This window comes from Nymphalis io, chromosome 26 (genome assembly GCF_905147045.1).
Source record: "Nymphalis io chromosome 26, ilAglIoxx1.1, whole genome shotgun sequence".
NCBI lineage: Eukaryota > Metazoa > Arthropoda > Insecta > Lepidoptera > Nymphalidae > Nymphalis > Nymphalis io.
In genome coordinates, this window is record NC_065913.1 from 4,785,103 (window position 1) to 4,929,281 (window position 144,179).

The 144,179-nt window shown below is 32.8% G+C and overlaps 1 protein-coding gene across 1 annotated transcript; it reads right to left on the reverse strand.

Annotated features, from left to right (window-relative positions):
* Window positions 1-11,122: 11,122 nt before the first annotated feature.
* LOC126778450 (irregular chiasm C-roughest protein-like) lies at window positions 11,123-116,385 on the reverse strand. The gene is made up of 22 exons (XM_050502000.1): window positions 116,193-116,385; window positions 58,563-58,878; window positions 53,689-53,839; window positions 52,343-52,423; window positions 39,867-40,018; window positions 37,841-37,932; window positions 36,927-37,035; window positions 26,863-26,938; window positions 25,551-25,633; window positions 25,140-25,242; window positions 24,586-24,719; window positions 22,099-22,222; window positions 18,977-19,122; window positions 18,691-18,844; window positions 16,504-16,742; window positions 15,679-15,849; window positions 15,056-15,171; window positions 14,349-14,494; window positions 13,796-13,972; window positions 13,377-13,483; window positions 12,003-12,102; window positions 11,123-11,232 (listed from the first exon to the last, which is right to left on the reverse strand). Exons 2-22 carry the CDS (start codon window positions 58,719-58,721, stop codon window positions 11,195-11,197), a joined length of 2,658 nt encoding a protein of 885 aa, XP_050357957.1. The 5' UTR covers window positions 58,722-58,878; window positions 116,193-116,385; the 3' UTR covers window positions 11,123-11,194.
* Window positions 116,386-144,179: the final 27,794 nt, after the last annotated feature.

Consider the following 144,179-nt stretch of genomic DNA (forward strand, 5'->3'; position numbering starts at 1 on the left):
ATTCATTAGATTCTCATATCTTAATAGTTTGAATTTACTGTCTTCTTAGTTAGTAATTCAATATATGGTTAAAATAAGTCTAGTTGCATGTTATATAATACTTAATATAATAATGTATGTATTTTATTAAGTGTTGGATTACCAAATAAATAAATAAGTAAATATTTTAGAGTTGGGACAAAGATTTATTTACAACAGCCTCAGCGCCTCAGCGCTCAGAATACGTAAATCTTAGTTGAAAGTTGCAGGTTTTAGTCCGAATAAGCAATGAGGTTTCATGTCTTTATGACTTATTTCTGGTATGGCCATGAAGAAAAACATCGTGAAGAAACCTTCGCGTGTTGAATGCAATTGTGCTACATGTCTAACCACGAATATTGAGTCAGCGTTGAGGAATAAACCCCAAACTTTCTTCTCACAGAGAGAAGACCTTTGCTGAGAAGTAGAGTTTATTTTATCACAAGTGAATTCCTTTGCATCAGAAGCACTACACTTAAACATGGCATTATGATGAAACAGTGCAATGTTATTTAAACGATATCAAATGGTTCACCTAATGGTAAGAGGTCGTCGAAAAACAAACCACAGAAGAACCACTCACCATCAACCACAGAATTCAAGCTCGAGTGACTTATAACATTCACTGTAACTGTCACTTACCATTCAAACTGGAACGAATAAGTACAAAGTCATGTTGTTCATCTGACATTTTGGTCTGGCAGTCAATATTATAGTGCACAAGTGTGTACGCAAACACGTATGCATATTCGTTTAAGTGTTTTCCAGGAAAGCACGCGAATTCCAGACTCCAGGCTGTTTCTTCGACAGAAAGGCCCAATAACTTTTTTAACGGCTTGACCTGGGGTTTTAACCCAGGACTTCGGCCTTACATCTAGCCACTAGACTAATAGGGCAGTCAAAAGTACATAGTATTGATAATATTATGGTAGAGTAATCTATTATCGGTTGGGTATCAATTACTCATATGTTTAGATCAATCTATCAATCTGAGTTGTTGATACCCAAGTGTTCCAGCACCAAACCCTACCAGATGTCGTGTCCAAAGAAGCCATACTTTAAAAACGAAAAAAAAAAATAGTAATTTACAAGCTGAGATAATATAATAATAATAGCCATAATATAAAATTATGATTTTATATTTAAAAGCATTTGCCGTTTCTCTAAAAATGAAACTAGGATCAAGGCTTTAACGAAATAAAATTTTTCATTTTACTTGACATCGAAACGCTCTGCTCGGAAACCTGTAAAATTTTCAGCTATAATATTACCTGAAGTTATTATTTCTAATGCTTCATTCAATTTATATTTTTTATATCAATTACCTTTGATTTAGAAAAAAAAAATTAATTTTAGGTACTTTATATGTATATATAGCATCTCGATTCCTTACAATAGTAAATCTATAATTATAATTAAAAATACTTAGTTCTATAGTAACTTTTAATAATAACATTTTTAAATTCACACATTTATAAACATAATATAAAAAAAATGTTTACTATATTCTAGAGAAGACTTGTACGGAAGGCGCAATTTATAAACGCATAAAAACATTTCACAATTTTCGAAGTCACATGTACCCACATGTAACGACTAGGGACGCCTTTAAGGTCGCGTTACCCGTAATTCAAAAATTGGTTACTGATGTACAAAAACGATTCGTTAAATATAGGAACCGAGCAATAGTCGTATTCACTTTAAACTCACGAGCGCGTGGAACGGAATACCGCTACGTAGTATTTCTCCTTTTAACTGCAGCTGGAATACTTTGAACGAAATATTTAGACATCTATTGCCTTTAGAAAGAGCCTTTTTTGCCACCACAAATAAAAAAGTAAATAAAAAAATATATGATTAATCTAATTTCAAACTCAAATTTGAGTTTAAAGTTTCTATATGAGTGCCTATATTTTGTCGAGTGACATATTTATGCAAAGAGGTCTTATGTCTGTCAAGTATTGCATACGCTTTATTTTTAAATGTGTAATGTTTTAAGACAGTGTGTCGTAAACGACACAGAGATGACATTTGGGATTAGCGACGTATTTGAGCGGCTTCTTCCATTCATTATGTCTTGGCTCCGACGCATAACGCATAAGGGATATATCCCTGACATGAGAGGGGTCACCAAAGTATGATATGGTAAAGTATGGTCTCTCAAAATAAATTATTAAGAAATCTAAAAATTCCTGATCTTTGTTTTCTTTTACAACTGAGCTCTAGATGAATCAATATAAAATAATCCTATGAAAATTAAATTAAATATTAATCAATAAAAATAACTATTATTCAAGCCATTTAAAAATATATAATTTAATCATTGTCGTGAAATTTATTGTAACGTGCAATAAATAATTGTGCCTAAGCACCTACCTTCAACAGCACCAACTAGCTTACGTAGACAAGGCCCAGTGCGTGCTTTCGGTTCTTCTATTAATACATCTTCCATAGGTTATCAGTTGCTGAAGGAACCAAGGCCTGTCGTCCACACTTACACATATGATCACGTATGATGATAGAACTCACAGAGAACACAGATTACAGTTTTTTTATGAGAGCGCGTAAAATATCAACCGGTCAGTCGGACATCGGTTACAAGAGGATAGTTCCCCACATGTGGCGCTGTAGTCGCAAGTCTAACCAAAATGAAGAAAATACTCAAACTCATTCCAAAAAAACCCTAGATAAATCTTCAAGAATTATAATATATAATCATCAAATATCTGTCTTATAAATTGAAACTAAAATTAATAACTGAATTTGTAGTATAAATTCTGATAAAATATTATTTAGAAGTTTATTCCGGTTTATTGGTAGTAGGTCTTTGTGCAAGCTCGTCTGGGTAGGTACCACCCACTCATCAGATATTCTACTGTAAAACAGCAGTACTTGGTATTGTTGTGTTCCGGTTTGAAAGGTTAGTGAGCCACTGTAATTACAGGCACAAGGGACATAATATCTTAGTTCCCAAGGTTGGTGGCGCATTGGCGATGTAAGCAATAGTTAACATTTCTTACAATGCCAATGTCTATGGGCGTTGGTGACCACTTACCATCAGGTGGCCCATTTGCTCATCATCTACCTATACTATTAAAAAAAAGGATCGTAGCACTTATTAGTTATTTTTGACATTAAAAAAAATCGTTGAGTTTCTTACGCTGGTTTCTATCAGTTATGAGGTGCTTATTTCCAAACTGGTGCTAGTATTTTATCAAGCAAGTGTAACGCTTCTTTATTTAATAATTATTTTGATTTTCACTATGACAGGCCCGTATATTTTTCATTTATTATATTTGTTATCAACGTAAGCTTATTTTGTAATTGAGTATATGAAGTTTTCAACACACGTATAAAAAAAAAATTGAAGAAGAAAACGCATCGATAAAAATACACAGAGAGCCATTTGAACGAACCGCCTAAAAAAACTCAGGTCGAAAATCAACAGAGCGTCGAAAATGTTAACGGCATCGTCGAAAATTCTTCAAAGCTCCCAAAAAGCCAACCACAGCCCGTATAAATTCATGTCGCGAGGTAATCCGCGTAGCAACAAAGGTGGACCAGTTTCCTCAACCCTAACATTATGCAAAACTCCCGGACGAAGTATATAAAGCACTATGGCTTTCACGAACAATGACCTTTGAAAAATCCAAAGCCTAACTAAATAGCACGATGTTAATTTGTAATTAGTATGTTGGATTACGTTTAACGTTTTATGTTTAATAGTAATATTTATTGGATAAAATTAGAAGCTGATAATTGAGTAGTTAGTGTGTTTTTGAATGTTATGTGTTCAAATCTAGGTAAATACAATTTTTTTAATCGATGTTTTTTATCAGATTTAACGTATTGTTATAACTTAAAATACCTATATATAAATTACATGGTTTATATAAAACTTATTTGAATTACGAGTTTTTCGAAGGTTTTAATATAAGCTGGAAATTTAATGTTTTTCTAACTTTTTATTTTAAACTTATTATTGTTTGTGTGGTTTTTTAATTTACAGTGGCTTAATATTGTTTTTATATTTTTAATTGTTATATATTTGGATTTTGTTATCAAAGAGTAATACACCGTCACAGTGTCAATTAGTATCGCAATCTATTATTGCTTGTTGAAATATTCATACCTGTAAAATTTAACTATGGCCGCTAGTGAACCGTTAGTGAGCGAGTTCGACTTGCACTTGGTCGGTTTCATATTTTAGTTTTTCGTTTAAATATACTAACTAAATTTCTCTCTTTCTGTCATCACTGATTTTACATTTGAAAGAAAATGATGACGAATGTATTTTAAATGAACTTTACCATTTTTCCTTTTTCACAAAGTTTATACAGGATACATGAATTGAAAAGGAATAGAAACATTTCCGTTTAAATAAAAAAACAAAGGTTTTTTATCTATACCATTTGCGTTGAAATCCTTATAGCAACATAACATAAAGAAAAACTTAAACGATGTTGCATACAATTTTCCATTATTGTAAGAATGAAATCAGCTTATTGTAAAATTGTAGAAATCGAATTTTAAAATCCTATTCAATGTAAGTGGACTGTTTTCTGAAATGAAAACAGGTTCCGTATAAAGCTCTAAACGTCGTGATTCACTATAAATAGCCTACTTTCGATAAAATTTCATAGTTCTTGTTGAAAGATATCTGTGAATTTTGTAAGTGTCGTCCTTTATAGCCATATATATAATATAGAAAATATATATATATATATATATATATATATATATATATATATATATATATATATAACTCGCATTTAAAATAAATCGGATCGGAGGAAAAATTTATTGCATAAATTAAATGCGTGCAGTAAAACCGAGAAGGATATGAGAGGTGGCTCCCACAAGAGAAAGTTCAGGGGCTTTACCCGTGCTCTTTTTGGAATGGTTACCAAAAGTATTAGTCGTGCAATTGCAATTAATATATTTTGACCAAAATTAGTGACATAGTATAGGTCGTAATCAATACAAATCGATTGTCAATCAATTTGTTTTTATGTTGTGTTTTAACTATTTGTTTTTTATAAAGTTACTTTATATATATTTGCAGGCTGTTCTTAATTCTGTTGTTTGTAATATTAATACATTACTAGTAGTAACAGCCTGTAAATGTCCCACTGCTGGGCTAAGGCCTCCTCTCCCTTTTGAGGAGAAGGTTTGGAGCTTATTCCACCACGCTGCTCCAATGCGGTAAGTATATATATAGAATTTGTATATCTTTTGCCAGCAATAATCCCAAATCACCATAACTGACAATTTAGAACGAGTATAATAATCTGCAAGTATTCCAATTAAATAAAAAAATATCACTTAATATCATAAAATTGTTATAAACAAGACATGTTCCTAGGGTGGAACCCTTGACGTCACTCATCACGGCACTAAGAATTATCAAAAGCAAGTCACACCGTAGCCAGCACTCTTTGATCGAAGCCTCAGCGACGGACACTAATCACCGTCTGGTTGTACGTTATATTGTTTAAAATGTCAAAACAGATTTTGTTGAATTATGTTTTTTTAACTAGCTTCCACGCGATATCCTTCGCATTTGGAGGAGAAGGTGGTAAGGTACCCTATGTCTTTTTATGTACCTCTGACAACGCGAATGCAAAATTTCATTACGATCGGTTAAATAGTTAAGACGTGAAAGCATAACAAACAAACTGACAAACGCATTTATAATATTAGTATAGATTAGTAAATGTTTTAGGCTTTAAATTATAAACCTACTCCTCGGTTAATTTTAAAAGGTTTGATTGATCAACAATAGTGTGAAAAAGTTTTAAATCCATAGAATTAAAGCTTTGAATTAAGAATGAAGAAAACAAGATGATAATTTAATGTCAGTATGGATTAGATTTGGATACAAGAAGTAAATTTGTAACAAAATGAACACGCTTGTTATATTATAAAAAAAAATGCAATTAATTTTCAAGTCGGTTCAGAAAATGATACAAATCCATACATGATTCTGGAAAAAAATAATTACAAAAGACAAAGGAAAAATTTATACAAAAAAATATATTATTATTATAATCTGAAGTTAACATCAATGCGTATAAATTGTACAAACAACATATTAGAAAATGTGAATACAAACGAACTACGCTCTCTATTATAAAATCCAATAAAACTCTAGAACTAGGTTGGCATGAATAAAACGTTGAAATAAACCAGAAATAACCAATATTTAAAGCAGATCGTATTTTTATTTGCATTGTACATAAATGAAACTTTAATTGAAGCTATAATATGTACATATATTTTTTACATTGCTCGTTTGGCCTTGTGTTAGTTGTAGAAAAACTTTTACATTAATTATTTCAAAGTAATTATGATGTCCTTCCCATAGATTTCGGTCACGACCGCTATTCTCGATAGACTAGACAACGATGTAGGACATTATAGTGTATAAGTGTGTGCGCAAACACGGCGCAACATGGCAACGGAGTGTAAAAATGGCCAATTTTTCAATCAAATCAAAATTAAAAAGAGCTACTGCACCATGACCGCGTCGAATGGTGACAAAAATGCCAGCAACGATTTTTGCTACGACAAATAAATCTACCCACCCGTTATCAGTAGAAGCAATAACTCTGGGTTTTATTCTAATTGTTTTAAAATTATATATATAATTTATATATATTATAAATTATATAAATATATATATATATATATATATATATATACTAATGTCAAGTAATGACATTAATATAATATATATATATATATATATATATATATATATATATATATATATACTAATGTCAAGCAAATTAGACATCAGTTGCTTTTATGATATAATATATTGTCAAATAGTTGCTTTACTTTCAATAAATTATGAAAACCTCGTGTTGGGACAAACAAATAAAACCTAGGAAAAGCACATTTTTTTATTAAATTATGATACCATCATGAGTCATACCGCCATTACGACCGTTATTGATACTGCTATAGATATTGATAGTGTAAATAAATAATAATCATTCGAAACACCGCCAATTAACCGCCAACCATTGAACGTTATGTCGCTTGTGCTTTTTATGATACTGACTTATTTTTAAAACCGGAACACACCCATACAAACTATTGCTGTTTTTTGGTTGAATGGATTAGTTAATGCTACCTACCCATCCGGGCACGTACAAAGCCGTACAATTATTTAAAAAAAAATAGGTTTTTTTTTTATGGTATTAGGCAGACCGAATTTCTGCCTGATGATAAGTGTTCACGAACACTCATATAAATTGGTATTGTTACAAATATTAAGCATCCCTTACATCGCCAATGCGCCACCAACATTGGGAATAAATTTCTTGTGCCTGTAGGTATCCTAACTCACTCCTCTTTCACACACATCACACAACAATACTAAAATTGCTTGGCGGTACAATATGGGCTATCCAAAAAGATTCGCACAAAACTTTACCTAGCAAAGTTATAGATAAGATAAATGAAACACAGAAAATACATAGGCCAAAGTTTCGTTTTATTTAGAAAAGTAATTTGTACAATTTAACTAACATACATTGTTTTTCATCCGCTTATAACACTCTTTTTCTCTTCTCTATCTACTATCTCACTCCACAAAAAACCATAACCCTAACCACTAAATAGGTTTCAAATTGAAAGCTTTACAGTATATTTCATACCATACTTATTAAAGATTCATTATACAGCTGATTATTTACAAAAGTAATCACACACTTTACTCTATGTATCACAGAAAAAATAATTATACATCGCATAAAAATGTCAATTACAGCATTTCTGTAATGTTATGTCAAATTATACATAAATTAAATATAAACATGCACATATATACACTTTGTAATTGGCTATAATTGACATTTTTATACATCATAGAACTAGATTAGTGTTTATTTATAAAACACCAATTTCAGAAAACATTACTATAGAATTTAGTGTAGTTTACATACATGTAGGATGTTTTAAAAGTAATATACCTGTTCTCTTGTAGCTAATATACTATACACACTAACATTTCAACAATTTCTAATCAAGTTAGTAGCAAGTGTATAAGCAAATTCGTCTATTTACAAATATCGTAGCTATAGAAAAACTTAATTTTGTGATTTCTAAAATTTATGAATAATTGACAAATATTTTTTTATATTTGGTATGTCTGATATTCTGTATAATTGCACTATTGTATTCTAATTATTTTTACGATCTGAATTATACAAAAAATAAAATTTATTGAAAGTTACATCGACTGTAATTAAATGAGTAAATAACCATATCATTATAATATATTAATTATAGGATATAAGAAATCACAAAATTATCGAGTTTTATTTAATAGATAAAGACGGATGAGATGATTTTAAGCATTATTTCACAAATGCATATAAAATATTTTAATGTCTAAAACTTTCTAGGCCATTCGAAAATTGAATTCGTTCCATTTACAACTTTAATAACAAAGAATAATAAGAAAGACACAGTAACAGTAGTCAACATCTTAGAAAGGTAAGTTTTATACATTTATATATAGTTTATACAACGTGCAAGTATTATACACACAATAAAATTGTATAATTATGAATATTTGCATATTTAGCAAGTTTTATGTGCAGAATAAATGAAAATTATTAAAATATTATAAACTCGTTTGATTTATCAGAATTGAAACAATTTTTTTAAGTGACTATTTTGTTTCATTATATTCGTATTTTTGGTATGAGCGTGAATATTTAATAGCCAAACTACTCGTAATTGTTGCGAGTTAAATTTTAGATATTTGAGGTTATGTATTATATTATCATCATACATATTTTTATCATCGTAAATAACTCATATATAAGTTTGTTTTGTGTATGGATACAAATACTTAGCACCATAACATATATACATTTGTCACTGTATATATATAGTATATACTTGTGTATAATTATATAAGAAAAAAATTCGTTTATACTAAGAAATTTAATGATTTTAAATATGTGTGTCATATATATAGCTAAAAATTATCTGTATGTGTGTGGAAATAATAAGTTTTTCTATTGATGTACGTATAATTTTTTGTATGACTTGTCTTTATCCAATTCCAAAGTACAAGCATAATAGATATTGAATTTCAATAGTTTGTATTCAGATGGGCTTACGTTATATTTTTATTAATCTGTGTGTTATATAACTTTTTTATTAATCGTAGAGTGGTTATTTCGATTCTACGCATAAAAAATTAAAATTATTAAAAAAATAACAATTTGATGGATTTATTTAGAAAAGAATAATTAAAATTTGAACACAATTCGAACTCATTAATGAAAGTTATGTTGTAAGTCTAATCAGTCTTAGATCGAAAGTGTAAAGAAAATAATATTTTATCTATAGAATAATTATTGAGCATCAGTGACAAGTTGTGGTTTTATAATTAATCTAATTTAAAAATAGAAATATTTTTTTTAATCAAAATAAAACGGAAGAACGAAACGTAGTGATATGATATGTACTAATTTTATCATTAAATTTCAATAATATTTTGAATTTAATATAATTAATATAATATAATAAAAAATAAAATAATAAAAATTTGTATTATATTTTTTGTAAAATAAAATAATTTTAGAATTTATAATATATTATTATGATATTTGAGTTATGTTACTAGATTTGCTTATAGAGCCATAACCTTGGCGCCAATTTACACAAGTACACCAATCTTTGTTATGCATTCAAATATGAACCCACAGCTATGCCTATGATAATCACGTTTCTCCTATTCGTCAACGTTCATGATCAACATGGCCTTGTGAACATGGTCGTTATTGATGACTATGTCACTCACAATCACACACACACAATCAAATAGGAGCCCACATTTACGCACAGCATATGATGAGATGAGAAATGAATTACATTTCTCATGTGCTTGATTAGCGTAGTTGTGTAAAATCGTGCGTTGTTGAAGACTTTATAAAACTAGTAACACATTTTTGATGTGTTTTAAATATCAAAATGTAACAGTAAAATATTGATATGTAAGGTAATGGCACAAACTATTATTTATTGGAATTAAAGCTTTTTCTATAAGATTCTATGATTTATTTAATTAACTACAAAAAAAAAAATTAACTAATAGATGATTAGTCAAAGGAAATACCTGTATATTTATTTGCGATAAAAATTTGTTTTATTAATGAACGCGTTCGTTATTCTACAGTGTTCTGTCACTGTCACACGTATATGTTTTTATAAGAAGCGTGATAAAGTCAAAACGTGTCATAGTTTTATACCGCGTTTGCTTTCATTGTTTAAAAGAAACGTTTATTAAATAAATGATAAATTAATTTTTCATTTTAATACCGGTAAGACGATTACCGTTTGTAATGTAAAATTCCATAATGATGTATTACACGTAAAATATAAATTACAAGTTAATTGTTCTATAATAATTAATTTTTCATATTTCTTTGTTCTCATATAAAGTTGATTTACTTTTTTAAATAAAAAAAATCGATGAAAATGTATTTCAAGGTTTATTTTAAGATAATCTAGACTGAATAACGACATGTTAATGATAAAATATTATAAAATATGATAAGCCATCCAGCTCCATAAATGGAAAATGTTCTCACTTTCTCAAGTTAAATTAAGAATAAATTTAATATTGTCTAGCTTAAATAATTTTTACACATAGCAAAGACCAGTCTCAATGGGATGATTGAAAATTGACAATAATTTACATGATAATATATTTAACTAAATTAAGGAAAAACAATAAAATAATAATTTTAATTATCAAAGTATGAACTATTAAGAGCAAAATACCTTCTTAATTATAAACTCAGACCTTTTTAAAATACATTATATGATCACTCGAGACAACAATAATAACATGTAGTAAATAAAAACATTTAAAAAAAAATTAAATTGATTGAACTTTATCTAAATTAATATTATTATAAAAACTTAAAATAAAGTATTAGAGGGATATACAATTTTATTTATATCCAAAAAGGTAATTAAAATTAAGTTCAAGTCCATACTTAACAGTTCGTGACGTATAAAAGTTCACATTAAAAAAAAACGATACACTCATATTATGAAAAACACTTTACACTAATCACTTATTAACACTGTATCGATTTTGATTAAAATTTAATCAACACTATTTTATTAGTTTTAGGAACGTTTATACGTGTGTCGCTAAAGGTTGTTGATGACCACTACCTGAAAGAAAAAAACAGTTAACAAGATATTCAAAAATGTATAGTTTATTAAATTTCAATCTAATATGTACAATTATGTTCTGTGGCCGATTTTGGTCAAGGTTGCCATTCTCAAATAAGAATATTCAACTACGCAAGAGATTATAATTGCTCGAGTGTGCACGCAAGCACAGATGCACTTTTCCCTATTATAATCCAATGGGACGATATTTCGACACGACTGTAGAGAATTCAGGCGCAGAACCAAAGGCTTTATATGCAATATGAGGCAGGGAAATGTTAACACAGCCATCTGTCAAACTTCATTCTGCTACAAATAATTTCTTGACGGAAAAACTCGATAACTTTTTAATGGCTCGACCCGGGGTTTTAACCCAGAATCCCGAAATCTAAAGCCTTCTTAGCTAGTCACCAACGAGGAAGAATAATAAAACTACATGAACTTTGTAAAACTACACGAAATAAACGAAGGCGTGGCGTGTCAATACAAAGATTAGAACTGATGTTTTGTTTACTTTTAGCTACTCTATGTAAATATATGTCTCTATATTATACTGTTACTTAATGCCTTAATTCTGTGTGATATCGAAAAAAAAACATATTTCATATTGGTCCTATTGATAATCTACGTTAAACGTTTTGGCTTTAAAATTCGATATTTAAAATAAACTAGTCATTCTAATCATAAATAATTTAAACAAGACAAAACCAGTTTACACTATAATCAAATATAGTATCTCTTATAAATAAAATTAAGTATCATAAATTTACCTTTCTTAGTAACGGTTGCGTTACTTAAGGATCGATTCGTTGGAGCGAGTATGTAGTGCGAACTCGGCGACTGAGGAGTGGCAGACGAGGTCACTCCGACCTAATATATACAACAAAATACAATCAGGCTATAAATACTAGTACAGCTTATTTCAATAGACTTTGTATGTATTGAACAGAGGTGATTCGGCATAAAACCATTTTGTGTAGTTTTTGGTTTTTTTTTTAATACATAGACATATTGACAAATAGGGCTGATGGTAACTGGTTACTACCCATTATACGTTGGCGTTGTTAAAAATATTAATCAATCCTTACATAACCAATCATTACACTACCAATCTTGGGAAATAAGCAGTTATGTCTCTTGTTTTAGTAATATAACTCTGCTCACTCATCTTTTAAAACGGAACACAACAATACTGAGTAGTGTTTGGCAGTAGACTAAGTGATGAGTAGGTAGTATTTATCCAGACGGGAGTGTAAGAAGCCCTACCACCAAATATTAAGGAACTGTACACTTGTAAAGTGAAATTCGTAAATATCTCTGGATAAATGAACCCTTTTTTTTGAAGAAGAGATTTGTACTGCCAGACGCACCAGGCTGTTCCAGAATAGTGGGTACACAATATATTTCTAATTTTAAACCCAGGTGAAGAATATTATGTAACGTCAGTAAGTTTTCCCTGATTTTAACGATTTGGAATCTTCAGTTAATACAAGCATTTTGTAACCATGGTAACATTCTGATTCAAAGTTCATTCAAAAAATATACTAAAAATCCGAATTAAACATTTATTTTCTTATTTTATTTAAATCGTTTTGAAAGATATATATTTTCGCTGTGTCTTTTGAGTTGTATTTCAGATACGGTATAAAATGAATTTATACATGAAAGGTATAATTTAATATTAAAATAAGCATAAAACTGAGTTACCAACGAACCATGATTGTTCAAATTAAGTACGAAAATAGTAAACGATCTTATTTTTTTTTGAAAAAAAAAATACATTTTATTTTGTTCCTTTGGCAAAACTTGTATCATATCCGTGTTAAATTTATCTAATTAGTACAGAGCACATGTAACATCAGAGACATGGAGATTGGGCGATTAAGAGATTACCATAGGCTTTGAACTAATCAGTCAGGCCGATGACATTACAGGATACATGAACTAATCTAGCTCCATGTAATCTGTCTTAGGCATTACATGACCAAATTATGACGTAAATAGCATTTTGTAGACGACAATTTGTTTGAAAAATTCAAATATGGAAGTGCATCATGAAATCAGGGATCATGGAATCTAGATTATTTACACGATGGTTTATTATTGGGTAGTATGTATATTGTAGTGATTGTTACATAACTTACCGCAGGCTGTGCACTATCTGTTGACAGAGTAGAATTAGTAATAGGACTTGTGGCACATTGAGGTGATGCAAGACTGGTTGGCGATGTTATTGAATGTGATGATGTACCTAGCAGGAAAAATATAAATTTAACAAACACTAGTCAAAATAATATACATGCTTAATATTAGTCGATAACAGTGCAATGTAAAATAGAAAAGGTTATACAGTTATTAATGTAAGATCAAGTTTTAATATAAGAAAAAAATCTCATGAGCATTCAGAAAATTTATATACAAATGCAGATATCTTATATTTTACAATAGTTTTCTTCAAAAGGGTAATATTTGGAGCAATAGTGAAGGGGTTTCAAGGGTTAGATAAATATTTAAAAATTGTAACATGCTTTTATTCTAGAATTTCATTTTATTAATGAAATACCTGATGGTATAATAACAGAACTTCTAACAGATGAATAAGGCGGTGGCGCTGGAGTGGAGGCTGGTTTTGCTGTATTTACAGTGGTACTAAGTCCACTTCTTAAATGTGGATTGCCATATGTTGCTGCGTATCTTACATCCACTCCTTGAATAATACCACCGTTTGGTACGCGGGCACCTATGACGAATAAAAAAAAAATCACATTAAATTTCGACACGAACATCACAAGGTAAATTGTTTAACAGATTAAATAATTAAAATAAGTATATAAATGAACTTAGAAATTATTTGGCAAATACTAAATTTATAAAAATATTAAGTATTAAAAAATAAAGATATAACAATTTTTAATAGTGTCATGATATATAGTCTAGGCATAGATGCAAGATATTTGTAAATTATATTTGAACGGAAATATAATTGGATAAAATAATATTTCAAAATCATATTCACAATTTTTATACACAACTGTAATAAAGATCATTGTTAACGAACAAAGGCCAGAAGATTGTGATAAGAGGGTAGAAATAAATTTGTCCACAAAAGGTCTAACCGTCATTCGGTAAATTATTCAAAGCGCCACTGCTATCCTGTCGTTTCGTTGCACGCTGCAAAGAATTGCTTTGGGAGCCATTACTTGCGTTGTATTGTACCGAGGAAGGCGTATCTACGCTTCTGGGCAGACTGCCATTTATAGACCTATGGAAGAGAAATTACATTAAATTTTACCACCGTTATTATTTTGCTGAAACAATGGACGTTTTAAATATATATTTTAATTGCCATAATATTGTAATATTGTTAATTAAATTAATTTAGTTCTTTATCCTACATCATTAAAAGAAGGTTAAAAAAAATGATGTTACTTAAAAAGCGGGCATAAGTAGATCGTCGAGTTATATTGTTATAATTAACTTTCCGCAATATGAAACATTTAACAAAGTTTTAAGGTAAAGTATTATTCCAACTACGAGAAAGTTCTATTTAAAAAATTGACAACATAAAATAATGATTGGAAATACGCTAATGAGAGACCTAAATAAAAAAGTAAGTCGCGTTGTGTTTGTTGTATTGATAACAGTTTTACAACATAGAAATTTCATATCCTATTTTTAAGAATTATTGAGATACATGAAATTCAGTTATAAATTATTTTTTCTCGAAGATAATTAAAGTTTACTAGTTTTCTGGCAAAATTTCACGCAGTCTTGATTTGTGCATATTATTATTTTATTAAATACTACCTTGAAAAATAAATACCTGTTAGGAGTGAGTTTGTCACTTCCCATCGTAGGCGATTGTACACGTAGTGAGCCAGGAGTATAGTCGTGACCGTAGTGGACATACGTTTGATATCCATTACCGAATCCATTTACCTGGACAAGTTTATCTATGGTATTAGATATATATTCCAGGAGAATATACAAGAAAGTCATTAATGAACAACAACCATTTTATATTTAACGAACAACAAATTCACTAATGAAATCTACATATACAAAATATATTTTTATAACATACGAGTTAATGGAAAAATAGCGGTGTCCGTATTTTTAGCCACTGAACTAATTGTAATTAAATATGATAATGAAGTAGGAAATGTTGCGGGAATCAGTAAGTACAAGATATATTACCAAATTAAAAAGTTATAAAACTTGCTTATAAATTGATGTTCCCATTTATTTTAATTCAGTAGAATTTAATACAATATCAACAGCAAAAATATATCAAATCATAGTTCACCGATCCAGTCTATATAGTTTTATGTAAAAGTGTCATGATAAAATAAGATGGCAATTTAGTTATAAAATGAACACTAATCTTTAATACCATCATAAATCATAAAAATGTAAGTTTCAAAGTAAATCCTACGATTAAAATACCTTGTAACAGTCCGAATAGGCGGGATCCGTGTAATCGTTGCTGTATCTATATGGTTGATATGTGTTGGTTTGATTTATTGAAGACAGCGGTACTGAGCCGGCTAAAGGAATGCCGCTCCCTAATTTAGCGTTTGAACATAATGTACTATCTGAGCCAGTATTAGAATAATCCTGTAAAAAATCGGTTTATTATGTGTGTGACAAAACACGTAGAATAATAATTGAAATAAAACTTTTTTTTTTAAGAAATGTTTTTATCATTAACGAATCAGTTTAAATCTTTTATGTTATATCGACACAAATAATGTACAAAATAAATTCGAAGTTTTTTCAAACTAACATTTTTTTTTTACTTATCGTTTACTTTATTTTTGTTAAATTTTATAAGATAACAACAGGTTTGTCAAAATTTAAAAACAGTTTAATAATATACCGACATGCTAAATATGAATATTTGTACCTAATGGCTTTTAAAATTATTGTAATTCTCTTAAAGAAAAAAATAAATCATTAAGTCACTAATTCAATTTTAGAAATTCCAGTCTTAGTTAGTAAATAAGGCGCTGTATAAAATTAATATGTATCTTTTGGATAATTGCGTGTTTATGTAAAATATTCATAATTGACCAACAGAAATGCTAATTTATAAGCGTATACATTCAAATATTTAGAAAATAATTTTCGCATATGTATCATAATTGATATTTTATTAATACTTTACGAAACAACGTAATATTCAGAGAATATCAGACATCGTAGCGTAACATTTATAGCTATTTCCTCTGTGACTTTATCTTCAAATGCTTTAATAAAATCAGTACTTACAATTTCAGAAGTGCCATTCGCTTGTCTCAGTTCGAGTTTTAGATCGCTTATGTTTGAATTTCTATCGTTTTCTTTAAAAAGTTCTTCAGCTGTAACCGTTACATCTGGCTTCTCTGTCACTTGGACTTGCTTACTTTTTCTCTGTTTTCTTTGACATAAAATCACCAACATTATAACTACGGCCACCATTATCGTCCCTGACGTCACTCCAAATAGAATCACCAGTAACGGGAAACTTTCTAAAATAAAAGCATTTAAAACCAATAGAATAAACAGATTTTTTTAAGTACACGAGCAAGGCCACCTGACTAAAAGTAGCCCTTTCATTTAAATTGACATTTTAACAAATCTAAAACAAAAATTGATAATGACACTGATAAAATTTGGCTAGCAACGATTGGATCTAAGAATATGTTATGTTCCTTGTGTAATTACACTGGCATACATTTAAGAATGAAACTTACTATACGAGTCCGCATTGATGCTTTGCGGTAAAAAAATTATATTTTAACGACTTATGAGCTTACACAACGGCTTTTAACCAATTAAAAAATATTTTCAAAACATACTGCCGTTAAACAATTGTATTACAATTAACTAAATTAAAGCTAACGCTTGTTAAATAATTAACTTTATATTATTAAGATAAAATGTATTTTCAACTCTTATGTTGAGATATAAATAGAATTTAAAAGAAAATAGTCCTATGATATTTAAAATATAACCAAAGGAATTTTTTACCGAAAAAAAAATGTTAACCTAAAATATTTTCAAAGCCGATAGTGACAGATGGCATCTTTTATGTGCCAGGCGTAAAGTTAAAACGACGATACATTTACGATAATGTGTGGTCGTTGGACCCTTAATGGGGCTTCGTCAATGTCTACAGAATTATATTGATGCCCTTTCATGCTAGCGAACTATTATCGAAGATGAATTCAGTTTTTATGACTACCTACGTTCCTTTGAAGACTTGAATTTGTATGTTTTAAGAGTATGAATACTAAATATTTCGCAAAATAAATAACTGTGACAAGCATAATAGTCGTACGCTTAGAATAGTCGCTAACTCCCTTTTAGAAATCTGAGAATGAAGATTTTTAACTTGGCGTTATAAAAGTTATACAATGGAAAAATAAGACGATGTCTCGGGTTTCCCCGAGGGTAATACACAAACGTGGCATGAAGTTTAGATTTTAAAACTGAAATGCGTTCTGATTTCAAACATTCAACTTAAATCTTTGCGGCCGGATTGAAAAAGTTCCGCTCAAAGAAAAATGTATCGTACATTTTGAGTTAAATAATGTTTTACATTTAAATAAGATGTGAATATACGTACATATGTTATTATGTAACTTTTTTTATCCTAATTTTTCTTACAATATGAAAAAGTAACAATAAAAATTCTCCATAGTACGCATAAATTCATCTAATTACATATGTATGTAATTAATACACAAACGTAGAAACATTACATTCTTAATACATATTAAACATTACATTCTTAATATGTATTAAGAATGTAATGTTTCTTAAAAATAGAAATAAAATATTTTAATAAACTTGTAGTCATATAGAAAACCCATTTAATGAATATTTTATGTATATTACATATTATCTGTAAAATGTTTTAGTGGATTAGTGTTTCACTTCCTATTCTAACGTTGTTAATCTTCAGTCTAGTAAAATGATTGATTGTTATTGCAGAATGTAATTGACATTTGACAACTATGACAGGTGACGTTGGGAGGCAGTGAATTTCAATTTGCCACAAACATAGTGAATGGATTGAGTAATTCTGAACCAGTTGTGTGAAGTAAACACAGAAAAGTGTGAGAGAGACAAAGCAATATTGTCACTAGTCGTCTCCATCGAGAACTCTGATTGGTTCACGTAACGGTTACCGGTTCGAGCACTGTGTCTTTGTCACTATCAAAATTTGTTCTGTAAGTACTTTGTCCTTTCTATTTGTATGGAATTGGCTAAATCTTTAAACGAATAAATAATTAATTGTAATATATTCTTATTGTCAGCTAGTTTTGCAAATTAAATATTCATTTAAATATATTTTACTTAAAATAAAATGATTAGTATTTTTAACAACACATTTCTCAGTTCTGATCAATGAATTGTTAATTTTTGTGAAACTAAACTTTAAAATTCTAGTTATAGAATTCCCATACTCACTGTTAGACTTCAAAATAATCTCGATGGTATCACTTCCGTAGTCATTCGACACGTTGCATTTATAAACTCCGAAGTGTTTGGTTTGGCTCTCACGGATGGTTAGTGTGGAGTTAACGATCCCACCCGGCTGTAATTCCTCTAGGAAGGCGTAGTCCTGATTCAAATAGAAACAAACGTTTGTAGATGTTATGATAATATCATATTTTATTCATAACATCTTCATGTCACTAACGATAATGATTACAGGTTTTGAGTTACTATATTTAGTAGTCGTTTCGTAGCTTACTTGGTCATGTATAGTATCAATTTCCTTTCCTTCAAATGTCCAGACTATGTTGTCTATTCTTGGAACAGCAAAAGCAGCGCATTCAATATTAACAGTGTCACCTTGGGATCCAAATTGTGTGTGATTTGAAATTATTTTCGGTGGACCTACAAAAACATCATGTAATAATAATAATATTATCCTGGGACATTATTCACAAACGGCCATCTGATCCCAAACTAAGCAGAGCTTACTGTGGAAACCAGACAACTGATATACTGCATATACTAGTTGTCTTTTTGTAAATACATACTTATATAGATCATTCCACCCAGACTCAGTACAAACAGACGGGTTCATGCACACAAATGTCTGTCCTGGGTGAGAATCGAACCCACAACCCACACTTCGGCGTGAAAGGCAAGTATCTACCAAACACGCCAACAGGCCCGGTGTAATCTAATCTATCATTAAATTGTTATTCTTCATTCATAGGTTCAAAAATATTTTATTCATCAATTTTAAAATAACTATTGTATTACAATAAAATAAATGTTTGTAATAATCACATATTTCTCGAAAATATGCTGGGAAACATTTAAATTATTACAAACATGATCGTATATTTTAATAATTTCATCTTCATTTACAATTATATTAACGTATAATTTAATTATGAATATCGACTACCGAAACGTAATGAATAAAATCATCGTAACGATCACACGAAAACGTTAATTTCTTTCAAATTTTAATATTTAAAACTTTGAATAATAAATCAGTTTGGACGTCAAGTTGAGTAACATTAATTTACACTTTTGTATCAATTTGATTAGATCTTTTTCTTTTTTTAATTTCTTATTGATAGTGATATGTTATTTAGAGTGATTTCAAACAGTTAATAACATTTTGTTTATTAAAAACAGTAATAAAATTGAAGATATTATGAATTTTTATGATTTAAATTGAATGTAAAAGCGAAAGTAGTTTCAGAATTTTTTTTTTCTGTTAGGTGGGCGGGCTGACAAATGGGCCAGCTGATGGTATGTGGTACCTACATAGACATTGCCACTGTAAGAAATACTAACCGTCCCTTACATCATCAATGCCCCCTGTACACTGGGCCATTAAATCGGAACACAACAATACTAAGTATTGCTGTTTGGCAGTAAATTATGTGATGAGTGGATGTAGCATCCAGCACAAAACCTTACCACCAAGTGAGTATAGTAAAATCTTATCTTAGCAATAATAATTTATGCTCTTCATACATTATTTATTGAGGCAATTTTGCCCTACCAATAATTTAAGCTTCTTATTAGATTAGAAACATCTAAAGAATTTAAGAGCATATTCGCGGTCACGTTTATGAACATGATTGAAATAGCAATCCGACACGATTAAACAGAGTTCAGGTGTAAAATCAACGGCATTACTAGGAGTATTTCCAAAACACGTGAGAATCAATACTACCAATTTCCAAACTCCAGGCTGATACGGAGAACTTCATCACAGAAAATCCCAATAACATTTATTAGCCTGACCTGAAAGAGCCACGAACGATGCAGTTAATTGGATCCATTAACAAGCAGCACCCTCTAAACGGCGTGGTTTCGTTTTTGAGCTAAGTAAGTATCGTCAGATCAATAATGTAACTTTATCTCAACAACTTCGGGATATTGCTTATATAAATTAGGATCTATTTTATTTTTTTAATCCGTGGACATTATTCACACACGGCCATCTGATCCCAAACTGAGCAGAGCTTATACTATGGAAACCAGACAACTGATATACTACGTAAACTATTTTTCTTATGTAATACATACTTATATAGATAATTACACTGAGACTCCGGACAATCAGACATATTCATGCACACAGATGTCTGTTCTGGTTGGGAATCGAACTCACAACCTTCGGCGTGAATGGCAAGTATCTACCACGCCAACCGGCCCTTCATTTATGACCGTAATCGAAACCAATGAGGTTACTAGTTTTTACACTTAGCGATATCTACGCAATTTTATGAAAAAACTAGCATCATTATCGATTATGATAATCTGCCTATTTAAAATTAAGTTTAATATCCGATGATTATGTTATGTTCTATTTATTAGCTCTATCGAGAATAAGGTAGACAGTAATTAGAGTAAAAATTAAAACTGACTGCCTCGTTGGTGGGTAGCTAATAAGCCTAAGGTCATGTGATAGAATTCAAGCTCTGGCTTATTATTTGGCTCGAAAAGCACGTAAACATGTTGGTCCTGTGATATCTTTCTGGTCATGTTGGATTTGCCGTTCCATCGGATTATGGAAGTGAGGGAATAAAGAGTTTAGTTATATTTGCGCACACACTTGTGGTAATATGATCAGGCGATTGATTTGTCTATTTTAAGAATGACAAATAACCTCAGGAATACAAAAGAATTAAACTAAAAACGCCAGAAATTAGTCGAGGTAAATGGCCTAAGGGTATATGTTCGTTATAATTTTATATGTAAAAAAATAAACTATAATAAAAAACAGTTGATAAGTAATAAATGAAAAATTATATCTTTATAAGTCTATAAGACTTGATAATTTGTAACCATTTTATAATATTATAAAATCTTATGACTTTTTGTAATGCTCGTGTTTGAAAATACAATAAAATTTCTTAGTACCGTAAATTAATATTATAATGTCGTAATACTTAGAATGTTATCAAGCAATTTAAGTATATTAAAGCAATTGTTGATTTCTCAGTAATGAATTATATATTACGAGGTATTTCGATACATTATTATTACATAAATCAAGTTTAGTATTTTTGTTTTATTTCATAAAAGACAAAGTATCAAATTGCAACGCTTATTTTTCAAGGAAAACCTTTGTTGAGGTGGAAATGTGTTTAATTAATGATCAATTTCGTCCTAGATTCCATTTCTATTGACTGCAGTGATATATTTGTAAAAAAAAAATCAAGCCATTAATTTAACCAAAGATTTTCTTTTGAAGTATATTCGAACAACATTGTAGTGTATTCTCTAAATATACGTTAATATCATTGTAATTTGAAAATGGAACGCAATTTCTTCGATTAACTTTTTTTTTTGATAAACATAAAGTTTGAATATCATTTACGTGTCCATTTCACTTACCTTTAATAAATATTGATGCTTCATCTTCGATATCTGGATATCCATCAACGCTTGCTTTGCAAGAATATCGTCCTACAGTGTGGGTGTCTACGGTGAGTGTCAAATTAGCCGTTTTACCAACACGCTAAAACAATAATATTAATTTAGAAGGGCGTTTGGTTATAGAAGAGATATTTTATAAGCTTTAGTCATGGCCAAACTAATAACACTATGTGAATAAAAATACACAGTAACAGTAACGGCCTTTGAATGTCCCACAGCTGGGCTAAGGCCTCATCTCCCTTTTTGAGGAGAAGGTTTGGAGCTTATTCCACTACGCAGCTCCGATGCGGATGGTGGAATACACATGTGGCAGAATTTCAGTGAAATTAGACAAATGCAAGTTTCCTCACGATGTTTTCCTTCACCGTCAAGCAGACGATTTATAGAATTATAATTTTAGAGAATTATAATCACAAATTAAGCACATGAAAATGCAGTGGTGCTTGCCCCGATTTGAACCCATGACCATTGGTAAGATTCACGCGTTCTTACCACTGGGCCATCTCGACTTCATACATAATACACAGCCTCACTTATAAAACAATTCTTAGCGGCTTTTTAGTTAAACACAGATTTATCAAGCTCTTTAAATATTGATTTGTTATTTAAAATAAGGATACACAGCATTGTTTCATTAATCGCTTGCTAAACAACATATATAAGTAAGACCGACAATGTTTTAAATTTATATACTGTAGTTACCAGCTTATTGGGACTGATTTGTAAAATTTAAAATATATTGCCATTATATTTATAAAATACCCCCAGATCACATATAAACGTTTCAAAAAAGGTTTTATATATAAAATATATAACAAAATATGAATGGATTGTTACTGAAATGTACCTTGGGAAGCTTGAATAGGCTAACGGTATATGGGTCGCCTTGCAACGTCAAAGTAGTTCCAATTTTGAGACCCTTAGACAAGGTAATCGCATAGGTGGAAGGAAAATAGGAGTGTCAGTTAAGCTTTGAAAGACATTTTTATTATTCTAAATCTTAAAAATTCGAAAATTAAACGTTTTATGTAACACATGTAATTTGTTTGCCATATTATAATTTTGAAGAATTTTACAGAGTTAAAGAAATATCGCAAGGAACCTTGTTTAGGTCGAATGAAAACCAACCACTGACCCATTAAATTAGAGTGGTGGAAAAAGCTTCAATCATTCCCACTAGAAGAGAGGAAGCTTACAAGCCTCCTTTTAAATTTCTTTTTTACTTTTTTTAAACAAAAATAGGTAATCACAGATCTTCATTATCAAATTACTTGTAGCATAATATTAATGAAAAAAATACACCTATATTTGTTAGCGTGTATTTTATTTCACATTACTTGTAGTGGAGACTGTTGGAACAAAATAAACAATGTTACATTGTCGGAAAAAATGTACTTTTAATGCGGTTCAAAATGGGTATAGCGTGGCCGAAAATCTTGATAAAAACAAAAGCGAGAATGTTTGTGATCACGTACATAGACGTGACTCATGTTTTGTTTTAGGCACCCTGTCATTTTAGACATTTAGTTTCGAATTATGGTAAAGTTGTTATATTCTAGGCTTTTAAATGAGCAAATAATCGTAAAACTATTCGGTATTTGTAGATGAATTAGAAAGATTAAAAAAATGTCACGGTTAATGTTTCTGAACCTTAAGTTTAATTATTTCCATAAAATTATATTGGTGTTTGTTGCTGTTTAAAACTTGTTACAAATGTTTTTGCGATAAATGATGCTAATAAAAATATACCTATCTATATATACAAGTTTTATATAAAATATTATTATATATATTAAATATTAAAATTAATTACGTTAAAGTCTTACAAACTATATACAAATAAAAATTCAAACCTACTGGAAAAATCGTAACCGCGTGAAATCACACCTATCTTAGTATGGTTTTGAATCCTCAGGCGCTATTTCAGAACATAAGGTCAGAAAAAGAAACGAAAATTTACTAAGAGGTTAAATATCTTATATAAATAAAAATAATTGAATATGGAAGAAATTTCAGATAAGACATTACAGGCATTGCATTAATTAGTAAATCATGCATTTTTGTATAAAATATTCTGATACCTTTTAAGTGTAAAATCGACTAATAACTGAAACCGAGTATTAAGATAAAGCCTTACATTGTTAGAATAAACAGAAAAAAAAATTACTCCACACAAAACATATAAGACCACCAATAAAAAAATTACTCCACACAAAACATATAAGACCACCAATATCTGATGAAACAAATATTTATTTATTTAAAGAAGACTTGATAACATTAGAGTCAACAATGTGATATCAATGCATTAATTCCAGTTATTGGAAAAGTACTTCCCAGAAATATAATGAGATTGATAAGAAATATGATGAAACGTGGATATATATATATCAATAGTATTCACATAAACACCTACGACATGGTTACTTAATATAGTAGACTTACAATATTAGTATCTTCTTCATAATGTAGCCATATGATCTCTGGAGCAGGATACCCATCAACATCGCAGCTCAACGTCACCGATTTACCAATTTCTGCTTCAACGTCCTTAGGACGATTGCGGAATGATGGTGGATCTAGGAAAATAGAAATATTATAAAAATCTATGAAGTCTTGGTTGCATTAGTATAAAGTAAAAGTAGATTATCTGTGTGAATATACATCACTGAAGATGTCAAATCTTGTGTGCTTGAGTGCTTATTTAGTATTGACAATACATCTCGTTTTTGACAGTGATGGAGAACGTTGTCAAGAAACCTGAGTGTCGAACAAAATTGTGAAAATTTTCTAAAAAATCCATGTTCTACTGTATTGAAATAGTTTTGAAGAACACGTTCTCTATTATTCTCCTAAATAGATTTATTTACTAGTTTAAAGGATGAGTGAGCCATTGTAGTTACACAATAAACATAAAATCTTATATGTAAACAGTTAATTGACAAAACTTAATAATTTAAAATTAAGACTTTGTTGAAATTATGCTTAATGATACTTACAAGTGACGTGAAAGACGCCGCTGTCTTCATTTTTTCCGACATCATTGGATACCAAGCATCTTAAAACAGCTCCGTTGTGTGCTCTTGTTACATTTTGAATAATCTAAAGAAATTGTATTATTAATAAAAAAATCAGATACACTACTAAACTTCTGTGTGTTTATCTATTCTTTTTTCTTCTCTTTATCATTTTTTGTATCTAAATTTTTCTTCTATATGATATAAGAGGTACAATAATTTCACGAACAAACATAAAAACATTATTTAATCCTAAAGGTCTTTCAAAACTTTAATACAAATATATTCAAATATGAATTTAAAATCCATTAGCTATAACAGACACAAAAAAGAGATAAATTTTTTCAAGCAATAAACAGATCTAAAGTATTAAAAATAAATCATAAAACTTACCAATTCAGATGTATTTCCAACAATTAAATCGTTTAGGAACCATCTGTACGTGAGATTATTTGGATTCCCTTCTGCTGCGCAATCTTTAAAAATAATATACCATCTTTAGATACAGATATGTCACAACAATGAATACAACAACTAAAACCTAGTACAAATTTACTTTGTTTGTTAATTTGTTCAGTAATTGGTCATTTATTTGATAGAGCTTGGTGCGAGCTCGTCTGGGTAGGTACCACCCACTCATCAGATATTCTACCGCAAAACAGCAGTACTTGGTATTGTTGTGTTCCAGTTTGAAGGTTGAGTGAGCCAGTGTAATTATAGGCGCAATAATAATAATAATAATATCCTGGGACATTTTTCACACACGGCCATCTGATCCCAAATTAAGCTTGTATAAAGCTTGTGCTATGGAAACCAGACAACTGATATACTACATATACTACTTTTTCTTTTGTAAATACGTACTTATATAGATAATTACACCCAGACCCAGGACAAACAGACATGTTCATGCACACAAATGTCTGTCCTGGGTGGGAATCGAACCCACAACCTTCGGCGCGAAAGGCAAGTGTTCTACCAACCACGCCAACCGGCTCGTCAAACAAGGAATATAACATCTTAGTTCCCTAGGTTGGTGGCACATTAGCGTTGGTAACCACTTACCATCAGGTGGCCCATAACCGCCTTCCTATTCTTTATAAAAATATGTATATATTATTTAAATTAAATGGAATTCCTTATTCATTCAAATTATCGGCTTTCACTATTATCATAAATACGATTCCTTATGCAAAGATAACAGACTATTATTTCATTGATTGTATTGAAATAGTTGGTGGGTTGAATATATAAGATTCGAAATTAGTTTTGGGGATAATATTGTCATCTTGACCTTTTGGACTATGGCCGGCCAGATATAATTATTAACCCAGGCCATTATTATTCTAAAGCTAGAGATCACGAAGATCTCTAAACCAAAAAGTTCCAAGCACCCTTAAATATGTGCTGTGATCTTAGTATTTAAATGAGTTCAAATATCAATAAGCAAACATATTTTTTACATATTAATTATTATATAGTTATTTGACGATTGTAGTGTAGTGACGTGCTTGTAGTGAATGATAAAAAGTATGAAACCTGTTTTATATTTTGGAAGAAATTGTGAGCCAATTAAAATTTAAAGTTTGCTGAAAATAAGCTACCTAATTAAAAAAATAGAACAGAATAAAAAAATCTGTTTAAAATTGGAATGTTAAGAAGTTTTTACGAAAAATATTCAACCATAGAATTGAAACAAACTTACTTATAACAGCGTCCTTCCCTTCAAGAACACGTTTTCCATTATTAATATGAATCTTAACTCTGGGTGGATATTTTACCTGCAAACAAAGAGTTCAGTTAAAAATTTAATAGTTAATATACTTATCATATACAATATTAAAATATACATAAGCATAAGATCATCTATAACATCTATTTTCATTAGCTGTTTAATTTATTGTACTTTTAAGTAGCTTTTTTATTCTTCCAATATTATTTTTAGTTCTACACACAAACACGGTTTTATTACATGTTACTTAACGATTTGTTACTTTCATTGATAAATTTTAAGATCACAGCGAACTAAGCTATAAATTTAATGTTAAGTTAGTCATTGATAAGAGTAAGAGTTAACAACGTTAAGTTGAACGTTATTAAATTTTATATGTAAATCTAATCCTATAGTCCTATAGTCTATGATATATTCAGTCAAGTACATATAATGTGTTTATTAAAATAATTGAAATAAAATTAATTACACATTTGGATATCATCTAAATTTCGAGTGAGTTTGTGTTTATTTAAGTGTTGAAATGAGTCAATAAGAAGACGAAACGAACGAACGAGGATAGGAGACCTTCGTCTAGCAGCGAGACAGTTGCAGGTTGTTACTTATTTTTTTATCACTTTTGTTGAGTGAAACCAAATTATCGAATATTATTAATTTTGGCTTTAATTAAATATAAATCCAATCAACATAACTTCCGGATAAATATTGGTTACAACAAAAAATAATAAAGTGCTTTATTTTAGGCTAAAGCCTGAATAGCGCTTACGAAGATGGCGCTTTAAATCCGATACCGTAAAAAACGTTTGTATGGCAAAGATATTTATCGCCAGTTTAAACTGAAAAACGAAATATCAACTTCAATAGATTAGTCTGCATTGCCAGCTATTAAAAATACTACCCAAGATATATTATTCGGACAGTTTATAGCACGCCTCTGTTTGCATTTAATTTATAGCAAAAAATGTTATTTCCTTTGTTATGTACGTAATGAATTTTGTTTATTGTGGAACCGTTCTAGTATTTTTATTGAACATCGAATGAATTTTTAGGCAGTGAAAAAAGGTTATGTGAATATTTTAGGGAAATGGAACTTTCGAACTGGTGAGGATTGATAGTTTGTCTGTTTTATCCTACAATAAAGTAATTGACGTTTTCGCTTTTAAATGGGGAATGGAAAAATTAAATGCACCCGTTTTAGCGTGAAAGTTTCAATTAAACATTTTATAACGTCATTTTTAAGTTGATTTTTTAAGGATCACTTCACTTTTACATTAAAATAATTTATTAGAAATAGAAAATAATTTAACATATGTAATTTTAAATACTATTGAATATAAATAGGAAAAAATAACCAATTTTTTTTAAAGTAAAATTTTTTTTCCTTATTTGTTAAACCGTTACGAAATCGAACGAACTTCCATCACCAAAAATGTTTAAATTGATTCGACTACATTCTCTTATTGCATGATGTTTTCATCATCGGTTCATAATTATGGAGTATAGCAGACCTGTGCCTTATTAAGGCTTAACCTGACCATATGTGGGATAAGCAATGCTCATGGATTTTTTTTATATTTAATCACTTTCAAGTCAAGATCCGTCAGAACCACAAATGTTCTAACCCAACATAAGAGCTGAATAAGAAATCTTCAGGACACAGCGGTTGCAGCATCGCAACAAGTTAAGATAACATTTATGTATGTATACATATATTTTATTTTATATATATATATATATATATATATATATATATATCTATATATAGATTCTGTTTCTTAATTAATAAAAAAAATTGCTTGTAATTTTTTTAAGTCTTTCACATACAATTATGTCAAATGTAAGTCTGTAATGTTTGTTTTTCTTGAAAAAATGTATTCTTATCCTTATATTTTTCGATGGTAGACGAGCAAATGGATCGGTACAACCGATTTAAAGTGTAACTTTAGTCAATTATCAATAAAATACTGCAATAAATAGAATATATTTCATCAACGCCAATGCACCGCCGACCATTGGTCCAATCCATCTAAGGTTATATATCCCTTGTGCCTGTAATAACGCTGTTTCACACTTTAAACTGGAACGTACCAATGCATAGTATAAATATTTAAATAAATTGCGCATTATATTATATTAGAAAAAAGATAGAAATATTCTTTGATATACCAAAAGAACAAAAAATAATATTGGGTCATATTGTTTTATACTATCAACACCAAACAAGTTTCAAACAACAATTGAACTATTTTCCTTTAAAAAAAACATACAAAATATTAACCCTAATAGCTGAACGTAAATCATTAACACCCCATTTACATGAAACATTAGATTCAATTAAAACATCGAAACCCATAACGTTACCGGCTATTATAAAAAAAAGATACTGGATACTAAAAGTCATCATATCACAAGCATATCACCGACATCTAACCATAAAAAGTAATTGGGTAAACCATAAAAGGGTTTCTTATTTTACGGCTAAGGAAAATACAAGATAAACAACCCACCCTTTTCTCTAAAACAACTTTGATGTTGATGGAATAGATATACATTGAAGTGTACTATTATATATTTACCATAATATTTTGAGGGTGTCCGTTTTGTCTACTTTTTTATTAGAAATACGAATCGTCGAAAACCGTAAGCGAATATTCGGTCACGTGACGAATTATCGGATTACCGGTGAAAGGTGTGTTTGATGTGAATCAGTCGTTTATAAATAGAATTTAATTGTCGATTCCAGCGAGAAGAATCGAAAATAAGTTTACAAATATTTCATATCAAAGGAGTTCCGACAGGAGTAGACAATATTTAATTACATTCATTGTAATCTACGATTCATAGGAAATTTTGAATTATATTTAAGAAATGCCATCATGACTTTTATTATAGTTGAGTGGCTGTCACTCACACATATAAAATCTCTAATAAAATATACAGATTTTGACTTATTGCTCCTTCCTTGATATGACGCTCTTTTAGTTATTTTAATCACAAAAAACAAACGTCATAAAAAATCGGTTTGATTCAGATATTACATTATCTTTAAGAATGTTATTATTAATCTCTTCGTCTGATTTTCAAGTATATAAATAAACTATTATTATAATCATTATTTATTGATTATTTAACGGGCCGGTTGGCGTGGTTGGTAGACACTTGCTTTTCATGCCGACGATTGTGGGTTCGATTCCCATCCAGAACAGATATTTCTGGATGAATGCATGAACATGTCTGTTTGTGCTGAGTCTGATTGTAATTATCTATATAAGTAGGTATTTACAAAAGAAAAGTAGTATGTGTAGTATATCAGTTGTCCGGTTTCGATAGTATAACAAGCTCTGTTTACTTTGGGATCAGATGGCTGTGTGTGAATAATGTCCCAGGATTAAAAAAAGATTGGTTTGAAGAGTAACAATTTAAAATCATAAATTCAGAAAAGATCAAGTTTCAGTTTGTTAGTGGTGGCCAAAAATCCTGTCGAATCTGACTTTAGTGTTCATGTACTGTGCAATATTTGTCTAGATTAGTTAATAAGTGAGGTTATTTAAACTATTAACAACATTTATTGTTCTACTGATGATAAAACGAATCTTCTGTGTACGGAGAAAATATGGACCCAATTGAACACCTGACTAATGTGTGTTTCCTTGCGATCAAAGATAATTTCAATAAAAAAGTCTTATTTTTTCTTTTTCGTGTTGAGATTGTGTCGAGGGATTAAGACTTTCATTTAACATTCTATTAACACACGCTTAGTATGTTTAATAGTCTATATACGTTTACTGCCTCGTTAGTCTAGCATTTAGCATACATAGCAGATACCGGGGCCGGCGGTAGTAACCCGGGCTGATTGGAAGAAGGCATTATTTTCAATCCCGTGCTTCGGAAACCACGAAAAGATCTTTATCCTGTACACTTTCCAAATGAGTCAGATTTACCACCCCATCGGATTATAAGAGAATTCAGTGTGCGATTGTGTTTTTACACTCACTTTTGCACTCTAATATATACGCAAGTGGCTAGTCTCCCTTGAGAACAGCTCCTGAAAGTGATCAAAGGATCATCATCCATTTTTATAACCCAAAATTCTACTAACATCAAAATACCTAAATAAAAGTTTATTGTCTACATTATGAAGATTTAAAATGCCATCCATGTTATGTTAATTCGTGACCGGCTACGGTTATGTCTTTTAAACAACCGTGAAGGACAATATTTTTTATACTTGGTACACATATTGATCGTAACATATTTCATTTTTATGAAGTTCGGTACTTATGTATATGTCTCAGCCGTTCAAATAGCGACTCTATTAAACGGTCGTAAGGTATAAATTTATTCTAAAATTATATAAAAAAGTAATAAAAACAATATTACCTACATTATAATATCTTTATGTTCTTGGATGAGAAGAACATTTTTAATATAGTTCTAACAATATTTACTAAGAATTACTACATTAAACACGAAATATTTACTATAACATAAGTCATATACCAAAATTTAAAATGAAGAAAAATTTACATAAATTTATAAACAAACGCGCGCAACAAGTATACATGATTAAAGTTGCATCAAAAACGTTTCATTCAAATGGTTCTGTATGCACTTCCATCTTTCAGACACCGGGATTGAAAATATACTCTAGAAGGAGCAGCATGTAGGTACAAAAATATATGTGACAGAAGTGAAAATCTATGGCGGCAGAAACGATTCCTTTAAACGATACACAGGTGAATGTTGCATTTTAATTTAACCTTGAAATTGTACGCAACCAAAATGTTCCACAATTTAATCAACTTTTGTGTGACCTTGAGAAATTTAAAAATAAAACTATTATGAACGGAATAAAAATATAAGCGTACATTTGTAAGAAACATTCCAAGTGGAGCCTAAGAAACGTAAATGTAGTGAAACAACCCCTTCTGTCAACTGACCTTTCAACCTAATTACCTCATTTCGTTATGACTACCTGGAATAGAGCTGCCGTGGAATAATATTTTATATATTTAGATTAACCAAGAGTTCTATTTATTTGTATTTAATTAATACACCTTTACTTTCAGTGCTGGTAAAAAGTAACTACTGAGTTTCTTGTCGGCTCTTCTCGATACATCTTCATTCTCAACCGGTAGTAGATTAACGTATGAACTTTATAATATTTTAATCTGTTTGTCAAGCTTAAACGTATTAACTACTTATCCAATCGTCATACAATTTTGCGTACACGTTGTCAGGGATACAGAAAAGGTCATAGGGTAATTAACACTAGCCCCCCCCCACCTCCCCTTTTTACACGCGGGTGAAGCCCTAGGTGGAGACTAATAAATTATATTTTGATTTGATTGGGTTACTATTAAGATATAAAACAATACCAACGTCTTTCCATGTCGACACGTCATTGCTAAATGATTAATTGACATTTGAAGTTGAAGTGGAACTTATTTTTCTATCGATTCGTTACTTAAATAATAACTCAGTCATATAATATTTATTGCTTATATTATTTTGTATAAATGAATATATTGGAATCTCATGTTTCAACAAACAATTTTGGTAGGATCGTTTAAACCGAAATTGACCTAATTTCGTGTAATATATGGTCGATAATTGGATGCCGGAAAACCATAACATTTCATATTTTTAAATATGAAATATATCCTGTATATATATAGTAACCGGCAGTGCTAGTTTGTAAAAACATTGTATCTCAAAATGTTAAATAACGTATGTTGATACACTATTTTGACGCGTGCTACCTTTGAGTGTTATAGATATTATAACCAATATCGCAAATCACTTTCTGACATTCGACGTTCTTTTTCTGCGGTGAGTTTGGTTTCGTTCTCACATTATAGCTCCACTGGACAAGCTACAAACACAGATTTATCCATATCGATCTGTCCCTATATAAATAAGCCATCAGAGTTCAACTTTCCCATTCGTAACTATATAAATAATGTAGGAACACAGTCTCACCCTTTTTGTATACAAACGGAATACCTAAATTCCCTTCACATTCAACAAAAAGGCTTCGGAAAGAAAAATACGAGCGACGAATACGTAAGAAGGTACAAAACAATACATTATGTTAGTACGTGTGTTCACATCATGCCAATTAGTGGAATACTGGAATACCTACATGTCTTCGGAAATATTTATTAATTTATGTATTTATTTATATATTTAGGGCACTAAAAAGTAACAATTATAAATCTATCACTATTTAATTTCCGTGCCCTAACCACTGGGCACTAAATGCTCAAATTTGACTTTATTATAGAATAAATATATCGATCGAAAGCATTATATAGCAATTGAACTTATCCTGAGTGAGATAGCCTTATCGTGATCAACCACAGAACCAAGTAACAAATATTTACCGAAGCGTTTTCGAAATGTGACAATAATTGTGCAGACGAACAATCAATACACGCCCATGCCAAGTGAAATGTAAAATGGTACAATTTGCAGTCACACAATTCACTAACGATGTCATAAGGCCGCGCTCGTAACGTGACAGTAATGAGGTAGGTAAGGATTTGGTACAGTGCGAGCGATCGATAACCGTGATTCAGCATTTTCACCTTTATTCGTTATATCTGTAAAAGGTTTTCTTTTTTTAATTTAAAACTTGTGAACGAGGCGAGAAGGCACTGTGGTTAGAACTCGTGATTTTTTATTGAAGAGTCCGGGTTAAAACAATAGTTCTAATAAATTGCTAAATAATCTTGAATCTACTTGGAGACTTTGTGATCTCTCTGTGGGTAAGTACCACCTACTTATCACGTTTTTTCTTAGAAGAAAATAAATGGAGTTTAGCATTTGTTCTTCAATCGGAAATATTTTTTTTATATTTATAATAAAATCGTATGTGTAAAGTCAATACTTAATAGATAGATAAATGTCATGGAACGATCGAAATCTGTGATGCATTGGTATCTTAATTGGGTGTATCCGAAATAGTAGACTGATGGTGTTCCCTTACTAGATAGAGTCAATATTGCTATACAAGAGCTTTTATATAATATTTTATTATTAGACACCAGTTTAATCCATATGAAAACATAATGTCACTTATTTGAAAAGAAAGAAAGAATACCATATACCATACATATAAAAAACTTTTCCCTTGAAAAATATCCTTATATTGTTTTGGGATATTGCGTGGATTTAGTTACGGAGATATCGTTTGACAATGATCTTACTACCTAAGAATTAAAAAAAAAATACCATATATTGCTGTTAAAGCAGTGTACATTGGACATCTTAATTTCGTGGTTAGTAACGTATTAACATTATAAAAGGAGGGATAAAATTCTGACACTGCCATTGTCTATGGGTGATGGACTACTTTACTATAGGATGTCCCATTTGTTCGTCAGACTTTCAAAAACCATTTTAAGAATTATTGGATTTTTGTAATAAAACAATATATTTGATAGAAATTAAAGGTTAAGCCGTAATAAGTATACTATAAATTCACAGTGTAAGTACAAATTCAATTATTATATAAATATTATGTGACAATTCCATTCCTAATTTGAAAAGCATTCTAGAAATATCGATCTACTTTTCAATATTTTAGTACTGTTAACCAATAGGGAAGAAATTTTTTCTAATGGACACGTTTCAGCAAAATAGAAGCACAAGAGTCGCCCCAAGCTAGGTGGACTGACTGAGGTAGTCAGTCATGATGGAAGTAGGAAATAACTGGATTTAGAGAGCACAAGGCCGTTTTAAGTGGTACCAATTTGGGGAGACCAATGTTCGGTTGTGGAGTTTATGCTGGTGGATAGATTTATAATTTAAAATTTATTTCATAAAATACTGGCTTGTTATTCAAACATGAAGTCATAATAATTTTAATAAATAATAATATATAAACGAGATAAAGTACAATAATAATAATTTCCTATTATTCGCTTTATATGGAAATAAATCCTAATTTTGAATTCAGCCGCCGGAACATCCAATTCCATAATACTGTCAGTGCAAAATATGCAGTACAACGCGGTAAACATCGATTTTTATACTCATCTCTTTCTATTCGCGCTTTTCTATCATACACAGAGTATGAAACGTTAGAAGTGGCATATGAAATTATTTAAAAAAAAATCTGATTGGGAAATATATCTATACTATGAGCATCTGTCTTATTCTTATGCATTGCTTCGCTATTAAAAATCTTTTGAACATCAAAGCAATCTCTCATTATATCATTAATATTGGTTTTGCTATTTTACATATTAAAAAAGTTATGTACATTATTATGGTGTTGTTTAACCAGTGTCATTCGTGAACTGTAAATCCGATTTACGGTGATAAGCTATGATGATGCGTGTATCCTATGATAACAAATGATTCTTGCGAAGGCGGGACTGGTAGCTTGCGATCACGTATACTGTTTATGAGTTCGATTTTATAACCTAACAAATACTTTGTAATATGTTAGATTTGATCCGCGGCTTCACCCGCTTGTGAAAAAGGAAGAGGATGAAGGTGGTAAGTATAAAAAACCATGCTCATCCTTGGGATTCAAACTCGCTTCTTACCAAATTTCATCAAAATCGATTCAGTGGCTTAGTCGTGAAAGCGTAACAGACAGCCAGACAAACAAAATTATTATTGCATTTATAATATTGGTTATAAATCAAAATATTATCAACTTTCGTTTGTGTTACAAGGATATCTTAAATAAATTTGAAATACGGGTATGAAACTCAAAACACTGTCTAGTTGTATCATTTGTCTAGTTGTATATTATGTCATTTCTATTAAATACTATCTTCTGACTTCATGTAGATTATGAGAAGCAAAGTAGAAATAACGTATATATCTCAATTCAGATGAGATGTTTTTTTAATTTGTTGATTTGTTCCGCTTCAATAAGTTCGCTAATATAATCTCTATATAATTAAATTGAAAAAGAGACGCATATGTAGTACGTAATTGAAATATTTTAATTGTTTATGTTAAACCGGGGGGTTATCTGCACTTGTAATCACAATCACAAGCTTTGTGCAAGCTCGTCTGGGTAGGTACCACCCACTCATCAGATATTCTACCACAAAACAGCAGTGCAGTACTTGGTATTGTTGTGTTCCGGTTTGAAGGGTGAGTGAGCTAGTTTATTTACACATGGGACGTAACATCTTAGTTCCCAAGGTTGATGGCGCATTGGTGATGTAAGCGATGGTTAATATTTCTTACAATGCCAATGTATATGTATATGCTCGTCCGCCTTCATATTTTATATAAAAAAAATCGCGATCGATTTGTTTTCGTTGACTAAAACGGTAGACCTACTAAGTATTAATAACAAACACTTTGCTAATATTTTCTATAAATCTATTTTACGAAAATAATATCTGTAAGCTAATTTGTTTCAAGGTTATCTCAGACTTACCAATAATAAAATTATTGAATGTACTCAATTCCTTAAAGATTAAACAAATTGTCTAACTTTTAATTGGACGTCGATTATAAAGAAAACCGAATTAATGGTTGAATTGATTTATGAAAATATTTATTTGGTAAAAACAGTTACCCGTAATTTAATGATATTGAAAAGTATATTATATTTTTTAAGTCTTAAACAGAGTAACGTCAAACTTAACTTTGACATTTTGTTAACGATAACAAACATAATAATGATAATCCTCATTTCAAGTAGGCTCTTAAAAGCAGCTTATTTCGAACCGTCATATTACAGGATTAAATTTAGTGTAAAACCACCACCATTTTATAACGCAAATTTTACAGAAATCACTCGTGAAATCGATTTGTCAACAGAAAATCATCAGATAGATATATTCAAGTAAAATAAAACATTAATGTTTGTATTTGAAAATTTAAGTATTTACTTTTATTCGTAGCAGAAAGTTCATGTGATCGACATATTCGTAATACTCGTGGGTGTAGTTTTTTTTGTGTGCCAGTTTATTTTGGTACCACCCATTCATTTAATTAGAATACGAGTAACTGATGAGTGGGTGGTACTTACACAAAGTAATGTATTATAAATCACTTACCTCAATTCTTATGCTTGCAGCTCGGTAGGCTCTATCAGCTGTATTTTGAGCTTGACATGTAAACGTTTGATTGTTATGTTCATGTTTTGGAGGCAACCTTATCACAGACCTGGTAACAAATTACTTAAAGGTTTATATAATATTACGAAAAATCACTCATAAAACTTAAATTAAATATTTATAAAACCCCGATCCAAAAAAAAACAAAATAAAACTTTACCTATTTAGGTAACAAGTAAAAAATCATAAAATAAAACTTTGAAAATTAATCATAAGGTTCATATAAAAATCTCGACCGAATAAATTATATTAGAATTTATAATACAAGATAATATAATTATTTAAATAAAAACTTTGTCATGTTGGGGGATCATCACAACAATCTTCAAACATAGCCTAAAAATACACTCGACTAAGAATTCTTTCAAAAAAACGCAACTAAATGATAATCGGTTCATCCGTTCGAGAGCTACGATCTCATGTAGACAGACAAACAGAGATACAGACACACTCGTCAAACTTGTAACACCCCTCGTTTTTATTTCGTACAATGTTATAAAAATTGCGTATATTATATATAAATATAATTGTATATAATTTAATTATGGTAGAATACATATATCGAAAGTCAGCTTTATAGTTTATTTAATCATCTAAAAGACCATTCAAAAGAGGTTCGAACACTTATTTAAAGGAACATTCTTATAATTTTGAATACAATAAGCTCTGAATTGTATTAGTTACTTAATTTTTATGTGAGGACAAAACAATTTTGCGATGATTCTAGTACGCAAGGCATATCAAACCATGTTTACATTTCAGAAAAAACTAGACAGCACATCGAAGCACCAAAGATTGATGCATAAGATTCTTTGTTATTTATAGGTTACGATGTTGACGAGAAAATTACCCACCTCGCTGTAAATCTCTGCCCATCACTCATAGGCTCCACGGTATACGTCACACCCTGCGTCAAAACACCAGCGTTGCTGTCCACCCACGTGATCTAAAATTGAACAAAATTAATGATACTCTAGAAAGTTTACCTAAGAAAGTATCGAATGTAAATTTATCAATAATATTATTGTAGTCTATGAAATGATGAGGTCATCAGATTATTTTATGGTGTTTTATAAAAATCACTTCCGCCCATTGGTCGAAATGCGATCATAATCATTATTCGTGTTTCGAAAAAAAAAATTTACGCTTTATTTTCATTTCTTTTCATTGATAATGCTCAAATAGAGCAACCAAACAATGGAAAAGAAAAACATAAGATAAAAATGTACTGAACTGTATTTATCTTTCTGTTTATATACGCGTTTGGATCAATTTTAACAATATATAACAATTTCATCCGAAATATTTGAAAACATGTTAGGTGTGTTAATAGTGTTCTTGTTGTATACAGGGTAAACAAAAACCATGACCCACTTAGCTATTGTTCAAGCTTTACGCTTAGCTTAAAAAATTCAACACTCATTTATATTTACAAATAATTGCTAATTTTTTTTTAAATAAATAAAACTGTTGGATAATATTTTCTAGTGATATATATAATCAAAACATAGATTAAATTACTGAACAGCATGAATTATGGATAATTATAATATCAATGACAATAATCATATTAATATTCATTAAATAATTTAAATACGATTGTAACAAATTATTTACTTAAAATCTAATCGTATCATGATGATGATGAACAAAGAGTTCTGTATAATTAATACGAAACTGCATCTATTCAAGTTTATTCCAACGTTAAAATGTTCACATGGCACGGGTCCTTTATTAAACAAATGAATAAAATAAAGAAAACCACAACCACTGGACAGTTTGCATGCTGTAAATATTTCAAACTTTAAAAGCATATTCTCGCTGGAATACTCCTGTATCGTCGCGACATCATATTCAATTTAACTCCTAATTGTATCCCGTTCCGTTGGGAAAATACCTATTCACTAAATTTGAACAGACATGATTCGTTGAACTTATTACTTGTACAAACAAATTTGACAACAACATCAGTTTTGTAATTTGTTACCTTAATAACTAAATTGAATTTATATACTAACTGAACACTGCTAAAGAATCTGCAAGTTTTAGACTTGATAAAAATATTATAGACAAATATAATTAATGATATATGAATATGAATATAAGGATGAATATGATGAAATTAAAATACATAGAATTGGTGATACAATTATAATATTTATGATTTCAAATATATATAAAATTAGAAAAATTGAAAATGTTAGCGTGAATATAAAAAGTGTAGCAATTAATAAATTTGAAGCAAAGTTAGAAAAGGGTAAAAGTTCGTCCATTTGTATTAAAAGTCTCGCTAATTTAAGCAACAAAAATGTTTGCGAGTCATTTACTCGACGATGCTAAAATTTAGCTGACATTAATTAGTTGTAAACACACGCCTTTGAAATAAAGATTTTTCGAAACGATACGTACTACTACTATTACTAAAGTATTTTATGAATAAAACTGTATAAAATGTAACAAGCTAAAACTTGTTAATTTTATTTATATTTTAGGTAACTAAAAATGAAATATTCATTTACATTTTTAGTTGCAAATCGAGATTAACACAGTTATTATTTTCGACTGCGGGTTTTAAAGTACAGAATGTCCGATACGGTATGATTAAATAATGAAAAACCGCAAACGTTTTCACGTTATCACATTAATTTAGTTCTTTGTTATTATGTGAACTATGTAGATTAGTCAAAAAGTAATTTCATTAAATTTAAATTTAGAACTTTTAGCCTTTCACGTTACTTCTTTTATCACTACAAGAAACGTACACCATACTATTCCTTATTATAATATTTGAAATTAAGTATAAATTATTACTTAGCTTATCGTGATAGTAATAAAGATCAATTTGCTATGATAAAATTTTATTTGTTGACAATTACTCACCTCAGCGGGAGGTTTCCCTCCAACAGATTCGCATTCCAAATAGATCATTCTGTCCACTGTTAGAGAGAACACTTTCCCTTGCAATATTTTCGGCGGTTCAGGCGGCACAAGTACAGTCAGACGGGCGTAGCGTGACCTAATAGCAGGTTCACCTGTACAAGGGTTTTAATACATGTATTTCAGTGAGTGTACACTTGGTATATACTTGTTGAGAATTGATACATTCTATTTTAGTTTTTGAACGTGTTGTTTTAGCACTTCGCGTATGGAAATAGTTTTCGAAATATATAAATGAATTTAGAAAAGTAAAATGTTACTGCAATCTGTTTTTATTTGTATTTTTGGAATAAAAATACAGTTTTATTTACAGTTTATGGAAAATTCTGAATTCCAATATTTTTTCAAATACGTTTGTACGACATTATGCGACGTCTTTTTGCTAATGTTTGACAAAAAGCGTATGAAAAATGATGATTTTACAGAAAAACGTTTTGAACTATTCAAGTGATAAATATCTTATTCTACAAACATATAAAAGATTTGACAGACACTCGAAGTGTCAATGTTTTATTTCCAAATATGCTGAATGTTAAAATTATTTTATAAAAATTTGATCTTCTAGTCTGACCAATTTAATTAATAAATAAATTTTTTGTCAAATGATATTTTATAAAACTATTCTTTGAACATTCAGTCATTTATATGTAAAAGTCGAATCTAATCGAAATATAAATTCTAGGAAGGGAAATCTGGAAGAAAATATGTCCTCAACATGTAAATAAATTTATGAAATAAATATTAATTTTCTAAAAGAAATTATCATATAATTCTTATTTTTATGTATTGTAAACTGTATTACTTGCAAAATCGATAATGCTGATTTGTTGTAAACTCAAATACATCGTCTTAGAAATAATTTTTGATTGCGTAATTGAAAATTTCGTTTTAAACATATTTTTTCGTGCAGCTCATAGGAACGAGAAACACCTTTTCAAGTCACACTTACATATAAAAATATGAATTTGTTAAATCAAACAAAAAAAATTTAACTTAGTTATGAAGTTATATGTAAGAAAAGTTGTTAGTTGAAAATGCGAAAATATTTTAGTTGGACGTTAAAAATTCTCACTTACTTTATTATTACACTACCTTACTCGCCGTACTAAAATATTTTTTAAGCCCTTATGCGGGCTTTGCTTAAGCACTTAGGCTTAAAATATTCAACTCTTAAAATAACTACTGCCTTTTGCAGCTGTGGGGTTTGAGGTGAAGTATAAAATGTTTATAAGTTTAATATGGGTCTAGTAGTGAGATCGTATAATTATTTTTCACTTGTACCAACTATTTGGCTTGAGTTTAATTCTGAAATTATTGAATACTTGGGTATCATTATCAGCAATGAATAGCTATAAAATGTATGCTTAAATTATATGTCTCATGAAACCCCAATCACAGTAACCACTTACCATCACGTGTCTCATAATCCGTGGCCATCACGGATTATGACTATTGTTAAATATTTTTTGGTTTTTGCTGATTTCTAAAAAGAAGATCAGACAATTCGTTTCAAATTGAGAACCTACTTTATTTTTTTTCCTATAAGTTATAATGGACTCTAATAACTAATAAGTTATTATATAATTGAGTTATATATAATTGCGTTATATTACTCTAAAAATAAATTTATTGGATTTTATAATATTAATATAACAAATTTTTCATACATAGTCTTTATAAACTTTTCGGCAAAGTAATTGTAAGAATTATTATCACTCGATGGGCTTTGTGCAAGCACTTTGTGTAGCCAGGCTACAAAATAGTAACATAGTGTTGGTGTGTGTTGAAGGTTGATAATCCAGTGTAACTACAGGCACAAGGGACATAATATCTTAGTCAATGTAAGGAATAGTTAATATTTGTTACAGCACCAAAATCTATGATCCATTACCATTAGACAAATGGGTATTTTCCCGGCCGCCTTTATTTAAAAACAAAGTATGTATTAAGTTAAATTTTGGTCAAACTCAAGAGAGACAGCGAACACAGGAGATTTTACAATGCTCCGTGCAAAGGTAAGAACAGGTGCCATCTCATAATTCCATGGAACTACAAACAAATACGACCGGAAGTTAATTTCAAGACCAAAGGCTCTATGTGCTATCCGAGGCATGGGAATGTAAACACTGAGAGCTTCCAAACGCTGGATTGTTAGAAAGCTTAATAAGATATTTACTGGCCTGATATGGTGCTAAGCAGAGTACTTTGGGGAACATATAAAAACCCTGATAGAAGGATAAGTCCCAGGGATAGTATAAATACATTTATCTAAATTTTCAAGAAAAGAAAATCATAAAGATAAAATTTAGAAATATCTGTATTTCAAGGGTTCAACACTCTTATACAATACAAAAGTTTTGTCAGTCGGAAAGTTTCATCACGTCTGTAATGTGAAACCGAGCGAAGGTAACGCGCAGCTAACTTCTGAAACAAGTGCTGTGCTTGTGAGATATCAAGTTCAGGGATTAGTAGGACAATGACAAAGAAGTCTTCACAATGATGAAACATCTTGAAATAATTATAATATTAAATAAAAAATAAAACGACTACATCAATTTTCCTTAAAATTTGCTATAAATAAAAACTTAATAATGTCCAATAAATACCAATGAAGTTAAAACTATTTGGGACCATCTTATCTTATCAAAATCGGTTCCTAAGCGGAAAAGTTATATGAATGAATTATTTTACATGTAATTACGAAGATATATTTCAATTTGTAAAGTAACATGCTGTCTATAAAATGTCGCATATAAAAAAAATCATACCATAAACAGCATGGAGAAGCTTTTGCTCTTTCGGAGTCAATAACTAAACGCTGAATACAATCATTCAGTTGTGTCAGAAGTTATTTTAAATTAGACGACAAACTAATTCCACGGATAAAACTTTGTAATAATATTAAAAGTTTTTACCGCAAATTTTCACTAAATACTGCAAAATGTATACCCATTCGCGTGTAAGGTGAAAAGACAATACAATCCGAGTTCTCTCCAGATAGTTTTCTATAGAGCAAACTTTGTTACCAACTAAGTTCCAAAGTTAAATAGTGTAAAGTTGTACAATTTAGCCGCAAGCCAGTTGTTCATTGTGCTTGATAAAAAAACATTCTTCATTTTCATTATTTTTATGTAAATCTTTATAGTCTAATTGTCTTCAAGTCGTCTCACAAAACTTGATCCTCGACACTGACACCTTTTTCTACAGTTTATGTAATTGTTTCAACTGTTTAAATTGAATCAAAGTAACATTATCTGATTCGCCTTAAGATTTGCTGACTGCTCTTTGATGAGCACCTAATTTTACTACAGTTTTCGTTAGCTTTTTCTGGTTTTTTTTTCAAGAACTTATTCGGTACATGCAACTTCTTACTAAGTGATACTAACAAATTCAATCCAAAAGTAATAAATTCAAAGTATTCCTTTTTTAAGCATTCACTTGTCTTGAGAATGAAAATATTGGTTTTATAAATTGAATATAGGTAGACGAGCAATTGGGTAACATAATGTTAATGTGTCACCGCCGCCCATATATATTGGTGCCGTCAGAAATATTATCTATTCCTCACATCGCCAATGCGCCACCAACCTTTGGAACTAAGATTCACTCTTCAAACTAAAACACGACATTACTGCCGCATTACTGTTTGGTGGCCTACCACTAGCTAAATTGTATAAATTGTATATAGTAAAAGATGAAATATATATGTATATATATCTCCAGCCAGGTGGACCGACGACCTTAAGGTGGCGGGCACCAACTGGATGCGGAAGTCGGAGGACAGGGAGCTTTGGCGCACCTTGGGAGAGGCCTATGTTCAGCAGTGGACAACGATTGGCTGTTGATTGATTGATTAATTGATATATCTAATATTAGATTTCATAAAGAAAAAATAAAACAATAGGATTTTCAATTTCAAACTGAAATTGAGCCAGACTGTTTGAAAACTTGCGAAGCTTATGTCAAGGAAGTTTCCAATTAACTCCTAAGTCGGTTAGGCTGAAGTCCTGTCATTAAGTTCTGATTGAGTTTTGATACCAGTTGAATTTTCTGGATTATATTTAACAAGAACTAACTCCTTGGGAGCTCATATGGTAAAACTTTATTAATTTCGACGGGATGGCAAATTGATCCGTTTATTGGACTTAGATTCTTCTAACATTTACAATTATATTTAGAGTCATTTGTAGCATTTTATTATTTACTTAAAATATACTTCCAAGGTCAATTTTAATTCGTCTATGAGTATGCATAAAATTATCAAATCTCTATTACGTTGAATCAAGTAAAATATTTTCAGTTTTCAATGATGAATATTTCCTATAATTAAACGTTAATTGACAAACTTAATGATAAAAATAAAACGTAAATTTTTTGTTCAATCTTTAGAAGAGAGATACGCACAATAATTAAGTTATTCCAAAGTTTCTCACGACAAACATAAAATGTAAATATTACAACACACTACCGGATGATCGTAAAAATTTACTTGTATGAACCCATGAAGGCCGTTCGATACTACACACTCACAGAATTAAACTACTTCTCTTTTAATGAGTTGCGTTATTTTGTGAAAGGCGAATGTTTTAAAGAAGAAATTGAACAAACTTATACTAAAATTAACAGCGTTTAGGAAATTGAGAATATATCTCATAGATTATAATTAAAAACTGGAAAGGAAGTATGTATGCTCGTCTTAATAGGTTTGATTAAAAGGGTGAGCGAGCTGTCATGGTCGTTGGCACATTGAGAATGTTAGGAATATTTATTACTTCTGACAGTACAAACCAAACTCCAACCTATTCTTACAGTACTAAGTATTTACTGGTGGTAGGGCTTTGTGCAAGCTCGTCTGGGTAGGTATCACCCACTCATCAGATATTCTACCGCAAAACAGCAATACTTGATATAGTTGTATTCCGGTTTGAAGGGTGAGTGAGCCGGAATACAACATTCCGGTTTGAAGGGTGAGTGAGCCAGTGTAATTACAGGCACAAGGGACATAAAATCTTAGTTCCCAAGGTTGGTGGCGCATTGGCTATAAGCGATGGTTGACATTTCTTACAATGCCAATGTCTAAGGGCGTTTGATGACCACTTACCATCAGGTGGCCCATATGCTCGTCCACCTTCCTATTCTATAAAAAAAAAGTAACAGCCTCTGAATGTTCCACTGCTGGGCTAAGGCCTCCTCTCCCTTTTTGAGGAAAAGGTTTGGAGCTTATTCCACCACGCTGCTCCAATGCGGGTTGGTGGAATACACATGTGGCAGGATTTCGGTGAATTTAGACACATGCAGGTTTCCTCACGATGTTGATGAATTATAAACAGAAATTAAACACATGAAAATTCAGAGGTGCTTGCCCGGGTTTGAACCTACGTTCATCGGTTAAGATTCACGCCTTCCTACCACTGGGCCATCTCGGCTTCCAACCTTTTCTTAATTTTACAAAAAAATACAATTTATGTCGCATAATTGGCAGTTATTTGGTAAATAGCATTATTCTAACATTATTGAAAATACGGTGGAACAACGACCATAGGCAGAAAAAGGACTTTCCATGAATAACTAAATCAGGAATGTTCTTATTAAAAAGCGCTCCATTACTTGAATCAGGATAAAATTTAATTAATACCTCAAAGGAAATAAGAGCAGCGATTACTTAAATACAGAGTTTAACTTAAATCTTCAAACAAAAGACGAAGGGCCCATGAGAGGCACTTGGAGATAAGAGTATACCAACAGAATTTATCAAAAGTCTTACAAAAGCTTATGTAAATTAATTTCTAAACCTGTCTGAATAGAGCCACTTGATGCTAAATGAATCGAGACCCCAACAGTTAATAGAAAGGCTTATTATGAATTCACATAATTGTTATAACATAAATCCCAAATACAATACATATGGCTTGATACAAAATCTTGGGTCCTTGTTCAAATTTATGGTAATATTAAGGATGTCTTCAGTCAAGATCTTCTAACGTTTAATGACATTGGCAAAGTTCGAAATTTAAAATAGAATGTTGTTTTTTTTTCATTTGAACAAATGTTGTATTTTCTGGTTTCGTGTTAATTCTTCAAGTGTTTAATGGCCAGCTGTCCTAGCGTAAGTTATGGATACACATGTGGTACACAGGCTTTCTCACCGGCACGAGGTGAAATTATTCATTCAAATTTAAAGCACCATAGTGCTTGACCAGATTTAATCTCTGCGATTCCGTTAAAATCCACGTATCACTTATAAGTAAAAGATAAATATTTTATTTTATATTATTAAAGAAAAACATAACAGCTGTTTGGCGGTAGAATAACCACTTCAATATTATATGCACTGTTCTATCCAAAATCAATACTAACAATTCAAATTTTACTAACAATAAAATAATACAGATAAAGATAAAATTCAAATGGACAATATATTTTATTAGTTATATTATTAAACAAAATAATACAGAGAAATTAATTAAACGACAAAATAATATTTGGAAATTGTTCCCTTTCACAAATATCATTTCATGAATAGCGAAATCCTTTGAAATTAATTCTACGAGTATAAATGAGTGATAAATTAGTTGATATAATGATTATTATGAATTTCATTTATTAGTGGAGATTATATTAATGTAACTAATTAATTAAATATCACAAACGTCGTTTTAAAATTGGTTAACGACACCCATAGTTCTTGATTTAGGTATATTATACTTCTTGCTGTGCCAATGTCTACGATGGTGGCCAATTAAGAAGGTTTTTTTTGTATAAAAAAGATAGATAGCAAAACAGCAGTACTCGGTATTGTTGTGTTCCGGTTTGAAGGGTGAGTGAGCTAATGTAAAAATAGGCACAAGGGACATAACATCTTAGTTTCCAAGGTTCCAACATTTCTTACAATGCCAATGTCTATGGGCGTTGGTGATCACTTACCATCAGGTGGCCTATATGCTCGTCCGCCTTCCTATTCTATAAAAAAAAGATAGGCAAACGTGCCTGATGGTAAATGGTCACCGCCGCCCACAGATATTGGCGCAGTAATAAATATCACCCATTCCTTACAACGTCGATGTTCCATCAAACTTGTTAACCGAGCGTATGTCTTTTGTGCTTGTAGTTAAACTAGCTCAATCACCCTTCAAATCGGAACACACTAATTGTACTGTTTGATTCGGACGGCTTACACAAAGCCTTACCCCTAAATAATTATTGTTTGTTGGTGCAAGAACAAATATATATTACGAAGCGAGTATGGATAACCATTATCAAAATATATTTTGATATTGATTGACGATGTAATGTTTGATACTTAATTAATAATAATTTAATTATTTATGTGCGCATATGCAAACTAAGCAATTATTTGGTGAAAAATTTCGAACAAAAGTGAATTGTATTCTTTTTCCGTCACTGCACGGAAAAAGAATACAATTCGCTGCCCCTATCTCTCCCATGGGTGTCGTAAGAGGCGACTTAGGGATATCTGAGAGACCTGCTCATCTGATTGACATCCTCCCATGTCAATCATCCGCCTGGCTTGTTACCACCATACGCATGGTGAAAAACTCGTGAATTGGCTGCTTGCTGCCGCGTTTCGAGATCAGCCCGTGTACAGCCAGAGCCCGAGCGCTCATTGCCGCGACATACGATGGTCCAGTGAAGACAGCAGTTGAACCAATGCTGGGGGAAATTATATTGACCTGCCGTACAGGGAGACCCGTAGAAACGGTTGTTCCACTGGCCGCCCGTGGCATAGTCCAGGGGCGTTCCTAACCAGCTCGCGAGGCTGCCCCACCATGCTACGCATAATCCCGGTGTGGACCGTCGTGCCGGTTGGTGACCAGATGGTGGGGTTCCGGTGGCCACATCCAGAGGAGTTCGTTCCGTCCGGCGGATCAGTGCATTTTTCCTTTAGGTAACTATCTTTTTTTTGGGGAAACACGCCTCCACACTTCAACCATCTTTGTCGCGGCAAAGCGTCACGCTCTCAACGTCTAACGTCTCGCTTCACGTCCTCTATTTACTCTCTATTATGGTAGTGCGTCACGTAAGAAATAACGGTCATTCAGCGGTGCACACCCCCACCACACCTACGCTGTTTGAGGTCGAGTTCGCTAACATCCGTGAACTCCACACTAACCTCAACGCTGTCCACCACCATCTTGAGACAGCACGGCCAGCAATGTTGTTTCTTACCGACACACAAATACTCCGTCCTGTCGATACGGGTAAGCTTAACTATCCCGGCAACATGCTTGAAGAGTCCTTCAAAGCGAAAGCCGGAGTGTGCTTGTTCGTCAGGACGGATGTTGCTGTCACCGACTGCGCTGCTTGTAGGACCCCTCCTTCTCCATGTCATCATTTTCCCTTGTTCCTTCCCTCTGTGGCACTATGCTGATAATACAAAGCAAAATTGCCATGCTGGGAATCGACGTTCGATGCGACCTCAATTCAAGGGATTATATCGAGGCTGTTATCAAAACAGCCTCACGGAAACTCGGGGTTCTGAACAAAGTGCGGCGTTTTTTCACGCAACAACATCTGCTCCTGCTATACAAAACGCAGGTGCGGTCTTGCGTTGACTATTGCTCGCACCTTTGGGATGGCTCCGCTAAGTACCTACTTGAGGCCTTGGATTGGTTGCAACGACGTGCGATTCGCATTATCGACGACGCAAAGGTCACTAACACCTTCGAGCCTTTGCAATTACGTCGAAAGATATCAGCGCTAAGCGCTGTCTATAGAATGAATCACGGCGAATTCTCTGAGGAATTGTTCTCCCTAATTCCCGCTTCCCCTTACCTTCACAAGTCTACGCGTGCTGGCTCTCGATGTCACCGCCTAACTGTGACATTAAATCCATCGCGCACGAAGAAATTTGGTAACTCTTTTCTTTGTCGCACCACTAAAAAATTGAATTCTTTACCAGCACACGTGTTCCCCTCCTCTTACAACCTGGGTTCCTTCAAACGAGGCGTGAAGAGGCATCTTGCGGGCCGGTAAGGCGGGGGTGGCTAGTGCAGAACATTCTCGACTGTACTAGCCGTCGTTGCGTTTGGACTCCACTACCACTTATCATCAGGTGGAATGGAGTCATTTGCTTTCCCGATATATATAAAAAAAAACTCTTATGGCATATTCTAACGTACGTAATACATAAATAAACATACTAGATAGAATAAGCTAATAATTTTATTCTGTAGTCAGAAATATTTCGTTCGATTCTTCCAAAGTACAACAATCATGATCAATATACATAGAAATACCTCAAGGCTAAGGATAAATATTGAGTTTAATATAAACCAATTACTCAATCTATATAAATAACAATTTATGTTATAAATAAATAAATATTAACGTACAATATATAACTGAAGGGTTGTTCGTTAATAACGAGTTTCTATCGTGAGATACGCAAAGAAACCAGCAAGATTTTCAATTTATTAAAAATAAACACAATATCTCGATACTGGGCGAAATGGAAAACAATAGTTGCTGTTGCAAAGAAGTTATTGGATATGGTTCGATTTAAAAGAGTTCAGTTTATTGAATAATACTTATATCTTAATCTATATTTATAAATATAGCTGTTGTGTTTATGCATACATTTGTATATCTGTTTGAAATTGTTATACTGAAATACTGAATGACTTATTACTATGATAGCCGAGATAGTCTAGTGGTTAGAACGAGTGAATTTTAACCGAAGATGGGTTCAAACGCGGGCAAGCACCACTAAATTTTCATGTGCTTAATTTGTGTTTTTAATTCATCTAGTGCTTGACGGTGAACGAAAACATCGTAAGGAAACCTGCATGTGTCTAATTTCACTGAAATTCTGCCACGTGTGTATTCTACCAACCCGCATTGGAGCAGCGTGGTGGAATAAGCTCCAAACCTACTCCTTAAAAAGGGAGAAGAGGCCTTAGCCCAACAGTGGTATATTAACAGACTGTATTACTATGAAAGTTGGTATTCATGTTAAAGGTGTTATATGACGTTTATAGGTTTTAACGTTTTTATATGTTATTGTATGGACATAACATCTTAGTTTCCAGGGTTAGTTGCGCATTGGAAATGTAATGAACAGGCAATAGTTTTACAGTGCCAATGTCGGCGGGCGAAGGTGACCACTTACGATCGTGTGGCCCATTTGACCGTCCGCCACCCATTATATAAATAAAATGTTTCAGCCTACATTTCAATCTAATTTATAATATATACGAATACTATCACCAATCTCTGATTTCTAAAGTTATTGTTAAAATAAAAATATAAAGATACAGGTACAGTTCTATATTAACATTAACTTCTGTTACATAACAATAATATATGTGAATTAACTAAAAGATACTAGATAGAAATATTTTCATTTTACTGAATAATTAAGTTGAAATGAGATAGATTTTTACGCAAAGCGTTCTTTTTCTGTAAATATAAAAGACACAATATTTTCACCAATCGAAGTTACTGTTGTCGTAATCTATCTAACCTTGAAAATTAATCATGTACCACGAAGCGCTTGTGACTTGAAGCGAAAATTATAAGTTATTTTTTTCCACAGCTACCAATAACGTTAACTAGTGATTGTTTGAACAAGTCCGTATACTAATAATTATTATGTTACTCCTCAAATTACATCTTGTATCGTGAGACTGTTTTGTGAACGTATTTATGTAATTTCGATGTTGGAATCATTTCTTAGAAATCAAGGTTATGTTTGTAACACGTCATGAGAAACAGTAATGATCGTTCATTTCATTCGTATTATAGCAATCGTTACCACTTATCTAACTAACTATACAAATAAATATAGCCAAGGTAAGATCATTTTTGAATGTGATATATATTTTACTAGTGGTAGGGCTTGGTGCAAGCTCATCTGGGTACCACCCACTCATCAGATATTCTACCGGAAACAGCAGTACTTGATATTGTTGTGTTCCGGTTTGAAGGGTGATTGAGCCAGTGTAATTACGGGCACAAGGGACACAACATCTTAGTTACCAAGGTTGGTGGCGCATTGGCGAAGTAAGCGATGGTTAACATTTATTACAATGCTAATGTCAATGGGCGGTGGTGACCACTTACCATCAGGTGGCCCATATGCTCTTCTGCCTAAAATATAAAAAAAATTGAATCCCAGAAGTATTCAAACATGTTTAATAATAATGTGGAAGAGATCGCTATGTAGCGATAGGCCGCCAAAGCTGATTGTAATTATGATGTATCCATGTGTTATGTAATTTTTATTTTTTTGTGGTGTACAATAAATATTATATATTATATAATGTTATAAAAACTGATTAAGATCGTTTGTGTTGAACAGTTGTTATTCGACTAACGAATTTATAAATAATATGGGACAACTTTGAAAGAAAACGATCGCCTCCTGGTCGATTTAAATAATAAACTAATTTAAAAAAAAATGTTGTTAAACGGTTCTAAGATGTATATTATCTGTAGTGGATTCCTGATAATCATAATCATTTTAAATATTTTGATTTTGATTAAAGAGTATACCAACATGGCCCATTGAATATGTTATTATTAAAAAAAAAGAACAAAAAACATGTAGTTAAAAACACACAGTTTTGAAACCTGCCTGGTAAAACAAAATGAATAAAATTTTGACATGTCATCTATAATTGTATAATAAGTGTAAATAAAATCCACATTTTTACACATAATAGACGAGGTACTGGCCCAGTAGTGGGATATAAACGGATAGTGACGATAAAGCCGACACCCTAGAATATTTACCCTGGACGCATACAATAACAACATATCATATTATAATCCTATCGGTCGTATGTGTCGCGCATATAACAAAATTTTTCTCGAAAAAGACGCGAATACCATCAGTATTGACATTTTCAACAATAACCTAAATCTATTTAGAAAACAATTGGTTTCAATATTTTCAATTAACAACTAATAATAGTGATTAAATCTATTTTCTTATTCATTATTTAGTTCCTCATTTCAACATTTCATAATTTCATTTTATTTTTCATTGTCATAACTTGTTCATATTTTTCTGTATAATTTTTTCTTTTCATTTATTGTAAACGTTTTTTGTAAAGTGTACAATGTATTCTTAAGTGCTGATGTTATTTGATTTTTATAAGTGAAATATTTCGTCTATAATCTGTGTTCACATAGTTGTTGGGTTATAACTTAGCTTGCTTATAATGTTTACTTATATATTAAATGTGTCTTTAGTTATAATCTGTTTTGTGGACCATAAATAAATAAATAAATAAATAAAGCTTACTTACTGACCGTCTACGGTATCTTTGTTTAATAATAATAAGGTTTCATTTTTCATCAACATAATAATATCATAATTTTCATTTATTAAACCAAGGCATTTTAGCCTTTAACGATAATACTATTTCATTACTTTTTTTAATAAACATTCTTACCTCTTAAGCCCGAACTGACTTGACACTGATATTTTGCGTCATCTTCTAGGGCCACATCTCTGATGTCCAATGAATAATCACCTGTAATGAAATTTCGTTATGACTCCTTTATTATAAAATTATTCACTTATATTATTGCTATCGGCTGTTTAGTTAAACATAGTTTTCGCTCTTTCTGTCATTATTGATTTGACATTTAAAAGAAGAAGACAGAGCATTGTTGAACTAACCACTCGCTAAATATAACTTTTTAAGTAAGGCCTACTTATTATATAAAGCTAATAAAAAGTGTAAGTGTTTTATTGTTAATTTAATTAATTTATTGTAGCTAAATTGTTAATCTTTTTTATACTACATTTTACCTACATTTAAGTGGTGTGTTGAAATAAGCTCCATAAATCATCTCCTCAATAGGACCTGAGCCCAACTTTGGGTCTTAACTGATTTCTACGACTCCTACTGCATGTTTTTACTTTTTATCTTATGCTTGTAAATATTTCGACATCCCCAACAAAATTAGCGTGAGAAATAAAATCGCATATCAAAAGTTTATTGCTAATAAGATGTATAAAAATATATATATATATCTATTTTAAAGGTATGTTGCATCACACTGGATTAATTAAGTTCGCAGATTTCATAATAATATGCTTTCCGTGAGGCATATTTAACTTAAGATAAATCCTTTGGAATCCGTTCGCGTTATCTTCAGCACGGAGAAAACTAAACTTGGTTGTGACATTAACATGACGCGATTTCACAGTTATTATCTACAAACACAACAATTCATGGGGTAATGAATGCTTTCGTGTCTCATTAGTTATACATATTATGACTATTTAACATTCTGTAACTTTCTTGGTTGATTTTAAAAATGACTAAATTACACAATTATAAACTTTATGTAGATGGCTACAGCAATGAAATTGATTTTTTTTACACTGTACAATGTTCGTGTAATACATGCATGTGTATTTGCAACACCTGGATCAGTTAAAGAAGACTCGACCACGGCTGACAATCTCAAGAGAGGTTAGCCACAAGCACAGGACATACTATAATGCTCAATTACACGGATGCATTCTCTATTTCGTCATTCTCATAAGCTTATTGGATGTCAATCTGACAAAGAAAGAGTTCAGGCACAGGACCACCGACGTTACGTGCTTTCCGAGGCAGGGGAATGTACACGCTTCCAACTTGCAAACTTCCAATAACTCTTTATTGGCCATAGGGTTTGAACCCAGGACATATACAATTTATTTTGTATAGCCAAAAAACATTCTAAATTAGAGGTTTTCGCAGTACACTTTATAAAGAGTATTAATTAATTAAACAGAACATACCCTCTTCATCACTTCCGATCATCTTATACCGGTCGTAACCACTAAGTTCTCTATGCAGTCCAAGACCGAAATCGTCTTTCGTCCACTGTAATTGACCTGCCTTATTCTCCACCCTACACGGTAATGTCACTCTTGAACCCATGACTGCAGTCTGTAAAATAAACATTGGTTATTGTTTTTATTAAAGATAAATCATTGTAATAGCATTACAGTAACAGCCTGTTAATGTTTCACTACTGAGAAGGTTTAGAGCTTATGCCACTACGCTGCTCCAGTACTGGTTGTTGGAATACACATGTGGCAAAATGTTAGTCAAGTTAGATACATGCAGGTTTCCTTCCGATGTTTTCCTTCACCGTTAAGCACGAGATGTATTATAAACATAAATTAAGCACATGAAAATTCAGTAGTGCTTGCCCGGATTTGAACCCGCGATCATCGGTTAAGATTCACTAATATTAGTATTCTAACCACAGGGACATTTCGGTCGTTTTTATAGCATTGCACTATGTAAAAATAAAATAACGGCTAAAACAACTGAAAGGCAAAGTCCTCTTCTTTTGAGAAGAAAGCTTGAATGTAGCGTAATTTCATTCGTCATATTCAGGTTTTTTACGTTATGCTTAAAATACGAGCCTTAGATGAAATATAAGCTCAAAACAAGAAAATGAAACAAAAAGACGCTAGATCAGATTTGAACCCGCACTTATTATAACTACTGAGCCATTTTGTCTACTTTCGTATTATTAGTGTATTTATTATCTCATGTGTTTCCGATATATTGTTCGTTCATTTTTATTTTGACAAAGCGTTTTTTTTATATAGAATAGGAAGGTGGACGAGCATATGGACCACCTGATGGTAAGTGGTCACCAAACGCCCTTAGACATTGGCATTGTAAGAAATGTTAACCATCGCTTACATCGTCAATGCGCTACCAACCTTGTGGACGTTAGTGAACACTTACCATCAGGTGAACCAAAAAAAAAATTAGTTCATGAACTTAGACCTTTTAAAAGATCTTTGATATTTTTATAACATGATACAAAATTACAGACAATTTAATGGATACGGATCAGCAAGACCATGAAAACAGACATTCTAGACTTAAACAAACACAAAGCAGAATTACATATTTGTACGGCAACTCTTTATAAGACGAACTTGGGGTTTGAACGTAGAACCTCTACATTTGCAGCCAATTAAGCTAGCCACTATATTATTAGCCACGAGGCAATTCTACTTCGTAATAATACACATTCCAAACAAAGACATGATAAACTTTACACGATTAAGTATATAGTTGTTTTATTTGAATAACGTATAACTAATAATAAATGGCTCTCGCATGTAGAAATTCTATCTCATCAATATGATATTCTTAACATAAATTAATAATAAATTATCTTAAAAGCATCTTGACCAGGAAAAATTAACTACTCAACTAGCATCCGGCCGTTTTATCTGAACGAGTTATCTAAAAATCATAGTATAACTATAACGTTACATTAATAGAATTATTTGACATTTTTATATTACTGACGACGTATCTATTTTTGAAATCAGCTGAGAACTTATGTTGGTACATTGATTTCAAGACGGGTTCATTGATTATAACTATTGTTTTGTGGATTCGACTTTTGTCCGTTTCTTTAGATGCAGTTTGAAGATATCATTTGAACGACATCTGTTTCTAATAAAATAAAATATAACTTATATATAAGCATCATATTGTTCTTGAAATTACTTAGCTTTTACCCATAGTAAACTTAAAAATATTCAATATCCTTTCTTAATTTGCATAGATATCGCGCTCTATATACAAAAAAATGGAGCCGCGAGATACTGATCAGAAACATCGAAGGCTACTGAAATGTTATATAATTAAAGAAAATAAACAAATAAATTTGGAGTAAATAAATAAACATTAATTTCCTATAATTATAATAATATATAGTATAACCGCCACGCAGACACAGGAGAGTAGGGACCAGCGGCGGCAATGGGTATGACGGCATACGAGAGCGTCAAGCCGATTGCCATCCCGACATACGAGTCGATCAAGTCGAGTTGACAACAGGCGCGCTAATAGATGGTTCAATTAAATAGAAAAGCATCTAAATTCATAACTTATTTTGCAATACCAATTGAATAATTTGACGAAAAAAAAGTTAATAAAATGTTTAATAAAACAAAAATAATTACAAAACTTTAAGAGAAAATTAAATTAAATTTAAAATGCATTCTTTGTAATAGCTTCATATACATTCGCTGGCGTTACTAACATGAACTACGTGAATAAAACTTGTAAGTAACGCGTGTAAAGTTTGTTATGCCAAGGGAAGTTGCTGACGTAACTGCCTTAATAGACGGTTAAGTTGAAATGTTTTGAAATACGTATGAAAATTTATGTCTTGTCAAACGTGTTTAATATACACGCGTAATCCTTATAAATGTTTACGACTATTTGTAGATATAACTCTTAGTATTTCTTGGGTAAACAATGCCAGTGAATTAAGGCAAAATGGATATTGTAATATAAATTCCAATGCAAGATCATAATTTAACGTCTAATTGAAAATGGCGATTGATGTAACTTTTTTCTGTAGTGTATTGATGTTAGCCTAACTGGCCCTACCACGGTCGAGTATTAAAACTTAACAGAGAAAAAGCAGCCCAGTCTCTTACAGTGAGACGAACGACCTAAGGGGTGCCTGGAATGATTTATGACATTTGTTACTTGAAAACTTTGCTAATAATGTTTTATTGATTATACAATTTACGCTAGTTTGACAGTGAGTGTATCATGTAATGTCGATCGAAGATCTTAGAGAGAGGCTATTTAGTTCTTTCCAATATATGATTTCAATAAAAATAGCAGTTTTGTTTTGTAAGAAGTCAGTTCCTTACTCCCGTGACAAGTTCACGATCGACTTATGGTGATATACTATTTTGACGAGCGTATTCTTGAAATATTATAATTAATATGTTCAATGTCGCATTTAACACTTACCGACATTTCACGACCGTGAAACTAGTTTCGATTTTGTTCTTACAGAATAGCCCTTATGTAATATCATTGTTTTATCGTAATTAAAAAGTGAAATTATCTAATTATACGTATTTTTCTTAAAAATTCTTGTTTTTATCTACACTTATTACAACGTATGAGTGAAATGTTAGAAATGAATTTTAAGCGAGTTTCAAACCGATTGAGTAATTTTGCAAACGCTGGAAGAAACTGATGTGAATCACTAATCCAGACAACAGAAAATAAACAGTAAAAACATTAATAAGAAAACCAATAAAAATATTCAAGAAAAAAAAACATACAACATATTTTTGTTAATAAAATAAATATATTTTGAAATTAAATAATACTAGCAACGCCTGGTTTTTAAGGAATTACTAATATTGGTATTCACCCCTTGAGTGGGCACGACAATGGCCTAAAGGGTCAGGATCTTGCAGTGCTCTATTGACTCTTATAAAATTGATATGATATATAGCTTAGATAGACTATATGTCTTCTGTCAAAGGAATGAGAAGCACCAACGAAATAGGGACGTGATTGGCATACGAGAGCATAACGCTGTTTGCGGTCATGACATACGAGTTGGTTTTACCGCCAAAGCGCGCCAATTGTTTTTTCACCTGCGACTTATTAACCTTTAATTATAAAATAATTTACTAGGTGTTAGGACTTTGTGCAAGCCCGTCTGAGTAGGCACCACCCACTCATCAGATATTGTACCGCTAAACAGCAATACTTAGTATTGTTGCATTCCGGTTTGAAGGTGAGTGAGCCAGTGTAACTACAGGCACAAGGAACATAACATCTTAGTTCCCAAAGTTGGTGGCGCATTATAGTATGGAATGGGTACTATTTCTTACAACGTCAATGTCTATGGGCGGTGGTGACCACTTAACATAAGGTGACCACTTAACATTGTCCGACAACCTATATCATAAAATTATTTTTTTCCTTATTTCTCAAGTTGCGTTTAGAAAATAATTTTCCAGCAATAATATCGTCTCTTTGTAGAACTCTTTTAATTACTACACGTATATAGTTTTTTTATTCTTTCTCTTAATTTTCACATTTCAAATGAAATTTTAATTCAAATTTTATTTCACAACTACTTGAAAGTTATTTAATTTGTAGTATAAAGAAACAGGTTATATTTATCCATTAAAAAATCTGTCATTTTCATGATATGCTATTGGAAAAATGATGGAAAATCATATATTTTGCAATTTTCCCTATATTCCTACAAGCCAGATAATATAATATAATGGTGTTTTCATCGCTAGCCCGATACAAATATTTACCCATAAATATTTTTTTTTTTCGTCGACCCTTAGTTTGAGCATCTATGGGTTGGGAAATTCGGATAGAGATATATAATTGGACTACCCTTTTTTCGTAAAGGATAATAAATATTTGTATATGAAGCGTGATCAACATTTTTTTTTCTTATTCGTGTAATGGTGTTATATGCCTTGAACAATCAATTGAAAATTAAATTGTAATTATTTTTATTTTATAATTCTGGTGAATGAAAACATTATGAGGAAGGCTGCATGTGTTGGATGAAATTCTTTCAAATGTGTATCCACCAACGCGCATTGAGGTAGCGTGGTGAAATAAGCTCTAAAACGTTCTCCTCAAAAGAAAAGCACACATTTATAGGCTTTTACTTTTATATATAAAATAAAAAATATTTAACCATATATCTGCCATCACTTTCAACTTCATAATAATGATTATAAATTAGAGTATTTAATAGTAATTGATACCAGGAAACCATGGCACTGTTAAAATACAAAATCGAATATTGTGCACCTTATTATATAAATTTGATACGACTCACCTGATCCTGTGGTTCCATCGCAAACTTCTGCTCAACATAACCTTCACACACACAAACACATGTTAGCAACACTAGCACACACTCACAAGTCCGTAGCAACAGGAACAAGGGCTGCACACACCTACTGGTTAAACGTAACCTACTTATGTCCGTAACCATTTTCGTCTAATATTAGTTGTACATAGGGATGTCCGGAGATTATTTTTACATTTTGAAAGGAAGTTCAACTTCCCTTATGTGATGAGAGGATGCGAGTTATTTTTAAGGCCACGTTTAGGCGCCATGTCTATTTCTGTTCGATTACCCCTCGGCTGATCTGAAACAAAATTAAAATAAATTTATCATTTATTTTTAAAAATAGAACGTTTGATTTTTTCTTGTATATTCTATGTTTAATATAAGTTGTATAATGGTAGGGCTTTGTGAAACTTTGCTAGTCTGCCTAATAGAAATTTAAAAAAATATATAAAGGTAAATTTATAAAGGTACATTCACGATTTTGTTTTTAAGATATATGATGAGTGAATGGTATCTGCCCAAATTGGCTTGCACGAAGTCATACCATCTTAGTAAACATTACCATAATTTAAAATATTTATATAAATCATCTTATCAATAATATAATATTTATTAAAACGTTATTTTTCTAAAAATCCTTTTCGTCTAAGTCAACACGCTCGTGTAACTCTATTAGCCTCCCTAGATTCATTTGCAATCTCTAAATCAAGAATTTCTCAGATAGTTCTAAAGTTATTCTCGCTAGAAAATGTAAAGAGAATACTGTAGTGCAATACGTCCCGCCTTCCACAAGAGGGATTGCGATGTAAAAATATTTGAGTATTACGTTTGTTCTAAGATAAAACGAGATCATTGTAATTTTTTTTTGTGAGATACGAATAGAGATCGATACTATTTATAACGGTTTCAATACGTTCCCGATTCTATTCAAATCCAACTACGACCAAACCACTAGTGAATCGTTGTGTAAGTAATAGACAAATGGTTAAACGGCAACGATATGACGAACGATAATGTTTCGATTCAATTGCGATAATATATCGATTTTATTAAAACTAGCACCCGGGTTTCGTATGTTTGAGTTTGTATTTTATTATTTCGTTTACATTTAATCGCTTTATTACATATGTAATATAAAATTATTTGTATAAAATGTACAACGAAAAACTTGATCGTTAAATTGTCTACTCTTACAAATAGTAAATTGTTTTAAAATAACACTTGACTTGTTTCTTGACCGTTCTTCTAGTTGGAATCAACATTCCGAATTGGTAGTAACTTTAACTCTATCTTGAAAAACGACGATCGAAATGTATATTTATATATAGGTATAAATTTTGAGTGAGTTTTGCAATTTAATTTTTTTTATTCTAATTTTACAGAACGTGAAACAAGAATAAAACAGTTTGAAGCTGAAACCCCTGGACCTTGGAGTAATAGTGTAAAACTTTCATTAAAAATATAAAACCTCGTCTTATTGCCTCTACTGGTGACATGAGGGGCTGAGAACAGCAGTACTTGGTATTGTTGGGTTCCAATTCGAACGGTGAGTGAACCAGTGTAATTTCAGGCTCAAGGGACAACAGTTAGTTCCCAAGGTTGGTGGCGCATTAGCGATGTAAGCTATGGTTAATAACATTTCTTACAATGCCAATGTCTATGGGCGTTGGTGACCACTTATCACCAGGTGGCCCATATGCTCGTCCGCCTACGTATACTTAATATATAAAGAAAACATCGCACTCAATATCCCAATGAAATGGAGAACAGTCTTAAGACATCGAGTTAATCAAATAAATAAGTTGTGCGGAACTTTGCTGGGGCTCGAATAATTTCCAAGTTTACTGTATTGCTGTCTTTTTAAGTTTCCCGATTGTTTGCCCAGGACGCCCCTGGTGGGTTCGAAATGTGTACAGTTTTACGATATTTTAAGCGAAACTCATTTGAATACGGATGGAATTTAAACTTTGGTCAATTTATCTTCTATCTATAAAAAAAAAATTGGTTGAGGTATCATCGGCGAACCGTAACCGATATAGCTAGGAATGTAAATATTTGAAACGCGTCGATTTATTTATGAAGCAATTTTAACAAGTTTCACCAAGTAAATGACTCGATTAAGGTTATCAAAATTAAAATTATAATTTACTCTATTTAAGTAGGCTCTAATAAGCACCTTTTAATTGTCATGTTTCATCAATTCCGTGACTTTTTACCGTACTCTTATATACTGTGTTTCCTTCTTCGCCTTCTGTTTTGTATACAAAGAAATCGTATTAAAAAAATATATACAGTGAACTTTGGACTTATAATTTAATCATTCACACACAAGTTAACATCGTTGTCAGGGTAAGCAATAAAAAAAGTATTTATTGCACATAAAAAAACAAGAAAATAAAAGTTACTTAATTCAGTTAGAAAGTACATAAAAGCGACCGTATTGCTTTAAACAATCTACTGGACAACCTTTAACATGAAATAAATATAAGTAAGAAATCAGGATACTGCATATACTAAAGTTACATGGATGTAAAATGAAATATGTACTTGTAAATATATATAACACACATATGACATACGATATATTTAAAATTGGAAACATGAAAATATCAGGTTTTTTTTTTATAGAATAGGAAGGTGGACGAGCATATGGGCCACCTGATGGAAAGTGGTCACCAAACGCCCTTAGACATTGGCATTGTAAGAAATGTCAACCATCGCTTATAGCCAATGCGCCACCAACCTTGTGAACTAAGATTTTATGTCCCTTGTGCCTGTAATTACACTGGCTCACTCACCCTTCAAACTGGAACACAAAAATATCAAGTATTGCTGTTTTGCGGTAGAATATCTGATGAGTGGGTGGTACCTACCCAGACGAGCTTGCACAAAGCCCTATCACCAGTAAATGGAAAATGAAATATATTTGGAATATGAAAATGCTGGAAACAAGTTAGTTTACTATATATACTAGTGGTAAGGCTTTGTACGAGCTCGTCTGGGTAGGTACCACCCACTCATAAGATATTTTACCGCAAAACAGCAATACTTGGTATTGTTGTATTCCGGTTTGAAGGGTGAATGAGCCAGTGTAATTACAGAGACAAGGGACATAACATCTTAGTTTCAAAGGTTAGTGGCGCATTGGTGATGTGAGCGATGGTTCACATTTCTCACAATGCCAATGTCTATGGGCGTTGTTGACCACTTACCGTTAGGTAGCCCATATGCTCGTCTACTTCTATACATACTACATACTATAGAAAAATGCATGGACTTCAAGGCTTTACGAAAGTCGACGTTCGATATTGGTGATCGATCGTGTAATGATATATTATATATGTATTGACGTTTGCATCCGGTGATTATGATAATATTAAATTCAATGTTAACACCGATAATGGCCGAGATGGCCCAGGGTAAGAACGCGTGAATCTTAACCGATGACCGTGGCTTCAAACCCAGGCAAGCACCACTGTATTTTCATGGGCTTCATTTGTGAATATAATTCATCTCGTGCTTTACGGTGAAGGAAAATATCGTGAGGAAATTTCATTTATCTAATTTCACTGAAATTCTGCCACATGTGTATTCCACCAAACCGCATTGGAGCAGCGTGGTGGAGTAATCTTCTTCTCAAAGAGCCTTAGCCCAGTAGTGGAACATTTACAGGCTAGCTTTATCTGATGTCATTTTTCTATATTGTACTTATAATATAATTATTTTGCGTCACAGTATTGACAATCGCGGTCTCTGCGCGGTAAAATTAATAAACACCGCAACCAGTCTATCGACAATAACCATGGGTCTGTTAGTTAGGAAAAACGGTATCATTAAACTGGTATACTGAATATAGGGTCCAATCAAGCAGTAACATAATGAGTGCCATAAGTAATATATGTAAACGAGCTACTTGTTCTAAACCACTTCCGGGACAGATTTAAACTAGAACAAATATATTTATCACATGAAATTTAAAGTGTAAATGTTTGTTTAGCATTTTTAATCATTTTAATTAATATTTTAAGTAGCTATTTACATTTATAGCTGTCGTTATTTTATGTTAAAATGTTTCAATTTTAAGACATGATAAGATGGTTCGTATTTATAAATAAATATTGTAATGTCTAGTTCATATATACGAAGCGTTATTGTACAACGTTCTTGATTCAAGTGAAACAAGTTCCTAAAATCGTTCCTATAAGTTTTAATGTCACAATTGTTTGAATACACATGTGTCAGAGCTCAAGATTTTATCATTCATCGCCGAGCGAATTAAGCACATGAAAATTTAGTAGTGCATGACTGGGTTTGATCCGGCAATCGGTCGTTAAGATTCACGCGTTAAGCCACTCGGCCATATCAGCATCAGATGTAATTATATATTATATTATATTGATATTTGTATATATGAAAACGATTTGACAAAAATGAAACTCGAAAAATGTGAACACAAGAGTGTGAGATACACACAAGATACACGTAAACCTCAACTTGTATAATAGGTAAGTAGTTTGTTTTATTTGCATTGCATTTCATCATATTTTATTCAAATACGCCATGCTTAAATAGTAGTTCGTGTATTATATATATAAAGCCGAGATGGCCCTGTGGTAAGAACGCGTGAATCTTAACCGATGATCGTGGGTTCAAACCCGGGCAAGCACCACTGAATTTTCATGTGCTTAATTTGTGATTATAATTTATCTCGTGCTTTACGGTGAAGGAAAACATCGTGAGGAAACCTGCATGTGTCTAATTTCACTGAAATTCTGCCACATGTGAATTCTACCAACCCGCATTGGAGCAGCGTGGTGGAATAAGCTCCAAACCTTCTCCTCAAAAAGAGGAGAGGAGGCCTTTAGCCCAGCAGTGGGACATTCACAGGCTGTTACGGTTACGGTATTATAAATGCGAATTTGATGAAAGTGGACACCACCGCCCATACATTGGCGTTGTAAGAAATATTAATCATTGCTTACATCGCAAATGCGATATCAACTTTATTCGAAGTTGCCTGAAGAAGTCTATACACTGGCAAACTAGCACTTCAAATCGGAACTCAACAATACTAAGTATTGCTATTTAGCGGTAGAATATGAAATGAGTTGCACAAATTCCTTCCACCAGGAGTAACAGAATAGGGACACGTGTATTTGAACCCACACTTGTGCACTATAATGTCCAGCGCACTTGTATATTCTCTCGAGAATGGCCGCCATGGTCTAAGTCAGTCAGAAAAACATCATCATCAATTTATATTTTTATTAAGTGAATTGTAATTATAAATTAATTTTAAATGAATTATCTAATAATTAACTGTATTTTTTTTATTTTAATAAAACACTTCGAAATATAAATTAACTATCTGACCATGAAAACCCAATCAAAATCGTACCATCATTATAAAAAAAACTGAACTCGTTTTTTAGATAAACGATAAGTCGTGTCCCATCAATTTGTTTTAGGGATCCGTATCGATGTGAAAAAAACCCTTGAATATATTAAAAGTGAAAGATTAAGTAAGCGTAGTATATCCTATTCATCAAAAACTTCAATTCAAAAATGATTTCAATTATGTATATAACTGAACTTTTGAATTTTTCGGTATTATATTTTAAGATACATATTTAGTGGAAAATTAAAAAAAATCACTGCTTTTTAGTGATTTTTAATCATAGATATAGAATTACGTGTTTCCTTACCATCGGGTATAAAACATTTGAAATTATTATAATCATAATTATTTAATTTGTAGAATATTTATGATATTAATATTAAATTGGCCTTGAGAGAGATTGAAGAATTGAGAGTTTCTTTCACATAAGGTCAAAGGCGATAGGACACCATTTATCGAATAATGACATCAGTCACTAAAAGGTTTGACATTAAACTTTAATTATGTCATGACAAAATGATTAACGATTTTCTTCCAACATTACAACCTGATGGTAATTGGTCACCAATGTTGGTCTAGCAAATTGCTACCAATGTCAACTAATAGGCTACAAACTACCGTCGTCGTCTAACTACTAACTAAAGTCGTTGACGTTCTTTTTTTCCTTTACTTTTATACATACCATTTTATTTCTTTATTTACAAAATTTATCTATTTTAAATATAACTAGTTGTCAGTATAAATCTATTCTATCTATTCTATCTATCTATTCTACAATTAAAATATATAGGAATTATAGATTAATTAAACACATAACATATACAATTTTATATATATATTTAATTATTAATAATTTTATATATATATTAATTCTTTATGATTCTAATTTTAATTTTAATTATTAATGAATGTTCTGTAATTATAAATATGTAATCTGTAGACAGTTATGGGCCTCGATGCCTGAATAACAAAGTTATTATTATTATTATTATTAATACAACGAAATATTGGTTTAAGAAATAAGACTTAGCGATAGATTAATAAAATCTAGCTTTTTAATACTACGGAATATTATATTATGATACCGCTCACACTTTAAACAGACTAATTATTTCTCAATCATTGATCTAAATGTTTTATCTATTTTATTTATGTACAATTTAATGTTGAATCTAATTTCGTACATGATCTGTTTCTAAGAATATTTACTAATTAGAGTAATAAAATTTGTTTAATGATAAAGTTTTATCGAATTTTATTGAGATCTAAGACGCCGAAATCGTTTAAATTACATAAAAACTCCTTGCTCGATTTTTTTTTTTAATTCCAATTTCAAATACGCTGAATTTATATCTAACTAGACCGTCCTGATATCGTATTGGTGAAATAAATATTTGACACGATCGCAGCGACCAGTACTAAAACAACCACATAAAAATAAATGTGATCAATGTCTCTCTAGTCGCTTAGAAGGATTTCAGTGACAGCTATATAAAGAAGAATTATATACACATAGTTACAGTATCAGTCTGTGAATGTCCCACTGCTGGGCTAAGGCCTCCTCTCCTTTCTTGAGGAGAAGGTTCGAGGCTTATACCACCACGCTGCTCCAATGCGGGTTGGTGGAATACATATGTGGCAGAATTTTAGTGAAATTTGACACATGCAGGTCTCCTCACGATGTTTTCTTTCACCGTCAAGCAAAAGATGAATCATAAACACAAATTAAGCACATGAAAATTCAGTGGTATTTGCCCGTGTTTGAACCCACGAACATCGGTTAAGATTCACGCGTTCTAACCACTGAGCAATCTCGCCTCTATATCTTATCTTTATATACACATATATAACGATAATAAAAAGAAAGGCAGTAAATAAACAAAAAAAATTGGAATAACATAAGCCTTACCAATTTTAATCCGGTAACAGTATTGAAAAAAAATCACAAAAAATTTAACCCTATCCGAGCACGTGTCGAAAACAACACTAATATCACGGCGTGGTCTTTCCGACCGAACCCTAGCATGCGACTGAGTGAACGCTGCATTTTAGTCTATTGTGGGTATTTTTAACCCACCCCTTGTAAACTGTCTGAGTCAGAACGATGGTACATCCGACGCTTAATGGCGAGGATATTTTTAATTTTCGTCGCTTATGTACCTAAAATTAGAATTGGATAATTGTTTTCGAAGAATATTCCTTTTATGAATAAACTTTTATTTTGAATGTTGGTATAATTGGAAAAAATATGAAACAATTACATTACAACTAAAACACACATAGACGACACGAATTTGTCTTAGTGTGAGTGTTTAAAAACACACTCAAAATTAATATCAGCTTTGTTTATTTATTAATAATAATTTGTTTATTTATTGTAAAAGCACACTTACAACATACATATAAAGCATTGAAAAATGTCAAAATTAAATTATAAATTAATGTCATTGTTATAATAAAAAATCAATTATCGATATCATAATTGAAATTATACAAAATAATAATTAAAACTAATCATGTATTTTATAATAGCTTAACAAAACAATATTTGTTATAAGTAAACATCAAAATTACAAACAGAATCAAAATTTACTTTATACAAGTAGGCATTTGAGTTGTTACTTTACAGTACAATATTAAACTAGTGTTTGCCAACCAATTTTATTTAGGATTATTTTACGTTAGGAATAAAAAGTAACATATGTCCTTCCTTGGGGTTCAAGCCTGCTTCATACCAAATTTCATCAAAATCGGTTCAGTGGTATAGCCATGAAAGCGACAAAGTTACTTTCGCATTTACAATATTGTCAAAGATTTAAAGCCACACGACACCACACGTTTGAAATGTAGATTCCACGGAGAATAACCAAGAAGGCAACATACTCATAGTTATTCAACATTATATCAATCAGTTTCTAAATCCTGTATTATTCACCTTCCATATCTTTATAACAGTTTAATTCCTCAGGATTATCAGCTTCTTAGTTTAACGGAAACTATACTACAAAATATATATAAATCTCTACTAACAAAGTTACGTTAGTTAAGTATTTCCGTAATTAAAATGCCTACATCCATAGTATCGTTACAATTTCCTCCATTTAAAACAGCGGTAGTTTTTGATCTAACACGTTTTTCAAACTAAAAAGACTCTAAAACCTGATCTTATCTCTTAGAAAGACATTAGCGTCTTTAAAACATGTTGAATGCACTATTTCCGGTCAGCCAATGGGATGCGAGTATTTAAATATAGAACAGCAGACATATTTTATTGGGGCGCCTCTACGTTTGAGACGTACCAAATTTAATTAGCTAATTATCTTCTTCAATTTTGAATTTGGAATTACCTAAGTTTAATTTATCTGGAATTCATATTCGAATTATGAATTATATTTTTATTTTTTTATAATACAAAATATACTGAATTGACTTTAATTTAAGCGTAATATTATACAGTCTTACTTATAAACGTCGCTTAGCGGGTGATTAGTTAAATAATGTTATGTCTTTTCTTTCGAATGTTAAATCAATAATTACAGTAAGAGTGAAAGAAATGTTTAACTAAGCAACGAGAAGCACTGATAATCATTATAATATTACGCTTCGCATAAATTGACAATAATTTGCTTGAGTTGGTTTCATTATATGAATTAAATATATGAGAAGCGAAATATGTCATTCCATTTTATATAATACACATCTGATTGAAAATACATAAAGTAGGAGAACATTATTTTAAGGAATGGTATGTAATAAATAGCCTATAAATGTTCTATTGCTAGTATGGGCTTGTTCTCCTCTACAAAAGAAGGTTTGGAACATATTCACAAACCTTACTTCAATGCGGCTTAGTGTCGGCTTAATGTCATAAATTCTATACGGAAATTCTGTGTTGCTTAGGTTTGAACTTGCAATCTTCGGTTATGTTTTACGCTTTCTAACCATGGGGCTATCGCGACAAAGAGTTAAGTTTTATCAAGTTTTTAACTTATTAATAAAAAATTATCCTTTGTTTTCTTGATGTGAATGAAGTGAAATATGGTTTTCAGTATACGATTAATAATAAATCGAACAGTTTGTGTCTATCCATGTATATTTTAAAAAAAATAGACGGACACGCAAATAGGCCTAGTGGTAAGTGGTTGCCACCACTATTATACAGAGGCACTGTAAGTAATATTAACCGTTTTTTTCTTCGACAATGCGCTACTAATTATAATCACAAATTAAGCACATGAAAATTCAGTGGTGCTTGCCCGGGTTTGAACCCACGATCATCGGTTAAGATTCACGCGTTCTTACCACAGGGCCATCTCGGCTTCCAAAACCTTCTCCTCAAAAAAAAAGAGGAGAGGAGGCCTTTAGCCCAGCAGTGGGACATTCACAGGCTGTTACGGGGTACGGGGGGCGCTACTAATAATAACATAATAATAATACGACTACGTCTAATGACTAGACTGACCAACTGTAATTTTTTAGGTCGAGCAATAATAATAATAATAATATCCTGGAACATTTGTTCACACACGGCCATCTGATCCCAAATTAAGCTTGTACAAAGCTTGTGCTATGGAAACCAGACAACTGATATACCACATATACTACTTTTCTTTTGTAAATGCATACTTATATAGATAATTACACCCAGACTCAGGACAAACAGACATGTTCATGCAGACAAATGTCTGTCCTGGGTGGGAATAAAACCCACACCCTTTGGCGTGAAAGGCAAGTATCTACCAACAACGCCAACCGGCTCGGCAATTATGTTTCATAAAATTAAAAACTCGGCAGGAATCCATAACATCTTGGTTTCAAATTCAAGTGTTCTTTCCACTGGACAATTACGGCTATGTAAAATTATACGAGCAGTACTTTACTATTTTTACTATCCCAAGAGTATGGTTTGACATTTCGACGTTTTTTATCTAAACCCTAAAATGCTGGGTACAATTGACCGTAATATAATTAAATATTTATACAAATGGTTGATCCCTTATCCCAATAAGTAAGACAAACGGCTGGACGGGATACGAATACGTATATTATTGACTCTGGTTTGGGTAAACCTAATATTTATCTAATTAATTAAATATACGATGAGATTGATGTTAATTAAATATTTCTTATTTAAATAAAGTATCATATATACCTAGAAAAACAGCCTGTGAATGTCCAACTGCTGAGCCAAGGCCTCCTCTCCCTTTTTGAGGAGAAGGTATGGAGCTTATTCCACTACCCTGCTCCAATGCGGATTGGTGGAATGCACATGTGGCAGAATTTTGGTGAAATTAGACACATGCAGATTTCACCGCGATGTTTCCTTCACCGTATAGCACAAGATGAATTATAAACAGAAATTAAGCACATGAAAATTCAGTGGTACTTACCCGGGCTTAAACCCACGATCATCGGTTAAGATTCACGCGTTCTTGCCACTAGGCCATCTTGGCTTTTTATATATACCTAGGCATATTTATATTATAAAGTTGACAAGTTAGTATGTTTCGACGCGCTAATCTCAGGATTAATGCGTTAAATGGAATTGTTAAATGAAATTAGCGTAGCGTTGTTCCAATATGAGCTGAATAAATGTGACAAAATTTACAAGAACGCTTTGTAGTTACAGATTTGAACCCATATTATTCTGTTAAAATTAACGTCTTCTAGCCACTGAGCCATTAATAGCCTGTTTATTGTGAAAGATTATTGACTGTAAAACCTAATGCTAACACCCAAAGGAGGGGTACACCAACTATAAAACTCAACCAATCTTCAATATAATTTATATTAAACAGGTTAAAATTGCAGATCGCTGTTGAGAAATTTTCAGTAGGAGCCCGGAGTCTGGATATAGGCAGTGTGTCACTCTAGTGCGCCTGAACTGTTTTTGATCGTATCGGTTTTGCCATTCCATCTGATTATAAGAGAGCGGGAATAAAGCATACTCTTGTGTGCGCGCACACATCTATAACTATTATATTATGATATTACCATTAATTGATATTCTCCCGCAAAACAGTAGTTGGTATTGTTGTGTTCCGGTTTGAGGGGTGTGTGAGTCAGTGTAATTAGAGGCACAAGGGACAAAACATAAGATGTTTTGATGTTCCCAAGGTTGGTTGGCCAATGTGCCATTGGCGATGTAAGCGATGGTTGACGTTTCTTTCAATGCTGGTGTCTATGGACGGTGGTGACCACTTTCCATCAGGTGACCCATTTGCACATCCGCCTACCTATTTTATAAAAAAAATATGATAGGTGAGTTTCAAACTCGTTCTTACGAAGAAACTTTACAGTTATGTATTAGCAATATATAATACTAATAAGCCGTTAGAGCCGAGATGGCCCAGTGGTTAGAACGTGTGAATCTTAACCGATGATTGTGGATTCAAACCCGGGTAAGCACCACTGAATTTGCATGTGCTCAATTTGTGCTTCATATTTAATTCTTAAATTTTGAATTTATAATTCATCACCAACCCACATTGGAGCAGCGTGGTGGAATAAGCTCCAAACCTTCTCCTCGAAAAAGGAGAGGAGGCCTTAGCCCAGCAGTGGGGCATTTACAGGCTGTTACTGTTAAGCCGTTAAATCATTTATGATACTTAATTTATGTTTATCTTCAGTATTTATATGTAATAAATCTTATATCTTGGATACAAGAAAAGTTTTTATAGATAAAAGATAAGATACTAGTGTTGTCCCAGAGTTTGACTACATTGGAATGAAGTTGTCATCAGATTGTGTTAATGGATATTAACAAGCTACCAATTAATTAGCTGACAAGCTATTACGTCACGATATACTGATCTTCCGTTAATAATAGGAGCCGTGATGGACAAATAGTTAGAACAAGTGAAGCCTAATCGATGATTGTAGATTCAAAGCATCAATTAAATTACATATTATATATGTTAATTAGATATTAGACGGCTACGTCGGTGTAGTGGCTAGATATAAGGCCCCAGATCCCGAGGTCCTGGGTTCAAACGCAAGTCGGGCCGATAAAGTCATTGGGTTTGTTGTCAGCAGTGTTGCAGATGGAAGTATGTGAACTCTCGTGCCTCGATTCTGGGATTTGCCGTCCAATCGGATCGTGAGATTAAGGGAATAGAAAGTGCATCTGTGTTTACGCGCACACTTGTGCACTATAATATGTCCTGCGGGTGGCTAATCCCTCTTGAGATTGACTGCCGTGGCCGAAATTGTTCAGGAGTACATGTAACTTAAATAATTATAATATATCCTGCAATCAACGGATACAAGCTCCACGCTGATTTGTTGGATTAAATTATATTCTTTAATCAAAACAAATCAAATATTTATAATACTAGATTAATTTACAATACGTATGATAATTGTAACAAACATTTGAACTAATAAAACATTGGGCCAACTTTTGCCCGAACATCGACACAAATGATTATGAATACAGAAATTGCAAACGGTATACTAAAAAAATATGGTCCAGTCGTAAAGACAATATATATCGTTGACGGTCAAAGGGTCAAACGGTATATTGTGAAGTTTTTATCATCATTAATAGTAGGATTGGCTGGCTTGGTGATAAGATATACCGCCATTGTGTTGGTGAACAGAAGGAAAAGTAATTAATTAATTATTGGCGCGACTTGTGACTTGTTGAATATGTTTGAGTGAAAGTTATGAATTGAGTGAGTTATTTACATCAATTTGTATAATTATAGTTCACACTTGAATGTTATCATTTGTTATTTTTTATCAACCTGCGTTAGTATTGTATACTTTTACTCACTCTGATAACTGACTGGAAAAAAAATCTCTTATACAGAGATAAATCTTTCTTTGTAACACCTTTTTGTGTATGATAAATATTCAGAAAATATTATTATTTTGTAATAAAATAAATATAAATTATAAATACTAATAAACATCTCATCCGCGAAAGTGTAGACGTAGCTTTAATAGTACGTCGTGTTCGCTCGGTCGAAGATGTATACAAACCTTAAAATTAATATACTTAGTGGAAACGCACCGAGTTTTATTATTTTACCCTCAAGTTTGAACAAATTATGGCCTTCAAACACGAACCTTTGAAGTAAATTTCTCTAATAAAAACACTTTTATCAACATTTTAAAAAACAATTACTTTACAAAACTTAGGCATTGTAGCGGCACTTCTTTGTTTAATCATAATTATACTTTTCGAGCAGAATGTTTATTTACCTTTGTAATAACACAAAATTAAAAAAAAATTGTGTGTGTACTCACGAGAATTGATGTCACACACACATTGACGCACTTACAATAACAAATCTTACGTTGACATCATCTGACACTCGAAATCTTACGCTAACGTTATTTGACGAGCGCTAAGTTGTTAACACATCAAAAATCTTTATGTAAATGACACCAACTTTATAATTATATTTATCGAATACAATAATCTATATGAGTAATAGCGGAAGATGTTCTAAAAGATATAACACTGTCTTAGTTGGGTTTATTTTATTTCTGCTCAAGATAATTTGGATTGCGATTCGACGAAGAAATGCTACAAGCACGCTCGCTACCATTCCACGCGGTCATGACTTTTTAACCAACTTCGAAAAGGTGAATTTTCTTTATTAATTTGTATAAATATGTTTTTTTTTTCTTTTTTTTTTCATCCTTTTGTCGTCCACTGCTGGACGAAAGCCTCCCCCATAGAACGCCAACCATCCCGATCTTGGGCAGTCCGCATCCATCCCGAATCTGCCACCTTTTTTAAATCGTCGGTCCATCTTGTCACAGGGCGTCCTACACTACGTATGCCTAAGCGTGGTCTCCACTCTAACACGTGTCGGCTCCATCGGCCATCAATGCGCCTGGAGACATGACCAGCTACTTCCACTACAGCGAGCTAATTCTAATTAATTTATAGTTAGTTTATTCTAATCAGTTTTAATAAGGATATATTGCTTTAGGTCTTAGGTATTGGATATTGTCACGATTTATTATAAAACAAAGTGCGTCTGTCTGTCTGAATGTGATAAACTGCTGAACAGATTTTCATACGGTTTTCACCAATGGACTGAGTGATTCATGAGGTTTTGAGAAAATTGGCTAATGATGACATGACGATAAATGTTGAAGATGTCGGAAAAAATCATGCCGACTGGGAGCTTCACTGACGTGAATCGCGTAAACCACAAGAGTTTTGTGTATTACGATATAAAGGTTTTAAGTTTACCCTTGCGAAGCTTGGGTAGCTATTAAAGATTATTAATTATATATATGAACATTTTGACCTGTATGAATCCAGCCCGTCTAAATAATTGAGCCGGTTCGTGTAGTTGGTAGATACTTGCCTTTCACGCCGAATGTTGTGGGTTCGATTCCTAACCAGGACAGATATTTGTGTGCATGAACATATCTATTTGTCCTGAGTTTGGGTGTAATTATCTATATAAGTATGTATTCCATAGTACAAGCTCTGCTTAATTTTTGATCAGATGGCCAAGTGTGAATAATGTACCAGAATATTATAAAAAAATTCTTATGTTAATAAGACTTAAAAACCACCGGGTCAGAAATTGGATTCCCGTTTAGAAAAACAGTATTCATACTATATCATTTTATTAACTATAGCAAAAAAATGCCGAATTACTTTAAAGTAAAATTTGTAAAGAATCTAAAGTTCTCGGACGGTAGAAACAAAAAAATAAAAAAAATAGAAAAGTCGGCGACGAATCGACAGGTTGTCGGTTGCGGTGTACGTGTCTCGGGTTGTTTTTTTTTCCTTTTCCCCTTCGTCATTCTGGGAACGGATGCTTTGGCGGTTACGCTTTGATATCTCTTATTTACAGTACATAATATACTGAGACTGAGATATTGTTTTTTTTTTAATTTATTTATCTTGTATATAATATTTTTTTTATTTTATTGATATATCATGACATCATGTTAGCATATATTTGCTTAGAATTCATATTGTATTCGGCGGTGAAGAAAAACTATATAACCATCAGCCCGAATTGTACCAGCGTGGTGGAATAAGCTCCAAACGTTTTACTTAAAAAGAAAAGACGGTCAATAAGTGGAATATTGACCCAAAGGATGGAATTTTAATAATATTACATAATACCTAAAGATTATCTACAGTCTTGAGAATCCCAAAAATGTATTCCAATTTATGATTGCAGAGAATTTATAACCGTGGTTTGATTTTAATTATGAAATTATTTTATTATTATAAAAGAGACAATATATTAAATAACGCCTTATAACACTAATATTCTGTATTTGGAATTCTCCTTATAGTGGTTATCTTATCAAATTATGTTGTTCTACCCTAACCATCTTTTCTGGACCGTATTGTTTTACTAATAAGATTTACAAGGGATAATTCATTTATTTAGATTCATTCCCTTCGACCGTTTGCTTATCCCATCGGTAAAAGTGATTGTGATCAACAAGATTAAATTTGATTATTTAAGGTCTATCGATCGTGTTTTGATGTAGAGATGCCCTGATCAAAGTATATTTGGCATACAGAAAGTATATTTGAAATACAGACTCAGGCAAAGGCAGAATTAAATATGTTTTTTTGTAATAAATAATAAAAAATTATGACGTCATAACGAAGTTAGTCTAAATCATAATTTGTAATTGTAGATATGAGGCGAAATTTTCAAACAGAAGTGCGAACAAACACAGGAGGTGTTTTGAACACTGCGGGTCTGTGTGTGGTGTTTTAACCACTGGGCTATCTCTCATTATGTGTTGACATTATGTACTGACGTCAAGTCTAAAAGTGTGTAAGTCTTTATTCAATCGAGCGTGATATGACGGAACCATTGTTACGACAGTATTGTTTGTCGTTTGTGTAGATACGATTCTGTTAGCAACAATAAACTATTCACCCAGTTATGACGCAAACAACATAGGTAATGCTTTTGTTGATTGTTCGTTTGTGTTTTACCATATTGAAATATAAATAGCAAATATTTATGATATTTTACTGGTGAATTTGTGGGATTACAAATATGACATTATTTAAGATGAGATTGAGATTGTTTCGCTGATATAGATGATATGGAATATTTGTATTAACTGATTGTAGGTTTTGTGCAAGCTTTTAAAGTAACTTTAAAGAAACTTAGTTATTGATTGATCATGACTGTCTGACTGAATATCTAAAAGCTGAGATGATCCAGGGGTTGAGACACGTTAATCTGAACCGAAGACCACAGGTTCAAACCCGACCTCTATCACTGATTTTTCACATTTGAGCAGTGATGAAATAAGTTCTAAGCTTTCTACTCGTTATCTGCCTCAGTCCTGCTATGGGACAGTTTTAGGTTGCTAATTTTTTACTTAATACTATATATACTAAAAATTAAGTTTTTAATATAAATATAATGCAGCTATTTGTTTGTAATACTTATTTTAATATTGTACTGAAATGTGGATTATTTATTAAGAGTAGAATCATCATTCCTCATCAGTACTTCATTAACTGTGATAAATAAATAAACGATAAAAAAATATATTTATTTGTTGATGCCACTTCTATTAAGTTATTAGTTCTGTGGACATATTAACTATAAACCATCACCTACAAACACATGTCAGTTCGATTGATATGTTTTGATATCGTGCTGTGGACCACCGTTTCAATCAATATGCTAATACAGACGCAACTAATACAAACAAGAGAGTTACGTCACAAACGGCTCAATTACACACATTCAATGTTTATATACGCACACATGGACGGGTAAAATATACAATGGTCTTTGTGTATACAGAGCTCAGTTTCATTTTGGTTAGAGTTTTATCTAGCTTGGCTAGGTTGAGGTTTAAAGATTATTTATTCCCATAAAGACAATAACATCACTTACATGAGAACACAATTGGAGAAAAATACAAACAATTAACAGACATTCGTTGTCGTACTTACATTTTTCAATGAAGAAAATAACACACAAATCATCAAACACAATTTGAAATAACACACAAAACATCACCACATTTTTTATCCGTGCAGTGACGGAAAAAGAATACATTTCACTGCCCCTCTCTTTCTGGGTGTCGTAAGAGGCGACTAAGGGAAATCTGAGCGACCATCTGCTCATCTGGTGGTAGGATGCTAACATCCACCTGGCTTCACGAGTTTTTCACCATGCGTACGGTGGTCCGTACGCATGGTGAAAAACTCGTGAAGTGGCTTGCAGCCGCGTTTCGAGGTCAGCCAGCGTACAGCCAGTGCCCGAGCGAGTATTGCCGCGATGGGTGTTGGTCCAGTGGAGACGGCTGTTGAACCAATGCCGGGGGAAACTGTATTGACCTGCCGGACAGGGAGACCTGAAGAAACAGCTGTTCCGCTGGCCGCCCGTGGCATAGTACAGGAGCCCGAGCGTGCCTAACCAGCTCACGAGGCTGCCCCACCAGGCCACGCATAATCTCGGGGTGGACCGTCGTACCGGTTGGTGACCGGAAAGTGGGGTCCCGGCGGCCACTCCCAGGGGGGTTCGGGGGCCCTTCCATCCGGCGGATCAGTATATTTTCCCTTTTGGCAACCATTTGGGAAAACACGCCTCCATACTTTGCCCATCCCTATCGTGGCAATACGTCGCTCGCTTCACGTTTCTTTTCCTTATTTTTCCAAATGGTAGCGCAACTAAGAAATAATGGTCGTTCAGCGGTGCACACCCCCACCATACCCACGCTGTTTGAGGTCGAGTTCTCTAACATCCGAGGACTCCACGCTAACCTCAACGCTGTCCATCACCATCTCGAGACAGCACGGCCAGCATGTTTCTCACGGAGACACAAATACTCCGTCCTGCCGATACCAGCTACCTTAATTATCCCGGCTACACGCTTGAAGAATCCTTCAAAGCGAAAGCCGGAGTATGCTTGTTCGTCAGGACGGATGTTTGCTGTCACCAAGTGCGCTGCTTGGAGGACCCCTCCTTCTTCATGTTGGTGGTACGTGTGGACCTGGTTCGTCAGAGTCGAGTCTACGTGTGCCTCTACAGATCCCACAATGATGACTTGGAGACAAGCCGATTATTTGACCATCTTAGTCGGGTGGCAGATGCTGCGCAAGAGCAGTTTCCTAACGCAGAATTGGTGTTTTTGGGGGATTTTAATGCTCACCATGAATCATTGTTGAAATCCCTCAAAACTGACCATGCTGGAAGAACTGCTCATGCTTTTGCTCTCACACACGACTTGACCCAACTGGTTGATCAGCCCACCAGGATCCCAGACATTGATGAGCAAGCGCCTTCTCTACTGGATCTTCTGCTGACATCTCACCCGGTGGAATATCAGGTTGTGGTTCAAGCTCCACTTGGTTCTTCGGATCACGGCCTTATATCTACCAAAGTGCCACAGGCCAAGCTGCCGCCATCAGCGGTATGCAAACTTCGCGTTTGGCACTACAAGTCGGCAGATTGGAACGGTATGCTCGATTACTATGCGTCAGTCCCTTGGAAGGAACGTTGCTTAAGTGGGAATGACCCGACAGCTAGTGCCACTGCTGTTGCTGATGAGATCATGTTAGGAATGGAATACTACATTCCTAGCTCAGATCTCATCAGTAGGGGTACGCGTAACCGTTGGTTCACTCGTGAATGTGCCGACGCTGTATCATCATCATCATCTTTCTCCTCCGGACGGATCGCTAGCTCACAGTCCGCAGGAGAAAGCTGGCCTCCTGGCTAAACTCTTTGCCGACAACTCTGTGATCGATGATTGTAGTGCGCTGCCACCAACAATGCCTTCATGTGGACACACGATGCCTGACATCAAAATCAGGCAACGTGATGTGCGTGCGGAGCTACAATCACTTGGTATACGGAAAGCTAGCGGTCCCGATGGAATACCAGCCATAGTGCTGAAGAAGTGCGCGGCGGAGCTGTCTCCTGTGTAAACGCGCCTGTTCCAACTTTCTCTCTCTTCGGGATGTGTGCCGGAGGCTTGGAGAAGAGCTAATGTGCAAGCGGTTCCCAAAAAGGGGATCGGTCTGACCCGGCAAATTATCGACCAATAGCTATCACCTCAGTACTTTGTAAGGTGATGGAACGGATTCTAAACAACCAACTGATCCATTACCTAGAAGATCACTGTCTAATTAATGATCGTCAGTATGGGTTTCGACCAAAACGGTCCACAGGTGATCTTCTAGCGTACGTAACACACCTCTGGGGTGAAGCTATCGACAAGCATGGAGAATCGTTGGCTGTCAGCCTCGATATCTCCAAGGCTTTCGACAGGGTCTGGCACAGAAGTCTTCTCTCCAAGCTACCGGCATATGGTCTGCCTGCTCAGCTATGCACCTGGATTGCCGGCTTCCTACACAAGCGTAGCATTCGTGTTTTAGTAGATAGTTGCGCTTCACAATTCTATGTAGTGAATGCTGTGGTCCCCCAGGGATCTGTGCTATCGCCCACACTCTTTCTTTTGCATATCAATGATATGCTCTCTCTTGGGAACATACATTGCTATGCGGATGATAGTACAGTGCATGGTGGATACCACGGACGCGCAGTGGCTGGGCGGGCGGAAACTGAGGAGAGGCGGGAGAATCTTGTCATTGAACTCGATAGGACGTTAGAGCTCATCGCCAAATGGGGTTTTGATAATCTTGTTGAGTTTAATGCCAAGAAAACACAGGTATGCGCTCTCACAGCGAAAAAGTCACCATTTTACCCTCATCCCTCTCTCTGTGGCACATCGCTGATGATACAAAGAAAAATTGCCATGCTGGGGATGGACGTTCGCTGCGACCTTAGTCCAAGGGATTACATCGAGGCTATTATAAAAACAGCTTCACGGAAACTCGGAGTTCTGAACAAAGTGCGGCGTTTTTTCACGCCACAACAACTGTGCCTGTTATACAAAACACAGGTACGGTCTTGCGTTGAATATTGCTCGCACCTTTGGGATGGCTCCGCTAAGTACCTACTGGAGGCCTTAGACCGGTTGCAGCGACGTGCAGTACGCATTATTGGCGACGTAAAGGTCACAAACACCCTTGAACCTTTACAATTGCGTCGCGAGATAGCAGCACTGAGCGCTTTCTATCGACTGTATCACGGCGAGTCAATCAATTAATCAACAGCCAATCGTTGTCCACTACTAAACATAGGCCTCTCCCAAGGTGCGCCAAAGCTCCCTGTCCTCCGCTTCCGCATCCAGTTGGTACCCGCCACCTTCTTAAGTCTTAATTTTAAAGTTTTTTCTTCTTCTTAATCACGGCGAGTGCTCTGAGGAATTATTCTCTCTAATTCCTGCTTCCCCCTTCCTTCTTAAGTCCACGCGAGCTGGTTCTTGATGTCACCGCCTAACTGTGACATCAATTCCATCGCGAATAAAGAAATTTGACAACTCCTTTCTTTGTCGCACTATCAAAAAATGGAATTCCTTACCAGCTCACGTGTTCCCCTCGTCTTACAACCCGGGTTCCTTCAAACGAGGCGTGAAGAGGCATCTTGCGGGCCAGCAAGGCGAGGACGGCTAGTACAGAACATTCTTCCTGACTGTACTGGCCGTCGTCGCGTTTGGACTCTACTACCACTTACCATCAGGTGGAGTAGAATCATTTGCCATCCCGGCGAATATAAAAAAAAAAAAACCACGATTTGAAAACCACTCTTACTCCATTCTACATACTCAGACAGATATTTTTGTAATAATATAATGAGAGGTTATATAAAATTTGTTGAAAATATAATTTATAGGATATCACGGCTATTTCAGAAGGCTTTAAGAAGGACGGCAGCCGGGATGGCATCGTGCTGCCGTGCGCACTAGCTAGGAATGTATTCGGGAAAATTATATTTGGCCCTTGATAAAGGCTTCGCAGAGCCACGAGCACAGCACAGCACTGAAGGGGCTGCCACTGAAACCCTACATAATTTGGACCCTAAGGGGTCCTAGGGTCTGGGTACCTTTCTGAAGGTTTACACTGCGTGACAAAAAAAAAGCTGAAAAAAAGCTCTTGGATCGAATACCAAGCCGGGCCAATATTGAGTTTTTGTGTCAATAAATTATCATTATGTCGTATTAGCTCATGAATCATTTCTACCAAATCTAACGAATAAAAAAGCATAGTTGGCGGTAGAATTACTAGGAAATGGGTTTTATGTTAAGATATATAACTAAAATTGAATAAACCAAAATTAGAGACATTTTTTTGCTTCGGACTTGCATTATTTTTTAACAGGTCTCGTAAATTATAAGCTTTCGAGATCTAATTACTGCCTCGCATCTTTATAATAATATACAGAACTTCCGAGTTTACGATTAGAATCTTACAATTAACCGGTATTTTAAAACTCGTTTTCAATACCAATGGCGCCAGACTAGTGATGCGGCTACGCGATTTCCTTTCACGCTGTGAGAAAGATTTTTTTTCTATTGATTTTGTTTTTTTCTTCATCGAACGGTTTTTAATTTAAATTGCAAATTTCGAATTTGGAACATTTTCACGGATGATCTAATATGGTTTGGTTGTATATGCAAAGTGTTGCAATGAATTTGTAAATTCATAAATTATAGAAAAAAGATAAGCATAGTACATTATTGTCTATTTTTATTTACTTCCATTATTTACATTTATTAATCTCTTCAGGAACATTGTATGGTTTGGATTAAATGTGTGACAGTAGACCGCTGCTTGGTATAAGGTCCACACACACTAAACGGAAATAATAACTTTCTTATTACACTGATTTAAGATTTAAACTAGAGCTGGAGAGTGGTCTAATAAAAAAACCAATTGACTTTTTTTTGTTAAATGGTAGGTGAATTGGCTATTGGTCCACACGATGATAAGTGGTCAGTACCGCCTATAGACATTGGCGAAATAAGATTTTTTAAGCATTCCTTGTATCGCCAATGAGCTACCAACCTTGGGCACTTGTACTTGTAGCTACACTGGGTCACTTCAGAATGACTAACGATATACAAAGGAAATAATATTTAAAGATTGATCAATCGTATAAATGTTATTTTAATTTCCAATTAAGTCATTTGTTTTTATATTAATTTGTAAATAATTGGCTAATTTTTAAATTTATTTTGAATAAAAAGTTATTATACTTTAAATAAGAATTTTCATGCTATGATTACCTATAAGTGAAATTATGTGTAACATAACAAAGTATTAGGTTACTACTTTGAGCTTTGTGCAAGCTCGTCTAGGTAGGTATCACCCACACATCAGATATTCTACCGCAAAACAGCAGTACTTGGTATTGTTGTTTTCCGTAAATAAACGAAAAACTTTTAAAGGTTTTAATATTTTTTTTTGTTTATTCATTTCATATTGGGACACAAATAAATATTTATGATAGAACAAGTTCACGACGCCTTTGTGTGTCGTTGTAATTACAGATATTTTCTCTTTGAGAAAACTTCTTAATGGAAATTAGCTCCTGAATACAAAAAATATTACGTTTTCAAGTTCATGTTGTGAAATGGTCATCGCTTATTCGATATAATTTATGAGTATATTAATAGTCTTTTCACTAGTCGATGCAAAATTGCTCTGTAAAATGCTCGGCTCATTTTATAACGTTATAATATTACGATACGCCAAATGCATGCCATCAACGGTAGCAATAGTGTGATGAGCGTTTACCATCAGCTGGCTCATTTGCCAGTGATGCTGTTTAATTTGTTTTTTTCTTTTCGGAATTAAATTGATTGAATTTATTTTTCACTTCTGGTCTGCCACCCCAAACTTCTCATTATCAACATATTCTGTGCCCTGTTGGCACAAGTATAACCATATACCTATTGACGTGACAATTTCTATCGTATTAAGCTATTGTATATAATACGCAAAGTGTAGTTCTATATATATATATATATATATATATATATATATATATATATATATATATATATATATATAAACATTAGGTAAATGTATTATTTTATATATATTGTATAAGAAACCTCATTATGATAGCGTTTTATTTATAACACGAAGGATTTGTAAATGTAGGCGTTCCACAGGTTTTCCATCAAGATGCAATTCTCTCGAGATCCGTGTCTATTAACTTGATGCGTGAAAGAGACAAAGATATATAATTTATATGCTGTCTCGATTAGTCACTTGGAAATGTGTTTACAATAAGTTTTTTGTTCTGAGGGAAATCAGACATAACATTTGCTAATTTTGAAGATATAAAGACTTATATAATGTACAAGAAAATAAAATATTCATTACATTACAGTACAGTAACAGCCTGTTAATATCCCACTGCTGAGCTAAGGCCTCCTCTTCATTTTGAGGAGAAGGGTTTGGAGCTTATTCCACCACGCTGCTCCAATTCGGGTTGGTAGCATACATATGTGCCATAATTTTAATGAAATTATATACACATGCAGGTTTTCTCACAATATTGTCCTTCACCGTCGAGCCCGAGATGAATTATAAACACAAATTAAGCGCATAAAAAATTCAATGATGCTTGCCCGGGTTCGAACCCACGATCGTCGGTTAAGATTCACTCACTCTAATTGCTGCTATTCAATAATCTGTCTGTCTGTGGCTTAAGCCTATGTGTTAAGTGAGAGTATAACTTTATTCTACTCTATTGCAAATTTAATCCAAATCCATCCAGTAGTTTTTTCGTGAAAGAGAAAGACTTATCTAGGAATATTGGTAGTATAATAATAATAATAATATCCGGGGACATTTTTCATACACGGCCATCTGATCCCAAATTAAGCTTGTACAGAGCTTGTAATACGGAAACCAGATAACTGATATACTACATATACTATTTTTCTTTTGTAAATACATACTTATATAGATAATTACACCCAGACTCAGGACAAACAGACATGTTCATACACACAAATATCTGTCCTGGGTGGGAATCGAACACACAACCTTCGCCATGAAAGGCAAGCATCCACCAACCACGCCAACTGGCTCGAGAATTAAATTATGAATGTATAATAAATTGTCGATTCAAATATATAGTACAAACGATGGCCGAATATAACGATAGAGTATGCTTGCAAACTTTTTCAATTTATTTTTTTTATTGCATTTCTATATCCACGGACGTGTACTCCATGCTTTTGGTGTATTTTATCTTTAATTTATTTTAATGTTGTTTTAATATACTCGCTAGATATAACCAGGAATCCAAGCCAACGTTTCAAGATTAAAAAAATGATAGAGATTTGGTATTTCATTATAATATTAATTATAAATTTTCCCGTTTTCATGAAAAAACATATAAGTGGATTTTTAATCAACCACCTGACCTATCTGGTGAAAATGTTCCCAAGGGGGTGCCTTTGGAAACATTTTCATGGGTTATTATCCGGCTATCCGTTCTTGTGGTTCAAGTGCTGATGGCATTGATAGATGTTTGCTGTTCTGCTTACCCAGAAACCAAAATACAATGATAAAGCTCTTTCACTCCATATACATATAAACAAAGTGTATTATAATCACAATTTAAGTTCATCATCAATTAAGATTATCTTATATTGACAAGTGTTTAATCTATTTTGTACGGTTAACTGTAATTCGAAAATTAGACGGCATTGTAATATGTTAAATCACATATTACCAAAACATACTCAAGGAACTTAACTAAGTAAATTACACAGGATACAACCGTAATGACAAGACGTTACGTGAAATGGAACGATTAAGACAATTGAATCAATAGATAAACCTACGTAGTTTGTGTTTAAACGCTACGCAGCTATTTCGTCTATACTATTTAAAAAAAAAAAGTGTAAAATAATATTTATAAGCAATTGATTAGAAATGCTAATAACATATGTTTTAGCCCATCAAGAACAAACTACGGCAAGAAAAGTATTTCATACAACAATTTGCCGAAGGATATCAAAGATATAAAATCGCTACATAATTTTAAAAAATGTCTTAAAAGTCACATTTTAATGGATTCCTCTTAAAATTCAATTCAATATTGTATAAAATGTATCTAAATAAACAAAGCTGTATTTAATATAATATAATACCTAATAACACTATACTACTCCTAACTTACTTAAAAAACTTTACTTATGGATATATCTTATGTAAAATAACTACTAAAACTACCACTCAACTATGTAGGTATACTAAGATAATAATAATGTACCACTGAATACCGTTAATGTACACTTATTATAATCAATTATATATTTTACATATGACAATAATCATTTAATATGAAACCAGTTAATATATATGTTAATAAGCATAATCATAAATAAATACAAACACTATATATTATACATTGCGTATCTATATAATAAATAATCGGACAACAATTAAAAATATAAAATTTAAAAACAACAGATAAATCTAATGTCACCTCCCTTAGTTATCATTACTTTGTATACGCACTATATTTTTTATGGACTACCCTACTCCGCGTCACAAACTATTCATACTTACTGTACCAATATTATTAGGTGTTATGTAACATTCATCGTATCTATGTACGCCTATTCGATTAAATTTTTACGTAATTATCTCTGTAAGTGATTTAAATGTAAATCTTTTGAGAAAATAAATGTCTTTAACCGTAATAGATATGTCTTTTTGTTGCGCTTTCACGGCTGAACCACTTAACCGTCCGTAACAGCCTGTGAATGTCCCACTGCTGGGCTAAAGGCCTCCTCTCCTCTTTTTGAGGAGAAGGCTTGGAACTTATTCCACCACGCTGCTCCAATGCGGGTTGGTAGAATTCACATGTGGCAGAATTTCAGTGAAATTAGACACATGCAGGTTTCCTCACGATGTTTTCCTTCACCGTAAAGCACGAGATGAATTATAATCACAAATTAAGCACATGAAAATTCAGTGGTGCTTGCCCGGGTTTGAACCCACGATCATCGGTTAAGATTCACGTGTTCTTACCACAGGGCCATCTCGGCTTACCGAATTTGGTAAAATTTTGGTACGAAGCAAACTTGAACCGCAAAGAAGGAAATTTTCCACCTTTTTTAATTGCCCCTAAAACACGGCCATATTGCTATTTATGGTGGAATAAATGGAAAGTGGTACTTACCCCGCCAACAATACGGGCAGTGAACATAGAACCTTATCTTTTTTCAAAATTCGAAGTCTGTTGCAATTCACAATTCAAGTGAATGAAGTGACAACGGCAATTCATTCAAAATAAATAATAAGAATGATATACCCCCATATCCGTCTCCAATAGGCTTTACTTCACTGTATAAATGTATAATATGTATAATTCTATACAATCTGGTTGGACAACTTCCCGACAAGTCAAAGCCGGTTGTGTGTCCGTTGCACCTGTCGTGCCGCTATTTTTGTTTTCCGATAAGACCGTCAGCATAAAAAGTTAATAACGTAAAATAAATATTATATTCTCGCATCAGAGTATATTTGCTTAAAATTTCAGAGAATGCTGATTTTTATTTTATTTTATAAAGTATATAATGATAATTAAAAGCTTTGATAAATTATACTTTAAATGTGAATTAATTTAAAAACTACGATTTATTATTACCCTTAAATGTGACTTTCTTTGTAAGAATCTATTGACACGAACTACAATAACACTTTTTAAGATCAACATATTAGCTATACAAAGCTTTTTATTTATATACTTCTAATATACTTTAAAAAAAATATTTTGTTTTCTACAGCCATATTGAAATAACTAGATATATGTAGATATATCATAGGATAACAAACTATATTTAAGCTATCGTTTTGTAGACCAGCGCTAACACTATCAGTGTTAGCGCTGGTCTTTTAACTTTTTATAATGTAAAAGTTAAATCGAGAATCAAACAAAACTATGTATGTATACTAGTTAAAGCAAAGCGCTATAGTAAATCAATAATAAGCCAAAAAAATTTTTGCTGCTGACGCTACCTTTCTGAATCTTTTAGTATTGATTCTTTTGTTTTAGCCACGCTTGTGTACTGATTGCTACACGGACTATTATCTCGTTATAGAAATAAACTGTTTGAATAGCGTTTGAAAAAAAAATACAAGCATAAAAAGTTTTGTAGCGTTTTTATTTCAAATATCGAATGTTTTTATCAATATATGCTCATGAACTCTCGCAAACACTGATAGATTTTGATGAAACTCGCATTTGGGATAGCTTGTATCCAATCACATCTCGAAAGCATATATATACTTCAATCACAGACACAAAATACAAGCAAATTCACTGGTACTGGTAGGGTATTCACTGGTAGGGTGCAAGCTCGTCTAGGTAGATACCACCCACTCATCAGATATTCTACCGCAAAACAGCAGTACTTGGTATTGTTGTGTTCTGGTTGAAGGGTGAATGAGCTAGTGTAATTACAGGCACAAGGGATATAACATCTTAGTTCCCAAGGTTGGTAGCGCATTGGCGATGTAAGCGATGGTTAACATTTTTTACATTGCCAATATCTGTGAGCATTGGTGACCACTTACCATCAGTGGCCCTGTACTGTACCATAAATATATATGTATATATCCAAAAGAAACCGTGATATCGTTCATTTGGATATTTTACATAAAACGAAAAATAATGTCAAGATAATCAAGGAAACCATCGGTCAATGACCTGAGGTTGTATTTTAAATAAAACATGCCTTTTTAAAGGATGCAGCGTGGTGTTTACTATTTAATGGTCGTCGTGGACCCATCTCTATAGGTATGTATCCTGTCCTTTTATATCCTGCTACAGTGATCAAAGACCAACAAGACGAATGGAAATGATATATGAAAAACAATTTATTTATTTATATTGAAAAGGTAAGTTAAGTATATATGAAAACTTAAGTATATACATCGATTTTAAATCGTTAATATCGCAATGGTTTAAGGGCCGCCTAATGATGAAAAAATCGTAAGTTCGATCCTGACTCTCAGCCTATTGTCGCTCCCTCTCCTGAAACCAAGCTTTGCACTTAATTGGTGGGCTAAATAAGAAAATTCATAGTAATATTGTATTGTATAATAATGTAATATATATTATAATTTAGTAGCTATTTTGAACATAGTAGCTATTCTCAACTGTTGTAGTCATAAAAAAGTGACTTTTTATTCAAACCAGGATTCGAACCTGTCACTCGAAGAGCGAGACAGAAGAAAACAGCCAGCCAATATTAACGTGTTATGCTTTTAATTTAAATGCGAATCATATTTGTCTACGTATTTCATTTAAAATAAATATTTTCTAATGTTTTCCTTACAATTGCAGTTGGTAAACATCTACATTGCTAACCGACGATGGTAGCATTTAATTGCTTGTAAAATGCCTATTCGAATGAATATATTTAGGTATAAATCTTTGTTTTAATATAGAATAATTAATTTAATTTATACTAGAATAGTCAAATGTCATAGCCGAGTTCACATAGGTTCAAAACCGGGCAAGTACCACTGAATTTTCATGTGCTTAATTTGTGGTTATAATTCATCTCGTGCTTGATGGTGAAGAAAAACATCGTGAGGAAACCTGCATGTGTCTAATTTCATTGAAATTATGCCACATGTGTATTCTGCCAACCCGCATTGGAGCAGCGTGGTGGAATAAGCACCAAACCTTTTCCTCAAAAGGGAGAGGAGGCCTTAGCCCAGCAGTGGGACATTAACAGGCTGTTAGTGTAGTGTAGTCAAATGTCATTTCTATATTTTATGTTCTATGACAAAACGAGAAAGCTATTTGATTGGCTCATACATCTACTAGGAAACCTGACTACACATATCAATGACATCCCGCTAAGCTGGTTTATTTGTAAGACCTACTGGAGCGGATATATTATATTCAAATACCTAAGAAAGTATTTCTTCATAAATAATATTAATTATGGTGTTTAATTACAGTTATTAAAGAGTCAAGATGTCAGAGTGGTTAAAATACGTGAATCTTAATCGAACATTATGGATTCAAACTAGGACAAATATCATTGTCTTTATATATTTTTTGTATTTTAAAATATGTTGACATCGTGAGAAAATCTGGATGGGTTGGAAAAAATTTTGCTATGTGTGTATTCACCAATCCGTGTTGAAGTTGCGTGGTATAAACAGCTCCAAACCTACTTTAAGGCGAGGACACTTCAACCTAAGAGATAGGCATTTACAGACTAATAATTTACTATTATTATATTCTTAATAAAAATGATTTAAAAAAAAAAATGAATGCTAAAACAATAACAACTAGAAATAATAGTAAATGATGACCATTAGAGGCAATGAATTTTGGAATTAAAAAATACATTAATTTACACAAAAGCAAATAACTCATCTTCAAGGAAGCCAACTAGCACACAACATCGCAAACAATGAAGTAAATATAAAAAAATGCAAGATTAAAGTCAGTAATTCTAAAAATTAGATTGTGATGCTGTCTGGAAATAAATCATGCTAGACGATAAAAAAAGTAAATTAAAACAAAAGAAAAGATACAACAAAGGCACAAACAATACGTCTATTGAGAATGTGAAAAAAAAAAACATTATTCATTAAATAATTATAAGATAAATTCATTATTCTCCATCACAGCGATTTAAGGCAACTGTTTATTACTAGAACAGCTGACGAGAAAGTCAAAATAAGCATTCACATAATAACCATTACACAATCGTGAATTTCCCGCCATAATTCTCAGTTGAAACATATTTCCGTCACTAAAGCGGTACACACGCGACACCAAAGACGCATCGTGGCGACATTAATGCGGCAAAATTCGTGCGAATTGCACATTAGTGTCATTTGCGCGTTTTAAACTTAAAGCTTCGTCTTTGTTATCTAGTTATTTGTTTTGGTTCATGAAGTTGATTGTAGTTGAATTTTATGACCTGAACGCCTAGAAAGTTTTATAATAGCGAGCTTTGTAAGGAAATTTTAGTGCTGTTTTGATAGTTAGGCTGTATAGTGTATATCGTCGCATGTTTAGCGTAATCGTAGCTGGTACTAATTACACTGTTACTGCAGTTTGTAACGAGACGGGAAAATATTGTATATTTTGTTTGTTTTTGTTGAACTTATCTGTAAATAATCGCTTGGTCAATGCCCTTTTAATCACTACAAATATATATATATATAGCATTTGTGTAACAGCTTGTCATGTATTATGACAATATGATATATGGTAATTCAGATAGATTTCGGCTACGGAAACTGTGCATGACACTATAGTGAACAAACATGTGCACAAACACAAGTGCACTCTCTGTGCAGCCTGACTCAAATAATCCGATGTCTATATAATGTACCTGAAATTATCTGTGAATAATTGGTAAAGATCGAGAAAGCCCAGATGTTGCTCGATCTATTTTTTACTTCTGTCTTACTTAAAATAAATATTTTCTATTTCGAGGAATGGAAGCTTCTAGCCAGTTTAGATACAACTCCTATAACAGGCTGAATAATATTTAAGCTTTTTACTTTTTCCTGTTTGTTTCTTCTTTTATTGTTTATAAAATATATCTACAGAGTATCTTAAATGACACTCTTAACACATATGAGATTAATAGTTGGACATGTATGACACTATTCCTAAAGAAAGTTGAAGTAAGAGAAAATCTTCACTAGTGCTATCACTGTACACCTTGCCGATTTCACTAATACTTTATGCAAGTTTAGACACGTGTTTAAAAATATAACACTTTATGTGATCATCTTATTTTTATATTGACTGGACCAGGTGTACCAATTAGAACGCAACTTACGCTTGAATTTGACAGGTGTCAAACTAATTAACCTAATTTATTTTTCTCATCGCTTAATGATGTAACTGTAGCTTAAATATTGAAACGAGTTTTCATATTAATTAATTTTAAAAGCAACTTGTACGTACTTAGCAATTTCATGGTGTGCTTGAAACTAAAAAAAAATATTTTCTTATTCCGCTTCCAAGTCACATCGGACAAAAAGTCGAAACATCTGGGAAAAGGTGGACGTTGCAAACCTGTTATAGTCCGAGTAAGTACGCAAGTACGCTCCATACAAGCAATAAATAAAGGCATATATTCCATTTTCATCCAAGAGAATTGCTTCTTTAGTACAACATCATAAAGTTCAATTTTATTTGAACGGTCTGCGTTCGCGTGGCTGTCTACCAAATCGCAAAGATGAAAAAGGTCGTAAAGTTTTAATCGTCGACAGCATTTTCACCCTTAGCTCTGTGTATTAAGGTGGTTTATTGGGTGTACATGATTTTGTGTAGTAAATTATGTACTGTTGTTGCGACATTTTAACCCATCACTTGTTACCAGTTTTGCTTAGGGTGCGTTAAACTTTACGTGAATGAAAAAAAAACTTGTCTAATGTTGTTTTTTTTATATATCCTTCATTTATAATGAAGATGAACTAAATTTAAACTTGGAATAATACCACAGCATTTCTTTTCTGCTAAACGCTTTATTAGTTGGAATATTAGTAAAGAAAAAAAATTAACAACTTATATTATTTTTTGTTAAAGTATTCAAGGAAGGTAGTCGAGTAAGAGTCGAACAAATAGTAAGTAGTTTCTTAGACTATCAATGACATTTATCAACGACAGTAATCTCCCTTGAGCCTATAGTTACACTGGTTCACTCACTATCCAAAGCGAAATACACCAATACAAATTCATACTATTTAGCGAGGAGGTTTATCGTGGGGTTAAACCTAATCAAAACACCAATGATGTTTGATTGCTATGAGCTTGAAACCAAGATACACTATAAATAGTTACATGATATAATATAAACTTACATACAAATACTTAAACGAAACTTAGTATTTCATTTATTGTGGCTTAAATAATATAGATAATCACATTTTTATTATCGGTAAGATTAATTACTGATATTTCTATAACATATTAAATGCGATATAAAATATTTCTATACAGACATTGTCAACGGTACTCCTGTCATACTGAACTTTAAAAACAAGAGTAGTTTATGGCACCCTGTATAGCACTCTCTTCAATTGGTTTTTTAGCGAATTACATTTTTACATTTAAGCGTATAGGTAGCTTTTTTGCCGCATGCATTTTACTTTATCATTGATTTATTAGAGAGACTTTCGAGTGTGTTTTAATTATAACTTTAAAAACCTCTTCGGCTTAGTGCTAGCTCTTATGCTGTAAACCCTGAAGTCCTGGGATCAATGAAAATTTGATGACTTTCCGTGTTTACATTTTTTCACTAGGTATACTTTGGCAGTGTTACAGTCATATCACCTTAGTCTAAGTAGGCATAGCTACCCATCAGTCAGGAGACATTGAGGAGGAGGATTAACGTAGTAACGTTAAAACAGGCACAGGCGACATAATATCTATACCGTAGGAAATTATTTATTGTCTACGTAGATCTAATATAGTATTATTTTTTAATAATTTAAAAGGTAATTTTAATAACATTATAATATATTTATGTTTTACCATTCATAGGTATTTTCTTTCCTTAATCCTGCCTGGAAGCGATCGATGTTTTAGCGATAATGTCACGTTTGTACAATTCCCTTATCTGTATTTTCTTTTAAATTTAATTGGTGTACTATTAAGAGCATTTGTATCGTATTATATCATTTTCGTAACATAAGATTCTTATTAAAATTATTGACAAGCCGGTTGGCGTGGTTGGTAGATACTTGCCTTTTCACGCCGAAGGTTGTGGGTTCGATTCCCACAAATTTGTCCTGAGTCTGGGTGTAATTATCTATATAATTATGTATTTACAAAAGAAAAGTAGTATATCTAGTATTTTAGTTGTCTGGTTTCCATAGCACAAGCTTTGTACAAGCTTAATTTGGAATCAGATGGCCGTGTGTAAAAAATGTCCCAGGATATTATTATTATTATATATAAAACCCACGATATCCGGTATCGTATCACACATATATAAAATCAATAGACGCGTTTTTATATTAAAAAAACAGCAAGTTTTTTCTGGTATATTTAATCTTCTAGATAATATTTAAAACAACATATATTATATTTACATTTTGATTACATAAAAATCGAAGTGAATTTTAAATACAAAATATATTTTGGGTATTATATTCAACAGTCTGTATAGCAAAAGCTAACAAATTATGAACGACATGCATTTTACATTAGCATGGATTTATAACTCGCAATAACTTTCACATTTATTAAATACTTTATTATTCAAGAATAATATTCTTGATTGTGATGAATTTTATAGGTTTTTCAGCTACAAAAAAGTTTTATAAAGGCTAATGTATAGTGCAATATATTTTGAACAAAATTCATTTATAAATATATTATTATAGCTGATGGCAAAGTAATCGTAATTTTTAATGTAATAAGAAAAAAAAAATCTCAATCAAGCACCTAAGCTATTAAAGTTAATATTTTTATTATTGAGCCTATGAAAGTTCCCTAAAGTTGGAAGCGCATTGGCGATATATAGCCTTATAAGGAATGGTTAATGTTTCTTACGGCACCAATGAATATGTGTAGTGGTGGCCATTTGGCTGTCCGAATAATTATACTAACATAAAATCTTAAATGCGAACATTTTTTTGTGAGATAACCCAAACAATACACCAGTTTTTTAATCTATCGTTATATACGCAGTTTTTTAGTGGATAGACTCGCACCATGTCTTTTTATTTTAATTATTAGCGTTTTTTTGCTTTTATTCCAATTATATATATATATATTTATCTACAACATTATACATATTAAGAAAATAATAGTGTATTACGTATCAGTATTACATATCACGGTCAGTGAATTAGTTACATTGCACATTAACAAATACATGAACAAATTAAAATTTTTATTGCATTAGTAAGTTTGATTTGATTTGATGAAATAACTTCATGGAAATATTTATCATTGACATTATGTATTGAACGCTTCCTAACCAGCTGTGAAGTGAAGACGGGAAAAGAAAAAAAAACTCAGGCGAAAAATCTTTCAGCTATTTGTTGTCTCTTTCTAGGAAGCTGATATAAACGTCAAAAGCTTCCCCCTGTCTTTGTCGTTAAATATCATCAAAACATAAATGGTTATCAGAGTAGTCACTTTTTCTTTTTTTAAATATTACTCAATCTTGGAAGGCTATTGATCGGTTGCTCTTCCTACGAACGGTGCACATAAAGACAATATAATTTTGTCAATACGCCTCCAAGCTCGTCAATCCGTCAAGTTTTATATTTTCAAGATGCATTCGAAGTTTTTATGACGTACATCAAATGAGAAATATCGTAACAAATAAATCTAAGCATGATTAAGGCATAAAAATCGAATTAGTTCTTCAAAACTTTGAAAGCGACATTTATTTTATAACTATCTGTATCACTAAATTATTTTATTATAATAAGTTTTATACTTTAAGATCTATAGTGCTGTTTCCTCATTCACGTGGATAAAGGTATGAAGGCTTGGCAGATATTTGGGATTATTTTGATGTTAACCATCTTGATAATTTTGGCATAATTTTTATTCTTATCATAGCTTCTGAGTCCTGATCTCTTTATAAAGTTAGTACTAGCAAATATGGTACCTAATTACGTATTTTGTCTCTTAAGAATGCAATACATACGTCATACAATACCTAACGATTATCACTTGGCAGTAGAATATTTGGTAAGTTAGCGGGATACAAAAAATCCTGAACAAACTTTTAAGGAACATCCTAAAAATATGAAGCAGTTTTTCTAACTGAAATACTTTCTATATATCAGATAAGTTGAATCTTCCAAAGGACAACATTCCAAGATTATATAAATACGCGAGTATCAGCAGATGCCGGTAGTAATTTGTTAATTGTTTTCTATATATATATATATATACATATGTTGAATATATGTAATTTTTAACTGTAAAGTTGTTCAAATATCTCCAATTAAAAAAAATGAAACCTGTTGAGAAACAGACGGAAAAAGGTCCGGTACTATATTTTTTTGCCTATTTATTTAAAATATATAGATAAATAGTATTTAATAAGGTCATAAAATAAATAAATACATCAGTTCTAAGGAACATATTATATAATTGCGCAAAATTTTCCACACAATATTATTGGTTGAAAAAAATAATGACGTTTTTGGTATAACACATAAATTACAATTAATTTATACGTCAAACGTGAGATAAATCGTTTGTGTTTTATTTCGTGGGCATTACAAAGTCATCCCGCTTTCACGTTAGACTTACACAATAAAAGCATTAGGTATATATATGCGCGGGTGCAGATGTAGGCATGAACGAAACTCATGTCACACGGCCTGAATTCCTAATGAAAGCGCAATAGTTAGGGAGTTAAGTCATGTTTATGCTGGGAACGTAAAATATAAGCGGGTTATATCACATGTAGCTTTAAAGATTAAAAACGTTTTTTGGCACTGAATTAATTGTCAAGTAGATTTATAAAGTAAGCACGCAATACATGATAGGTAGAAAGAAGGTTTTCATATCTTTCTACATATATATCCAGCAAATTAATCTGGTCATACGATTGTGTATGTAATGTATTACTATAAAAAGATAATTGTCGTCCAGCTCCTCTTGTTATGGAAATTAACGTTAGAACCCAGAGTTAACTTAATATACTATCCATAAACTGTTTTAACAAATCACAACATTTTGAGTAGTTGATGATGAAGAATGAAAGACTATTATTAAAATACATAGCATGTCTAAAACTGGGTGTTTTTTTACAAATTTATTTATTTTAAAGTGCAATGGAATAATCTTATTTAATATCCGGCTCGAAGGACCATTTTTTTGTTTTTTTTTTTAATGTATTTTTGTATCAATTTTCGATTTTACAATTAAATAATGAATAAGTAACTTTATAATTGGACTAGAATATTCCAAAAAGAGATAAAATCCACAATTATAATCACATTAGGTATAAATTAGTTAAATTTTAATATTGTTAGCATTCCAGTCATATAAAACTTTAGTCCGCTTAATAGTAAACATGGGTACATAAAACTTAAATGAAGCGCTCTCGTTAAATTATTATGACATGCCATTTAAGTTTATTACCTAACGTTTTGGTTAAAACGATAAAATTGATTTCTCGCACCGCAAAAACTGTGTCGATCGTAAATTATGTTTTATATATATGTGTATATATATGTTTTTTCTACGTTTTATACCAGAATGGGAGGTAAAACCATAACTCTTTTATACTGGCAATAAACGTCGAATTTTCCCTTCAAACTATCTATTGAGATAAAAAATAAAAATATGTGTGCAGTGGTATTTTTTTGGCTCTTCGTAAATATGTGGAGCGGTTACTTTTAAAGGAGATTAAATTTTGTACCGATAAAGATATGAGCAATGAACAATGAAGTCCTGAACGATTTCAACGAATGAATTGGGCCTGAAATCTTTCCGGTCGTGACAAAAAATTTGACACGACGGCCTTACGTACTTACAACAAAATAATACAAATTTTTTTTCACTAGAAATTTCTCGACAGTAAAACCAAAAAACTTTTAAATGGCCTGACCCAGTTTTTGGGTCCAGAATATCTTAAGCATATAACATTTCTGTCACCATTATATTACCTGTTTAAGTTAATATTGTTAAAACATCACACGAGAGATCTTGGTCAGTTTCAATATAATACTAATGGATACAACACAAACTTCTTTATTTTGTCTGACAGTTAAATAAGTCAATCACGTAAACTCCCACTAAGTTAAACAAAGTACGTCTTACAATTGACAGCCAATTAGCAAATGTGTTATTCCATGAAGCAGCCTATTTATATTTATTCTATATATTTGCTTTATCAATATTTTTTTGAAATTTCTTGCAATTATATTTTGATTACCTTTCTTTTCAAATAGAGTAATTGCGTAAAGCACTTATAATATATTATACAATCTTGTACAAAATGAAAGTTGATGTACATGATTACGAAATTATCAACAAAATTGTCTAATGTCAACTGTCATAATAATACCATCGTTATTGTGAGTAAAATTTTTAATCAGCTTAATGCCTTGAACAATGCTACGAATATAAGTCTGAGTAACAATGTGACAATTACTATTTGATTGATCGATTAATTCAGGAGTTACGACAAGCAATAAATATATACACGCATTGTATTATAATAATGACAAACCACATTTGTAATTACATTAAATACGAAGTCATCGAAAAAGACGAAGACAAGATTATGAATTCCTTTATTCATAATAGATTTTTAGGGGTTCGCTTTGTGTGTCAAATCCGGTTAATACTAGTTTTATAGAGTAATAATAGTTGATTTGAGTTTTCAGTCCATTCTAAAGTTTCTCTTGAATAAATATACAGCAATAAAACTCGTCTTACGAATACATGTATCAAAAAAAATTAACGCTACGAATTTAAATAATTAATACGAGCCTTTGTAAGATCTTTATCATGAACTTACTCAGTTTTAATAGATGATATATTTATGATTGCCTCATTCATCTGCTGGCTAGCTTATAAAGCCGCAGTTCCTGAGTTAAAGGCGAAAAAAGAGGTTTTTTGGCAATAAATTCTGAGTATTTGGAGACTGGAAGCTAGAAGTGTGTCCTTTAGTCCTGCACCTGAACGCTGTTAAGACATGTCCGTTTGCCATCATATCGAATTATGAGAGTTAGAGAACAGGGAATGCGCCTGTATTGGCTCAGGCATTTATACATTACAACTATGCAGCAGTTGGCTTTAAAAGTAGCACCGTGGCCGAAACGTTCAGAAGGACATTATTACATTTATGTATTCCACTATCATTTATTTATTTAGCATAGAAGTATGTTCCCTTAGTATCGTTGTGTTCCGTTTTAAAGAGCAAGTTAGTCAGTGTAACTACAGGCACAAGAGATTAAACATCTTAGTTCCCAAGGTTGGTGGTGCATTGACGTTGTAAGAGCTGGTTAATATATTAATATTAAAAACATACATAATGCTATATAGTTGAAAGTATATCACAGAAACGTTCTATTCGAAGCGGCTCCGTGTGGCATCTAGTGTTTGCTCGTAAAAATTACGTAGGCGTTGAACCGTACAAATAGCTATACTTTGATTATATCACAGCATTATATAATAAATCACTCGGTAGTTCGGGTTCTTGGGATAATTAGTCATGTTTTAATGGAATACGTCTTAATACTATTTCTATTTATTTAAGTTTTCCTTCATTGTTTGATATTATTGTATTTCCGGTCCCGGAAGTGTTTACTTAACTTATGGAATCCATTGGAATATGAACGTTATCTTTATTAATAATGAGTATAATGCACGAAGCTTGAATCCAATATGGTTAATAAAACTCTTACCTAATTCGTAAAGGCTTCAATCCGGACGGTCCTAATTGTTTTTTTTTTTTTAAATATAGATAACGAAATACCTTTCAGTGAATCTGTGTTATATATATTTTGATTTGTCTGTCTAAATGCACTTACATGTCGAGTCAATAACAAATTCATTGCTATTAAAAGCACTATCATATACTTATGAATCCTTTTGAATTCTAACTTTAACTCGTTGGTCTAGTGGCTTAATGTAAGGCCGCAGACCCGACGGTCCTGCGTTCAATCCCAGGTCGGGCCAATAGAAAAGTTATTGGGATTTTCTGTCAGAAAATTCTCAGTAGAAGCCCGGGGTCTGGAAGTTGGAAGTGTGTACGCTCCCTTGCCTCGTAAAGCACGTAAAACCGTTGGTCCTACGCCTGAACTTTTTCCGGTCGTGTCGGATTGCCATCCCATAGGATTATGAGAGTTAGGGAATAGAGAGTGAACCTGTGTTTGCGCACACATCTGCACTATAATATCTCCTGCGCAGTTAACAAATCTCTTTTCAGATTGGCTGCCGTGGCCGAAATCAGTCTGGAGGACATTATTATTAGATAATTACTAATATATAAATATATGGCAGAATTATGCAATAGCTGATGAATTTATATATGTCGGTCTGGTTGTTTAGGTTTTTCGGTTGTCTAAATAAAAACTAATTTCATTTCATTTTATTATAAAACTAATCGATATAACTTTAGAACTTATTTTACTTAAACAATAATAATAATAATATAAGTAATAAAGTTTATAAGCTATTTAAGTAAAATATTACTTTAATTTTAATTTAACGATAACAGGAATAATGAATGATTTATTTACGTGAGAAATTACTAGAAGCTTTCACTACGTTATTGTTACTTTCATTTATTACCTACTTATGACCAAAACTACAATTTCAGAAGCACAATTAAATGCCTATTTAGGAGTTACCGCAATTGTACCGTTTCAATTACTTTTATTGTTGTGGCTTTAACGTTATTGCTTGTTTTAAGTACTTAAGTATATTTTTGGTAGTATTTTCATAACTTATGAGCCAAGTATTGAAACTATTTCTGAATATCATCCATGAGCGAATAAGAGCTAAATGCGACGAACATCTCAACTTTTGGAGACTGTCAAGAAGAGAAAAGTTGCATATCTCGGACACGTGCTTAGGCATGAAAGATATGAACTTTTGTAACTGATTATGATGGGAAAAGCCGGAAGGAGAGCTGTAGGGCGCAGAAAAAAGTCTTGGCTGTGCAACATCCGTGAATGGACGGGAATCGCGAGTGCTGCCGAACTCTTTCGCCTCGCGAAGAACAAGAAGGAATATTTAAAGCTGACTGCCAACCTTCGCTAGTCGGAGTGGCACTCGAAGAAGAAGATTTTCACAACAGAATTTTTATACAGATTAATGTACTGTTAGTATTTTTTTGTCATAATACAACCTACTAGTAGCGAAAGCATCGTATTTAAGTTTGGAACGGAATACTTGTCATGTTGGTATTTCTCCGACTTTCTATATATATATATACTTTTATTATTTATTTATTATTATATCATTTTTTTTATGAAATATAGATTCTACAGGGCTATTAAATAACAATAAATAGTTTTGTTGTTTCGATGTATAAAATTAACTTATAAGCTTACAACAAAATGTCTTAAAGCAGCGTGGTGGAAGATGCTTCAACATTTCAAAAAGAGAGGGTCCTTCTATCTATAATATAATCGTGGGATATGTGCGAATTGTTACTTTTCTTTTTACTTTATGCTTAACTTACAATGTTAAGGTTAATGAATAAAGTAACGTGTGTCTATGTTCCTCCCTAGAGAACAAAATTTAATTTATTTTTACATTTAACATAATTTAATTTAATATTTATATGTGTCGGTAGTTTGATGAGACAAAGGTTTTGCATTAAAAACTTCCGGTAAAGTACAAATTGCATTCCCATTAAAATTCACATTTGCAAATCCAGAAATAAAGCTTTTAAACACTAAATGGAGAATGTTACAATATGGATACGCCTACATACTTCAAAGGTATTTAGATAGGCGTGGGCGAACTAGACGCTTACAAATAAGCTGACCGAGTTTCGGTATAGAGGTTTTTCTTACAAATCTTCCTAAACATAGCGGTTTGAAATAAACGTTTTTTTTTTAAACGTATATCTATTTTACGAACTGTTGTTGCATATTTGTAAAGCTTTAGTTGTAAAAAAAGAAATATGTTAAATCTTAATTTTTTTTGGACTAACGTAATAGATAGATAGTATTTTGAAGTATATGGTCTGTTGTACTCGATTACCTCGTATTACTCTAAGTACAAAGTAATTAGGAGATAAAATGAAAGAATGTCAATACGTTTTAGAAAATATTTTGATAAGTATAATAGTAGCATCTCTTCTCAGACTAAGACCATCTTAATGAAATGTCTTGCGAAAGCCACAGTCTACATTTTTGTAGGACAGTATTGTCTTAAAAGTAATGGTATTGAAAAAAACATAAAAAATCGGAGTGATTACCTTAATTTTAAGATGACCTATATTTCAAAATAAAATCGATGCTGTATTTTATGACATTTCTAAAATGCTTAACTTACATTATTAATCAAATTTGGTAGATTTGATTGGTAATGTTCGAATAGATAATAATAATGTTAGATAAAGAGCAAGTGCTACTGATAATACTGCTGGTGCATTAATTGGAACACGTTAAGTCGAATCACTATGATATTGACATAGTAATCCGTAATGAGAAAGTCAGTCACAATTGAAAGCCAATAAATAATTGAATCCTATTGATCTGTATTTCATTACTGTTCTTGCAAAATTATCAAATCGTTATACTAAACTTATCGTTAGTAATATTTTTTGGTTATGGATAATAATAAGCTGTTCTGATTACCAACTTTATTTTTATTTAAAGCGTTTTCAAGTTTGATAAAAATAATTGGTCTCTAGTATTGTGTGCAGTAAAATACTTAAGACAAAACACTACTATAACTAGATACTAATTTATGGTTTAAGAATTTATTTCTCAAAAAAAAGAATACAATTCACTTTAAATATTTCAGAAAATATTTTATTATTTTTTTTTTATATAAAATAGGTAGGCGGAGAAGCAAATGGGCCACCTGATGGTAGGTGGTCACCACCGCCCATAGACATTTACATTGAAAAAAATGTTAACCATTGCTTACATCGCCAAATGTTATGTCCCTTGTGCCTGTAATTACACTGGCTCACTCACCCTTCAAACCGGAATAAAACAATACCAAGTACTGTTTTGCGATAGATTATAAACAAATAAATATACGTAGTTCATATCCAAGGGAAGCAGTCTTTCCAACATTTTTTTTTAAAGAGTAGGAAGGTGGACGAGCATATGAGCCACCTGATGGTAAGTGGTCACCAAACACCCATAGACATTGGCATTGTAAGAAATGTCAACCATCGCTCGTAGCCAATGCGCCACCAACCTTGGGAACTAAGATTTTATGTCCCTTGTGCCTGTAATTACACTGGCTCACTCACCCTTCAAACCGGAACACAACAATATCAAGTATTGCTGTGTTTATTATATTTATACATTCAAAGCAGTCATTTATAGTAAGGCTTAATATTTTTAACTTTTTATCGAATGCAAATATAACAAAACATACATAACTTATACAGCAAATAGCACAAACTTATTCCAAAGTAAAATTTTCTATACATCATGTTTTAAGAGCATTGGCAATACTTTAAAACTTTTACGTGAAGTTTATTTTAAAAACGAGCACATGTTTTCATATCGACTAGAAGTTCTTCAAATAAAACTTTCTAACTTAAACTTAGGATACTTGCCGAGCTATATTTAACATATGAATACAGAACTATCCATCTTTTTTTTCTATATGCTAACTTATTTTTACATAGCTTAGAACATATTGTATTAAAGCTACTATTATATATCTTCTTCTTCTTCTTCGAGTGCCACTCCGACTAGCGAAGGTTGGCAGTCAGCTTTAAATACTCCTTCTTGTTCTTCGCGAGGCGAAAGAGTTCGACAGCACTCGCGATTCCCGTCCATTCACGGATGTTGCACAGCCAAGACTTTTTTCTGCGCCCAACAGCTCTCCTTCCGGCAACTTTTCCCATCATAATCAGTTGCAAAAGTTCATATCTTTCATGCCTAAGCACGTGTCCGAGATATGCAACTTTTCTCTTCTTGACAGTCTCCAAAAGTTGCCGTTTTTGGTTGACGCGTCGCAGAACTTCCACGTTCGAGACCTTTTGAGTCCAACTAATGGCCAACATACGTCTATAAGCCCACATCTCGAAAGCTTCTATACGTTTTTTGAGGTCTTCTTTAATTGTCCACGCCTCGCATCCGTAAATAAGTATAGGCCAGATGTAACAATGTAGGAGTCGTATGCGCACAGGGATCTTAAGTCTGCGATTGCAGAGTACTTTTTTCAACGTGCAGAAGGCACTTCGAGCTATTTAGATGCGAGTCTTTACCTCCTGTTCACAGCTCCAGGTGTCATTAAGCCATGTCCCCAGATATTTGTACTTGCGCACCCTCTCAATTTTTTGGCCCGCTACAATGATAGCAATGTCATCGAAGCTATGTTTAGATAACACCATGATCTTCGTTTTTAATAGGTTCATCCTCAGACCAGCGTTTTCACTGCACTCATTAACACGGCTCATAATTAATTGCAGCTCTTCAGGAGATGATGCTATTAGGACTGTATCGTCAGCGTATCTGATGTTGTTAATATACCGGCCATTTATTTTGACTCCACATTCTTGGCCTTCAATTGCTTCTGCTATTATTTGTTCCGAGTACAGATTAAATAGCGTGGGTATAATATACAGCACTGTCGGACTCCTCTCTTTATTTCTACCTCATCAGTCTCCTCATTGTCAACTCGTACAGTAGCCTTCTGGTTCCAATACAGATTCTGGATAATACGTACATCTTTGTCATCTAAGCCGATATCATGTAATATTGCAATTAGACGGTCATGCAGTACTCTGTCAAAGGCTTTTTCGTAATCGATGAAACAAAGGAAAACGTCTTGTTGCATGTCTCTGCATTTTTGTACGAGAACCTGCATTGCGAAAAGAGCCTCTCTCGTGCCCACTCCTATTCGAAAACCAAACTGACTATCTGCGAGATGTTCGTCGCATTTAGCTCTTATTCGCTCGGGGATGATATTCAGAAATAGTTTCAATACCTGGCTCATAAGGCTAATCGTTCGAAACTCTTCGCACCTTCTTGCGTTGGTCTTCTTAGGAAGCGTAATAAAAGTTGAGGTTAGCCAGTCTTTGGGTAAGTGGCCAAAGTCGTATACCAAGTTAAAGAATTTAACCAGGAAGTTAATATTTTCGTCTTCAATAAGTTTGAGTACCTCTATGGGAACATTATCCGGTCCGGTTGATTTTCCCGTTTTAGCTTTTTTAAGAGCGTTTGTGACTTCATTTTTCAGGATAGGATATCCCTCATTTGGATCACAATTTACCGCTATGCTTCGGAAATCGTCGGCAAACATTGATGAAATGTTCCCATAGGTGTTTTTTTCCTGATATATCTAATATGGGAATATTATTTTCATCCGTAAATTGGTGAGTGGTCTTTTTGTGTCCTACCAAAGATATTCTATATATAATAGTATTTATATATACTATTATATATAGAAGATCCAAAGTTGTGCAGTGGTTAGAACACTAGAATTTAACCCAAAGAATGAAGGTTCAATCCTACGCTAACTAAGTTTTGAAGTTCTTTAATTTGTGATTATAATTCATCTCGAGCTCGACGCTAAAGGAAAACTTATTTATTTATTTATTTATTGGAAATAGTTACACCATCGACTTATCGCTAACACATTCACTTAGCATTAGATACAGGGTATTAAATCTAGGTGAATAAATCATTACAGGTGTAAACAACATTGACCTTAAGATAAGACTATACTAACCTAATTATGTCTTAACTAAAAATTAAAAAAGATAAATAAATTATAGATAATTAAACAAAACATAAAATAAAATTTAAATACAACAACAAAAATCTACAAGGGTTGAAATAATTAATTTATGAATAAAATGGTTTTAAAGTTATACTATGAGATCTTTACAGTGCTTCACAAAAGTTGGCTTGCTTTGGGCAAAGATGTCGATATTGCCGTTAGAAGAATATTCATTATAAGAATTAATTATTCTGTTGAGGGGTGCATGTTTACCTAAATTTGTTTTAAAAGCTGTAGTTCTAAAAGGTTTTTTTATTGGGTGTCTAGGAATTTTGCGGGGAACAACTAAATTGATTTGCTGAAGTAGTTCGGATGACATTATTTGACCATGGATCAGTTTGTGTAGGGTCAAAACATCGCTGATTTCACGGCGACTTTTAAGTGATATCATTTTAAAATGTTTTAGCCTATTGTTGTAGTTAGCGCGATAAGGACAACTAGTATCCTTGTATGCAAGAAAACGGGTAAAATTTTGTTGTATTCGCTCTAGTCTTTCGATATGAGTGTTATAAAAAGGGTTCCATATATTTGATGCATACTCTAAATTGGAACGTAAAAAGAGAATTATAAATGCAGAGCAATGAGCGAGTATTCTTAAAATCCTTGCATGTTCGTTTTACAAATCCTAACATTTTCCAAGCTTTTGATATTATTTTGTCTAGATGATTAATAAAATTTAAATTGCTATCGATAAGTACACCTAAGTCTCGAATTGAATTAACCTCGGATAAAGGATCGCCAGATATAGAGTATTTAGATAATATTGGTTTTCTGCGTCTTGTAAACTTTATATGAAGACATTTTTTAACATTTAATTCCATGTTATTTTTATTGCACCAGCTAGCGAGAGCGTCTATATCTGCTTGGAGAAGGTCAGAATCGGATAACGTTTTTGTAGGTCTGTAGATTTTGAGATCGTCGGCGAATATTAAGCATTTGCTAAATTTAATGCTGTCTACTATATCATTAATAAAAACTAAAAAAAGAATTGGACCTAAATGAACTTGAAGAAACTTATCGGATAAAATTCTGGCACATGATCATTTGTCAACACGCTTACGCTTCAAGCTGTTCCAAAGACCTCGTCAAGGTGAAAAAACGAGCTGGATGTAGAATGTTTACAAGCAAAGCGATCACTCTCTAGAACAATATAGATAACAATAACAGATTTGGCAAACGAAAACAATAATTAAATTGCTTGGTGCTCAAATAATACTAAAGAATTTTACAAATAAATTAAGGCCAAAATGTTTCAAATAAATTTTTCTTCATTCAAATTACTTTCCAGTTTTTATTAAATTCTCTTTTCATTTGAATTACTTTTATTGCGTCCTTCGATTCTGTCCAAAATCTAAATAGAGGCTAACGGTAGAACTTTTAAGTTGAACTTTAAGTCCAAGTCTTTAAGTATGGTTGCCTGGAGCATGGAAGTTTTAAGTCGTGAGATTAACTAATCTAAAGACTAAACTCGTTCATTCGGTAACTCTGTTAAGAGGGCTGGAAAGTAAAACAAATAAGTGATATTAGGAAAAAAATGTCTGGAAATACTCTTCAACACTATGGTCATATACAAATTCATAGCATAGAATACCAATTGGATTATTTTATGTATCAAGGGTCAACTTAACATACGTTTACAAAACTTTGGGCAATCTGGCTTTTACGACGACGAATCTGGAATCTTCTATTACCCACACACTCACTACTGAAATAAGTAAACCTCCACCTTGTGTTTTTAAAAAATGGAGTCAATTGATTTCATAGATCTGAAGAATAACTCTATAAAAGTTCCATAGCTACCGTTTTTATTCTTAAAAAAGCAATAAGGGCTAAATATTTAAGCAAACGTGTGATTCTGCACAAACAAATGAAGAATAAAAAATTTAACCGACTTAATCCTATAATTTATTATTTTCAGCAGTAAATAAGGCTTAAAATCGCATGCTCTTCTAACCTGAGTAATGGCTCTGATAAGTACAGGTTGCATTTAAAGAAGCAATTTATACCGTGATAAGGAATACGCGTTCTGCTAGTTTGCTTCAATGAAAACAATAGTAAATAAGAAAATGTTAACAGCTATAGCTTAAAGTTCCTTATTCGATAATTATTACTTCCGTGTGCTAAATCAATATATATATTTTTTTAAGAGTTCTATTAACTCTCACGTTTTAAACGTAATTCGTTAATGAAAATATTCTAAGACAATCTCTGTAAACCAATCGATATTTTATATATTTTCGAAAAATATGTATACTATAAGGATTATTTCAGGGGTTGGCTTTAATTTTGCTGTGGAGGGAGCATTTTTTGTGCCGCTAACAACGTGATTGCAAAACTTAATATGTGAAAGCGTAACAATGAAACTCATCAGTTTCACATATATAATACTAGTTAGCTAGTTTTCGCCCGCAGCTTCGTCCACGTCTTAAAGGGTTAGCCTATGTCCTTCTCTGGGGTTCAAGCTTGCTTCATACCAAATTTCATCAACATCGTCATAGTGATAGCAGTGAACGCTTAACAGACAGACAGAGTTAATTCGCATTTATAATATTAGTTAGCAATAAACCTACTTTGAAAATTCTCATTACAAACAAACGCAAATATTATTAAAAACTTAATCTTATTGTAACAATCCGTAACAGCCTCTGAATGTCCTACTGCTGGGCTAAAGGCCTCCTCTCCCATTTTGAGGAGAATGTTTTGGAGCTTATTCCACCACGCTGCTCCAATGCGGGTTGGTAGAATACACATGTCGCAGAATTTCAGTGAAATTAGACACAGGCAGGTTTCCTCACGATGTTTCGCCGTAAAGCATGAGATGAATTATAATCACAAATTAAGCACATGAAAATTCAGTGGAGCTTGCCCGTGTCTGAACCCACGATCATCGGTTAAGATTCACGCGTTCTTACCACTGGGCCATTTCGGCTATTGTAACAATCAAAGATTCTTAATATTCTTAAGCATGATACAGTTTCAATAAAGCAATGGAATGAACTCCAAAGGAAAACACTGACACCAATCAGGAAGCAATGCGAGATTTATCCAATATGAGAATTTTATACCATTAATAAATCTAAAGAAACGTACGAGACATTCTAAGCAACTTGAATCTCAAGAGGAAATAGCAATGTCGACGTTCTTATTTGAACTAGTGGCGTATATCAGCAGTGATGAAGAAAATGTAAAGTTTTTTTTTATAGAATAGGAAGGTGGACGAGCATATGGGCCACCTGATGGTAAGTGGTCACCAAACGCCCTTAGACATTGGCATTGTAAGAAATGTCAATCATCGCTTACATATCCAATGCGCCACCAACCTTGGGAACTAAGATTTCATGTCCCTTGTGCCTGTAATTACACTGGCTCACTCACCCTTCAAACCGGAACACAACAATAACAAGTATTGCTGTTTTGCGGTAGAATATCTGATGAGTTTTACTTTATAAAGCCCGATCAGTCAGATATAATGACGTGAGCTTTTATAATACGACCCAAGTGTGTATTATTCATTAAGATAGTTCAGAAAATATATTACAGTCATGTATATATCATATTATATATCCGTTTAAAAAATGAATATATATGTTACACAAAAATGAAACTCAAAGAAAAATTGTGGAGAAAGAAAAAAATCAATATTTTTGAGGAGAAGCATCAGAGTTGGTCCACCACGCTTTTCAACGTGGGTAGGTAGATAAACTTTGCGAGACTTTATTCCTCATTAGGAAAATATAACGTAATAATAAAGAATATAATGTTCGGTAGCGAATTTCTACTTAAATTATAAAAGTAGACCAGATAAAAATAGTTAAAACCAACATCGACACGAAAGACTTTGTTCATCAGTAAAAGAAATAGTAACTGAATCCCTGATTAAAATCCTGTAATTAGTGAATTCCTTATTATTGAATTTTAAAGATGAATAGATGAAAAGTAGAAGCCTAAAGTTCAATCATGTTCCTTATCATTCTCTTTCTGTTATTCTATATAATAGAATAAACTACCCACAGTAATAATATTTTTGTTATAACTATCTAATAATAATTAAAAATATATATTTTAATAATATAACAAAAATCATCATGGCCCAGTGAAAAGCCGCGATGGCTCAGTTGTTAGAACGCGTGAATCTTAACCGATGATCGTGGGTTCAAGTCTGGGCAAGCACCGCTGAATTTCCATGTACTATATTTCTTTTTATAATGAATCTATTTATTTTTTATTTAATACTTATTGCACAACATATAAATAAGATAAGAGAAATAGGAAACAATCAAAGGAAAAGAAAAAATAAATGGTGCGCAACGGCGGTCTTATCGCTTATAGCGATCTCTCACAGACAACATTTGGTGAAAGAAATTCATCTTGTGCTTGACGGAAGGAAAATATCGTGAATAAACCTGCACGTGTCTAATGTCAACGATATTTTGTCATAGGTTGTGTCCACCAACTCGCATTGGAGCAACGTGGTGGAAAGCTTCAATCGCATTCAGACCACTGAGCAATCTTGTACTACATTATATTATAACGAACGTCAAATATATAAAATCTCAGACCAATCGGTTAAGAGATACTTGCTTAAAATTCATTTGTAAGATTTGACACACCTATCCATAAGCCGAGATGGCCCTGTGGTAAGAACGCGTGAATCTTAACCGATGATCGTGGGTTCAAACCCGGGCAAGCACCACTGAATTTTCATGTGCTTAATTTGTTATTATAATTCATCTCGTGCTTAACGGTGAAGGAAAACATCGTGAGGAAACCTGCATGTGTCTAATTTCACTGAAATTCTGCCATATGTGAATTCTACCAACCCACATTGGAGCAGCGTGGTGGAATAAGCTCCAAACCTTCTCCTCAAAAAGAGGAGAGGAGGCCTTTAGCCCAGCAGTGGGACATTCACAGGCTGTTACGGTACGGTACGGTATGCTAACGTGTGTATTTAGAACACTTTTAAAATAAATATTAGACGTTACCCATCATTATTGATACGTTAGATCTTCAATTGATGATTAACAATGATATAATGATTAATTTTTACTGGTGGTAGGGCTTTGTGCAAGCTCGTCTGGGTAGGTGCGACCCACTCATCAGATATTCTACCGCAAAACAGCAGTACTTTGTATTGTTGTGTGCCGTTTTGAAGGGTGAGTAAGCCAGTGTAATTACCGGCACAAGAGACATAACATCTTAGTTCCCAAGGTTGGTGGCGCATTGGTGATGTAAGCGATGGTTGACATTTCTTACAATGCCAATGTCTAAGGGTGTTGGTGACCACTTACCATCAGGTGGTCCATATGCTCGTCCGCCTTCCTATTCTATAAAAAAATATACATATATATATATATATATATAAAGCATGAGCTTTCATAAAGCTTCCATATTACTTTAGCATTCTAAGAACTACAATTCAATGCAAATAACGCCATACATAATACAGTTTTAATATACATAATATGTAGACAAAACTGTTCTATCATCACGACACTCGACGCCCTGTGAATGAAACCACGATTGTAAGTTGAGAACTTTCTTACAATAAAAATAACGAGCACACAGTAATCTGAAGTCAAGAAAAAAAGGTTACCTTTGATGCTGTATCACTAAGCGTTCTCGATTCATTTTCATCTCGAATGTGAATTGACTTGTTTTGAATGTGAGTGCTGACTTAGTTTTGGTTTTAATTTATATTAAATAATCTTATATTATAATTATCTTTTTCTTAGTAAGCTATGTAGTCATTTTTATAATATATAAAATTAAAATTTATTTATTTTAATTTTATATATTATAAAATGTAATGTGTATTAACAAAACACATTACAATTTTATAGCAAAAACACGCCGTCTAAAAGATTGTCCTGTGGAATTGTACCCAAGACGCTGTCATTATTGCCTTTCTCTCTCTATCTTATATTATAGTCTTTATGACTGAAAAAAATAGATATAATTGCTTCTAATGAAATTATAGTGGTTATATATATATATGTTAGAAATCTTATGTTAATATATGTAAAATACATTGTTGATATGTAAAACTAAGTATTGTTTTTAAATATATACAAGAAAATTCAGTATTTTTAACGTTAGATATATAATTGTTTTCATACAATAAAATCCTTGGGGAAGGCCTTTGTCAAGCAGAGGACGTCTTTCGACTGATATGATGATGACAATAAAATTTGTTAAAATTGATATATTTCACTAAAGCATATATATATAAAGAGAAAGAAACCGAAAATAAACAACAAAAAAATTAAACAATTTTCAACACACAGGTACTAAAAAAAACGATATAAACAAAATGCGATTCTATTTGAAAAAACATTCAGTTCAACCACTAGTACTGTTGTGTATTAAAAAGTTGAAACGAGCTTAGGGAACCCTGACTGGTGTGTATAATTGACCAACAGGTGTGGTTAGGTTGGCTACCGTTGTTTATTTTGTTCGCCCAAGGACAGGGATCGGGTTACGTATAAAAAGTTTTGATAAGGCCAGTTTCACATTGACCACTTATTAAGATGAATAACGTTTAAAAAACTTATTATATTATATACACACAATATAATAAATTGGTAATAACAGTATAACTACAGACACAAGAATCTTAACCTTGGTTTCCCAGTTTGGTGGTGCATTGGCGATGCAATATTTTTTCTCACAGTGCCAATATCTATGATCGGCGATGACCACTCACCATTTGGCCCATTTGTCAGTTTACTAGCTATTTAAAAACATAATCTATATATGCAAATTCAATTCTGTACCAACTTCGCACCAAATACCAATCAATACCAATAGTCTGTAAAAATTTCACTAACTATTGATGAAGTTGGTGATAACAAGAAAGACACAAATCTGTCCACGTGACAGAACTAAAACAGAAACTTCAAAACGCGCTCGAATGGAAGTTTAGTAACGTCTGAGCGTTTCTAGACGCTTTTAGTAATTCGACGTTGAAAAGTTACTCACGCAAGCACTTTAACTGTTAAACCCATATCGGTCCCATAGACTAATTTAAAAACACAATTAAAACTATTGTGTATCTGTGTGTATCATTTAGTGATTACTAGATGGATTATAATAGAAATCTAAAAATAATTGAAATAAAATAGATAGAAATAAAAAAGATACTCTTTGATAACATGACATTCAATGAGATATTTTTTGTTTGTGAGATAACATTAACACACACGCACTTACACACACACACACATATATAATAATAATAATAATATCCTGGGACATTTTTTGACACACGGCCATCTGATCCCAAATTAAGCTTGTACAGAGCTTGTGCTATGGAAACCAGACACCTGATATGCTACATATACTACTTTTCTTTTGTAAATACATACTTATATAGATAATTACACCCAGACTCAGGACAAACAGACATGTTCATGGACACAAATGTCTGTTCTGGGTGGGAATCGAACCCACAACCTTCGGCGTGAAAAGGCAAGCATCTACCAACCACGCTAACCGGCTCGTCAATTCATATAACACCATAAAGTAAAAAGTAAAAGTAGCATTTAATAATTTTAAGGTCACAATATTTTATTTTAAACTAGTTGAGTATGATAATATTTCGTCTTCGACACGCCTTATCAACCAATAAAATTTTATAATAAACTTCGATTGTAACCAAAATTAAACCTTTTAATATACATAATGTTTGATCCATATTATTACACTTTAAAATGTAATTTAAATAATCCCATGTATGTGGTGCTGAGAGCATACAAATTATAGCTCTAATAACAGACAAGAAGTGCCTTATTTTGTAAATAATTTGATACCACACTCAATTACTTAAGATGAGATTTTCCTTAACGTTATATAGAAACCAATTACGTTGTTATTAAAAAGGTAATAGGGTTTTATATACATATATGTCACATTTCACTGTAATACCTATACGAACTTTGACAAGTCCATTTAAAATTTAAATGAGGTCGATTTAATGAGGCGGTAGATAAAAATATCAAGGAGAGAATTATACAGAATATGTCTATCCTCCGCCGGACAAAAAATAAATATTTTCGAGAATTTCAAAAGTCTAAGATGGCGGCGATGACATCAAGTTATATAAAATTAGTAATTATACAAATAGAACTTAAAACTAAATATGATGATAGGTTTATAAAAGTATACTGAAATAATAGCCTGTAAATATTGTTTTGTCCTGTCAATACAAATGTACGACACCTGAAGGTTCCCTGATGTTTTTCATCACCGCCGAGCACGTGATGTATTTTAAAGAATAAATAAGTTTAATTAAATTCAGTCACTTCCCGAATTTGAACAAGTAATCATCAATTAAGATTCAAGTGTTCTAACTACTGGGCCATATATGACACAGAGTCAGCGATGATACACTTGATACGTCTAACGTGTCAAGGGAACAATGATGTGACCTAATATTTTGAAATGAGAAATGAGACGAAATAAAAAAAAAATCTTCTTAGTAATGTAAAAAATCAGAGGACACGTACACACAATATGTTACACGGATCGTGTTTTTCGTTCCCGAAATCATATAATAAAACAATAGCCCAATAATGGCGTCACGTAAGAACTACACTATATAATTCGGAACAGTTTTTCCTTTACATAAAATGTTTTACGTTACATTTTTTTTATATTTGATATGAACATTTTAGAGTATCTCTTTTATGGTTGACAAAAATGTATAAATGAGCCACATCGTTTTAATTAATTGCATTAAACATTTCCTCCAATAACCAATTCACCGCCAACATAAGAATGAATTTCTGTATATCACTAATTCCATACCTGTCTATAGTATATTCCAATCGAAGTTGTAGTGATATGCAAACCTTAGATTTACATATTCCATACGATTGACTAATATCTCTGCTATATTATGCACTACAAACAATTCCATATCAATATATCTGCTTATGTAATACAAAACTATTCGACTCACGACATTTAAAATACAATTTTTTCACGAATTCATCTGAAATTACTTAAGATTTATAGCATATTACGTTAATTCGATGTAAAAGCTTTATTTATTTTTTCAACTTCCCGTGATTGACTATAAGACTTATGCTGTAACTATTTTGGCTCATTATTTTTTTATTGTGGATCACACCAATACAAGCTGGTGTTGTTTGGCGGTCGACTCTATAGTAAGTGGGTGTTAGCTACTCAACTGCTAAGAGATCTGAATCTAATTATATTTTATGAGTTTTTTTTCACATAAAATCAGCTTAGGAATGTCGTTTCGCTTGCGTTGAAACATGCAAAACCAGTAGGATATTTATTTGAACTTACATATTAAAGAGCCGAGATGGTTCAATGATTAAAACGCGAGACATTTTACCCAAGTTTGTGGGTTCATTGATGCTTTTGTGTTTATAATTCATATCGTGCTCGGTAAAGAAAAACATCGTGAGGAAACCTGCATGTGTCAGAAAATGTGCCATCAAACTGCAAAAAACGTGTTGGAATAAGCTCCAAAACTTATACTCAAGACGACATGAGACCTTAGCCCAGCAGTGGGACATTTACTGACTGTTACATTAATTTACATGTAATGTAAATAAAATAATATGTTTTTACATAGTTATAATATATAAAGTATTATTTCAACTTCAATAAATAACTCTTCAGTTCATTATCTATTTATAAACTGTTAATTAATTATTCTTAATCAGACATACATGATCATGGCGTCTGATCATTAAATCATTTTAACATTAATAAGTGTCGACAATATTATTATTATTTTTAATTATTCCAAATTTAAACGACTTTTTTTAAATAGGTATTTCTTTTTTTTAATTATTTTTTTAATTAGCTGATAGACAGACAGATTTTGATTAAGTTCACCGTAATTATTATTAAAAATGATAAAGTACTAAAGCGTGATAAAAAAATGTTCTTCAAAGTTATACAGTAAATTTTGAAAAAAAGCAACAAGGTCCGGTGAAGCGGTATTTTTAAAGAAAAGTATAAAAAACATAGATTCTAAAGCCCTGTAATACCGAATGAAGTTATACCTTCGTCTTAGGAGTTTAAAAAAAGAACGGAACCTTAAATTATACGGTGTCCGATACGGGTCTTATAATTTACTTTTTACCTTTTTTTAATACCACAATTTTTAACTACTATAATTTTTAACATCTTAAATGTCAATGTGAATTCTGTGTCTTATTTCCAGTAAGTGGAAGGTTTGAAGCTTATTCCACCACGCTAGTCAAGTGTTGGGTGTGGAAATAATATAAGTTTCCTTCATATTGATCCGAAATCTGTTGTTTGGATTAAAGTAGTCTATCCATTGGAAAAATTTTGTTCTTTGTTTGTCGCAATTTCAAATGTAAACCATCCAAGGATATATATAATTTAAAGTAAATACAACTACAAGTATAAAAGTTTAAATAAATTATATTATATTATAAGAACATGAAAATCACACTTGGTTATGTCAATAGACTATATTTAAAGTGAATGAAAATATTAAACGCAGATACTTATATATAATAATATTATATACTAAAACATTTTCCAAAACGCGCTGCGTCCTTATGTATACACGTTTTATGTGTATTCGTTTATTATTTTTTTCGTTTAGGCATTACAAAAAAATGTCTCCTCCTTTATTATTATAAATCGGATTAAAAAGATTAAATATTATATGACTTATATTGTATTAATATTTTTAAACAGTGATCAATGGTTATTAACCACCACGATACATTTTTATGTGTTTAACTAAATCACAGGTCATTGACACGCGAAAACTTCAAATCCAATGATAATTAAATTAAAAAAAATATTATTATAATTATTTAACTCTAACAGCTATGTGATATCTGTAAATAATTCACCGCAGAACGCGATCGTGAAATGTCAGAGAGCAATATGCGACATCACTAAGTATTATAAAACAAAGACCCCCCGCCACGTCTGTCTGAACGCAATAAAAACAAAACTTACAGAACGATTTTCAAACGGTTTTCACCAATGGACGCAGTGATTCACGAAAAAGGTTTAAGCGTATAATTCATTAAGGTTTTGTGTAAACTGGCTGAAATATGATTGTTGAACATGTTGGAAAAAAAATACCGACTTTTTTTTATATAGAATAGGAAGGTGGACGAGCATATGGGCCACCTGATGGTAAGTGATCACCAAAAGCCCTTAGACATTAGCATTGTAAGAAATGTCAACCATAGCCAATGCGCCACCAACCTTGGGAACTAAGATTTTATGTCCCTTGTGCCTGTAATTACACTGGCTCACTCACCCTTCAAACCGGAACACAACAATATCAAGTACTGCTGTTTTGCGGTAGAATATCTGATGAGTGGGTGGTACCTACCCAGACGAGCTTGCACAAAGCCCTACCGCCAGTATCTTTACTTAAGTGCACCACGTAAACCAATAGTAATATGTATTACGATACATTTTTATATAGAATCTATATTATCCGTGCGAAGAGTTGACAAGAACAATAATTATCGGCCTTACTTATAAACTTGGCTGTTTAGTTAAACACTGTCACTCTTTCTGTTATTATTAATATGACATTCGAAAGAAGAAGACGCAGCATTATTTAACGAATCACTCGCTAAGCAACGTTTATAAGCATTAAAATAGAGTTTCGCTGCCAATCGGTATAAATTATAACGAGTGAGATATGAAGGGGGCTTTTACAGAACAGCACTTCTGAAATTTGCATGAAATTAGTTGTGGTTTTTTCATTTTACGCGCCTAGAAAGATAAGATATAAACCTCCTATGTTTGGTTACATACATGTTTATGTACAACTTTGTTCTTATATATATATGTATGAGATGTCTGTGATAAGTTCAGATTTTTTTAATTAATTGTCTGTCTACCTAATTAGCATAATCTTTTTGTAACCACTTCGTATGATTTATTCGGATAAACTTCTTAAATCTAAGACAACTTATCGAAAGAAACAAAGTTCTACTATTACGTTTTATCACTTCATAATTTAAAAAAAAAGGTTTTTATCTATAACATAATCACAATTAAATTTTCCGAAACCGAATTAAATCATTTGATGAGTTAATATTGTTAATCAAATTACTTTAATGTTTCAAATCAAACCTTACGTATTTATTTTGTTATTAGGCTTAATAAATTACGATCATAGTCCATTCTAAATATATACTTAAAAATGCATATTGTGCCTAATTTAACATAATCAAAATATAAAATATAATATTTTGTAATAATACGACTAGGATTTTTAGGTCATAATTTATCCTACAAACAATGGCGTGTTATTGACAGTCACTTGGCAACACGTAAGTACTATGATACAATGTAATCATTATGTATTAAAATCGGCAATTTAGTAAACTTTTATTTGTTCCTGATCCAAATACTTAACAAAAAAAAATTCTATCGTCATAATAAGTAGTTTTCGAAAGATTTTTTTACTTTAAATGATATCGTTTGCTATTGCCATTTAAAAATATTAATAAATAAATGTATTTATTGTACTTTAATTTATTTCCATAGCAAAATATATATATGACATATTTAGAAGATTATTATTTTTATTTCCAAATCACACCTGGACTTGTGACTTTGGAAAGATATTACAATGCTAAACAAGAATTTAATATTGCTAATGAATATTAATCATAGCCTTAGTAACGAGTTCCTCGTGTTCTGTTATTTTGAACTTGTTTAAATAAGTTACATATTAATTTTAAAAAACCAGTTTAAATGAGCAATGAGGCAACTAACCTATACTTGAAAAATTAATTTTTTACACGTTTTTAAATTATATTTCATTCTTTTTTAATATTTTGCGCAAAAAAGTCTTGATCTAACCATTAATATTTCACTGATTTAAGAAAACAACCGTACAAATGACTACATTAAAAGTTTAATAACGAAGTTATGTCATTAAAAATTAATGAAAAAGCTCACCTTCCTCAACACGGCACGTTAAAAAAATCCATAAACAGAACGCACATTCGATTTATACAAAGAAAACACAGTGACCGAAAACAAAAAAAAAATTAGTCCCAACTTTTTAATTTACACTTTTTTTTTAGTCACAAAAAAGTATTTATATGTCACAATCACCAGTTTCAAAATTGACAGCACGTTCGTTCGTAATTCAAATTTTAAGATGCCGCGTAATAAATACAGCGTTATGGTACTAACACACTGTTACGGATGGCGCCCGGCCGGTGACTGAGGGTGTATAGTAGGCTCCGCTAGCCCCGGCCAGGCTGAATAGACATAGACTAAATGAGTATAGAACTGCTCCATTAAGCCTACTACGATAATTAATTTTATAACGTTATTCATACATTCAGTTACTAAACATTACTTATTGCTACAATTATAAAAACCATGAAAAAATATAATGTATTTTACAACGTATCTTATTTCGAAGTATTTGGCATATTACTTTTGTATAATAAAAAAATAATTTATTGTTAAATCTGAAATATATTTTTATTCTGTTTAAATGAGAGAAAAGTATCTCATTAACATGATATTGTGAAAAACAAACAATTTTACAAATATATAATTACATTTAATTTAATTGAAAACTATTACTATACATTTTTTTTAAATATAAATGTCCACGAAACTGAAAAGAAAAGACACTTAAATTATTTCAAGTTATTTGCTGATGTGTGTTTATTTAAAATATTATCAAAATAAAATTACTTCATTGTTTATACATCTGTCATTTACAAAATTTTAATCTATGACTCGACAACGACCTTAATCTGAAATCCCTTTTCAACTCCTCGGGCCTCTCATTATTGATCTCTTTCACTCCTTACCACCGGTGCAATAATGTTCACCTCCCTTTTACTCATTTGAAAGCTCAGTACGTGCGTCTCTTTCGCACTCCACTGCAGAGCATCGAAAACAAGGTAGAGGCGCCCGTACTATCAATGCGAGTGTGTTATTAGAATTTTTTCCTATAAATTAGCCACAGAATAAAAATTTGTTTTATTAATTTATTAGCTCTCTGCTATTTTAGAGTTTGGATTCTTTTATTATTTTTTGGCCTGTGTGTTCATTCGAGCATATTTAGCGTAAAGTTTTCAGGTGCGTTTCTGTAGGAATGCGGAATTTATATAGAAAAAGTTTTTCATATTAAACATGTATGGAATTCTTTGGAGATTTTTCATCGATACGCGATATGAATTTGGATTTTTGTAGCACATTTTGTTTGTTTACATTTTTCATCACAACATGTTTGTAAAAGTAAACTATAGAAAAAAAAGTCGATTTATTAGTTTTTTTTTGTTTTTAATGACACACATGGACTGAGTTTAACTTTTACATACCTTGTTATCAAACATCAAGCGCTTGTAATTATAATTGTAAAATATTTAAGTAGGCTTTTGTAAGCGCTTCAATGTATAAATTATGGCAATTTATTATCATGTTCTAGATTTTCGGTTTCGGTTACGTTCTTAAATTAAATGAATTTGTTTGTGAATGTAATCTATTTGTTTAAGAGGAAAATCTAAGGAACCTAATATGTAGAGTTTGAAAGCTCTTAATGTATTTTATATGCATGAATTCTGATTGGCATCTCCAACACTTTGAACCTAGTTGAACGAAATATGTTACATACTCGTAAGAGAAGCTTATTGAACAGTCTGAAATTCGAAGGTGGATGTGAAAGAGGAAGGGATCAGATCCTGTGGAGTGGGTACCCCTAAGTTTTCCATTTGATGGGAACAAATAGGAATACAAGTAATATTTTAGAGGCTGGCTTATTTCCAATGATTCTAACGTACTTTTATTTTCTTATATTAGTTAAGACGCATGTCTGAGCTCATTTGCGATCAGAGGCTAAGGAGTGGAAGACAGCAACTTTAAGGTAATTGATATTTCACCTGGAACTAAAATATACCTGAAAATTTGTAAACTTGAGGTATCTTGCATGTGTTTAGTGAAATTCTATAACTTCACTATTCACAAACCTGGATTGAAATATCGTAGTGGTTCGATTTACACCGTTGCGTATAATAAACATTAAATATAAATAATTTTATTACTTACATTTAAAATTTTGGTAAAGCAAATAAGAAATATAAAATACTATAAATCCGAAGATTGTTTATTTGGATGTAGGCTATTTAAATGTTTTGGACTAAGAATTGTTTTTTTATCAAATCTTTTATATTTATAATATATTATTATATATATTACATATATAAGATTTTACATAATTTGGCTTTCAATAGTTTTTTAAATGAAAATAATAGGTTATCTAAGTTTACGCTCCGACTAATATTCAAATTGAACGTGGTTGTAATTGTTGACTCAGGATGCTATTTATATATCTATTACATATAATATTAATTTGTTTACACTTCCAAAGTGCGCAGATATCATATATTTAAAGGGAGTTTAAATAATACTATCCATATTCATTTACGAGTGCAAATCTTCCGAGCGCGATGCAGACAATACGCACATTCTCTCACGTCTATAATCAGCGCCATCTATTAACGGAAATAATAATTCCTCCGTACGCAGTCTTTATGGTATATCTGGTGTTTATCTCGATAAATTTAATTGCATTAATAACTAAAGCTGTTGATTCAAATTAAATTTGTGATATGATTGAATAACAAGCTCCAATAGGTTAAATATCAAACGTAGCGTCAGAAACTAAATAATTAAGGTTAGGCGTTGAAATACAGTTAATCACGCCCTTGCAACCATAACGTAGCAGGTGGTTCCGTACAACCGTAACCCGAGTACTTCTAAATGAATATTAAAAGCGAAAAATATTTCTAGCGCTGGCATTAATTATTTTTTGGAGAGGTTTACAGTCATGTTTATGGCCTTATAACTTTGATGTTATGAATACAAAAATATTTCAATTTCGGACCCTTTTATTTTTTTCCTTTTATGGTATCGTTTTGTTGTTTTTACAGCCATTGAATGGATTTTTCGTTTTTTTTTTTCCAATTGATAGCACCATAACGCTTTATGGTATAAAACAAAACTTATACTTCTTTGATGAAAGATAAATTTCGAGGTCAAATTTCAGAATTGATTCTTTAAAGATTTAATATAAAAATTCTTATTGAAAAGGGTTTCACTTGTGTCCCGTGTACTTTATCTCATGTTTTTATCTTAAATATATTTAATAAATTATATCTTAAATATATATAATAGAATTAGCATAACTTTTCTCGGACATTCAGCCCTAAACGTGCGTTCACACAAATCGCAATTGATTCTTAATTGTTCTTTCAATCAAAATATAGCTTGAAATTATTTTAGTATTGTTAATTAATCATGTATCTTCTAATTAACAAGATATACTATTAAATTTTTCTACGGTTTCCTTTCCCGATCTTTAACAGTAGAGAAAGAATTTTTCGAAATATACTGCCATTGTCAGTCATCAGACCCTCGTCAGTTGTTCAGCTGAATGTATCGTGGGCAGGAGACCTTTACCTGGAAAGCTAAGATGGTAGTTGTATCAGTCCAGTAGCTTCACTTCATATGAATATATACGTGTGGTGAACTTTCATTTGTGTGCACAGTTTTCCTCGCAATATTTCCTTCGTCTCTGAATCGAAATTCAAAAACAAATTAATGTGATAAAAAAATTTAATAATATAAAAACTTAAATATGTTGACAACAAAATGTTTTCAGCTTAATGTACGTGGGAGTGATTCGAGCGTTCTGTTTTTTTTTTTTTATTTTTTTTTTTATTTATATTCGCCGGGAGGGCAAATGACTCTACTCCACCTGATGGTAAGTGGTAGTAGAGTCCAAACGCAACGACGGCCAGTACAGGGAAAAACGTTCTGCACTAGCCGCCTTCGCCTTGCTGGCCCGCAAGATGCCTCTTCACGCCTCGTTTGAAGGAACCCGGGTTGTAAGAGGAGGGGAACACGTGAGCTGGTAAGGAATTCCATTTTTTGGAAGTGCGACAAAGAAAGGAGTTGCCAAATTTCTTTGTGCGCGATGGAATTGATGCCACAGTTAGGCGGTGACATCGAGAACCAGCTCGCGTGGACTTAAGAAGGAAAGGGGAAGCAGGAATTAGAGAGAATAATTCCTGTTATAATATCACTAAATGTTACAATTTTCAGTAGCTTATATTTTTATAATAAAATTTGATCCCAAGAATAATTAATGTTATGTATAATTAAATCTTGAAATTCGACAAATATTGTCTAAAGACATATATAATAAAACACTAATTTACGTGCAATATTTCATACTGTACTCTTCAACGTAACATATTAAACGGCGATGTTCTTTTGTGAAATGTTAATGTGTTTCCCTTTCATTATCACATATAGTGCATAAATTAAACTATTGTGATGAAGCTAGGACATTCAAAGCTATTCATCTTGTATGACGGTCAGTTAAACGATGTATAGTGACATAACATATAATACTTCAGCATTAACTTATGTTTTTAACAGTACAATGTCGCATTGCTGGGTTAAAATCAAAGTAGAAATATACTTTAAGTAGGTTTTCACAAGCAGACTTCAATCGCAGTTAAGCTTCAAGCTAGCACTGGAATGTACATTCTAACGAGAACCGACATGAAATTCTTTACTAAAGGCCTCTAAGCTTGTTAAGAAGTTTACGAAGCTTAACAATGGTGTTATTGATATTCAGATATTTATAGCTAGTAACTCAATATTTTCGAAGCACCCATGAGATTAATTGAAGATACAAATAAATATATGCAAATTATATAATTATATATTTTTTAAATTATGTTTTTTAAAAATTAGAAGTGAACCTTTTTTTATTGAATACACAAATAACCATATGATTTAATGTTGTAAAAAAAAAGAATAATAACTAATAAGGAAAACCGACTAAAACAACAGATAGTCTATAACACAGTGTGTATGACTGAAGCACCCAAAGTTCGCGCCAAAAAGAAAGCCTCTATTAAGCGATCGCGCGGTTTTCTTTATCTTTATACAAATGACGCTATAAGGTTTGATGAATTCGTTGGGCAGATTGTAAAGTGTATTATTGTTATGATTTCAAGGCTTAAATACTGAATTTGGTTATAATGAAAGTTTGCATAGACGTTGTCTGGTGTAAAAGAACATAGGGTACATAAGCCCTAGTAACTCGTATTATTAATTAAGAAGCAATTAAGAAGGAATCACATATTATGATTAAAATTTTACTCTTTCTATTATTTTTTTCTCAAATATAAATAAAAATAAAATTAAATAAGAGTCTTTAAATGTCCCACTAATGGACCAAGGCTACCTCTCTTATTGAGAACTTGAGGATTGTTTGGAGCTTATTCCAAGAAACTGCTGAAAACCAAATCCACATGTGGGACTCTTAACGATGTTTTCTTCAAAAAATTGGAGCAGAGTGGTGGCCGAGCAGTGAGAAATTTACAAGCTTTTACTTATTACTTTACGTAAATGAAACGCTTTCAATAATCGATTAACTCAGTGGATAATATACGTGGATCGTATCCGTGCCCATAATTAATATGGTGCTCAACATTGAAAACATCTTAAGGAAACCTGTATGTGTTTAATTAAATGCCACACATAGGTAAAATCGAGTCAAAAATTCGTGATGTAATAACTTCAATCTTTCTAATTAATAAGATAATATATCCTTGCCTAGTAGTGAGACATTCTTCCAGCAGCTTTGAATAAAGTAATTCGAATCGTCAGAGCCGACCATTGAATCGTAGATGCCATCTCGCTCGTTATTGTTACATTTTTCCTCTCATCCTTCACACTTAAGCATAGTAGCAGCATCGTTGTCTGCTGACAGAATAACTAATGAGTATCCAAGAAACCAACATACATTGAGCCCTTTAACCAATAAAGTTAAGTGTCATTTGTCCATAACTCTCATTTGTACTAATAATATAACTTTGTAACTCAAAAGCAAAGCCGATTGTGATTAACTTCTTTAAAAATATAGTTAAGATAGATTTGTATATATTATTTAAATAATCCAAATGAGGGTAATCAATAAATTTCCTAGTATATCCTAGAAAATTAAACGACGTCAGTAAAAACTTAAAATGGCGGATGTACAGAACACCATTCAAGATGAACCCTCGTTTCTCTTAATCGGTTAAGTAGTTAATTAAATAATTCTTTATCAAGCCATTTGTCTTACAAGCCAAGATCAGATAAAAAGGCATACTACACATTGCGATCTAAACTTGTATTTCGAATCTTTAATATTTTTTTGCAACCACACGACTTTATCTATCCTTGTTAAATAAAGCGGATAATTGTATTTCTATCTCTGTCCCCCGCCACGCTTATGTTCCCATCTCTTTCACACGATTTAAAGCCAGTTAGATGCCGTTGCTAGATAAAAATGGAGTTTCTTTTATATTTTTATAGATTTCAACTGAGATGAGAATCATTTCTGACGTTTAATATTTACACATTTATTTTGCAGCTTCGATTCACAAATGTATCTTCAATAAATTTTTCTATTTATTTTAATATTCATAAAGGCTTTGTGCAAGTCTGTACGGGTAGGAAACACCCACTAATCAGATATTCTACCGCCAAACAGCAATACTTAGTATTGTGGAATTGTTAGTTATCATACATCTTTAAAGCACCCTTGAAAACGTGTATGCAAAATTACCTAACGATCGTTTAAGCAGTTAAGACGTGAAACCGTTACAAACACACTCTTTCGCATTTATAATATTAGTTAAGATGAGACAGATAAAGTTTAGGATACGAAATGATTAAACTCAAGATCAAAACCGTAGCGTAACTGCTAGAATTCGAAACATATCGCTATGCAAAATCTTTCTGAATATCCAGTACAGCACAGATATTATCGTCACAGCTGGTATTGAGTACAATTCCGATCAGATAAAAGTATAAAGATAAGACTTTATTTTCTTATATGACTTTTTTTATATCTTACTAGTCTACTCGCGACTTCAACACTGACACAAGGGTCATAATATTTCAGTTCCCATGATTTCTGGTGCATTGGTGTTACGAGCACTGGTGACTATCTGCAAGCCTATATAGCCCACCGATTACAAATTTTATATATAAAAAAAAATAGTAACAGTGATGTTAAAATAGACAGACATCAAAGTTTAAGCTTTATTTTTAAAATTATTTTATTTAAGCTTATAATTTGACAGTTCCAATCAATCAATCAATCAACAGCCAATCGTTGTCCACTGCTGAACATAGGCCTCTCCCAAGGTGCGCCAAAGCTCCCTGTCCTCCGCCTTCCGCATCCAGTTGGTGCCCGCCACCTTCTTAAGGTCGTCGGTCCACCTGGCTGGAGGGCGCCCTACGCTGCGCTTGCCGATTCGCGGTCTCCACTCTAGGACTCGTCTGCTCCAACGGCCATCGGTCCTACGACATACGTGACCAGCCCACTGCCACTTTAGCCTGCTAATTTTGCAAGCTATGTCGGTGACTCCGGTTCTTTTCCGGATAATCTCATTTCTGATCTTATCCTTCAAAGATACTCCGAGCATAGCTCGCTCCATAGCACGCTGAGCGACTTTGAATTTGTGGACTAGTCCCGCAGTTAGTGTCCACGTTTCGGCACCGTATGTCATGGCAGGTAAGACGCATTGGTTGAAGACTTTCGTCTTCAAACATTGCGGTATAGACGACTTGAGGACTTGACGAAGGTTGCCAAATGCTGCCCATCCCAAGCGAATTCTTCGATCGGCTTCCTTCTCGAAGTTGTTCCTACCGACTTGTATTATCTGTCCTAGGTAGGTATATTCACTAACAACTTCGAGAGGTTTCCCCTCGACGTATATCGGTCCCGGCACGACATGCCTATTGAACATGACCTTGGTCTTGTCCAAGTTCATACCGAGACCGACACACCGGGAAGACTCGCCTAGGCTACGCAGCATTTCGGTGAGTTGTTCCAGCGACTCTGCTATGATGACGATATCGTCGGCAAATCGAAGGTGTGAGATGTACTCGCCGTTTACATTGACTCCATACCTAGTCCAATCCAGCGTTTTGAAAACGTCTTCCAACGCGTTGGTGAACAGTTTCGGGGATATTACATCCCCCTGTCTCACCCCTCTGCGCAGTTGGATCGCCTTCGTCTTACAGTCCTGGATGTGGACAGTCATTGTAGCGGCGTTGTACAGACATCTCAGTACCTCGATATATCTCCAATCGATATGACATCTCTGTAATGAGTCGAGCACTGCCCAGGTTTCGATGGAGTCGAAGGCTTTCTCGTAGTCCACAAATGCCATACACAGCGGCTGATTGTACTCTTCGGTCTTCTGCACAATCTGCCGAACAGTATGGATGTGGTCCACGGTGCTGTAGCCTGATCGAAAGCCGGCTTGCTCTGGGGGCTGGAACTCGTCAAGTCGTCTGGCGAGACGGTTCGTGACGACTCTTGAGAACAGCTTATACACGTGACTCAGGAGGGAGATTGGTCTGTAGTTTTTCAAGAGGGTTTTATCACCTTTCTTGAAAAACAGTACCACCTCACTCCCGCTCCACGTTTCCGGGGTCTTGCCATGTTGGATGACGGAATTAAAGAGCCTTGCTAGCTCTTTCAGGACCGGAGTCCCGCCTGCCTTAAGCAACTCTGTTGTGATTCCGTCATCTCCCGGAGCTTTGTTGTTTTTAAGCTGTTCTAGAGCCGCCCTAATCTCTCCTTGGTCAACGACCGGGAGCTCCTCGGAGTAATGGCGCATAAGAGGGGCGCGCTGGTCATCAATACTGATTCCCACGGGTTTATCCGATCTTGAAGAGAACAACTGCCCATAAAACCTCTCTACTTCTCCGATAATCTCAGGCCTAGAGGTAACGACCCCACCATTTTCAGTTTTAAGTTTTGTCAGACGCGGCCTCCCAAACTTGCGAGCGAACACTTTCGATCCCCGATTTTGCTCAATCGCAGCCTTGATGGCACGGGTATTGGAGCGTCGGAGATCGCGTCGCGTCAGCGTTTTTATTGTTCGGTTTAAGGCCTTATCTGACAAAAACGATGGTAGTTCTCGTCGTTTTCTCATGAGCTCGAGTGTCTCAGCAGAGAGTTTTGGTGCGTTGTCTCTTCTCTGTGGCGGAAAACACTTGCGGGATGTGTTTTGCAGTATTTTGACCAGCGTGTCGGTTCTCTCATCAATGCTGCTTATGGTTTCCAACGCGGTGAATTGATTTTGAAGTTCCATTTGGAACTTTTCGGAGCCTTGAGCAGCTTGGAGCATGGTAGGTCGGAGAGTAGACCTCATCATTCTCGATCTTTCGGCTTTTAAGTTGATATTTAGAGTGCCTCGAACCAAGCGGTGATCACTTCCGGTATAAAACTTGTTGATCACTGAAACATCTCTAAATATGTGCCTTTTATTCGAAATGATAAAGTCTATCTCCTTCCTTGTCACGTTATCGGGGCTTCGCTAGGTCCACCTCCTCTGAGGCTTTTTTTGAAAGAAAGAATTCATCAAAAAAAGCCCCTGCGCTTCGAGAAAGTTTACCAGCATTTGCCCCCTGTGATTTCTGCAGCCCAAGCCGTAAGGTCCGACTTTCGATTCACCGCTATCTTGTACTCCCACTTTAGCATTAAAGTCTCCCATAACAACATTGTAGTGGGCCCTCGAGGTGTCGTTGAGGGCCTTTGCGATGTCCTCGTACATCGCTTCGACCACATCATCAGAGTATGTCGAAGTTGGCGCATATACCTGTACAACCTTCAGGGAGTACCTGTCGGAAAGTTTTAGGACAAGGTACGCTACCCGGTTCGACACACTACTGATTTCCACAATGCTGCTAATGAGATCCTTTTTGACTAGAAAACCGACACCACCCTGGGAGAGGTTATCACCTTCGCGGAAGTAGAGTAAGTTACCGGACTCTAGAGTTATCGTGTCCTCCCCCTGTCTTCGGACTTCAGATAACCCCAGTATATGCCAGTTTATATGACTTAACTCTACTTCTAATTCGGCGAGGTGATGGTCCAGCCTCATCGAGCGTCCATTATACGTTGCCATTTTCAGTCGTTTTATACGGTAGCCTGCCGTGAACCGGTGATTCTTAGCACCCCCTGCCCTGCCGATACCGCGACCGCTACCTTGGTCGGGCCTAGCGGGCTTGCCGGTAACTGGGGGCCTTTTTTTGGGCGCATCTGCCATTAAGGGAGGGGTTTGCCCATACTCGCCGCGCTGGGCAGGCGTGTTGACGAGCGCAGTAGGGGGTAAGATGTTTATGGGAGGGGGGACGCTGCTGCCCATCCCCCCTTTTCCCCGTCCCTCAGTCGCCTCTTACGACACCCACGGGATGAGATTGGGGGAGTACTCTAAGCCGGTACTCCACGGCTAAAATTAATTTGACAGTTATAGTTTTGTAATTATAATCGCTTAAATGTCAAAACAAGTATACGTTTCATGCTTGTTTTGACATTTGTGCTTGTCGAACAAACGTAGACAAATCATAAGTGTGTGTGTGTGACGTGTGAAAAAGAAACAGGCTATGTAGAGTGTTCAAATATGTTTCGTTTATCTATATACGGCTTTACTTATGAACGTTTAACGGGTATTTAATTAAACAATGCTGTGTCTTTTACTTTCGAATGACAAATCAATAATAACAGAAAGAGAGAAATTGTTGTTAAATGAACAGCCGCTAAGCAACTTTTGTAAGGCCGTAAGACAATCAATGTGTTGAAAACATTACGATAATGAATGAACTGAAACGAATTTTATCATCAATCTTTTATTCGTTACAATATAAACTAAATATCTAATTTATTATTCACTAAAATAATTTCTGATAGAAATGTTATTAATGTGTAATTTACTTTATTTTATAAAATAGGCACATGGGCGGATAAATGAACTACGTGATGGTATGTGGTCACCGCCCAAAGCAAAAACTAATTCTTAAGATCGTAGACATAAATTCGAGATTTTTTTTTCTTAAATAATCACAATTATATCTCATTGAATAGACACAAACGCACTGAACTGTTCTGCGTTTGGTGTACCAGCATATTAATTATAACTATAGAATTAATTAAATATAGTTTTTTTTAATTTTTTTTTCAAGTCTAATTCTTTTTTTTTTACACTTAATAGACCTTTGACTTGCCTGATCTTAAGCATCGACACGGTCTAGGATGTAGCACGCTTGCCTAGGAGTATTAACAGTTTTTAATGAAGTAGGATATTGTAAGAAATCCTATATAATAATAAAATTTTGAAACTACAGCTTGGTGAATCTGATCTTAACAAGAGAGGCGTAACACTGGGACAAGTATCGATTACTAACTTACCATATACATTATTCTGTCCTAAAGTGTACCACAAGCACATTGGAATGCCTATATAAAAGGCTAGGCGCGGCCTTTAAGATTTTACCCTTCACTTAGAAGGGATTTCGACTTGAGATACATTGTCCCGATGCAAATGAAGCTCGTATTATACAAAAGGGGACAAATAAACGTAAACAAATATACTGTTATCTGTGACTTTTTTTCTTTTTTATCTTTAACGATATTATGTTTGATAACTTTAAGGTGAATCCCATTTACTAAGTTAACTGTTATATTGTCTTTTTTATCGAATTTTATTGCTTCTATTTTATTTTTAAATAAGGAACGGACAATATAATATTATTTAAAATTTTGTATTGTTGTTTTTTTTTTTTATTTCATACGAAAATCTTTCAATAAAATTAATTCGTACCACGAAATTATATAATAGATAATTTTAATAAGGGATATATAAACAAAGTGCTGCATGGCTATTCTGTAAGAAAAAACTTGAAACTCACCGCATTGACCATAAATATCATAACATTTCAAGAATACACGCATCGAAATAAGTCACCATAAGTCGGTTGCCAACATTTCACGGATGAGTATTGAAGCGAGATCTTACTGCTGTAGAACCAACTAAGAATTCAATTCATATTACTTATATACAATTTTGACTGCCTCGTTGGTCTAGTGGCTTTTCAATGAAGGATTAATAAATATTGTGTTGAAAGCAATGTAACTGAGTAAATTAATATATAAACCCATAATATGGTCGAACAAGATTAAAATATTTTTGCTTAACATTTGACTATCTCGTTGGTCTAGTGGCTAGACAGGTAGGCCATTGCAGTGGTTTTAGTGGGTAAGAATCCCACATAACCCGGTTCCACCCCCATAGGACCCGTGTACCTTTCTGTAGGTTTCCACTGCGAGAAAAAAAAAAAACAAAAAAGGTGCCAAATATGAGCCCACAGATCCCGAAGTCCTGGATACAAGCCCCAAGTCGGGCCAGTAAGAAGGTATTGATTTTTACTATTGAAGATTCTCATAAACAGCCCGAAGTCTGAAAGTTCGAAGTGTGTATACTCCCGTGCCTTGGAAGGCACGTAAAGCCGTTGGTCCCGCGCAGTTGGCTAATCTCTCTCGAGATTTGCCACCGTGGTTGAAATCACTCATCAATCATTTTGTATAGGAGATATACGTAGGTATATATTTACATAGTTCTGTAAGAATTATAAAAAAACTTGAAACTTCATAAGTTTTCAAATTCAAAATTTAACTATAAAATGTGAAACGAAATTCTGTTTCATTCTCGCTTTCAAGAATCTCCATATTCCGTCTCCATTAAATCACTCGACCTCAGATAAGACTTAGGTATTTTCTTGTCAAGGGAATTTTTTAATCAACGCTTTATAAAAATAATGAAAATATACAATTCGAAGTTTTTATGAGAGTACATCGTTAAAATTTGTTAACGATCAAGTAATTCCCGAGGCGAGAAATGATGACGACAAAATACGTTAATGGCTTATTTTCTGGTTAGTATTCATTGAGGATACATGAGCGCTGTCTGCATTCGTGTGTGTTATATAATGTTATTGACAAAGGTTAAAATTCATCGATAACATACAACACACACACATGTAACATATAATTGAAAAATGTTAAAACCAACTCAGAAAATATTGACAGAAAAACACAAATGTATTTTTATTGACTCGACTTGAGAATATAAATCTGAATCTCTTTATCTTTAAGAGCTAGCCAATAAACCAATAGTTTAACCTTCATTACTATAACTTCCAATTTAATTTAATATAATTCATCTATATTTGTAAGTTTTTGTAATCAGGCAAAGATAGGCAAGTGAAATTTAGTCATGATCATATTGTCAAGGTAAGCCGAGATGGCCCAGTGGTTCGGTGGTAGCTTAACCGATGACCGTGGGTTTAAACCCGGGCAAGCACCACTGAATTTTCATATGCTTAATTTGTGATTATAATTCATCTCATTCTTAACGGTGAAGGAAAACATCGTGAGTGAACAAGTGAACAACAATTTCATTGAAATTCTGCCACATGTGTATTCTATCAACCCGCATTGGAGCAGCGTGGTGGAATAAGCTCCAAAAAAACCTTCTCCTCAAAAGGGAGAAGAGGCCTTAGCCCAGCAGTGGGACATTAACAGGGTGTTACTATATTGTCAAGTCTTCTATAAAATCGTTACTGAAAATATACAACAAACATATATTTCATTTACGTCATAGTGTCAAATTTTAATCAAATAATTGTGTAAAGTGAAGTAACAGCCTGATAATGTCCAACTGCTGGGCTAAGGCTCTCCTTTCTTGAAGAGAAGGTTTGGAGCTTATTCCACCACGCTTCTTCAACGCAGGTTAGTGGAAAATCATTATTTAATTTCTTATAAATATAAACATAGTAATGTATCCTTTACCTACTTCTTAAACGAAATACCATCTTTTTAGTGAAACATCAGCATTGATGTATATTTAATAAAAAAAAAATCTAACGATCGGCGAAATGTCAAATCAGTATTACTAAATTCAAACACATATAATCATAATACATCACGTTTTCATGACAAATATTTGTTGGCCGGATTGATAGTCTTACCTAAATACCGTTATAATGTTATACTAGTTATAAATCGGAAACGCCACTGATTTCGCCGTTAATAGCTATCAAGTAACGGACTCTCGTACAATGTTATAACACCGTTCATTATAGTGTCATTTGTACAATGTATTCATCTAACGAAAAGTTATTGCATTTTTTTTTGCGTAAATAACTCAGACGTATTTTGGAGATTTGAAATTAATAGTGTTTATAATCTCGTGTCTCAGAAGTTATTTGTGAAGCCGTTGCTCCTGAACCTGAACTCTATCCGATTGTGTCGGATTGTTAACCCATTTGATATGTGAGTAAGGAAATAAAGAGTGCTCCAATGTTTGCCACGCTTGTGCTCTATGAGATCTACGCAGATGGCAAGCTGTTCTTTAAGAATATTGTGGTTGACATTATTTTTATTATAATTATTTTTTAAATAATAACATTATTATAATATTGTTATTTTTTATGATTTAATTAGCTTTGTTGTATTAGTTGCTAAGATTTGATTTTTAATTTTTATATAGGTTAGTTTGGTTTATACAATTATATTTTTTACGGTGAATATTGTTTACACCGTTAAAAACGTATCACGCCGTAATCTGTTTTAGTTGTTAAATTTATGTGTTCAGTGATAAGTTGACGGTGAACTATTTCATCAAAATAAATACCATTGCTTAAATGTTGCAATAAAATTTTATTTTTAACTTGTACGTACGTGTCAGTGTGTCCTTTACTATTTTCTCAGAAAGAATGTTTGAGCAAAAACACATTGTGAGAAAATCATTTAAAAACTCATCAATGTTGTCATCGTGGTGAAGAAAGAAATTGATGTCGTAGCATAAATAGGGTTCCGTCAACATTCGTTGGTCTCATGGCTAACAGTAACTTAAAGCTCGAGGTCCTGGGTTTAAGCCCTTGGTCGGGCCATTAATTTTTTGGATTATTCCATCGTAAAATTCTCAGTAACAACTTGGAGTATGAAAATTGACAGTGTTTATCCCCATAGCAGTGTTTGCAATCCGGTTGTTTTAGATTTGCCGTCCCATTGGATTATGAGGCAGTGCCTATCGAGTAAGAGCGTCTGCGCACACACTTATGCACTATAAATATGTTCCGCGTGAATATGTTAGTCTCGCTTGAGGATAGCCGCAGTGGTCAAATGTTAAGGAGGACATCAACACCAATTTTGATATATATTATGTAACTACTATTGTAAATACACATTACGCCGAAAGAAACTATATAAATGATTGTACTAGTTAAAACATCTGTCATTTGCACGGGTAAAATATGGGTTCAATATGAACGTGGAACGTTTATATTGAAGTATAAACATAAAAAATAACCTTGTTTTTAGCCAAGTATCTTCGCTGACGTACGCAGAATAAGTCACCAATGTTTCATCCCAATCGTTTCAATGGCATAGAGGACAAACATATAGACATTATTTTTATTACACCTTTACTCCTATATATTTTTTGTACTATTGAAAAAAATATACCAACGTGATTTAATCATCATTTTTTTTTTTATACGGAACCATTGATTGAACCATAGATTCAGTTCTTAGTTAATATCTATATTTACTTGCCTTAAGGCCTTACTTCAAATGTGAACGTATACTTTTCTCTTAATATCCCAACAATCAAGCAAATTTGCAATCGAGCTAATAACAACTGACAATTTTGTTGCTTAATTACATCGACATAGTGTATACATTTGATTAACCAATTACAACAAGATATGTAATTACGCTATGAGCCCAGGTTACCTAGGGGATAAAATTTAAATTGTATTTATAAAGAGGACTAATATGGCCTCACTTATAAACGTTGCTTTGCTGTTCATTTAGACACTTATTTATCTCTTTCCGACGTATTGATTTGACATTGTATTCGAAAGAAAAAGACACTCGCTAAACAAAGATTATAGCTAGGCCGTTAGTATTTAGTTTAGACGTAAATTAAATTGAAAACGCAAAACAATTGATAAGGTTAAGATTTTTACTAAATTATTTTAACAAATTCTTTCATCATCGAATTATAATTTAAAATTTATCTTAAAAATAATTTTATACAAAAAAAAACAATAATAATCTCTCATATCTCATATTCTTTAATGGGAAAACAAACATTATAAGATTACAAAATAATGAAAAACATATTATGTTACGAGTAAAACATGTTTGTTACTATTTGTCACTAGATGGCGTGGATTCATTATTTAAAATTCCTGAATCACGCTGTCTAAGTTTTTTTGTAATAGTACGTATACGTAATGTCAATATTACAAAATTAATCAAATTTATAAGAGTAATGTGAACAGTGAAATATATTTATTACTTCGTCCATCATTTAGTCTGTCCGAGTGCTTCGGGAGTAAAACAACATACAGACATTATATATATATATACAAATTAAGGAGAACAACATCAATACAGTCAGTAAGTTACGTACCGTAACCGTAACAGCCTGTGAATGTCCCACTGCTGTGCTAAAGGCCTCCTCTCCCTTTTTTGAGGAGAAGGTTTGGAGCTTATTCCACCACGCTGCTCCAGTGCGGGTTGGTGGAATACACATGTGGCAGAATTTCAGTGAAATTAGTCACATGCAAGTTTCCTCACGATGTTTTCCTTCACCGTAAAGCACGAGATGAATTATAATCACACATTAAGCACATGAAATTTCAGTGGTGCTTGCCGGGGTTTAAACCCACGGTCATCGGTTAAGCTACCACGGTCACGCGTTCTTACCACTGGGCCATCTCGGCTTGTACGACTGTAAATCAATTTGTCTGTGTGTGTTTTAATTTTAGTGTACTTGGTATCGCATGTATGTATATGTGGCATGTCTAAAACTCATAAACATAGCTTCAATGCTAATTACGTCGAACAATAAGGAAGCGCTTTACATAAAGTAAATTTAATTTAAATTGATATTAAAATGCCGTTAATAATTTTATAAAGCATGTTGTGATTGTCGTTCCTTTGTTTTCGAAAATTAAATTTGACTCAGTCAAATCGTGGACTGTGCAGACATAAGACTTTTTTCATTAATTAATAATAATAAATTATACGAAATTTATTTGATAGTTTTACCAGCTTCCACTAGTTGTTTCGACAACTTTACTTACTTTTGCATTCATAATATTAATTATAATATACAATATTTTAATGTAAGAAATATAAATATTTTTCGTACTCGTTTAACTTTTTGAATGTCTATCTATGTTTGTAAACATATAAATGATTTATTGGCCTTGTATGTTTTGGATAAAAATGTCGTTGACCCCAAAGTCATTTGTCACATAACATTTCTCTCACAGGCATTTTAGCAGGTCTTCGATAACATTCTGTAGTTTTCACTCAACTATTATTTAATTCTGACTTAAGTATGCACTGCCTTTAAGTCGAACTTTTTGTGACTTTGATCCATCTAATTAATGACAAGATTAATGATATTAACAAAAGAATTCGATTTTGAATATAGAATTGATTCGAATATTTGAATTTAGACGCATATTATTTATTGCTTTTTTTAACGCTAAATAACATTAAGGAGGTTTTCATTACTAGAATTGGGAATATTAAAAAGGGAATAAAATTAATTGTTGGTGTATACATGTATTTGTGATAAGTACAGCCTTTGCATGTTTTATAGTTAATTTTTTTTTTGTAGCGGAAATGTTGCAATAAAGAAATAATAACAATAATTAATATATTATTGTAAGTACTTGTATGTATGGAGCAAGTCGGTTTCTTAATTATAAGGATAAAGTTGATCGCTTTAAATAGCGAAATAAGGACGCTTTTTATTGCCTTTCAAGTTGGTTTGTGTTTATGTTATCGGTCCTTTTGTTTTATGTATAGCTTCTGGGTGGTATTTAGTTAGTGGGATTGACGGTAAAGGAAAACATCGTGAAGAAACCTGCATGTGTATAATTTCTTTGAAATTATGCCACATGTGTATTCTACCAACCCGCATTGGAGCAGCGTGGTGGAATAAGCTCCAAACCTTCTCCTCGAAAGGGAGAGAAGGCCTTAGCCCAGCAGTGGGACATTAACAGGCTGTTACTGATTCACTTGGTTATCTAGTTATTACGTGTATAAGACAGGCATGTATTTAGAATATTTCGAGTTCGCGTGATTGTTTGATGGAGTAAAATGTATATTCAGTTTATATTTAAATACATATTTATTTTCTATAGTGTACACACATCTACAATAATGTATTAATTAGTATTTTATAATATGAATATGTAATAATAATGTCCTCCAGACCGATTTCGGCCATGGCGGCCAATCTCAAGAGAGATTAGCCAACTACGCAGGAGATATTATAGTGCATAAATGTGTGCGCGAACACAGGTGCACTCTCTATTTCCTAACTCTCATAATCCGATGGGACGGCAATTCGAGATGACCGGTAAGAGTTCAGGCACAGAACCAACGCCTTTACGTGGTTTCCGAGGTTCGAGATTGTACACACTTCCAACTTCCAGACTCCGGGCTGCTACTGAGTCTACGACCTAATATCGAGCCACTAGACAAACGAGACAGTCACATCAATATATATTATCTGTGTGTCTATCCATCTTTTATCTCATGTTTCTTATTTATTATTTAATTTGTAATTCCAATATTACGACTTGATTTAAAGCATGGTTAAAGGGTGAACTTTACATTCACTAACACTCGAGCCTTTATAATTGCGTCATCTATTGACTGTATCACGGCGAGTGCTCTGAGGATTTTTCTCTCTAATTCAGCAGGAATCCCCTTCCCTTTCTTCACAAGTCTACTCATGCTGGCTCTCGTTGTCACCGTTTAACTGTGACATCAATTCCATCGCGCACAAAGAAATTTGCTAACTCCTCTCTTTGTCACACTTCCAAAAATTGGAATTCTTTACCAGCTCACTTGTTTCCCTCCTCCTATAACCTGAGTTTCTTCAAACGAGGCGTAAAAAGGCATCTTGTGGCAAGGCTAGTGCAGAATATTCTTTCCGACTGTACTGGCTGTCGTCGCGTTTGGACTCTACTACCACTTACCATCAAGTGGAGTCTGATATCTGCCGGGAAGGCAATTGACTCTATCATTTGCCTTCCCGGCAGACATAATAAAAAAATACATTGAAAAATATATCGTTTTCAATGTAATCTACATTACATTAAGCATCATATTAATCTGATTTAGATAACTATTTGGAATTTATCTCTTGTATGATTACTTTCCTCGGTCCTCCAGACCGATATTGGCCCGACCTGTGGTTTGAACCCGGAATCTAAGGATCTGCGGCCTTATAGCCACTAGACCAACGAGGCAGTTAAAGACAGGCGACGTAGAAAATTGTTAGACCAACTTTTAAGCAAAGTCGGATGATTACTGTGAACCCACTGAACTGCTAGTATCAAAAATTGTATCTTATTACAATTTTAAATTACTCGAAAATTAATCACTGCACTTTTCTGTTGCGATTTTATTAATTATATTGTAAGAATCAGCGTGTTTTTAATTAAAATTTAAAACGATCAGATTTCGATTTATTATACGGAACTACCAGGAAATCTTTATATCGTGTGGTTCAATTGTTTTTTGTACATATATGTATCGCATTATATTAATATCATTAGTAATTCAAGCTTTTGATTTGTCTCAATTAATTTTTATAATATACATGAGAAGTTATAAATTGTTACATCTATGGAATCGATACATATTGGAAACATATTATGCTAGCGTTTGCTTTATATAAGTATATATCTTGCTGTTTAGAATTTATATTATATATATATATATATATATATATATATATATATATATATATATATATGTAACACTCGCTACCAAATTCGAATAAATAAATAATAAATTGTTACATAATGTGAGGTGTCACATAATTCCGTGGCTCATTAATTACTTATGTAATTTAATTGTCAGAAAAGAGTAACTACTTAACTTATTGCCGGTATTGGTAGAATTTACATTTCTAACCGCTGGTAACTATAATTTTAATTATAATCTTGTAAAACGTCGATTGAGCGCTCGTAAAAGCATAATTGAAAAACGTATATTTTTATTACATTAAATTGGATTTTAAACATGTTTTTAAATGTATATACTAATTAATAATCAAGAATACTTAAGAATTTTTATGTGAGTTTAATTTGTTTGTTTGTTCTATTCTCATAATAAATTTTTAATAACATCGCACACATATAAACATTTAAAAAAACTTTCTTACTTAGTTAGTGATATGTAAATAGAAAAATTTAAAATACTTTTTTTTAATTTGAGAACAAGTCAGTTAAACGTAAAAGGTATGAATTTTGAAAGAACAACAAATATAATTGAATAAGGAAACGGCATCACAACCTTGTATAGACCCCAAAGTACATACAGGGGCCCATAAAAGGAAGGGATCATAAAAACATGCCAGCCGGGCCTGAAATATTGACACAGAGGAAATTCGTTCGTGACACGAGTTATGGCAGATAGACGCACGTACACTCTCCTTTATTAAATCTTCAAGCTATTATGCTTGTTAGATTTACTTTCAATTTCAAAAATGGAACAATATAAACTGATCGAAATTATCTATTGCTTTGAATGGAATCGGGATTATTTATAGCTGATGATACTTTTGTAATCAATGTTTTTGTTTCAAATTTTAATAGGTAGGTGGACTGGAATTTATACCGCCTAATGGTAAGTGATAACCCCCATCATAAACATTAATATTTATTATTTTTAATAACTATTCCTTACATGAAATAGTAAAGGAGCTCATTTTTGTTATGGACCATCTTGGACCATTTTTGGCATAGTACCTTTTGAAATAATTTTAATGATCTTTTATTATAAATATTTATATAATGCACGCCGATTTTTGAACTTTACGTATAAGTAAGTAAGTAACAGCCTTTGAATGTACCACTGCTGGGGTAATGCCTCCCCTCCTTTTTTGGGGAGAACGTTTGGAGCTTATTCCACCATACTGCTCCAATGTGGGTTGGTAGAATACATATGTGGCAGAATAGCCATGATAGCCCAATGATTAGAACGAATCTTAACCGATGATCATGGGTTCAAACCCGGGTAAGCACCACTGAATTATATATGCTTAATTTGTGTGTTGTTTATAATTCATCTAGTGCTGGCAGTGAAAGAAAACAATAATTTAATAATAGTACACATACAAATTTTTAACTTCAGACTTGTTTTACAACAAGCAATTATATATATTGATCCAATTCGAGTTTCCTATACTGGTAATACTGCATTTTAGACAGCTGTCAATAATGGCGCGCGATTCTCACGCCAAATGTAAGTTCGAAAAAACATATTTACCACATTACACATTTACGATTTAACTAGGGTAGCCGCGAGCTGGTACAAACCCCTACCGGTTTGACCAGCTCGCTGCTACCCAGAAGTATGGTACCTACCCAGATACCATCCACTCATCAGATATTCTACCCAAAAACAGCAGTACTTAGTATTGTTGTGTTCCGGTTTGAAGGGTTTGTGAGCCAATGTAATTACAGGCACAAGGGGCATAAAATTTTAGTTCCCAATGTTAGTGGCGCATTGGCGATTTAACCAATGCTTAACATTTCTTACAAACCAATGTCTATGGGCGTTAATAGAAGAAACTAAGATCATTTTAAATACGAGTAAGTCATGTGCATCAGTATGTTGAACGTTTAGCTATGAATATTGCTAATTTGAGTGACACCCTTATCGTATTTTTTTGAAAGACTTGTAGCTACCGTATTAAAAACCAGAATTTTTCCAACAGCTAAATTACAAATACCAATATAGCGAAAAGTTAACAACAACAATATACTTGAATTTAGCAGGTCCATAATGCCATTAATAAGTAATACTTAATTATCCATATTAGTTTTCATTATTATTTTTATTTTAGTTTATTAATTTTTTATTCATTGTTTTTTTTTGTTTTGTAACTTGAAATTTTGATTTGTCTTTTATTTGTATTTTTTTGGGCTGTAATGTATATGTTTCCTTATTGTTCATACAGTTATCACCTGTAATTGAGGTACTACTTCTTTTATTTTTTATTTTATGAACTGTGTGCTATCAAGTGCTGTGTGTAATTTGTTGGTGATCTAATAAATAAATAAATAAAATAAATAAGTTAACGCGCAGTGGGTATAAAAGTAGCTGGATGTCTAGTTGATGCTGTGTATATATATGAATACTTATGTATATATATATATATATATATATATATATATATATATATATATATATATATATATACATAAGTATTCAACATTTCAGGATCAGGAAAAATCGCAATTACTCGTACTTACCATTGCATACCCAAAAAGTTACCGTGCAGTGCGCATTGTGACCAAGCGTAATTGTGGTTTAATTATTTAAAGGGGATATTGATCGGAGAGGAAAATCAAAAGGAGTGTTATGGGCAAAGATCAATACTCTGTATTGTTTTTCCTGTATATTCAACTTGACCAATGTATATACGCATTTATGTTTTTCATGTACGTTGACCCAGTTTTGAACGTTCTTTTTTATTGTGCCATCAATTTATGGAATCGAAAAAAATAGGCTCCGAATGCCTCGTACACTAATAGCTCTTTTGTATAGCGACTTTTTCAGAAGTGTATTAATTACATAAATAGTCTTTTTATAATATCATTTGTAATCAAATATATTTGACTTTTGAGATTCGTTTCAGAACTGCCAATTATAACTGAACTTTAAATATAAATTTGCCAGTAAGTGAGTGATGATTCGCTGATTTATTCCGGTCATACGACCATAGTTGGTATGGCGATCCGACACAACTGGATGAGACCATTGTTTTATTTGCTTTTCGAGGTACGGAGTGTAAGTATACGATTTCTTTAAACAATAACTTTTTATTAACTTGTATAGTAACACAAGGCCTCCAGATCTACAACTTTATAATCTAGCCATTTTTTCTTGAAGGCATCCGTTTCCATGGGAATCGGACTTTGTGAGAGTCTTACCTAGTAAAACCCCGGCGAAAATAATTCGTATCGAGGACGTCCAGCTCGATGCGTATGTATTTCAATGTTTTTGATTTGACCACTAAGAAGGTAAAATAGGGGTAGTAAGTTTGTATGGGGATTCCATCATTTTTGATGTAAGAAGAATGATATTTAATATTAAAGCTTCTGAGAAAAAATAAATGCATACGTATTTCGTCCTTTTTAAATAATATGTATATTTAAATTGTAATATCAGAATCGCTGACTCTGATATTAAAATTTATATTAATTTCGGAGTCAGAGGTCCACCACCTATGTTGTTAATGTAAAAACCCTAGATTTAGATAAAACTGACAACTGAAATTGTGTACGTGTTTTTGGGTGTAAAGAAGATTTATTATTATTATTTATGTTATAGGTAGCCGGACGGGCAAATGGGCCACCTGATGTTAGGTGATCGCCACCGTCCTTAGACATTGGCGATGTAAGAAATATTAACCATTCCTTACAACGCTAATGCGCCACCAATCTTGGTAACGAAGAAGTTATGTCTTTTGTGCCTGTAGTTACACTGGTTTACTCATTCATCCCTTAAACCAGAACGCAACCATACTAAGTATTGGTGTTTAGCTGTAGAATATCTGACGAGTGGGTGGTACTCACCCAGACGAGCGTGGGTAGATGCTGGGGTATTTAATTAAACCTTAGATATCTTCGAATATTTGTATAAAATATTTTTTTCTTCAAGCCATTTAAGTCATTACAAAATATATTAAGTTAAACTAGAGGCATTCACAGTGAGTTAACTGATGATTTTTAAAAGAATAATCATCAATCTAAAAATAAAAAAACCCCTTAACCTTACTTTTTTCCAACCAGAATGACATTTCATGCTTCAGTCTTCCTAGCTATCATTTATCCTTTCATCATATTTAAGCGCGAGCGAAGCCGCGGGCGACAGCTAGTATATAATAAATTGAATCCAATGCAATTTTCAATAGTCAAGACTAAAAGAATAAAACAAAATCTTTACATTGGACATGGGAAATACATTGTTTTGGTAAAATAAAGTTTAAGTTTAATCACAGTTCATATTGCATATATGTCTTTTAAATTCAAAATCCGTCGCTACTTTTAAACGGTTTATTGAACTGGCAATACATTCAATCGGAAATAGATACGCGATCCAACAATAATAGCCAGACAGCCTCCCTACATTTCATACAATCTAAATATTTGATTCAAATTTCATATTTAACTATATGCAATAGAGGTTATATTCGTTTGCTGGATTTTTCTTTGTAATTGATGTATTTGAACAAGTGAATCTGTAATAGAATGTCCGTATACGGATTTTGTCGACGGAAATTCGCTGAATGTAATTTCCTATGTCAGTCTGAGTAAACCCGTTACGCTAAAAGCGAGTAATCATTACATTTAAATAGATTTTTTTTGCCATAAATATTTTATATCCATATAAAATATTATTTCAATTATAGTGCATATAGGTCCCACTATAAAAGCTGTAAGAACCCATCTTATTGCGTCTAATAGTAGCAGAGGGTTGATTCAAATGATGTCTGTCCACTGAAGAAGAATATTATTGAAATTTATATATATTTGGAGCTGTTAATAAATCTGTTCAAATGGCTTCCAACCTGTGGTTAGGATCTAAATTAAAACCAACACCTTTATTGAATAAAGTAGCAATATGACCAATGATAATTCAGGCCAACAGTTTTAAATGCTTCCAACTTCTGAACTTCAGACTGCTACGGAAAATTTATTACGGGGCTTGAACCCAATAACCGGAGGTCTTAAGTTTTATACGCTAGCCATTAGACTAAGAACTTACTCGATTTGATAAGGTGGCAACACACCTATCAAAAAAAAAACATGTCACAGCTGAATTTGAAGACGTGATCCTAACCTATCCTCATAAGATAAATCTTCTATACACTAAACTGTCATGTTAGGTATACCATAAATTAAACATGACGAATACCAGACGAAGTCACGGTTGAATATAAGTTTAACATATAGGTCATGTGCATACTAAATCACACACTGAGTATCAATTCAACTACGAATTATACTCGACACGGTTCAATCAAGGCATGATTTCTGGTATATAACTTCGCATATTGCCTTACTGATTAATTCATTGGCAATCGTCAGAATGGATCTATTCCAAAATGAAAATCAAAATATACGTTATTCAAGTAGGCTTTTGAATTGTCATTTTAAAAGATTACCTTTACAGTTGCAACCGGTCCGGATGTAGATTCTACCGAATGGAACTGACAATAAGTTCAGTACTCTTTTCCGACAATTAAATTACATTACTTAACTTGACGCTTTTACACATTAATAGGCGCTTGACCTACGGTTTTGCTTTTCATAGCTCTTGTTTTAAAAATGAAGGGTATCCTCACAAACGTTCATCCTCTTTCACGCTATTATAGGGGCTAAATTTTCTTCCTTAGTGAAAAGTTCCTTGGTGTTAATCGTGATAAAGTCCATACTGGTGGTAAGGCTTTTCGCCCGTCTGGGTAGGTACCACCCAATTAACACTACCGCCAAACAGCAATACTTAGCAATGTTGTGTTCCGGCTTAAAGTGGTGATCACCGCTTAGACGAAACTAAGAAACATTATATCATATACTACCAATGCACCGACAACTATGGAACTACAAATAGCAGCGAATATGTTATATTCCAAACCGGAACAAGGCGTTTTGCTTTGTTCCGGCTTGGAATTTTGGCGGTATATTGAAGTTTGGCGATAGAATATTTATTAAGCGGGTTATATAAGAATTTAATGAATATACAATTTTACATAAAGGTTCTTGCTAATATTTAATTAATAATAATTTTTACTACTATCTTAATATTATTCTATGATCAGGTTGCATTTTGCGATTTTAATTATTCGCTACGGCTTTGATGTATTGTATCTCTCCAATATATTGATGCGTTTGATACTCAGAACACATATACGATTTCCTTCAGACATTCACATAATCACGGGATTTAATATATATCCGTTATATATTACATAAGCCGGGTGTGCGAAATGGTCTAGTTAAAACACTTGGATCTTAACTAAAGATTGTCAGTTCAAACCCCGGCAAATACTACTGAGTTTTAATAGGTCTTAAATTGTGTCCATAATTCATTTCATTCTTCTTTAGATATTCTGCCGTATATCTAACCAAAAAAAAATCCTCCGAAAGAAACGAAAAGATCTTTGGTCAGCGGAACACTTGTAGACTTATTTTATTTTTACTGTATATTGCAGAAGACCCGAACATAAATCTGAAGTTATTAAGTCTATCTTATGAGGACTGTTTAAATCTGGAAATATGGACTTTATCGCGATTAACACTTATTTTTTTTTTGGAAATCGTGTAAGTATTAACTATACCCACACTGTAAACTAGTTTGACGAGCCGGTTGGCGTGGTTGGTAGATACTTGCCTTTCACGCTGAAGGTTGTGGGTTCGATTCCCACCCAGGACAGATATTTGTCTGCATGAAGATGTTTGTCTGTTTGTCCTTAGTCGGGGTGTAATTATCTAAATAAGTATGTATTTACAAAAAGAAAAGTAGTATATGTAGTATATCAGTTGTCTGGTTTCCATAGTACAAGCTCTGCGTAATTGGGGATCAGATGGCCGTGTGTGAATATTATTATTATTATTATACAATTACCAACTTACTCACATTACTCACTTTATTTTTTCAACAGATTAGATGGTCCACTTACCTTATCTTTAAGATAAGCGGTTATCGCTACCCAATGACATTGACACTGCAAGAAAAATTAACCATCTGTAACATTGTCAATGTGTGACCTTTCACATGATTTCACATGAATTCACATGATTTTCTATCTCTGTTTCTGTAGTTACACTGACTCACTCACTCTTCAAATTGAAATACAACAATAGTATTTTTATTTGGCAGAAGGATATGTGATGAGTGGATTGTTCCTATTTAGACGGACTTGAACAAAGCCCAACACTTAAAAACAGCCCACTTAATAAAAAATGCCTTAAACATCTTATACGTACATTCCTCATGTTAACCAGTGACCATTTACCATAAGATGGTTAATTTGACTCTAACCAGTGCCATGAGAACAAGTGATTACTGCGCAGGTCAGGTGGCTCGTTTACCTGTCTGCTTTGTTATTTTAAAGTAGAAAATAGGGGAAAAACTAGGTCACGACAATTCTACTAAAATATAGATTCGCTCATACAAACATTTTACATGTAATACCTAACCCAAACTGATTCAGTGGAAATAAAAAGAGTTTCCAATATAAAGATAACTGTTTCAAGCCCTGAGATCTTTGAATAAAAAATATATTTGAAGATCATCAAAAGGATTTTACAATGATTATTTATTGCATACAAAAATGACAGGCTTACGCTTTTCTTGTAATTTTAATTTATAGTCTATTTTGCTATAGGCTACTGGTGGTAGGGCTTTGTGCAAGCTCGTCTGGGTAGGTACCACCCACTCATCAGATATTCTACCGCAAAACAGCAATACTTGATATTGTTGTGTTCCGGTTTGAAGGGTGAGTGAGCCAGTGTAATTACAGGCACAAGGGACATAAAATCTTAGTTCCCAAGGTTGGTGGCGCATTGGATATGTAAGCGATGGTTGACATTTCTTACAATGCCAATGTCTAAGAGCGTTGGTGACCACTTACCATCAGGTGGCCCATATGCTCGTCCGCCTTCCTATTCTATAAAAAAAAAAAAATTTCTAAAATAATTATCCTATTCTTATTTTCTTATCTATTTCTATTTTCAATCATAATTTTACAGGATTTATTTGAATGTAAAACATCCACTGACTCAGTTTGACGTTTTTATAAAGAAGAACCGACAAAATTTCAATCTGTCAATTTTATATACTTAAATTCATAAGTACATTAAATTCATAAGTTGGAAATCAACAAACGCCGTGTAATATGTACTAAGCCTTATTGAATACCTCGTTGGTCTAGGTGTTAGATATAT

Coding starts and splice junctions, on each gene's coding strand:
- LOC126778450 (XM_050502000.1), bottom strand. CDS start 58,721: ATGGTTACGGACATAAGTAGGTTACGTTTAACCAGTAGGTGTGTGCAG. Junction 53,840..58,562: donor CGATGGAACCACAGGATCAG/GTGAGTCGTATC, acceptor TTTATTTTACAG/ACTGCAGTCATGGGTTCAAG. Junction 18,845..18,976: donor TTGATACTATACATGACCAA/GTAAGCTACGAA, acceptor TATTTGAATCAG/GACTACGCCTTCCTAGAGGA.